Source organism: Eulemur rufifrons, chromosome 10 (genome assembly GCF_041146395.1).
Source record: "Eulemur rufifrons isolate Redbay chromosome 10, OSU_ERuf_1, whole genome shotgun sequence".
In the NCBI taxonomy this organism is placed as follows: Eukaryota; Metazoa; Chordata; class Mammalia; order Primates; family Lemuridae; genus Eulemur; species Eulemur rufifrons.
In genome coordinates, this window is record NC_090992.1 from 10,001 (window position 1) to 131,768 (window position 121,768).

General features: G+C 43.2%; 2 long non-coding RNA genes and 1 pseudogene across 8 annotated transcripts; 2 read left to right on the forward strand and 1 right to left on the reverse strand.

Annotated features, from left to right (window-relative positions):
* Positions 1 to 3,407: 3,407 nt before the first annotated feature.
* On the forward strand, positions 3,408 to 60,679 carry LOC138392864 (uncharacterized). Its single transcript, XR_011235093.1, has 5 exons — positions 3,408 to 4,722; positions 5,548 to 5,811; positions 13,996 to 14,072; positions 49,699 to 49,786; positions 60,540 to 60,679. It is a non-coding gene; the product is annotated as an uncharacterized lncRNA (long non-coding RNA).
* On the reverse strand, positions 45,989 to 98,290 carry LOC138392863 (uncharacterized). Of its 7 annotated transcripts, none has more exons than XR_011235087.1 (7): positions 98,158 to 98,289; positions 82,117 to 82,287; positions 54,478 to 54,554; positions 52,213 to 52,297; positions 50,683 to 50,821; positions 47,312 to 47,512; positions 45,989 to 46,048 (listed from the first exon to the last, which is right to left on the reverse strand). It is a non-coding gene; the product is annotated as an uncharacterized lncRNA (long non-coding RNA). The 7 variants fall into 7 exon arrangements; XR_011235089.1 differs by having other exon boundaries at positions 46,000 to 46,048; positions 47,300 to 47,512; XR_011235091.1 differs by lacking the exon at positions 45,989 to 46,048 and adding an exon at positions 92,849 to 92,976 and having other exon boundaries at positions 47,123 to 47,512; positions 98,158 to 98,290.
* LOC138393012 (SUZ RNA-binding domain-containing pseudogene) lies at positions 79,342 to 79,811 on the forward strand (annotated as a pseudogene).
* Positions 98,291 to 121,768: the final 23,478 nt, after the last annotated feature.

Here is a 121,768-nt window from a genome sequence, read left to right on the forward strand (position 1 = left end):
CACCAAAAAGGGCCACGCAGACCCAGCAGCCACGCACCAAACGTGGCACGCGACCGGAGAGGCGAGACGGCCCCGCCCCCGTCCATCACCGGGAGGGGTGGCCCGGGCCAGGCAACAGCCACAAAGGGTGAGCGAGGGCCGGGCGCTGATCATCATAAACCCGGAACCCTGTCAGCGTGAGGAGTCCCAACCCCTCCAGCGACAGTCGCCAAAGGACAGCGTGTCAGCACTAACCTCACTTCGCGGACTGTCCCCTGCTTTGCGTGCTGCACGGAAGATTCAGAGGACAAGAGACATGTATAAAAGCGGCCACCAGGTGGAGCCCAAACACAACCGGCGACAGCCAGCAAAGGTCTGCTGCAGACACGGGACAATCAATCCTTGGCCAGACAACACCCACAAAGAGCGAGCGAGGGCTGCCCGCTGCGTCAAGAGGACCCACGATCCCCGCCAACGCCACGAGGCCAAGGGCGGGGCGAGCGAGGTCGGTCCGCATAGTCTCTCACCCGCACCTCCCACCCACCGCCCACGGGTGGGAAAGGAGAGGTGAGGTGGCCGCGGGCAGAACGAGAAGAGCAGCCCCCATTCACCATGAATGGACTGTCCCTCGCTTGGCACACGGCTGAAGACCCGGGAGAGCGCCACATCACCACATCGATCAGGCCCCAAGGATGGGGAGGGTTGGGGAGCTCAGTCAGGGCACCGAGGACAGCGATAAGAAGAGCCTGCTTCAGCCTCGCTAGCCCCGCCTCCGGAGGAGGGCGGCGGACAACCCAAAGACCCAAAGACGTGGGCCACCTGACACGCAACGACACAGAGCCAGCGGGATAAAAGGGGAGGTTCCTGCAAACGCCCCCAAGTGCCATCTTTTGAGGGGCCAGAGACCAACGAGAGAGGCAGGCACCACCGTCAGGACACTCCAACGCCCTAGAGCATGTGGAAGCCCAACTCCTCTAGCGACAGTTGCCAAAGGACAGCGTGTCATCACTAACCTGCAAGCGGAAGATGACGATATCAGGTGATCAAAACCACCTAGCAGGAAGATGGGGACCGAACCACTTGAACAACCCTGCCCCCACGACACTCGACACAGCCACCTGTCCCAAGCAGGTACCCAACGCCAGCAGACAAGGGGCACTCAGGGACATCTGGTCGACCCCAAGGACCACCACACTTCACCTCGTGGCGTAGAGGGTCAGGGAAGACCTCGCCAGCCCCGGGCCCCTGGCCCCTGGCCCCTGGCCCCTGGCCCCTGGCCCCAGACCCCAGAGCCCAGAGCCCAGACCCCAGACCCAGCATGGGGACTTGTGGATGAAAAAACATCGGGACAGGACCGCCGCGGCCGAAGAGCGGCCGCGGGCCGACAGGGGTTCCCATTGCGGGCCACTCGCGCCACCCAGGGCACGGTTCCCATCCCCAGTACGGGGACTTGTGGAGGAGAAAACATTGGGACGGGACCGCCGCGGCCCAGGAGCGGCTGCGGTCAGACAGGAGTCGCCCTCGCCGGCCACACGTGCCACCCATGGCCCGGTCCGTGCCCCCAGAGTAGGACTCGGAAGAAGCCAAGGACAACTGTGTGCCACTCACAGGTCTGTCCCTGCCTCCTGAACGGTACTCATGGAAAATGGGTAGTAAAGGCGAGGCCGAGGGAGAGAGACACGCATGCACGGGATGGCAGCCGGTCGCCGGACACCTTCCTCTCCCGTCCACGTTTGCCGTCTCCTTCCTGTCCCCGCGGGGTCGGTCGGGTCGCCAAAGAGGCCACAGCGTGCTGGTCGACTTGCCCATGCAGCCCCACAAGCCGCCTGGCTGGCTGAGCCTGGAAGCGTGGCGACAACCTCCTCTCGTCACAGACCTGCAGGCCCAAGGTCCACTCCCAGATGTCCCAACCGGCATCCCAGCACGAACGAGATGGCCCTAAGAAGGCTGCTTGCTTCCCAGAACTCAGTCTCGCTCACTTCGGGGAGTGTCCCCTGCTTTGCCTGCTGCACAGAAGATTCAGAGGACAAGAGACATGAATAAAAGCGGCCGCCAAGTGGAGCCCGAACACAACCGGCACCAGCCACCGGAGGTCTGCTGCAACACGGGGCAAGCCTCGGCCAGGCAACAGCCACAAAGAGCGAGCGAGGGCTGCCCGCTGCGTCAAGAGGACCCACGACCCCCGCCAACGCCACGAGGCCGAGGACGGGGCGAGCGAGGTCGGGCTGGATAGTCTCTCACCCGCGCCTCCCACCCACCGACCACGGGCGGGGAAGGAGAGGTGAGGTGGCTGCGGGCAGAAGAGCGACCCCCGTTCGCCACGAATGGACTGTCCCTCGCCTGGCACGCAACTTCAGGACCGGGAGAGCGCGACGTCACCACATCGATCAGGCCCCGAGGACGGGGAGGGTTGGGGAGGTCAGTCAGACCAGCGAGGACAGCGATCACAGGAGCCCGCTACAGCCTCGCCAGCCCCGCCTCCGGAGGACGGCGGCGGACAACCCAAACACGAGGGCCGCCTGACACGCAACGGCACAGAGCCAGCGGGGTAAGGGCGAGGGTTGCCGCAAACGCCCCCCCCCCCCCGGGTGCCATCTTTTGAGGGGCCGGAGACCAACGCGAGAGGCAGGCACCACCGTCAGAACACTCCAACGCCCTAGAGCCGGCGCGCGGGCCCGGGCGGTCAGCTCAAAGGGAACAGGGCAGGCTGCTGATCATCAGGAACTCGGAACCCTCTCAGCTTGTGGAGGCCCAACCCCTCCGCCGACAGTCCCCGAAAGACAGCGTGTCAACACTAACCTGGAGGCGGAAGATGACGATATCAGGAGATCAGGAACACCGTGCAGGAAGACCGGGACCGATCCACTTGAACACGCCTGCCTCCACGACACTCGACACAGCCACCTGTCCCAAGCAGGTCCCCAGCGCCAGCAGACAAGGGGCACTCAGGGACATCTGAGCGACCTCAAGGACCACCCACTCCCCTCATGGCGCAGCGGGTCAGGGAGGCCCTCGCCAGCCCCGGACCGCGGACCCCGGGCCCCGGGCCCAGCACGGGGACGTGTGGAGGAGAAAACATCGGAACGGGACCGCCATTGCCGACGAGCGGCCGCGGGGCGACAGGTATCGCCCTCGTCGGCCACTCACGCCACCCAGGGCCCGGTCCCCGGCTCCAGCACGGGGACGTGTGGAGGAGAAAACATCGGGACGGGACCGCCACGGCCCACGAGAGCCGCGGGCCGACAGGGGTTCCCATCGCGGGCCACTCGCGCCACCCAGGGCACGGTTCCCATCCCCAGCACGGGGACTTGTGGAGGAGAAAACATTGGGACGGGACCGCCGCGGCCCAGGAGCGGCTGCGGCCAGACAGGAGTCGCCCTCGCCGGCCACACGTGCCACCCATAACCTGGTCTGTGCCCCCACAGTAGGACTCGGAAGAAGCCAAGGACGACTGGGTGCCACTCACAGGGCTGTCCCTGCCTCCTGAACGGGACCCAGGGAAAATGGGTAGGAGAGGCGAGGCCGAGGGAGAGGGACATGCACGCACGGGATGGCGGCCGGTCGCCGAACACCCTCCTCTCCCGTCCAGGTTTGCCGTCTCCTTCCTGTCCCCGCGGGGTGGTTCGGGTCTCCAAAGCGGCAAAAGCGTGCTGGTCGACCTGCCCGGGCAGCCCCACAAGCTGCCTGGCTGGCTGAGCCTGGAAGCGCAGCGGAAACGTCCTCCCGTAACAGACCTGCAGGCCCAAGATCCCCCTCCCAGATATCCCAACCACTGTCCCGGCACGACCGATATAGCCTTGCGAAGGCTGCTTGCTTCCTGGAACTCAGTCTCGGTCACATAGGGGATTGTCCCTTGCTTGGCCTGCTGCACCGAAGATTCACAGGACAAGAGACTTGTATAAAAGCGGCCTCCAGGTGGAGCCCGAACACAACCGGCGCCAGACACAGAGATCTGCTGCAACACACGGGACAAACTACTAGAGCCTATCATTTCGGAATCCAGAAAGTCCCCCCAGCCTCGATGGCTCTGCCATGAGAACGAACTCCCGTGGCACGGGGGTACGGAGGGTGGGGGGATCGGGTTCTGAAGAATTCAACTGAGTGAAGGAATGTCACGGGATTCAGAGTGCCAACGATGGGCTGAGAGGCGAGCAGGGCAGGGGAGCAGGGCTGGCCTTTCCCCCCCAGTGATTTAGGGAACCTGGGACAGCCCACAGAGTATGCCTGGTTGTAGTCCAGGCCCCCAGGGATTTTGGGAACCTGGGACTGCCCAGAGATGAGCTCTGGTGGGCAGATTGATCCCTTCCAGGGACTTAGTGAACCTCGGACAGCGCTCAGATGACACCAGCTTTGTTGCCCAGTCCCCACCCCCCACAACAGGAAGACTCTTCCAGAAGGTGCCATTGCCGCAAAGACTGCCAAAAAACCGCAGGGCCTGCACAAATGTCAGGGTCGGCACTGTGCCCCCCGCGGATTACGGAAAGAGCCGAAAGTTGGCGACAAAGGCCGGGGGACCACGGGAAGGGCCGAAGAGGTTTGGCGAAAACAGTCAAAAGGCCTCAGGGAGAACCGAGTTAGGACGGAGAGGGCCGAGGATGGACGGAAACAACCGAGGGATGAGGGAGAGAGCCGAACGGAGGATGTGCGGTGGGGTCCTGCAGCCCAGGCTCAGAGGATGCACGGAAAGAACGGAGGGAGGAAAGAAGAGTGGCCAGGCGGCCGGCAGCGATGAGGGCGGGGACGGTAAGGAGGACTGCGGAGGTGGCGGGGAGGGAGCGACTGCGCGGGGCCAAGGTGACCCGGATTTCGGCAGAGCGGTAGGAAGGGAGGGGGCGGAGGGGGTCCCGGAGGGGGCAGGAGTGACCAGCTGTGCGGGGTGGTGAGGGATGGCCCCCAGGGACAAACTGGGTAGGGGCCTGGGGCACAAGGTGGGCAGGATGGGGGGGAGCTGTAGGGAGAGCTGGAGGTGGGGGTTCCGGGAGGTGGGCAAGCGATAGGGGGGGGATGGGTAGGAGGGAGTGACTGGGCAGTGGGTAGGAAGGGACCGGGTGTGTGGGGTAGGGAGGAGCTCTAGGGAGGGCCGGAGGTGGGGGTTACGGGAGGTGCGGAAACCATGGGGGTGGGGGTGGCACTGAGAGAGTGACCAAGAGGCAGAAAGGCCCACTCTCAACCACTCGTGTGCACACCCCTTGCACATCCCAGGCGGCTCCCTTGCCAAGGGCCCCTGCAGTGACACAAGAATGTATGAGGTGGGGAGGGGCCTGGGTCTGCCTGCAGGTTGCTCTTCTGAATTCAAGTGAAGTTTGGGGAAGACGCTTGGATACAAAACAGGAGAGGGGCCCTTTTACCTACAGTTTTTGAAGTTTTTAGCGCAACTCACCCCTCTCAGTACAGCACATAGGGTAGATGTACCCACATTACACATGGGTGAGCTCAGGGGAGCTCTTAGGAGTGAGACTTCAGGGTGGGAGACAGGAGCCTGGATGTGTCCAGAAATGACTGACGCACACTGTGTGGGCAGAGAGAGCCATCTCTGGTGTCCTACCGCCTTCCTCCTGTCACCTACAGCTCCCGCAGAAGCCGCCTCCTGGCCCACAGCAGCAGAGGCTCCGGCCATCACACACATGCTCCACACCTGACTACGAGGAAGAGATGGGGAATGGCTGCTCCTCCCTTTCAGATCTGCCCAGGAATTCCAGTGGCCCCCTGCTCACCACTTACTCCTGTACCCACCCTGGGATGTGCAGGAGCCCGGGAGAAAAAGCCTTTTTAGATGCCCTGCCCAGCGGATTCCTCACCTCTTACAGAAAAGGAAGAAAGACATGAATTAAGGTAAGCTAAGCGGCTGTCACAGCCGCCAAGCTATTGGGACTCCTGGCAGAGCCACCAGATGATTTCTTGTGTGTAGGCCACTCCCCCCTGGGATTTAGGGAACCTGGGACATCACACAAATGAGCCCTGGTCTGCAGGCCTGTCACCCCCAGGGATTCAGGGAATCTGGGACAACTCAACAGATAAGCCCTCAGAATGGGGTGGCCCAGGTAAGGCTCAGCAGAGTGACGTTCTTGCTTCACTTTCTCCAGCTGACTTTTCTGTACCAATTTTTTTTGGTAACAATTTCTTTGTAGAATTGCTGTTTCCTAAATGGAATGGCAGTGGTAACAACTTACTGTTGTGGTTTTAAAAAAATATTTATTTATTTTTTACTTTGAGTTTTTGTTTTATAACCATTGTGTTTTTCCAGAGTTAGTTTCATCCTCTGGAACTCAGAGAACTAGGTAAAATTACATGGATAAATTGAGGTGAACTTTTGTCCTAAGTGGAGCTTGAATTCAGTTAATATTTCTGATTTGGTTAAAATAACATTTTTCTTTTAGGCCAATGTAAGTGAGTACATTTCCTACAATCGTTTTTTGTAATAGAAGGAAAAGCGCCTCTATTTTCTTTTTTCCTATTCACTTCTTTTTTTTTTTTTTTTTTTTTTTTTTTTTTTGAGACAGAGTCTCACTCTGTTGCCCAGGCTAGAGTGAGTGCCGTGGCGTCAGCCTAGCTCACAGCAACCTCAAACTCCTGAGCTCAAGCGATCCTCCTGTCTCAGCCTCCCGAGTAGCTGGGACTACAGGCATGCGCCACCATGCCCGGCTAATTTTTTCTATATATATTTTTAGCTGTCCATATAATTTCTTTCTATTTTTAGTAGAGGTGGGGTCTCGCTCTTGCTCAGGCTGGTCTCGAACTCCTGAGCTCAAACGATCCGCCCACCTCGGCCTCCCAGAGTGCTAGGATTACAGGCGTGAGCCACCGCGCCCGGCCCCTATTCACTTCTTAACCCATTCCAGCCTTGCTTCTATACTCATCACTGCTCTGAAGCAGCTTTTCTGTGGATATGGTAGTTCTCACTTATCCTCAGGGTATATGTTCCAAGACCCCCAGTGGAGGCCTGAAACTTTAGATAGCACAAAACCCTATATTATGTGTTTCCTATACGTACATACCAATGACAAAGTTTAATTTATAAATTAAGCACAGTAAACAGATTAATAACAATAACTAACAATAAAATAGAACAATCATAACAATATACTGTGCACAATTTCGTGGATAAAAGATTTCTTCTTACCGTAGATCTTAGCAACCTCAGCCTACTTTTTTTCTTTCCTTATTAAGTTGAGAACTTTCACTTTTTGACTTAAAGGAAGCACTTTGTGGCTTTGGCATAGCTGAGTTGCCAGCATCACCACTCTTGAGCTTGGGGACCATTATTAACTAAAATAAGATATACTTGAACATAAGCACTGTGACACTGTGACAGTCGATCTGATAACTGACGTGGCTACGAAGTCACTAATGGGCAGGTAGCATATGCAGTGCAGAGGTGCTGGACAGGATGATTTCAATCTGCTACTCAGAATGGGAAAAGATGGATAGTAGATAACCTCCAGAGCATAGATGAGAGTAAAATGTAAAAATAATTAAGAAGTGAAGAGTTTTGAGTATTTATGATCTGTGTTTTTAATATAATTTAAATATAAGTTTACATAATTTAATGTTTAATAATGGCTATTTAAAACCTGTCTCAAAATTTCTGAAAATTAAACTATAGGCTCTCATGAGGCAGTGTCATCTGGCTCCAGCTTACATCACAGCATCCCATACTTCCTATCCAGCTCAGTAGTCACTTTCACAGGGAGCCTTTCTAAAACCCTCAGTGTACATCGATATCCTTATTATATGTTCTCAAGATACTATGTACCTCTTTTTTATCATAGGATAATTTTTTATTTATTTGACTGATTGATTAATTGATTAAGCGCCATGAGGACAGAGATGGTTTTACTTTTTCCTCTATCTCCTCCATCATGTAGCCCAGTGCGGAAATAGCAGATGCAATATTTGTTGAATGACTGAGTAAATGATGAAAACAGGGAGTATGTATGTATTTATGTATTCCAGAATATCTGTTCCTTTGAAAAAGGTGTTTTTTTCCCTATTATAAGCAAATTATGTACAATGGAGTCTCCTCATATACAAATTTACTTATGCAAATTCAACTGTATGAGCTTAGCCCCATAAAAATAAGAGGAGGAGAAAGCAACAGTCTAAATGGTGCATTATTCTGCCTAACATTCCACTCAATGAACCGTGAGCATGAGATGAAATGTGTAAACCTGCTTGTTCTTCAATGATCCCAGTTTCTGGGTATCTCTGATATTATCATCTCACCAGATTAAGTGTGATTCTCAGAAGAGATACAATGTAGATTTTTCTTATGTTACCCAGTTGCTTTTCTGTTGCTCCATCTGGTACTCAACTGAAGAAACAGCAATAATTCCAATGGTAGACACAAAACAGGTTGTATTGCAAAATTACCCTGAACATTTCTTCAATCGCTATTGGAGTTTCTGAGAGACAGCCCAATTTAACGGATGCTCAGGGTAATATTACATACATGACTTTTATTTTGTGTGTTACCTTGACACGGAATCTCCATGGAATATGAAACTACATTATTTGAATTAAAAAATTTGAGGCCGGGCGCAGTGGCTCACGCCTGTAATCCTAGCACTCTGGGAGGCCGAGGCGGGTGGATTGCTCGAGGTCAGGAGTTCGAGACCAGCCTGAGCAAGAGCGAGACCCTGTCTCTACTAAAAATAGAAAGAAATTATATGGACAACTAAAAATCTATATAGAAAAAATTAGCCGAGCATAGTGGCGCATGCCTGTAGTCCCAGCTACTCGGGAGGCTGAGGCAGGAGGATCGCTTAAGCCGAGGAGTCTGAGGTTGCTGTGAGCTAAGCTGACGCCACGGCACTCACTCTAGCCTGGGCAACAAAGTGAGACTGTCTCAGCAAAAAAAAAAAAAAAAAAAAAAAATTTGAAAATATAGAAAATTGAAAGAAAGTGTACATACTTAAAGCCACAAAAAAAAAAAAACCTATCTGTAAACTTGAACATACAGTGATAGAATATTTCTTTTTAGTTTCTTTTCTAAGTATGGTGTTTTGGGGTGTTAGTTTGTATATTGTGGTACATATGTAATTTTGTATTCTTATTTCTCCTATTATAACTGAGAAAGAAAAAAAAAACCTTTTTATCTGAGGAATTCCAGCACTATTAAACTATGAGGCCAGGAGAGACATTTAAAATGTAACAGCAGTCACTCTCACTCCCCCTTGAGCAGAATAATTACCTCATGAAGCCACTTGCTATGAGGCTCTAGACTAAACTGATGCCAGGTAGCCATGAAATGCCATGCACCCTATAGTTCGGCAGTGTATAACCAATCACTAACCACTGTTGTATCTGTAAACCAATGAGAATTCCTGCTGAGCAACTTTTGTAATTGTCCCCTCTCCTGATTTGTCCTTTTTTCTTTAAAATCTTGAGCTTTTCCTTGCTCCCTGGAACACTCCTCAAGGCAACTTGAAAGTGTTTCCCAGGCTACTGTCCTCAACCTTGGCCCAAATAAACTCTCTATATTAATTTTGCATCAGCTTCTTCCTTTTAGGTTGATATAACACAGAAATTTCTATATTATAATAAATTGAGTGTAAATATATATGTTGAATTTCCCAAAAATGTATTATAGGTGCATTGTCCTCACATCATGTTCTAAAGACGACAGTTTAGTAACTATTACTCTATATAAGAGTTAAACAAGGTTTATGGGAGGCCACTGTTTTGGACTAGCCGCCTGCACTAGGCCCCAGTAGACCAGGCCAAACCAGAATGGGTTTGCTTGTGCTAAGTGCCACAGTTAAACAGAACTTTGAAACAGACCAGTTTCCCAAAAAGCAGGTGAGACCAGTCAACCAACCTCAGTCACATGGTAAGGAAGTCCCCTTTTTTTTAACCCTATAAGGAAATTAACTTTTAAATGGCCAATCCATTTTTTGTGTTGTTTCTGCTCTCTGCAGCATTTTTTTCTGCCTATAAAGCCAAACTTCTCTGCTCAGTTCATTGAAACACTCATTCTATTTTACAGAGTGAGGTGTTGCCCAATTCTACAAGCACAAATAAAAGCTAATTGGATCTTTAAATTTGTTGTAATTTTGTCTTCTGACATAAGTTAAACACCCTAATAACAAACAGACAAAGGAATGAACAGATAATGCAGACAAGAGAAAACCGAGCCTGAATGGCTACAGACATATAAAAAGATGCCCAACCTCATTAGTAATTGGGAAAATTCAAATGAAAACCACAATTCCATATTTTTGTTTTTTTTTTTTAGACAGAGTCTCACTCTGTTGCCCAGGCTAGGGTCCACTGATGTCAGCCTAGCTCACAGCAACCTCAAACTCCTGGGCTCAGGCAATCCTCCTGCCTCAGCCTCCTAAGTAGCTGGGACTATAGGCATGTACCACCATGCCTCGCTAATTTCTTCTATATATATTTTTGGTTGTCCATATAATTTCTTTGCATTTTTAGTGGAAATGGGGTCTTGCTCTTGCTCAGGCTGGTCTCGAACTCCTGAGCTCAAATGATACACCTGCCTCAGCCTCCCAGAGTGCTAGGATTACAGGCATGAGCCACCTTCCCCGGCCAGAATTCCATATTCTTTGGGTTGGTAAAACCTTAAAAGTGTTGTGACATCAAGTGTGGTGTGGATTTGAGAAAGACAACTTGCCTGTTGTGGGAGAGCATATCATTAAAATTCCTTTGCAGAGCAATTTGGCACAATTTGGAAAAGCTGAAGATGCACAATTATTTGACCCAGCAATTTTACTCCAGGATGTACATCCTAGGGCAGTGGATCTGAAAGTGTGGTCTTCAGGCCAGCAGCATCAACATCACTTAAAAACCTCCTTTAGAAAATGAATCAGAACCTCTGGGGGTGGGATTCAACAATCTATGTTTCAACAAAACCCTCAGGGGATTCTGATGCATTCCAAAGTTTGAGAACCACCGGCCAAGATAAATGCTTGCAAATCAGTGTAAGGCGTAGATTTGGTGTTCATTTTAGCATTGTTTGTAATAGGGTAGATGGGATAACAATTTAAATGCTCATCAATATGATACAGAATAAAAAATTATATATTTAAACCATGGAACACTACACAGCAGTTAAAACGAATGAATTAAAATTATGTGTATCAAGCTAACTAAATCTAAAATACTTGAGTGAGAAAAAGAAGCTTGGAAGGATGTATATGGTATTATACAATTTCTGTAAATTCAAATATCATGCCAAACAAGATTATATTTTGTTAAGAGATATATATTTGTGCAGCAAAAGTATAAATACTTAAAAGGGAATGACAGATCCTATTAAGATAAATTAAGACAGATAAATTAAGAATATTGTCCTGGGAACACGTAGGGAGAAGAAGAGAGTCTGTTGTGTTTAGAAATGTTTTATTTTAGGCTGGGTAGGTGTTCATTATATTACATAATGTATTTCCTAGGCTTTACTGTTTTTTTGTAAGGCAAGCATGGAAATGAGGTTTATTGAGGAGAGAAAGATAGGATGATAGGGCAAGAGCAAGATACGGGTTTACAAAGTGTGATGCATACGCCACAGATGATGGCCAGACCCATTGTAACAGCAGGAAAAGAGAGCTAGGCTTTTTTTTGCCTGACTTGTTTTATGATGAAATAAAATAAAAACCTTATATGAGTTAACTCCAGAAGAACTCTCTGATACATAATCCTCTTGGGATCATTGTACTTTATTCTTGATCCTAATGAAAAAATATATAAAGAGAAGACCTCTTAGGACTTTTATGGCCTCCCATGGCTCTTTAACAGTACAATTTAGTATGTAATTAAAAAAATAGAATCCAAGATTCCCAGGTCTTAATATATTTAGTAAGTCTTATTTATTTATCTTTATAGATTCTTACTTTGTGCATGACTTATTTCTTAATAGCTTCATGCTCTTATTTTATATTGATCTTGAATTAAACTGCTGAAGGGGATGTTACAATAGGGTTATTAAAAATATTTCAAAACTATTAAAGTGGAGATAATTAAACTCTTCAAAACAGTTTCAAGAATAGTACAAAGATATACTGTGTTCTCTCAGCCTGATTTCCCAGTTGTTAGAAATTTACCACATCTGCCTTATCATTCTCTCTTTCTCTCTGTGTAGCTACAAGTCATTTTTTTCTGAACCATTTGGCAGTAAGTCACAGACATGCTGTCACAGGACCCCTCAATACTTCAATGTCTATTTCCTAAAAAATAGACACTTTTCTACATGAATCACGTTATGTCCGTTAAAATCAGGAAATTAATACCATAGCACATTCTAATCCACAAACCTCATTCAAATTTTACTGATTTTCTCCAATAAAGTCTTTTATAGATCCAGCATCCAATGTAGGATCACATGTTGCATTTCACTGTCATGTCTCATTAGTTTCTTTCTATCTGGAGCAGTTCCGAGTCTCTCCTTCCTTTCATGACCTTGATATTTTGGAGAGGACAGGCCAATGACTTTGCAGAATGTCCATCAGTTTGTGTTTGTCTGATGTTTCCTCATGACTGGATTTAGGACATGCGTTTTGAAAGGCAGCTGTGCTCACCACTATACCACCAATGTACTCAGGACAGGCGTTTTTGGCAGGAATACCACAGAGGTGATGCTGTGTTCTTCTCGATGAATTCTATCAGAAGGCACATTATGTTGATTTGTCCCATTGCTGATGAAATTTACTTTTATCATATGGTAAGATGATGTCTGCCAGACTTTGCAATGGAAACTTAATGAATAAATATTGTCTGGAGATATTTTGAGACTATGTAAAAATCCTGTTCCTGATCACACTTTCACCCATTTATATTAGTATCCAGTTTTGCTCCTTGACCAAAACAATTATTATAAGGGTTGCCAAATGGTAATCGTCCCTTCCATTATCCTTCTACATTTATTAGTTGACCTTCTATTGTAAGGGAAAGCTTTCCTGCCTCTGTATCCACCCCCATTTGTTTATCTATTAATTGATATCACTATGGGCTCCTAGGTTCCTATTTTATTCAATGGTTTATAAACGATTGCTCTCATTATATCATTTCTTTGATGTTGAAATTATCCCAGATTTAGCCAGTGGGAGCCCCTTGGTTAGCTCCAGTGTCATTTTGATATAACTGCATGATCTTTTGGGAATTTCCATATTTTATGGTACCTGATGTTCTAAGCTTCTTAAATACTTTCCCTGCCTGAGCCCTGAAATTAGCCATTTCTCTGGTTCCTTTTGAGGAGAATAGTATTTAGAAACCAAAGTCTGGATGTCTGGCATGCTCATTGCTGCTGGTATACTCATCTTTGTGTTTATGTGTGTATGTATATACAAAATATTTGTACAAAACTTTGTACAAAATATTTGTACAAACAAATATTTTAATATTTTATTGAATGTTAAAGGTTAGTAATGTGTCAGAATGGGAGGCATTGTAGGTTCCCTGTGTACTCTTGAGAGGAACTGAGTAAAACATGTGCTTATCCTTAATGTTTGCTTGACACGGGAGGGGAGTGGGGTCCGGCACAGGGCATGGTATGGTGGCTCATGCCTGTAATCTTAGCACTCTAGGAGGCTGAGGCAGGAGGATCGCTTGAGGTCAGGAGTTCGAGACCAACCTGAGCAAGAGTGAGACCCAGTCTCGACAAAAACTAGAAAGAAAAATTAGCCAGGTGTGGTGGCGTGTGCCTGTAGTCCCAGCTACTCAGGAGGCTGAGGCAGGAGGATCCCTGGAGCCCAGGAGTTGGAGGTTGCAGAGAGCTATTATGACGCCACTGCACTCTAGCCCAGGGGACAGAGCAAGACCCTGTCTCAAAGACAGAGAGAAACAAACAAACAAACAAAATCCAAACTGTCTGTGGCTTTAAATTGCTTTGTTTTAAATCTTAAAGGCTAAATTAAATATGTAAGGAGAGTGTTATGAATATAATATTGACCAAATTAACTAATAGAAATTGAAGCCAAGAGGAAATTTAAAATACAAAACGGGTCATTTTTTTGTTGCTTTACACTTTTTATCTCAGGGAATTTAAAAATTTTTCATTTATTCTAGGCACTTGGGTACATCAGTTGAACAAAACAGACAAAAATCCCAGCTTCTACCGGCGAAGACCAGAGAGACACTAAAAGGTAAACATGTAAAATAAATACAGTCATACCTCAGAATCTTTAGGGGATTGGTTCCAGGATCCCCACCAATACCAAAATCTGTGGATGCTCAAGTCCCTAATATAAAATGGCATAATATATAACTCATATATATCCTCCTGTATACTTCAAATGATCTCTACATTACTTACAATACCAAATACAATGTAAATGCTATATAAATAGTTGTTATACTGTATTTCTTGTGTTATTTAATTTTTTTTCCTGAATATTTTTCACCTGCGGTTAGTTGAATCTGTGAATGCCTAACCATAGATCCGGAAAGCTGACCATAGAGATCGCTACCAGGTGTGAAGTGTCATGGGAAGAAAAGAAAAAGAATGAAGTAGGAAGGATTGAGAATTGGTGTCTGGCGGTTGCAATTTTAAAGACCTGGCTCAGGCTAAGTATCAACGCTAAGTGACATTTCCTTGTGAGAGGATATTCCGGCTGTTTTGACAGTAAACGGAGTAGATGATGGGCAGGGAGGCCCTGCGGTTTAGTAGGTCCCTGAGGTATCATTGAGATGCTGGAAGTAACGCAGGTGAGAACTAGTCTGATGTATTTTGGAAGTTTAACCAACGAGCTTTCTCGGCAGATTGGAAGTGAAAATGAGAGTGTGAGAGGGACCAAGGATGACGCCAAAGTCTGTGGCCTGAGCAGCTGGAAGGATGCCCTGACACCAGCACCTGGCTCTCTCTGTCCCTTTGAGCACAGGCAGAGTTTGGCGGGTCCTTTGGTGGAGTACTGGCCGCTAGACTGGGACACTGTCACGTGTCCCGACTTCTGGAATGTATGCGATCCGGGGGAGGAGTCACAGGGGTCTGGGGCACGAACAGTTTTCGCATTGCAAATGCCAGCTGGAAGTGCTGGGCCTGAAGCCAGTGAATGACAAAACGATTCTGACTGTGACATTGAAAAAAACAATGGTCGGAGGGTTTCAGGACCTCGAGGTCTCAACTGCGACCGACAGACACCTCATCCCCCGCCAGCTCGGCACCCCGCTTCCTCCTCAGGGCGCGGCCGCGGCCCACACCGCGCGCAGACGCCGCCCCTCCTCGGCCGGGCGGGCGCGAGCCGCAGCCGCCTGCGGGCCGGGCTGGGAAGAGGCTCCCGCGCGCTCCCGCCCAGGCTCGGTGGCCATCTTCCGCGCGCGCTTTCCCGCGCAGGCTCCACTCCCTGCTGTCCGCGGCCGGTTCCCCACAGCAGCGGCCGCCCAACCGCGCGGCTCCAAGGTGGGGGTGGCGCCGCACGCCCATCCCGAGGCGGGGCCTGGCCGGGGCGGGCCCGGCACGGCAGCCGCGGTGGGTGCCTGATGAGGCCCCGCCCCCCGTCGCCCTGGGAGCGCGCGACGCCTCCGCGTGCGCCGGCGCACGAGTCTGGGCGGGGCGAGCGCGCAAGGAGCGCAGCTGCGGGCGTGAGGGCGGAGGGAGCCGGCCAGAGAGCGGCGCTGGGGGAGCGGGCGGCCGAGACACAGGTGACGGTGAGTGCGGCGCCGGCCCCGCGCCTCGCCCTCTCGGGCCCTTGGGCGGCGGCCTGAAGCCCCGAACCGCGGTGCCCGGGGGCTCCGCCGTGAGCGCCGCCCGTGGGCTCCGGGCCGAGCCGGCGGCTCCGCTTCCAGCTTCGGGCGAGGTCTCTTCCCCGAGGACCCGCCCTTTGGGCTTCGTCCCTTCCCTCTGAGGAAGGGACCCGAGCTCAGCTCGGAATTCAGGCAGGCGGGCGACCGAGGCGCCGACCGCCCGCCGCGGTAAAGCGGAAACGCAGACCCCTCTCCCCAACTTGGAGGGTCTGGCGGTCGCCACGGTGGCGCGAGGGGTGGGCCGGGACGGCCCGGGGTCTCCAGGTGAGGATGGGCGGGGCGGGGACCCGGGCTCCGGAGCCGGACTGTCGCCCGAGGCGCCCGGCGCGTCCCGCCCGCGGTCCCGCAGCGGAGCTCGCTGGGCTCGGAGTGGAAGCCCTGGCCGCCTCCTCAGAGGAGGAGCGCGGGCGACTCTCACAGGTGGTTTCACCGGCTGTGGCTCCTGGTTGTGATTTTGGGTCCCAGGTGTGGTCGGCAGCGGCTCCCTGATGCCGCTTTGACGGCTGAAAAAGCGCCCCAATCCACTGACTTAATGTGTGCAAGAAACGGTGTTGAGATTCCTTATTACCTTGCCATTCTTTTAAATGATAAGGCTTCGTAGAGGAATTCGGTGGTGGTGTGCAGTTTGCAAACGCAAACGTTAAAGGGCTTGGAATACAGTAGATGCTCATTAAAATATTTGTTGAACGAATGAATCTGGAAGCATCAGACAAAGCTGGTCTCACATCTAGTAAAATTTAGGCACATACCCTTTTGACTAAGATTAAGGAAAAAACGTTGGCAAAAAACATGTAGTTTTGTTTCTATGCTTGTTTTGGATTTTTACCCAATCCGTGCCTACTTTGGAACCATCAGTTGTTACTCTCAGTACTACTAACATAGGAAGTAAGTTTGAAAAGTGAATTTTTTATTTTGAGAAAAGTTGGTATCCATTATCTATTTCTTAAAAACAGGCTTTATTTCTCATTTTCTTTAAAAATAATGGAGAACATAAAGATGGCGCTGGGATTGTATTTTGAGACCCAGCTTTATTTTTCATTGTGAATAAAGTTGTTTATGTGTTTTTGAGGGACTGCTATGGTCTTGAGTTTCATTTCCAACAAGGGAGAACTGTAAATTGAAGGAGGAAAAAAAAACTAATGTTGCACTAATACAATTCAACATTACCATTTACTCAAGAGATATTCATTAAACATCTCTTATGTGCTGAGATCTGTGCTGAGCGGTGTTTCTGGGGCCGAACAAAGCTCACAATAATCCTTTTCTAAAACGAGCATAAAGTTCTTTCTTATAATTGATGTTGCAAGTCGAGACTGTCTTCAACCCCTAGTGTCTGCTTTAAATTGGGAAAGGTGGCAGGTGAACTGCAGGAACTGTAAATTCATAACAGTCTACTGAAAAGATAATAAGTAACTTAAGAGGGCTAAGATTACTGGGTTACACTTTCATATTGTCAGTTTAATAAAATCTGTCTACATTTTAAAAAGAAGGGAGGAAGAGATTTAACAGACTGGTGTTTTTATTATCTCTCTCTTAGTACTCTTGTACTCTCTTGTACTCTTTAGTACAGTGTATTTATTGAAAGGTCATGGACTTCTGGTTCTGTGTTCTGTAAATAATCTTTGCAACAGAAATATTTTCTATTTTTAAAAATCACTGATGATAAACATTGGATTCCTTTTCCATAAGAAACGTTTTTAAGTAAAGCACCATTTCAGGAATTTATTTTGTCCTTTTCTTTACTATTGACAGACAAATACAGTATTAACTTGGTAGTGCTGAAATTGGAAGGATTGTTAGTAATAATTTGTGGTTCCATATATGGACTTTACCTGTAGTTTTACAACTGATGGAACTGCTTATTAAAAAGAAGATGAAATTTTTAGTATTGCATTTATTCCAAGGTTGCATTGCCTATTTTTATCTTATTTATATATGTTTAAAAACAATATTTGGCCTCTTCAGCAGTCTGAGTTAATGTACTCCAAAGCCAATCTTGATCTTTACAAAATAATGTAGATTACCAATGATTTTTGCAGTTAGCTTTTGAATTTTGGTGGACCCTTTTGACTTGTCGATGCTTATAGTAGTTTCTACATTGTTGAAAATAATGTATACGTTCAAGTAGAAGTTTTAGATTTTAGACTTTCTGGCTATTAGCTCTTTGTGATTGTTGTTCCTAGGAATAGTAAGGGAAGGAATCCCTGAAATTTTAGTGGTAGAGAGTTGTGATAGTTTTTCTTTAAATGTGTATTTCTTGGAGGAAGAAATGTGTATTTCTTGACAATTTACCACTCTCAGTCTGGTGTTGATAAGAAATCTAATAGCGATGATAAAAAACAATGTAAGCAGGCTGTCATATGTTAAATAAAAAGTGCCTGGCTTTTTTTTTTTTTTTTTTTTTTTGGATAAGCACATCATCAGAATTCTTGATAATCAACAGCGTTGAGACATGTTCAAATAATTTTTCCAAGAAATCAGGGTTCGTAATGAATATTTTTTGTACTTTAGAAAACACTGTAAATGTTTTTAAGGTATTATTCCTGTGTTGGAGTAGTTCATAATGTTTTGAGGCTGAGTAAATTCCAGGATTATCCTATTTTGTGATTGTCGGAATATTTGAAATGTTGGTGTTTTCTTCATCGAGGTAGATGTGTCTGCTGGGGGTGGGGATTGATTTTTTTGTAAGATCCTTCAGAGTGATCTAGAAGGAATTTCTTTTCTCTCAGATGCAATTAATCAAGTGATTAAGAATGATGCTAACAAGGCATTTGCAGCTGTGCCCATGTTTGCCTGTGTAGATTGTGAGAGTTTATTAATTAGCATTTGTAGAAAACATTTTTGAATTTTAAAATTTTTATTTAAATGCTTATATAACAAATTCTCACGTTTATTGTCTAGTATAGGGTGCTATTATGTTTTTAATTCCCAGTTGTCTTTTTAAAAATCATGAACATCTTTAGGTTTCTCATCTGTTTTAGGATGAATCTGGGATTGTTTTTAAGGTTTTATAAGATTTTTCACTCACAATGAAACGTGCTTATTGGTTTTGATATATTGTAGTGTTTTTTTTTTTTTTTAAATTTTAGAGACAGGGTCTCACTCTGTCACCCATGCTGGAGTGCGGTGGCATGACTATCACTCACTGCAACCTCAGACACCTGGGCTCAAGTGATCCTCCTACCTCAGCCTCCCGAGTAGCTGGGATAATAAGCTTGCACTGCCATGCCCGGGTAATTTTCAAAGTTTTGGTAGAGACGAGGTGTTGCTATGTTGCCAAGGCTGGTCTGGAACTCCTAGCCTGTGCGTCCAAAACTGCTGGGATTACAGGTACTGGCCACCCCACCTGGCCTGTTTTATTGTTTTTTTTATCTCCGTTTTTATGAAACAAATATTTTAACATTTTATTGAATGTTAAATGTTAGTAATGTGTCAGAATGGGGGGCATTGTAGGTTCCCTGTGTATTCTTGAGAGGAACTGAGTAAAACGTGCTTATCCTTAATGCTTGCTTGCTAGTTAGGTGATAGCATTTTTTCTGATTTTTTTCATACTTCCTGGAAAAACTTGGAATTTAGCATATTAAATATTGACTTGCTGCCTCAGTTCAAAGCTTAAGTATGCTTGACTCTTTCTGTAATACTATCAAATTATGAATGGACTAGAATTTCGTTGAGACTGCTCTGTGACTGCATCCAAATAGGGTTTCTGAATTGAAATGCCAAAAAGACTTGGTAATAAATTGTGTTTATTGCCTTTATCTTGACACTATAAAGTACCCTCAAATGCATTTCAGTCAAAATTATAGTAACACGTACTCACTCCTTTTCCTAGAATGCATTAGATGAGTCCGGATTAAATAGAGGTGACTTTGAAAATGACTAAATGGTGAGCCCTGATATCCCTGTTTTGTTGCTTGTCCGCTTAGAAGCTCATGCTAAGATTTCTTATGACATCTTCCATGATCAAATTTTGTACTTGTTCTCAAACCTAAAATGACTGTTGTTTTATTTGACGTAATAATTTGCTTTCACTTTTTGCTTAGTAAAGCAAAAATGAATTTCTGCTACATCTAGCATTGTGTATATTTTATACCTGACACGTAGCGGGAATTTATGGGTATCTGTGGAACTAGTATCGTCAGCGGATGGGACTTGGTAAGGCTAAGCAGAAAACAGTTTTCACTGTGCCTTCAGACCCTCTATAGATTCAGTCTCTACCTCTGGATGAGCTCTTAGTAAGATCAGATAACTTTTCCAGTAACCTCCAGGTAATAAAAACTCTTGTGGTCACTTGTCATTCGTAATCTTATTTTAGTCATTAGAAGGTGCAGTTCAGTATAATCAGTGTTGAGACGCTCACACAATTCTGAACTCTTCTTTGGTTCCCACTGTTTCAGACCTAGAAGCCTGCTTTGGAGGAAGATTCCTACTTGATTTCTCTTTTTACTTTGCCAGATTCTCTTCAGTATGACATCCTCGCCTGCTCAGGGTCCTGCTCAGTGGGCAAAAGGGATCCAGGGGAAAGGTATGGTTTATTTTAGCTGATGTGATTGTGATCTGGCATTTTTGCCTCCTGGGTTGGACAGGTTGTTCAAAGCGGACGCCCTAGGACTGCTGGAAATAGTTTTCTGGAGAATTCTATGTCTGGGACCCCCAGCTACAATTCCCGTGAAATAATTCTCTATCTTTAAATTCGCTTCCCAGCTTTCCTCATCTGCGGGCCCACTTTGCCCAGGGTGACGTTCTGCTCTAGTGTTTAAGGTGGTTCTATAACATTTTAACCAGAACTGCCCGTACTTTACTAAGGATGTTTCATTCGGCATAATTCCACTGGGGCCTCCGCATCCTCTATTTCCAACTTCTGTCAGATACAGTAGACCCTCTGTGTCTGTGGGTTCCACATGTGAGGATTCAACCAACTGTGGATCAAAAACGCTGAACCCTGTCTCTAAAAAAAAGACAAATTTAAAAACTACAGGATAACAGCTACTTAATGGCATTTACATATAAGTAATCTAGAGATGCTTTAAAGTCTATGGATATGTATAGGTTATATGCAAACACCTACCCATTTTATATACGGTACTTGAGCATCTGGGGATTTTGGTATGGTGGGGTTCCATGAACCAAACCCCCGTGGGACAACTGTAACCCCCCTTGACAGTACTTCTGTCTGTTTGGGACCTGCAGTCCATTGCTTCTGCCACCTCTGTTGCTGTCCCCCTTCCTGCACATCCTTACTTGAGTATTTTCCCTGCCTTGAAGCCATGGTCCACTATTATAATCTCTCCCTTTCATGCGCCCTCAGTTCCATGTAGGGCGCTCCTCCATTGCACTCTCCTGGCCAGCCCTCCACCCCACACCGTTTACATGCAGTTCTCCGTCCGGGTGAGCCTGCACCTGGGCAGTAGACCGTGCTCTGAGGAAAACACAGCCATGCTGACCCGGGTCTCCCGTTCAGTGCCTGACCGCTGACCTCAGGAAGGCCCTTTGTGTTGCTGACAGTGGTGTAATCCCAGGACATTTCCCTGGTTGAATCACTTTAGCATTCCCCTAAAGGACTATTTTACACCTCTCTCCTCAAACCTCTAACCTTTTCTCCATTTTCATCTGATAAAGTGTTTCCCGTGTGTGAAAAATGAAAGCGATCAGAAAGCGTTTCCATGTCCCTCAGGCCTCTGCCCATGCTCTTTGCATTTCCTGCTGTTCTTCACCCTGGTCTGCAGGGCTGCCCTGGTGTTCTCTGCCTTCCTCCCGTCAAGGACACTGCGTTGCTGCTTCCGTGTCCATCCCCTCGCGCATGCCAACGAGATGCGTCAGTGTCCTGTTTTTACCGGATCATTCCTGTCAGCATATAGATATATATGCAGCATATAGATACTGAAATCTCCCATCTTTAAAAAACCTTGTTCCACACTGCATCTTTCTTTCGTTACTACTCTCCAGAAAAGTTGATATTTGTGGTCTTCAGTACTCCCTCTCTCTCTTGGATCCACTACAGTGAGGTTTTATTTATTTATTTATTTATTTTTTTCTCTTCCATTCTACTATAGCAGCTCTTTTTTGAGGTTACTAGTGACCTCTTTGGTGAATTCCAATATCAGTGAAGATAGCAGCAGTCACAGCATTTGATGTGGTTGATAATGTTCTATTCTTTGAAACCTTCTTCCCTTTGCTTCTGGGATAGTACTGTTTATTTTCAGTTTCTTTTGCTGGTTCCTTTTCATCACTCCAACTTCTAAAAAACGAGGCAGTGTTCCAGGGATATACGTTTAGACCTCTTCTGTATTTCTATTTAGTCCCTTGTGATCTCATCTCATCTAGCTAGAAGTATATATTTCTAACTAAAAATTTTATCTTTGGTCTGAATTTCTTTCCTAATCTCCAGACTTGTATGTTCATCTGCGTACTCAACATTTTCAGCTAGATGTCTAATTTAACTAGACATCTAGATCCCAAATTTAACATGTCACAACTGAACAACTCGTCGCCTCCTTCTTCTCTCCCACCCTTTCCAATAATTGTTTCCATTCCAGTCTTCCTCATCTTTTAAATGTCCACTCCCTCTTTCAGTTTCTCTGGCCCCAAACCACATAGACATCTTGACTCTTTTCCTTCTGATACTCCCCCATCTAATTCAAATTATCACGAAAGTACCTTCTTTATATACTTTAAAGGCTGCCTTAACTATACATGGAACCACAACTTGCTGCCACCGCTGTAAGCAACAGTAACCTCTTGCTTGTGTTATTTTCATAGTCACTCGTCTCCCCGCTGCTTCTGCACCTTTCTATTCTCAACGCAGCAACCAGGGTGATCCTTTTAACATGAAAGTCTGATTATTTCACTCCTGTGTTCAAACCGTTCCGTGGCTTTCTGAAAGTAAAAGCCAGAATATTTACTGTGCCTATGAGAGCCTCCGTTGATCTGTACTTCCTGCCTCTCTGGTTTTGTGTTCTACACAATCAGGTTTCTCCTTGGCTTCCTCTACTCTGGCCCCCAGGCATCCTCCAGGTTTCTTGAACCTGCCAAGCACAGTCTTGCTTTCGTGCCCTCAGGGATAGAGCATTGTTTTAGTCACTGCAGAGTCCCCAGGAGGGTGGCTGGCTGAGGACAATGGGCACTCAGAGTTCCTGAACGAATGGCTGCTTGTCTTGTTACTCCTGATTCTGGTTACAGCCCTATGTGCATGTTTCTATAACGAAAGTATTTGAACTTCCCCTCAAACGGTATATTCCTATAAGAATGAAGTAGAAACAGCTTTAGATACAAGAATATAAAGTAAGTTTCCAGTCAACTTTTGTGTATGGGAAGTGAAAATACACAGTGAAATGGTAAGGGACAGAGGAGGTAGGAAAGGAATGAAGAGAGCTAAGGCAAATGAAATAAAGAAGAGGAAAACCTGGTTTGGAAATAGGGTGACAACATGTAAAAAATTTATTTTGGGCTTGCCCCATATTTCTTTCCAGTTACATTTCTTGAGTTCTGAGTGTTGGTGATTTTCATGGACTAGACACTTCCAGTTGGACTATACTGTACCCTTCTTTTTATCAGGGATGTAGGCTCAGGTGAGATCAGGAGCCAAAACTTCATTGTTCTCCTGTGTTTTGCTCAACTCTTTTTGTTAGAAAAGAGGAGAAATTACTGAGAAAGCCTAATGGTATTCTTAGCAGTTTTTATTTTTGTTTGTAGAAACCTCCAATAGAAGTCTCATAGTTTTGGGGAGGGATTTTCAGTGTACAAAAATGTATTGGTATGCCTGTCCTCTTGGTACCGTGCCGCCTATTTCGTCCCCCCCCTTAAAAAAGGAGAGGAATATAAGTACATTTATTGTTTTGCACGGAAAACTAGCAGCTAGCTAAGATAATCACAAGTTTATTGAGTAGTATTAAATGCATATGCTTATTTGTGCTCTTAAAGGAAAAAAAAAGAAAAATGCTTGTACAGACTTAAATGCATAGTCTAAAAATGGAGTTTAACTGTGTATTAGAATAAAACTTATATTTATTTAATAAAACATGTTGGAATAAGGTAGCCACTTGTCCTCTTTGGGAAAACTTTAACCTTTTCATTTTTAGACTCTCACTTTTTATGAAGTAATGAAGCAAATGGTAACTTGTATGAAAAAGATGGTGAGGTGTCCGGTAGGGAATGAGGCAGAAAGTTGGCAGTGCTACCTGCTACCTTGGTATGATCAGTAGTCAAGAGGCACTGATGATGTTACTCACTTGTGTCGATAATAATTCAATTTGTAATGTTTTTTTTCCTTATGTTTTTATGTATTACTACAGCTAAAGAAGTAAACAGGTCATGGCACGTTTAACAAAAAGATGACAGGCGGATACAAAAGCTATCCAGCATCTTTGGGCAGCCATTGAGATTATATGCAACCAGAAGCAAATTGCCAACATTGACCATATTATAAAGTAAGTAAATTTAAACAAACAAACAAACAAAAAAATCCCTATAAAATTTCATGTGAGACTTTGGGGGGAAAGTTCAAAAATACTTTTTTATGCTAATCAACATATATTACAAAGGACTGAAGTCACTTTCCTTGCAGGAGTATGTAGTTGTTAGAAAAGCAAATACAGAAATATACACAAGCAACTTGTGTTTATAAAATAAATATTAAATAAGTAAAATATCAGTATGTACTATTTAAAATAGTTTTGCAGTTATCAGAATTTTTAACTCTTGGTAACTTTATTTAGGTCTTTTATTAAAATGGCTTTTAATCATTTGCTTTTATGTAGTGAAGCTGTCTAAAAATAGTATACTGTTCATTACTCATTGTAATACAGGACAAGCATGGTATGTGCAGTAAGTAAATAACATCTTGCCTATGTGCTCATGCTTGTAATCCTAGCACTTTAGGAGGTTGAGGCAGGAGGATATCACCTTAGCCCAGGAGTTGGAGACTGCAGTGAGCTATGAGGATGGCATTGTACTCTAAGTGGGGCCACAGAGCCCCTCAAAGACCCTCTTAACAAAACAAAGCAAAATTGCATTAGATCATAGCCCACTGACAGAATTTTTAACAATTTCATTCTATATTTTAGAAATTATTAAACAAACCACTCAGTTTTTAAAAAGAAAGTTCCTCCCTATCCCGGTTGTTAATGCTATTTATATTGGTAGACAAAGATTCAGGATTCAAAATAAAATCAAACTAATTTATGACTCTTCTATTTACTTGTTATATACTAATTATAAGGATGTCTTAAAATAAGAACTTGGTTTTATTTTGTTTCTCTGGGTATTTTTAAAGGAATAAAGCCAAATTTATCCTAGCACTCTGGGAGGCCGAGGAGGGCAGATTGTTTGAGCTCAGGAGTTTGAGACCAGCCCGAGCAAAAGCGAGACCCGTCTCTACTAAAAATGGAAAGAAATTATATGGACACCTAAAAATATATATAGAAAAAATTAGCCGGGCATGGTGGCACGTGCCTGTAGTCCCACCTAATCAGGAGGCTGAGGCAGGGGGATTGCTTGAGTCCAGGAGTTTGAGGTTGCTGTGAGCTAGGCTGACGCCACGGCACTCTAGCCTGGGCAACAGATTGTGAGACTCTGTCTCAAAAAAAAAAAAAAAAAAGCCAAATTTATCTTTTTAAATTTTTGGAGATTGGTGTTGTTGTTGTTGTTGTTGTGAATTTAGATAAAATTTCTTTATACCTATATCTCCATATTCTTTAAATGCTATTTGTAAAAATGGAAAACAGATAATTTACAAAAGCTTACTTAAACCCTTTTTTTTGGCCTTTGTTGATAAGTAACAAAATTACATTCCATATATTTTTGTCCCTTCCCTGTATTCTGGTGAAGAAGATCATAAAATTCCTTGCAAGAGAAGGAACAGAAGATAGAGAAAGGGTTCAGGCTCTGTGTGGCTCTGACTCTACACTCACCCTCAGAATACTTTAAAGCTGACCATGCACAACTCTTAGCTCCTGTAGGTTAGTGGAAGGAACAAAATAATACTGTATGAAAAATAAGAATAAAATAAATAGTACATTGGTTTTTTTGTTTGTTTGGTTGGTTTTTTTTTGAGTCAGAGTCTCGCTCTGTTGCCCGGGCTAGAGTGAGTGCCGTGGCATCAGCCTAGCTCACAGCAACCTCAAACTCCTGGGCTTAAGCGATCCTACTGCCTCAGCCTCCCGAGTAGCTGGGACTACAGGCATGCGCCACCATGCCCGGCTAATTTTTTCTATATATGTTTTTAGTTCTCCATATAATTTCTTTCTATTTTTAGTAGAGACGGGGTCTCGCTCTTGCTCAGGCTGGGTACATTGTTTTAATTATTATATTTTTAATTAAAGCAAATAATTTGAGGTGTGGTAGCTAAATACAAATTACAGAGAGGTGATGTTGATAATACAAACATTTAAAAAATCTCAAAGACTTAAAAGTAGTATTTTCTTATCGTTGAGACTTTTAACAAAACAGTTTTTGTATATCAAAATTGCTCACAGAAGGCTGCTGAAATGCAATACTGTTCTTTGGATTCGTTTTTAAAAATTAAAATCATGTAAGCTTGACTGAACCATTTCAGTTTTTCAGACTACTCCTTTTTCTCACTTGTGGCATCTTTCTAGATCTCATGTGTAGCATCCTTCTAGAAGCTCTAGGGATGTTCCCTAGGAAGCTGTCAGACTCTCCTAGTGAATGTTGCTGTTAGGCTGTGACCACCTGCCGTGTGGGAGTCAGAGAATTAACCCCACAGTGCCGGGTGCAGAGGTCTGTTGGATTATCACAGCACCTGTGTGTGCACAAGTTAAACTGTGGCAAAAGATGCAAAGGTTGTTAAACAGGATTGCACACGCCTTCTCCTTTTGTATCGCGGCTTGTCGGTAAGTGTTCCTTTCTCTCCTTGCTTCATCAGTATAGCCTTAAATGATGCCAAGGGTTATCTTCCTTCATGTTGTGAGGTCCATAGTTCCTAAATTAAATATCAATAAATTTATTTTACCTAGTAAATAGTCTTAGTTTTATTAGTGTCATATAAAGATGGACGAAAAGAAAGGAAGAAAACCCGAGTTTAAGTGCTCAGGAGGGGTTCCTTGTGTGTCCTCTGCCTCGTCCCCTCTGAGAGCTGTGCGGCATTTCCTCTCATCACAGTGGCTCACGTCCGAGCGTTCTGTGCTTCTTTCCCAACATCAGTCACAGTCGTGACTATCTCCCTGCTGGACAGTTGGCTCCAGGGGGGACTGTGCAGAGAACTGCCGGACCCAGTGCCTTTGCTTCTTGGTTAACGTCAACTTTCTTGCCTGCTGCGTTTGCCTGAGGTCAGTTAGGAAGTGGCAAGGGATGAGGACAGGAAGTCCAATCTTTTGCTGTAAAGCCTGATATTCCTATTCTGTACTTTCAAGCCTTGGATTCATTTTAAGTCAAGTTGTTCTGCTTATTTACAGTTAAGTCTGAACATAGAGGTGTCTTTTAAACTTTAGAAATGGCTGAAGTTACAGAAGGCTGCAGAAGAATTATGGTTAGGATTGCATATGTTGTCATTAAGTTTCATTCTTTATTTTGACTGGTGACTCCATTATAAAAAAAATTGAAAGCTACATAGTTTGAGTCGTGCATTCAAAGTTATGGGGTTTGGTGTGACTGCCTCTTAGGCAGTCCTGCATCCTGCGTCCTAAACATTATCGTTTACTTTGGTATAATGGCTTCGTTCTGCTTGTTTCTGTTCTTTTGATCCGTGGATTTCTCATCCATCTTTTTTGTTGTGGCTTTCATTTGGGATTTATTGAGTGGGAAAACTGGGTCATTTGGTTTCTCGCAGTCTGGCTTTCGAGGATCGCAGCCCTGTGGTCCAGTTTGACCTGCTGCTCAGTCCTCTGTCTTTCATGGAAACTGAAGGTTGGTCCAGGGGCTGTGGGTGGGCCGAGGCTGCTGGACAGGCTACGGAGAGTTGTGTTTTCAGGAGGCACATGTATCAGTTGTCTCGTTTTGTGATATATGTAGCTATTGATGCTAGATCCAGTAATTCATTAAGAATTGCAAAATGGTGGTAATCTAATTTTATCTTTCCTTTGCTAACTAGAATGCCTCTGTAAGGACGTAGGCTTCCCATTATCTGCTATTTGGTTATGCTGTGGTATGATTCACATGGGAAAAGTAGGAGAAGTGTTTAGTTCCTTCTCTTTATGTATTTATCAGTTTTCAATATAGCATCCTCCAGTGGTAACCAGCTAGGTTTTTTCTTTTAGTTGTCATTTGCAATCCATGGACTTAAATACAGTTGAGATACTTGAGTCCGTTTTTGACAAAACCCTTACTGATGCTGAGGTTTTCCCATCTTTGACCAGCGGGAGCCTCTGTGTTGGCTCCCGAAGTTCGTTGCTGCTTTCTTGAGTGACAAGGTTTAAGGCCCATTTTTTTTTTTTTTTTTTTTGAGACAGAGTCTCACTCTGTTGCCCAGGCTAGAGTGAGTGCCGTGGCATCAGCCTAGCTCACAGCAACCTCAAACTCCTGGGCTCAAAGGATCCTCCTGTCTCAGCCTCCCGAGTAGCTGGGACTACAGACATGTGCCACCATGTCCGGCTAATTTTTTCTATATATATATATTTTTTAGCTGTCCATATAATTTCTTTCTATTTTTAGTAGAGACGGGGTCTCGCTCTTGCTCAGGCTGGTCTCGAACTCCTGAGCTCAAACGATCCGCCCACCTCGGCCTCCCAGAGTGCTAGGATTACAGGCGTGAGCCACCACGCCCGGCCTAAGGCCCATTTTGTACACATCCTACACTGCTAGTTTCTTCCAGGGGCTCCGGTTTCTTTTAGTTTGAAATTGTATTTCAACAGTACTTTCTGGCCACTCCGTGTTGCTACTGTGTTGTCTCTGTAGGCCTTGGAATGGACAGAGTTAGGAAATCAATAGACAAAAGACAAAAACACCTCATTAATTCATACTGATATTTTCCATTCAAATTTATGGCTACTGGGTTTTATGTATCTCTTCCATCTAAAAATCTTACCTCTCCTCTGACATGGTGAGAATCATGGATATCATGAACAATAAAGTTTTAGAATATCATATAATTAGTCACTATTTTATGCAACATTATATACACAGCTATCTAAGAATAAGAAACTTAAAATTATAGATATGATTATATTACTATTATATATATTTAGTTTTTATTATTTGAGGCCTGTCTTAGTGTGTTTAGTCTTCTTTTCCTGTCTTCTGTGTTTGTAATTTTCAATTGAATTCTTTTCATCTTTTTTCTTTTTGATTTTTAATTTTTTCATTCTTTGCAAATTCTGTTTATCTGATATTATCTGCTGTATAATCACTCTTGTGTAGCTTCTAATTTGGACTTCACTTCTGAAGTGATTTCTTTTCCATTTACTTCAAATGTTTAACTCATTCCTGAGTTTTCCTAATTCTGATTTACAGCTTTCCTATTATATCATTTTCTTAATGTCTTTTCTCATTTCTTGAAACAGTGGATCCTGGTTTTCTTCTGTTTTGCAGGCATATCTTTCTGACACGCTTTCATCATAAGGGTGTCACTCTGTCCGGTGAGCCGCAGTCCTTCCTGTTGTCATTCTGGTGTGAAAATCTGTTTTCCGAAACTTGTAGCAGGGAGAAGTGGGTCTGTATCCTTTTACTAGATTCATGGCTCTAATGCTCTTCTTATGCCGGTTTTATGAAGTGCTAAAAATATGGCCTCATATTTCTTGAGATTTCCTAGGTTTTTCTCTATCTTTCCCCCATTTTTCCTTGAACCACCCTTTCTTATACTAAAGGTCTTTTTAACTGACTCCAGTAGTATTTGATACTTTAATTCCTCACACTTCTCTATGATATGTGGCTTTGTCGTGGAAGGAAGCTTTGCCTAATTTTGAATGTTCAGAGGGCTGTCGTGCTCCAGCTCCTCAGGACTTTACCGTGGATCCGTGTGTTACTGTGAATCAGCTCACATGAGGAGGGTGTCTCACCCTGTCCATTGCAGCTGCGAGTTTGATCCTCCTGTGTTCAGCTCCCCTAGATTCCCCGCCCTGTCCCTCCTTGTCCTCCGTAGTTGTCAGTACCGATTGCAACTGTAGCTCTTGCAGATTTGTCCTGACTGCTCAAATTTTGGGATTCACAGGACTCCTTATCGCTTTTTTTTTTTTTTGGTACTGTATATGTTGTCCCAGGGCCTTTTGCTTTGTTTTGTTTGCTACTCTTCCAGTAACTCTGTGTAGGAGGTTTGGGGGTGAGTTTAAAACTGTTACCTCCACCATCTTCCCAGCTGACAAAAATCTTGCGGATTTTTCTTTAAAAAAAAAAAAAAAAGTTGTTTAGCACTCTGTGAGGCCGAGGCGGGTGGATCACTCGAGGTCAGGAGTTCGAGACCAGCCTGAGCAAGAGCGAGACCCTGTCTCTACCAAAAATAGAAAGAAACGATCTGGCCAACTAAAAATATGTATAGAAAAAAAATTAGCCGGGCATGGTGGCGCATGCCTGTAGTCCCAGCTACTGGGGAGGCTGAGGCAGTAGGATTGCTTAAGCCCAGGAGTTTGAGGTTGCTGTGAGCTAGGCTGATGCCATGGCACTCACTCTAGCCCAGGCAACAGAGCAAGACTCTGTCTCCAAAAAAAAAAAAAAAAAAAAAAAAAAAAAAAGTTATTGCTAAAGGCACTGGATATTTTCTGAAGTTCAAAAGCAGAGCTAAAAGCAATAAAATAAAAAAAAAAATCCCTTTTAGCAGAAACAAACCCAAGGCATGTTTGTATATAACACTGGACATCACAGAATCCACAGCAATATCACCATCAAATACAGGATCCTTAATGTAGTAAGACTGACGTTGCAATTTTAAAAGGAAATTCCACGAGTAGAATTTGTGGCCTTTTAAAGCAGTTAAGCCTCAGATCCTCATAATTGATTGAACTCTTAGCAACTAGTAATAATCTTCTTATCTCAATAACAAAATAGGAGAATGTATCTGTGTTCATTCTAGATGTTTACTCCACCTAAGTGTGATGATATCCAACATTCAGAGTTCATAGCTGTACCTGTCCATGACACCTCCCCAGGAAAGAGTGTTCTGAATCCTTTTTACCATTTTCTTTTAATTTTCCTTTTTTAAAAGAACTGCTAGTGTATCCAAGAAAGTAGGAAAGGTGCTGTAAGTTACAGAATCACTGCTGAGATTTATTCAATAATTCAAATCTTTAAAAAAAATACCTAAGGGAAACTTCTTTCACAAGTTTTATTATTTTGCTATGGAAAGTATTTTTACTGAAAAGATCAATCTGAGCTCCAAATACATATCTGGGATAAAGTCTGATGTTTTGATTAATGGTGAAGCTGTCCCTCTGATTTAAAGCTCATGTTTATAAATTAATGATAACATAAATTCTATAGATGACTTCATTTGGGAACTAAATAAGCACGAATTTTGGCCTCAGTAAAAACATTTTACATTTCTAGAAATGGAAGGATGTCTTCTAATGTTTAATCATCATAAAATTGAAACAGTTGAGTCATTTTATCATTAAAAAAGGAAATACGGTAGTCAGTTGAGGGTTGTATGAAGATACGCCTAGGTAATAGTAGTCCTCTTTTCAGTTTAAATGTCTGTACACTATAGTTGTCACATGAATTCATCACTTTTATGTAATTTGGATAGGTGTCATTAAAGCTTTGAAATACTCAGTTACTTAACATTTCTATTAAATATTTATAAAATATTTTTATGCTTAAGATGATGTTAGCCCTTGTTTTACAGATTTCCAGTCAAGATAAAAAGGGTGAAGAATCCTATAACAAAAAATCAGTAACAAGTGATATTTAATCCTTCAATCATGCAGATTCCTACTAGGGTTCATAACTCATTGTCATGTTATTTCCCTAAATACCATGTATAGTTTAATGTCCAATAATATCAAGTTACATATATCACTTCCTTTTCTTCTTTAATCCAAACAAATTATGCACATTTAATTTGGGTAATTATAACATGACATTAGAAGTTTATAAATATTTTAAGTAATAGTTAAAGACATGCTTTTGAAACAGATATGGATTTTTTACTAGTCTCTACTGGCACTATTACCTAGGCAGTGTGATTGGGGAGGTTAACTTATTTTTTATTGACTACTGGGAAAAAGCAATCAAAATAGTCAACCTGTATGTTTCCTTTCTGTCTTGAGTAACTTTGACATTCTGTTTCTGGAGGTGATCACATTGTGACTAGCATGATTAGACTAACAGTGGATTGGTAGACTAGTCCCATTCAAGTTAATGTTTCAGAATAAGGCATCAATTAATTATGTATACTGCTTACTTTAGGGTCAAACCCCAGTTAGAAAAATGTGACCTCTGACCTCTTGTGACATGTTTGGCATTGAAATTTCTGAATTCTCCTGGAGAACTCCTGTAAGTCCTCTTCGTGTGTATGTTGACTTTGAAGTTGCAACTAGGTACATATTATTTCTTTTTTTATGTATTATAATTTAACTCGTTGAAGCCCAATTTCCAGGAACTTTATTTAAGTTAAAGTTTGCTATGTCTCTCTGTCTTAGAATTATTAGAGAGGAGGAGAATGGCCATTCCTAAGTTACTTCTTTGTAAATAAGTTAGTTTGAAAAACTACCAGTTATGATGCTGCTTATGTAATTCCAAGGATTCTTCATGAAATTACTCATTGTATTCTCCTTTCAATCTGCAGGGAGTTAGCTACACTCTCCCGCAAAGAGGTTTTTTTTCCTCTTTGTTCCGATCAGGTCTCTCAGGCAGGGGTCATCGCAAAGGATGAAAAATATAGTAGGAAACAGAAATAAAAGATAAAGTAATGGCAATAATAATACACAGAGCCAAAGATATAGTTTATAAAGTAAAGGTTTATGAAAATAAATAAAGGAGTGTATCCGGATGGATATATTTTTACCCACATCAAATATATCCCCGACTGAAACTCCACGCAGGTATTTTATAGGGTACATACAGGCAGAGAGGGTCAGACTAGGAAGGCCTTGAGAATGCTAGCATTGATATTTTAATCTATAGGTAGAGGGGAATAGTGAGTGCTTTTTGAATAGGGAAATGGTAAACAGTAGAACATACTGATTTTTTCCCCTCCCAGGCTAGACTGAATGGTCCCCTCAAATGTCTCTTGAGTCTATCCGCTCTTCCTTCTTCTGGGCTGGGTTTTCACTCTTGTGATTTCCTGCCTGTTCCTCCAGCCCCTGTTTTTCCACAATGTCATCTTCTCAGATAGCTCTACCATCGCAGGGCTTTCTCTCTTGCCCTCGAAGCCCCCATTCCTGTTGAAAGGTGTCGCTGTCTCAGCCTGTGTCTTCCACATCACCTCTGCCACCCCCCACTCTGCTACGCTCCAGAAATCGGAGATACGCTTGGCAGGTCCTCAGGTCTGTGTCTCCCACATGCCACCTGGGATGACCTTCCCAGACTCCTCTTTCAAGTGTCATCTCCTGAGAAGTCTTTCCTGACACCGTTAAGTCAATTTAATTTTACCAGTTATTTTTCTAAAGTTTAGGTCTGATTGTGTTCTTAATTCCTCTTTTGATTTCCCTATTGTGCATAAAGTCCAAATAATGGAGCAGGGCATTTGTATAAAGCTCTTCACAATTAGATCATGATATTTCTTTCTTCTTTTTACAGCTAGCCTTTCCCCTCTCAGTGTTCCATCTGATGAGACAAGTGTCAATGGCCTGAGCACTCTATGGCTTTTTTTTTTTTTTTTTTTTTAAAGAGATGGCATATCACTAGGTTGCCCAGCCTGGACTCAAACTCTTGGATTCAAATGATCCTCCCACCTCACCCTCCTGAGTAGCTGGGATTATAAGCGTGTGCCATCATGCCCAGCTTAGATTTTTAATTTTGTATTTTTCCTTCATTAATGGACAAAATCATACCCAAGCTTTCAAGATTTAACTCAAATATAATCTCCTTTGAGATTTTGATACATTCCTCATTGTAGCCAATCCTGTTCCTCTTTCTCTTTGTTCCCCTAGTAATAGATATAAAATTTGATTTTATTAGTTATTGAAGCCTCCTATGATCTTTGAAATATATTTCCATTTCTTTTATTGACTGTGAGAACCTTAAGAGTAGGGAATATGTCTTTTCTATTTTTGTATAGTAATGTGAAACAGTGATTGGGACATTAATAATATTCAGTTTCATTAACTGCAGAAGTGGTTTCAAGGAGGATTATAATTGGTAACATTAAATGAGCCATTATTTTCTGACAAGCACTGTGCTTTATATAAGTAAGTTATTTAATTTTCACAGGAACACTGGCATGTTGTCGTTACCCCCACACTGCTCAGAAGATGCTGTAGTGAGAAAGGGAAGTAGATTGCCCAAAGTCATCCAGGTTGTTGGTGGCAAGGCTAAAATTTGAATATAGGTCTATCTGATGTTGGAGTTCAAGATACTAACCATTTAAAATTTTTTCTTCTGGTATTTAATGGGTTTATATATATATCTTTGCAAACTTTGAAGTTTTCAAAACATGATCATCTCCATGGTACTTACACATTATCTCATTTCATCCTCACAACTGTGAGTTAGAGTTAGCCCCACTTTATAAGCGAAGAATGCGGCTCTCAGAGTAAATTATTTGTCCCAGGTTAACTGTTAGCATTAAGAAGAACCCAGTGCTTCAGAATATATTCTAGAATTTTAAAATTAACTCCACTGATGGAGGATCTATAAAGATGCTGGTTAGGATTTGAAGTTTAACACTTTTTGGTCAATGCAATTTTAAAGTAAAATATTTGTTTGCCATGAAATATTCCATTTCTAAAAGTAACGTAACCATATTATAGGATACTCGGAAAAATGGAAAAACAGAAAAATAACCACCTATAATTTCTCTACCCAAATTCATGTAAGGTACTCACTTTGATTTTCTTCTTTCTAGTCATTTTCTGTATAGGTGTGTGTTGTCTCAGCATGGCCGAGTCTTCTTCCATGTTGTTGCATGGCCACCGCAACATGTGATGGTGGCACGGGGCTCCCCCTGGTGAGACGGCACCTTCACATGCCTGGGAGGGAGGAGAAGCGAGGTGAATGAACACTTGTTACGAGCTTTACATTATCTCATTTACCCTCAAATCCGCCACATGACATTGGCTTTAACAATTCCACTCTACAGATGCGCAGATGGAGATGTGGTTGGGGTGAGGCTTGTCCCGCCTGCAGCAGCGCGGGGAGCAGCTGCTGTGCACACAGGACCCGCGAGACTCCGGAGGCCTCGCATCCCCCGGGCTCTCACGTTGCCGCCGCGTCTTCTATTAAGTTCTCGTAACAAAGCTCCGTGCTCCAGCTGCACAAATAAATAAACAGTGGGGTGAAAGCTTAGGGGGTGACCTATACCACGTAGCAGGAATTACTTTCGTAGGACTAAGGGCAAGGGACTGGGCACTTTCCGTGCATGACCTCGTCTGGCTCTGTCTACAACCCTAAGGGGAGTGTCCTCTGCCTTTTCTTCGCCATGCCGTCACCGTCGCATGCTAGGATAACCTGGGTGTTTTCGCCATGCTCCGTGTCTCCTCACATCATACCCTTTCCCCGTGCTTTGGATTATTTCCCTACTGCAGACACGCAGGTGAGTGTCTCCAGCTTCCCTCTGGCACAGATGACTGTGCATTGCCCCAGCTCTTCACGGCCACTCACTGGGATGTACGTCCAGAAAGAATTCCTCCTTGGTGATACCGTATGCATATGGGTAATTAATTTGGCTAAGCTCTTATGAAAGATGCCTCCTCGGTCTACAAGTTCGGTAGCGCTGTGCACATTGGGTTTTGTTTTCCTGTACGTCTGCATATACTTGATGTTCACTTGCCCAAATTTTGTCATTCAGAGGGATGTTTTAATTTGCATTTCTGTATTTGATTTAGGCAGCTCGTGGTGTTCTTATATGGTTCTGGGGTTCCTTTGCTGCCGGTGCCTGTTACTGCCTTCTGCCCATTTCCACTGGGATTGTTGTCTTTTCCTGTTGACTTGCAGAAGCTCTTGTTACACTGGACATTAGTTCCTTTACAGGTTTTATGCTTTGTAAATATCTTTTCTCTTTCTGTCATCTGTTTATTAATTTTTTTCCATAGTTTTCTTTATGAACAGAAAATTCTAATTTGGATGTGATCAAATTCAGTCTAGTTTGCCTACTGTTTTATGCTTTTGAAATTTTATTTAAGAAGTCCTTAAGGCAACAATATTCCCTACATTTTCCTTTATTAACTTTATGGTTTTACCTTTTATAGTTAGGTCTTTAAACCATCTGTAGTTATCTTTTTATGTGTTAGGTAAGGATCTACCTTACCTTATTGTTTGTTGTGACTCTATCTTCTTCTTTAGACTTTAAACTTAAAGGTCTTAAAAACTCTTGTGGGAGGTACTTTAGGGGCCCCTGTAGCAGACCATGTGGTTGAATTGCTTGTTGGCGGTGCCATAGCGTTCTTTGCCCTCTGCCGTAAAACCTGTTCCCCCCACTGTGATCTCTGTGAGGTCGGGGTCTCTATTGCATGTGGCTGGTATGTGGCACTCACCCAGCAGTATTTGTTAAATGCTGGGTGAATGTGAGCTCTTTTCCTGCATCCAGTTTGTCCTTCTGAGAGAAAGCTTGAAAATGTTAATAGACTGAGACTAATGCTAATATTGCTCTACTATTAACTGGCTGTGTTTTCTCAAGGAAGTCGTTTTTCTTACTTCCTCTGTAAATCGGTGCCTCTGTGTCAGCACCGTCTCAGTCAAGATACAGGAAGTTCCCTGTGCTCCTGTGTGCTCAGCCCACCCTGCCCTCCCACCCCACTCCGTAACCGGTTTGCTTTCTGTCACAGTGATGAGCTTTGCCTGCTTTGGAATTTTATATAAGTGGAATCATACAGTGTATTATTTTCCACGATTGGCTGTTTTGGTCAGCATGTTTTGAGATTCATCTGCTTACAGATGTTGGTGGTTCATTCTTTTTCATTGCTGAGTAGTAGGCCACTGTGTGCATATATACCATGATTTTTTAAATCCATTTATCTGCTGGAGGGACTTTTGGGTGTTATCATGACATAAGATAGAGTGTGGTTATCATGACATAAGATAGAGTGTGCTTTTATGTACAGGTGTAGGTGTGTATCTGGATAAATACCTAAGAGTGGAATTGCTAGGCCATATGATAAACGTATGTTTAACTTTATTAGAAACAACACAACTGTTATCCAAAGTGAAGAGTTTACATTTCCACCAGCAGTATATGAGAATTCCAAGTTCTGCGAACCTGGTATTGTCGGTCTTGTAAAATTTGTGTCATTCCAGTGGGTTTGTTAGTGGCATCTCATGAAATTTAAGTTTGCATTTTCCTGAAGTTAGCATCTTTTAATGTGCCTATCGATCAATGATATCTTCTTTCACAAAGCGTGCGTTCAGTTCCTTTGCCCATTTCTTACTGAATTGGTTTATTTCAGTATTACTGAAGTGTCACAGAGTTCTTTATATATCCTGGATACGAGTTCACTGACAGATCTATATAGCTCTGGTTCTAGAAGGAGATAATAGAGGAAATGAGGAAGAATCACTATTTATAGAGATACTGGGTAAAAGATACTAGTACTCAATCCAGCAAGCCCAGTGAAGAACAAATCAAAAAAGGTATCCACATTTAGCCATATTATAGTGAGAACTGCAGAATTTACTAGAGGGAAAGAGAAAACCTTAAATACAGTCAATAGATTTTTGAAAAGACATCATTTATAAAGGTGTGGTAGACTCACGACTGACTTCTTAACTGCAGCACCGGAATTCAAATGACTGGAACAATAGCTTCAATATGTCTTGAGAGATAATAACTCTCAGCCTGGAATTACTTACCTTTCAAGGAAGAAATTGAAATAAAAGCTTTTTTAGACAAAGTCTGAGACAAAAGAAATTCTTAATGGTTTACATTAGGAAGAAAAAAAAAGATCCCAAATGAAAGTTCTGAAATGTAAGAATGAATAAGGAGCAAAGTTTATAAGTGTGGTTAAAATTAAAGCATGAACTATAAAATATAAAAATAACGTTCAATTTGTGAAAAATAATCAGGCCAGAGCAACTGTAACACCAGCAGCAGAATATAGAAACATTACAAAGGATCATTAGCAGCAGAACGGATAGTCATATGTTTATATAACACGCTATTGCACTACAATAAAAATAAACTGTCGCCTCACATATCAGTCTGGATTAATTGCAAAAATGTAATATCAAAGAAAGGAATCAAATTACAAAAGAATACTTGCAGAATGATTCCATTTCTGTAAAGTTCAAAACCCGGCAGCACAGAGCAACGTGCTTTAAGGGATGCACATACACAGGACTGAAAGGTATGAAGACAAAAACGGGGGAATGGTTAACACAGAATTAGGGACACTGGTGGTGGTGGCAGGAGCCGGCAGGAGGGGCCTATCCAAGGAGATTCTGCTCTTTCTGAGCCGAGGTGGTGGTTTCTCTGGTGTTTCTTTAATTCTTCAAACTGCACATATTTTAAAATACTTCCTTGTATGAGTAATTTCTAAATGAAAAATTTTAAAGAAGGAGTAAGTGGATGGCACTGAAACCTGTTGGGGAACGTGGATGATAAACCGGGGTCAGGAGGTGGGATAGATATGTAATGAAAAAATGGATTATCCTCCCTGGTCGGATCACTGTTGTGTTGCCAACAGAACTTTCCTTCTGTTCCCAGACGTGCACGTCTCTGTCACTTTCAGGCATTGACAGTCCCTTCCACTATGTTTTAGGGAACTGGTTCATTCAGTAGTAATCATCATCCTTTAAGTCAACTGTTTCTTTTTAGCTATTTCTCTTTTCTTCCACTGGAAGACTTTTCTATGCCAGATTATCAAACTGAAAATGATATCCTAATTACATGGAAACTACATTATTTGAATGCTGTGTGTTTCTGAACACTTAGTACTATAGAAAGAAGTGTATTTGGCTGAGTGTTGTTGTGAATAGAATTCTATCAAGTGTTATCAAAAGGAATTTCATACAGAATTGAAAAAGGCCTAGTATTTACCGTTAATTATTTTTCTCTGACAAATGGACAAAGCATATAATTTTATTGTGACCATTTTTTTTAGGTTTTTTTTTTTATTTCAATAGATTTAGGGGGTGCAAGTATTTTGGGTTACATGGATGAATTATATCATGCTGAGGTTAGGGCTTTTTGGGTACAATGTACGTTATTGTGATAATTTTTTATAATTGAGTTTAAAATGAAAATAGAAGTTTTAAAAATGTATATGATTTAGAAAGATGTAATTTTCTAATTTTTAATTACATAATTTATTTTGAAAGAAAACCCATTCAATAAAATTAGTAGGTTATACATCATATACTTCGCTAATCGTTGAAAGTTTGTCTTAGAGTTCTGTTAAAATAGATTGTGTACTAAACGTTGTACAAAATACAGTTAGATTTGGTTTAGGGCTAGTAAATGTATATAATAAGAAAAACATAACAAATATTTTCAGTGGTGGAATTGAGCTTTAATGTAACATTTTGAAACATCTCATTTCATTATAAGACATTGATTAATTCCTACTCTCAACTGCTGAGGAATGGAGAAACAGAAGACATGGGAAGATTTGCCGGTGGCCAAGAGTGAGACGGGCACTGTCACCAGTGCTGTCGGTGCAACACTCGAGCCACACAGCGCAGGAAGCAGGGTCCCCCATCATCCTGTAGAAAGAATAAAACTCGGTTGGCTTTTAATCTATGTGTGTGCATGTGTGCACATTGTCCTCATGTGTATCAATAAGTATACACGGTATATTTTATTAGAACTTTTTTTGTTCCAAAAATATTTTGAGGACAATTAGAAAAGAAGAAACAGAGTAAGGCTATATACATTAGAAGGGGATGAGAAGGATGATGAAAAGAGAAATGAAGTTTAGGATCTAAAATAGAGCCAGAAGGAAACCTAATACAAGAAAGTCTTCCATGAATTCCTACAGCTTGTTAAGGATGTGTCACAAATTTGGCTTTTGGTATAAAAGGGCAGGCTCAGCATTTTAGTGATGGCCTCACTGTAGCCTCTAGCTCCTGGGCTTGAGTGATCCTCCTGCCTCCACCTCCTGAGTAGCTGGGACTGCAGGTGCCACCACCACACCTGGCTAATTTTTTTTTCTTTCTATTTTTAGTAGAGACGGGGGTCTCGCTCTTGCTCAGGCTGGTCTTGAACTCTTGACCTCGAGTGATCCTCCCTCCTCGGCCTCCCAGAGTGCTGGGATTGCAGGAGTGAGCCACCGCACCCGGCCATGAATCCATTTCTGAACTCTTTATTTCATTCTATTGATCTATTTGTCTGTCTTTTACCACTGTCTTGATTACCATAGCTTTATAAAAAATCTTGAAATTGAGTGGTATTAGTCCTCCAACTTTGTTCTTTTTTTTCCCCGGAAGACTTATTCTACATCATTTGCATGTCCACATGAATATTAGCATCAGCTTGACAATTTCTACAACAGAGAACACTTAGATTTTGACTGGACTTGTGCTGAATCTGCAGATCAATTTGGTCAGAATTGATGTCTGAGTGTTTTTCTGAGCTGCAAAGATGTATCTTTCCCTTTGCTGAGGTCTCCTTTATTTTTACTCTGCAATGTTTACAGTTTTTATAGTACAGGTCTTCTGTAGTTTTGTCGGATTTACCTGTAAATATTTTTTTTTTAAATGGTACGATTCTTAATTTCAATTTCCAATCATTCATTGCTAGTATATTCAAATAGAATTTATTTTTGTATGTTTGTCTTATATCCCAGCAGTCCCCATCCTTTTTGGCACCAGGGATCGGTTTCATGGAAGATAATTTTTCCACAGACCAGGGGAGGGGGGAAAGGTTTTGGGATGATTCCAGTGCATCAGGCCGGGCGAGGTGGCTCATGCCTGTAATCCTAGCACTCTGGGAGGCCGAGGCGGGTAGATCGCTCGAGGACAGGGGTTCGAGACCAGCCTGAGCAAGAGCGAGACCCTATCTCTACTAAAAATAGAAAGAAATTATCTGGCCAACTAAAAATATATATAGAAAAATATTAGCCAGGCATGGTGGCTCATGCCTGTAGTCCCAGCTACTCGGGAGGCTGAGGCAGTAGGATCACTTAAGCCCAGCACTTTGAGGTTGCTGTGAGCTAGGCTGACACCACCGCACTCACTCTAGCCAGGGCAACAAAGCGACACTCTGTCTCAAAAAAAACAAACAAACAAACAAACAAAAAAAACAACAAAGAGCATCACATTCATTGTTCAGTCAAACCTATCTGCTAACGGTAATCTGCATTTGCAGCCGCTCCCCAGCGCTAGCATCACAGCCTCCGCTCCACCTCAGACCATCTGGCATTAGATTCTCATAAGGAGCCACAACCTAGGTCCCTCCCACGCGCAGTTTACAGTCGGGTTTGAGATTCTATGAGAATCTAATGCCACCACTGGTCTGACAAGAGGTGGAGCCCAGGTGGCGATGTGAGCGACGGCTTTCTCCAGAGCAAATGTTTCGAGAGACAGACAGTGGAAGCTGCTGGTTTCATGAGTCCTGGGCCTGGAAGCTGGCACCATGTCATTTCCACCATGTTCCATTCACCAAACCCTCCTGTATGTTTTCCCTTCATCTTTTCAGCTCTTTGCTCTGTTTTCTTTTATGACTTCTTTTGCATTGAGTATTTTTTCATTCTTATTTCCTTTGTGGCCCATTAGCTATAACTTTTTGTTTTACTGTTTTAGTTATTTAGCTTTAGGGCATGGTTTCTCAACCTGACATTTTGGGTTGGATAGTTCTTTGTGTGGGAAGCTGTCCTGTGCAGCGTAGGATACGTCACAATACTGTTGGTTTCTACCTTCTAGTGATACGACATCACTTTCTGTGCAGCATAAGAGCCGTACAGCATGCTCCATCCTTCCGTAGCTTCCCCTTGGGTCTCTGTGCTATTGTCATACATGTTACTTACACATGTGTTATATGCCCCAATTTCATTATTGTTATTTTTGTTTAAACAGTCAATTATGTTTTAAAGACGTTTCAAAAAGAAAAAAATGTCACATACTACCCATTTGGTTACCATGGCCAGATCTGTAAACATAATCTCATCTGGTATCATTTTTCTCCTGCCTAAAGTACGTCTAACATTTCTTGCAGTTTAAGAGTCTGTTGCTGATCGATTCTTTCAGCTTTTGTGTATCTTAAAAAGTATTTTACTTTAAACCTATTTTTCCTGTGATACACACAATTTGCCACTATAACCATTTGTAAGTGTAGTTCAGTGGCGTTAAGTACATTCACAATGTTGTGCAACCATCATCATTATATGTTTCCAATTTTCTCATTATACCAACCGGAAGCTCTGTAACCGTTAGGCGGTAACTCCTATTTCCCCTGCCCTCAGCCCCGGGTAACCTCTAACATACTTTGTCTCTATGAATCTGCCTATTCTAGATATTTCACAGAAGTGGAGTCATATGGTATTTGTCCTTGTGTGCCTGGCTTATTTTGTTTATCATAATGTTTCCAAGATTCACCCATGCTGTAGCAGGTGTCATAACTCCGTTCCTTTTCATGGCTGAGTAATATTCCTGTGTGTGTACTCGCCACATGTTCTTTATCCATTTATCTGTTGATGGACATTTGGGTCGTTTCTGCCTTTTGGTCAGCATGAATACAGTTGCTATGAATATTAGTGTGCAAGTGTAAGTTTGAGTCTCTGTTCTGAATTCTTTTGGTTACACACCTGTAAGTGGACTTGCTGGGTCATACGGTAATTCTATGCTTAACCTTTTGAGGAACCACCAGAGTGTTTCAACAATAGCTGCACCATTTTTCACTCTCGTCAGCCATGTATGAGGGTTCCAGTTTCTCACAGGCGAGGGGGATGGAGGATGGGATGCCTGGGCTGGGAGTCAGTACCCAGTGTTCCCTCCTGGTCTTAGACCAGGCTCCTCAGCTTCTTGGCCATCAGAGCAGGGCTGCTCCCCATGCCCACTGTGGCAGTCCCCTGGAGTCCCCTAGGCTTCACCAAGCAGCGCCCAGGTGACAGGTCCCCAACAACCCCCTTGGACATGCTCAGACACTGCGGGGCTCTGAACAATTAGAAGCCTGCCCTCTGCTGGCTGCTCAGTGACATAGACACCCCTCACCCCAGGACCCGGCAACGGAAACAGGAACGCGCAGGCGCGGCTCTCGCGCTGGGGCGGGGCCTCTCAGGGCGGAGCTTCTGCTCCAGGGCGGGCTGTGGCTGCGGCACTTCCGGCTTCTGAATTAAAGAGGCCTAGGCTGGGGCCAAGCCCGGAGCCCGGAGCCCAGAGCCCCAGCGCCAGCTCGGCCTGGGGGCGGAGTCCGGTCCGGCCACCGTCGCACCCGGGGCAGAGGCTGCGCCCGAGGATCGGCCGGCTCAGCCACGGTGAGGGAGCGAGGCCGGCCAAGCCGCTGCCCCCGCGTCCCCGCGTCCCCGCGAGGCTCCTGCCTTCGCCCACAGCCCCTTATTGCCACCCGCTCGGTTTCCAGTTCCCCCTTCCCCGTGCAGCCCATTCTCCTGCTGGGGTGAAGCCCTTTAGGTAGCACCCCCTTAATCTCCCTTCCTCCCAGTGACAGCCTTTTCCGCGTTCTCTTTGCCACCGTCTCTGCGTCCTTTAACCCTGACCCTTCCTTCTTTTTCTCTTCCATTTTATCTTTTTCTGTCTTCTGTGATCCTCACTCCTTTCTCCCTGTTTTTTTGCTCGCTCTTCTCACCCCCCCTCACCATTTCATCTCCACTGACCCCTCCTCTCCATGTCCCTTGTTCCGAATTTCCTCCCCCTTATTGGACGTCGTCCTCGCCCTCTGGCACAGCTGTCCCCATCTCCTTCTCCAGGCTTCAGGGGTCTAAGCAGGAACAATTTGAGGACCGTCTCTTCCCAGGAACTGTAGGGCGGGCAGATGGGGGTATGTAGTTTTCTTCTTCCTTTTGTGTTTGGAGAAAGGGGAGCTTGGAGGTGTTGAAGAGAGTCTGGAAGCCTTGTTAGGTACTGTGACGGCAAAACCTGAGAGATGGTGTGTTATAGAGTGATAAACTGAGGGCCAAAAATATTTACCTTTCTGACAAAAGTAGCTAAAAAACATTTTGATTTTTTTTTTTTTAATTTTGAGCATCTTTTAGTGGGGAGGAACAGCTTCAGAAATTTAAAAATATTTATTTACAGGCTTGACTATTATAACTTAGATAAAATGATTTGGTTTTTTTGGAGGCAGAGACCAACGGCATTTGAGGACTGACAATCACCTTGCTTGGCACTCGGATTATGACAGCTTCTTTAATACCTTCCAAAGGGTTCATTTGTTTTGCCCTCTCTTTTTCAGTTGGGAAAAACTTCTATTTGCAAATTTTCTCCTTCCTGTTTCAAAATAGCTTGAGATTTCAGTTGGTTTTTTTCATTGAGTTGAATTACACCTGGTTTGCAGTACATTTATTAAAAAACATTGCTCCCAAATATGCAACAGGCTAAATTTGGGTCTCCGAGAGGGACAGAAATTCTAGTCAAAACAAAAACCCAATAATCATATTCTCCTAGGATGTTAGTCATTTTCTATTTATGGAGATGGCTTCTTTACTTAAGCCTCATGCACCAACTGCTAGCTTCATCCTTTTCTTCTTCAGCTTCCTCACCTCTCTCAGTCTTCATGGAATTGAAGAGAGGAGCCTGCTTTAAATTAGATTTTGGCTTAAGGGAGTGTTGTAGCTGGGGTGATGTATCCAGAGCACACAAACTTTCTCTGTATCAGCAATAAAGCTGTTTTGCTTTTTTGTCATTCATGTGTTCACTGGAGTGGCACTTTGCATTTCTTTGAAGAACTTGTCCTTTGCAGCCACAGCTGGGCTAACTGGTGTGGGGGCCTAGCTTTCCCTGAGCTTTTGAAATGTCTTCCTCATTTGTTGTAGAGATGGAGTCTGTCTACATTGCCCATGCTGGTCTCAAAACTCCTGGCCTCTAGTGATCCTTCTGCCTCAGCTTTCTGAAGTGCTGGGATTACAGGTGTGAGCCACGGTGCCCACTGGCCATGATTTTGACTGTATGTTCTTATTTATAAAATAAGCTAACAAATACTAAATTGTTGGCATAAATAATTGGAGGCCTAAAATGATATTATTTTCTTCCAGAGAAGTCTTACTTTCATTTCTTCCAGGTGCCTGGCAGAACTTATAACCCAAGATCATCTCAATCTGATTTAGGGACTAATTTCTGAAGCTGAGTTACAGCCCTTCTGGGGAACATGTATTTCTAGGGTTCAAACTTGTTCTCCTCAAGTACAGCCCACTGGGGTCCGAACTCCCATGCTGAGAATTTACCAAGACCCCATCTGCGGGGAGTTAGCTACGCTCCGCACAAAGAGGTATTTTTTTCTCTTTATTTCGATCATGGTCTCTAAGTTGACTACTCCAGTTTGCAGGGAGTTAGCTAGGCTCCCTGCAAAGAGGTTTTTTTCTTCAGATCAGGTCTCTCAGGCAGGGGTCATCGCAAAGGATGAAAAATATAGTAGTAAACAGAAATAAAAGATAAAGTAATGGCAATAATAATACACAGAGCCAAAGATATAGTTTATAAAGTAAAAGTTTATGAAAATAGATAAAGGAGGGTACCCAGATGGAAATATTTTACCCGCATAAAATATCTCCCCAACTGAAACTCCACACAGGTATTTTATAGGGTACATACAGGCTCCCGTTGCCAAGGGCAACAGGATTTGCATACTAACAGGCAGTTTTGGGGTCAAAGTCTCCTAAAAGGCTACTACAGATCTCTTAACTAACTCTAACTGGGGGAACAATGAGTTATAAAATCATCTTGGGGCAAACTTGTAAGTTTTATGATAAGGCTATTACTTTAGCAAAAAACAGGGACATCTTGGCTCCAGTGATTGTGTTCTTGGAGACAGAGATGATCCCAGAAGTCAACATGGGCTTTGCTTTGTGTTAATTACATGGACCGCATGGTTCCATCTGGGCCCGGCTTGGACATTAGCATATCTATATGATCAGCTCTCATCTCCAGGGGGTCCACCGGTCAGCTCTGGCAACCTTTGGTTCTAAGGGAGGCCTGCCTTGTCTTTCAAAACAGGTGAGAACCAAAGGCCCAGTTTACAGCTGTCTCTTTGAAGTGCAGCTTCTACTGACCAGCGAGATGCCCTCCTGAGAAGAGGCAGCTTTTCAACTAACAGATTTATCTTTTCTTTAAGGCAAAGCCTTATTTGACTTCTGAAATCAAATCTTGTCTCCAGAAATACAGAGGGCATTTCTATAACTCAGTATTCTTAGGCTCAACATCTCCCCCTTTTTTTAAGAAAGTTGATGGAGTTGGACAGCCATCACAGTGAGGCGTTGGTCTCCGGATTCTTGTCGTCTTTGGAGTTTTCTCCAGACTATAAATAAACACAAGCAAAGGATTAAAATAATGCCAAAAGTTACAACAGTGGAACTCCCATAGATCTTAAGATGATAAAGTGGATCAGCTGACTCTAAACCAGAAGAGATGTCATTAATAATGCCAGCTTCAGAGAGCAATTTAAGTTTGTGACTGAAGGTACTTAATATTTCTTGTTGTAAGTTTCCAATCTCTTCAGTCAGATTTGCTTGGTTAAGTAGACGTTTTCTGATGTTTTCCCAAGGAAACCGAGTTTGATGAGATGTAACACAAAATTGAGTGATATTCCAATTGCAATGAAGTCTAAGTTGCTTTTGTAGACTTCTAACCTGGTCTCCCAACAAGGTGACTGCTTGTGGTAAGTCAGCAACTTGAATAGCTAATTTAGAATCAATTTGATTTTGGGTAGACCATAATTGATTTAAATCGTGGTGCCAATTTTGAACAAATTCAGTGGTCTGAACGGTCTGATGCAGAGCCACACCTGCGGTGGCCACAGAAGCAGTGACAGCAATGATTCCCAAAATAGCTGCTATTAAGAGACCAATAAATCTTTTTGTACGTTTAAGAATGTGGTTAGAACATTGCTGGTGTTTCTTGCCATACTCTATTCATTTTAACAGGTAACCACAGTCCTGTTCTGGCTTTGAGAATATAAAGTGTTTCTTTATAAGGATTGAACTTCATAGAATTGTTAATACAGGTATAATGAGAACAGTTGTCACAGGTCACTAGGAAAGAAGGTTCGTTATAAACAGCATGTCCAATCATAAATAAGTAAGGCAGTCTAACACAAACTTGAATATAATGAGTAGAATTTAAATTCAAAGTCCATTCTCGGCTATTGTTTGTATCCAGAGTGTGTGTGCTAATCCAGGCCTGCAAAGGGTGCAAAGCAGCTGATATTTTCCACAACTGATCATGAATAGGGCCATCTAAAATATGAGGAGCTGGAGAGCTCATACCATCATTGAGCCATGTAATTTTTACAGACATCGAAGTGGCAGTTTTATTCCAATGAAGCTTTTTAAAATTGTGAGCGAAGGCAGGATGGCCATAGGGACTTCAGTCTAGGACAACACCATAAGATGTGGACCCAGCAAGAATGCGCCCCGTGTGAGCTCTACAATTGTCCCATTGTACCCAAGTTTTAGGGTCAGAAATTATTACTTTCTTACAAAGGGGTATATCTGTGGGTGCAATTTTAGAATGCTCAATAGTGATGTGGCTGGTTGCCAGACACTCTTACCACCATGCTCACCATGCAGATCACGGCAATAAAAAGATTTACAGATGTTTTAGGTACAGATGTCCAGTTCAATATCCCATCTGCTTCTTCGTATGTTCTCTTCAGCTGTCCCCACGTCATGGTCTGTGCCTGACGTGTCTTCCGCTTTTTCCCCTCGAGTTTCCACTCTGGGTTTGATTCTTCTGTTTGGAATCCAGACTGTTGGTCTGTCATCTGTCAAAACACAAGAAAAACTCTCCCCCACACCTTTGCCTATACGTTTTTCCATTTATTTTCTACATCATCTTTCCACCAGATAGGCTGGTGAGGTAAAGAGTCTGATTGTGGACTCCTATTCCAATGCTTTTCTATTGCTGTTAATTTATCTTCCTTATGAATATTCAAAAAATTTTAGGTAAATGAGGCTTGATTTATTCTATCTTTGGGAGACTGTGTACCTCCCCCTTTTTGTTTTAATAACATGTTTTTTTAAAGTTTGATTGTACGTTCTATAATGCCTTGTCCTTGAGGATTATAAGGAATGCAAGTAATGTGTTTGATGTCCCATTTAATACAAAAAGCCGTAAAGGAATGACTAGTGTAAGCAGGGCCATTGTCAGTTTTAATGGTGGCTGGGACTCCCATGTATATAAAACAGGAGTGTAAGTGTGGGAATATATGTCTAACAGTTTCTCCAGAGGATGGAGTAGCCATAATAAGACCGGAATAAGTATCTACAGTAACATGTACAACATCTAACTTGCCAAATTCAGGAATATGTGTAACATCCATTTGTCATAATTTATTTGGTGAGAGACCTCGAGGATTAACTCCTGCAGAAAAATTAGGCTGATTAATTGACAAGTGGGACAATGAGAAACAATATGTTTGGCTTGATTATTGATTGTATAATTGCATTGACTTTTCTTAAATCAGTTAACATTTGTCATTTGCCAGATTTCTTTTTTAATAATATAGGAGAATTTCACGGACTAGTGGACTCCTCTATATGTCCTGCTTGTAATTGTTCTTTTACTAATATTTGAAGAGCACCCAATTTTTTTTTTTTTTTTTTTTTTTTTGTTTTAGCGGCCACTGCTGTCCACATAGGCTTTTGTGATATCCAATTTAAAGCCAGAGCAGAATGGTGCTTTTCAGTAGCAGTGGCCGCGAAAGTATGTGCCTTTGGTGCCTCGAAAGTCTTAGCCCCTTGGCTCCTTTTACCCAAACCAAAACAAGGGTTATAATTCATATTTAGCATAATCTGTTTAGCAGATGTATTAGGTATATTGATGTATGCTCCCCACTGCTGTAACAAATCTCCGCCTCACAAATTAATAGTGATGTTAGCCACATAAGGTTTTAAAGTGGCTGTCTGTCCATCAGGGCCTGAACAATTTAAAATTTGTCCACTTTGAAATATGTCAGTCATCATTCTTATTCCGGTAAGAACAGTAGGAACTTGTTGTAAAGGCCAAGCTTTTGGCCAAAAACTTTTAGAAATAATTGTAACATCAGCTCCAGTATCTGTAAGTCTAACAAAAGGTTTGCCATTTAACTTAATTTCTAATTGAGGTCTTTGGTCATTAATAAAAGTTTGCCAATATTGAGCGGCGGATGTAAAAGCCGCTAACACTTTGAATTAACATTATTAAAAGCCAATATATGTAACATTAAATTTTTCAAGTCAGGCGGACTAACCGTTTTTTGCACAACATCTTGTAGTTGATGAGTTTCATAATAAAACTTATGAAATCTGCATAAGTTTTATTAACATTTTCTTTAACATTTTACACAAGAAAACACAGACTGTTTAGGAGAAGCTATTTTCTCTTATGCTCTAATATAGCACTGTTGAATTTGAGCAATAACTTGATCATCTTTTCTAAGATCTTAGTTTGGTTTTTTTTTAAGTTTTTGTTTTTCTTCTTCTTATCAACCTCTCTCAAGGGTGGATCATGCTTCTGGGAATCGTTTACATTAGAAAGCAGCGGTTCCCAAGCTTAAAGCTGCTGGCTTGAGCCAAGCAGAGAGCTCTTGCTTAAAGTGAAAGTTTACCGCCCCCCTTTTTTTCTTTTTTCTTCTTTTTTCTCTTTTTTAATTTTTGAACTAACACATTTATTTTTTCTTTAAGGCAAAGCCTTATTTGACTTCGGAAGTCAAATCTTGTCTCCAGAAATACAGGGGGCATTTCTATAACTCAGTATTCTTAGGCTCAACACCCATCCCCCTGGCTGCAATGCTATGAAAATGGCCCATGCCCTCCTAGCTTCCCCTCTGCAAATAATACTGGGGGGAAAGTACCCCCAAACACTGGGCATACTTTGAGACTCCTCTTTGTACCCTGATCCAGTAATTCATCATTACCTAGATAGCTCATCAGTGCCTTCAAGCAGATTTTTTTTTTAATATTTATTCAGGTTTTCTAGTTGTTCTCAGTGGACGGTTGGCTTGAGTCATCTACACACCTATAACTGGAAACAGAAGTCTCGCCTGTGTTGTAAAAAGGTATTGTATATGTTCACTGGTGGTCATTTTAAAATATATAAACAAATTCTTTGATATGCCTTTCTTTAAGAGGTGGGGTTAAATTTCCCTCCTCTTGAGTATGAGTTGCATGTAGTGACCTTCATCTAATAGAATGTGGCAAAATGATGGATTGTGACTCCTGAGGGTGGGTCAGAGCAGCTTCCCCCTTGCTCTCTTGCTCAGGGGAGGCCAGCTGCCACAATGTAAAAGGATTCAAGGAGTCCTGTGGAAAGGCCCATGCAGTAAGGCATTGAGGCCTCTTGCCAACAGCCATGTGAATGAGCCATCTTAGGAGACCCTCCAGGCTCAGTGTGGCCTCTGGATACTACGGTCCAGGCCAACTTCTTTACTGCAACATGAAAGACTCTGAACGCAAACTACCCAGCTAAGCCAGCCTTGAATCTTAATCTGCAAACTGTGAGATGACGAATGTTAAACCAAGCAATTTTGGGGTAAATGGTTTTATATTAATAGTAATATGTTTGTTTTTAAATTTTATATTTTATTATTTGTAATTTAATATTCATTTTATGTGAAAAATGAAACCAATAGCTTAAAATTTTAAAGTAATATTTAAATAAAAAGAATATGTTGTATGATCTCTGCTTCCAGTTAGGAATAAAAACAAGAGTTTTTCAGAACAGCTGAAGTCATTTCCACAATACTATTAACAGATAAGCCATTCAGAAACCCTTTAGGATTTATTCTTACTTCCTGAAGAGCTTCTATAATATGGTCTCTAGGCAAAGTGAAAACATACATGAGCATTTGTCTTTTCCAAAGTAACACAATCTGACTATAGCTAAGTTATTGAATGGAACTATGCTTTTACATAAAAAGCTTAAAACCAATTAAAATATAATTTTAGTTCTTACCTGCTGACTTCTGGATGTAGTTCAGCCAGTCACTTCATGATCTCGGTGAACGCAAGTTCAGAGTATTTGGAGGTATGAATCTAACAGGTGCATCAGGTAATAATTTAGCAGATTCAATTTGTTTACAATTCTTGACACCCTAAATAAGCATTTTAAAAGTTTTCTTTACACCATTACATAGTGATAATCCAGCTTATTCAATTAAAATAAATTTTAAAATTATAAATAAAAAAACTGCTCTGAAAATTTTACTTTAAGATTATTTATACCAAGTAAATTTACTTCAGCGGTGTTCAGGGCTATGTATTAAGAAAACATGTCCAACATAATTTTTTATAGTAATGATAAAGTCTATGAGACTATGTCTAAATCAGCCTTTCTCAACTGGGATTCTTCCTCTGAACCCCAGAACACAGCAAATGGTGTAACTATTTTCTCAACCCTCCCAAAGACAGGACGTAATCAGACCCATTCTAGATGCCAAGGAGAGGGGTTAACCCATTAAATAAAATGAATGTTTTGGGGTTAGGGTATTAAAGCTTAATTCTTTTAATCAACCCACCTGATAAAGGCTGGTCTGAAGAGTAATTATAAATATTCTTTATTTTATTTACTAAATACCGTATGTAATGAACACAAACTACATGCCCAGAATTGTATCACAGGTTATGGGGGGGGGGGAACTAGTAATATAAAGTGCAGCTTCCTTCACTTGTGAAAGATAAAATTAAAATGATCAATTAGTTACTATTAACCATGCAAGTAGACTATAAATGGTGCGAAACCACTGTAAATCCTGTAAAAATTCAACAAAGGAAGGGCTCAGACTTTAAATCCTAGATGAAAAGTCAGGGCAAAATACATAAAATATTAGCTCTGTCACACCAGAATATTACATTTTACTTATTGCCATTATCTCTCCCACTAGATTTAAGCTTCATATAAAAGCACAGATGTTTGTCTATTTTGTTCACTGTTGCTTTCCCAGTTCCTAGAATAATGTACACAGTTGGTATGTAATAACTCTTTGTTCAATAAATAAGTGAAAAGATTGGAATGTGATAGTTTAAAGTGATAGTTGAAACCACAGAAAAAATGAGCTCTCCAAGAAAAAGCCAAATTACTGGTATGTAACAGCAATGATAATAGCTGTACTTACTGAGTACATCCTCAGTACATTGTACTGAGAATTTTTCCATATTAAGCTCATTTAAACTTCTAAATATTTGAGGTAAGAACTATTATCCTCATTTTAAGACAAAAAGCTCAGAGAGTGAGGTAGCTCTCCCAGAGTCACAGGATGAGCAGGAGGCAGAGCAAACTTCCATCATTTTCCACATCGTGTTTAAAACCTCAGTGAGGTACAGATGAGGGCATAAAAAAATAAAATGACTACCTTTTATGGTTTTAATAATTATGAGATAACATTAGCTATAAAAAGTGATGAAAGTATAGTAATTAGTTACTTGTAGAGTAGCACTATTCAAGAATAAAGAAGAAAAAAAAGACTGGAAAGCAGCAGTCCCCCACCTTTTTGGCAGCATTTATTTCTTTCACAGCCATCTTTATATCACTGTTTCTTGTTTCGTTTTTTTGGAAAGCAAGAGATGCATATCTAAAATAGAAAAGCAGAAAACCAAAAGGTTTTTCATTGACTTTAAATTACCTCAAACTTAATTTTGTAATCACTGGCTCAAATATAGTTTTCACAATAATAAATGCTCTTATAAAGGTTGATATACTAAGCCGGGCGAGGTAGCTCACGTCTGTAATCCTAGCACCTGGGAGGCCAAGGCAGGTGGATCGCTCAAGGTCAGGAGTTCGAGAGCAGCCTGAATGAGATCCTGTCTCTACTAAAAATAGAAAGAAATTATATGGGCAGCTAAAAATATATATATAGAAAAAATTAGCCTGGCATGGTGGCACATGCCTGTAGTCCCAGCTACTCGGGAGGCTGAGACAGGAGGATTGCTTGAGCCCAGGAATTTGAGGTTGCTGTGAGCTAGGCTGACGCCACGGTACTCTAGCCCGGGCAACAGAGTGAGACTCTGTCAAAAAAACAAAACAAAACAAAACAAAAGGTTGATATACTTAGCTTGAAATCAGGAAGAATGTTTATTTAGGATAACTAAATAAAAACCAAATTAAAGATGAGAAATAAAAGATACTAAGCATTTCTCATGAATTATCTCCTATTAATTTTATATTAAAATTTAATGTAAAACATTTACAAAGCTGATATATGATAAAGTTGCAGAGATTAGCAATCTGGGGACTATTTATACTAAAAAAAGTTAAAATTAATTCCCATGTTCAAACATAACCTCCAGATGACTCAAAGGCTTGCAATGTGAAAGTCAAAATTTAAAACATTTACCAGAATATTTAAGAGAATATCTTTATGGCCTTGTTGTGGGGAAATATTTAGACCAAAAAAACAAAAAAAGTTGAAACATCGAATCAGAATTTTAACCATATAATTGAGAAAGTCAGGCAAGAGCTATTCCTATAAAAGCACCAGACCTAGAGAGTGTCAGTGGAAGGATACAAACCAAATCTGAAAAGTGGTTGTTTTCAAGTGATGGGACTATGGATAATTTTTTATAACCTCCTTGTATTTTTCATTTAATTGTATTTTCTAAATTTCCACACAGTATGTATAATAGTTAAGAAAAGAAAACCCCACAGTTTGTTTTAAGGATTCAACAAGATGCTAAAAGAATCTTTCACATCAGGTAATACTACTAGGATTATAATACTACTTTAATGAACTGTAGTTCATCAATGAGTAAAATTTAGAAAGCATATACTCTTAGGTGACTCCATTAAATAAAATTAAACACCTATTTTTTTTAACAAATTTCAACCCCAACTACAAACAGGATTTTCTCTTAATTGATAAAGATTTTCATATCTGAAATGAACAGCCATCATTTTTTATCAGCAGAGAGTAAAGGTATTTCTGTCACCATTGTGATTTGAATGATCTGACAATGTCACAAAATAGAAAGTAGCAACAGACAGATTGGAAGAGATTATATACAGATGATGTAGCTATCTGCCTAAAAAGTATAAAAGTGTCATCTAAAAAGTAATTAAACTCAGAAATAATAGAATACAATTTTCTGAGCATCTACTATGTGCCAGGCTTTACTCCTAGTGCTTTACATACTTAACTCATAGTAGTTTCACAACATCGCTATGACAGTACTATCAACCTCACTTTATAGACAAAGAGGAGGCTGAGGTACAAAAAGGTTAAGTAAATTGCCCAAATTTATTCATCAAGTTGCTGACAGACCTGGGAATTGAGCCAAAGTTATCTCTTTCTGGAGCCCGTTCTCCTTAACTAAGGCACTCTACATTCCCTGTGAAACAGTGCGTAACAAGATAAAGTACACGGAAGTCAGTAAGTCTGCTACATACCACTAATAACAAGCTACAAAGTATAATCCAAGAAAGATCTGATTAAGAACAGCACGAACTAATGACTGCAGCTATTTGTCTATAATGACTGCAACTATTTGTCTACATGGCCCCCTATACTAGCCTGGGACCCTCCTGTGGGAATGGCCTTTGACTTTACCCCCACTGTGGCTGATGTCTGGTACAGAACCTCTAGTGAGCAGCAGGCACACAGTAATGCACATTGGACTGAATTTGGGAAACACACCTGTAATTAGTAGAAGAATCATAAATTGAAATTTCAGAAACTAGGTATTTCTGGAAACGAGACCTTCAATCAGCCTAAAAAAAGAGAAATAATATGAAGTTCAAAAAGAAATCTTGGCATACCTCAGATACTGAAGGGGAGAGACCACCAACATGTACCAAATAACCTTTATCTCTTCGTAAGTGTTCAGCATACATTTCTGCTTGTAGAAAAACAGAATATACCACAGAAATGATCGTCATTGTATTGGGATGTTTAAGAGAAAATGAAAACTTGCTAAATATTTCATGGTTTCTTTTTACTATCACAAAGCTTATCAAAAAGTTATCAACAAATATCAGCATGACCAGACTGAAGACCAAAAGCCTGGAGTACAGTGTTAAGATTTCCGGGCCTTAATCATATCATCTTGAAAAATAAATGGGTATGGATTAGTTGATATTAAGTCTCTCATAGCTCAAATGAATAAATTACATCTAAACGGAGTAATCAGTTACAGCTGTCCTTTGGTATCCCTGGGGGACTGGTTCTAGGACTCCCTGTGGATACCAAGATCTGAGGATACTCAAATCCCTTATATAAAATGGCATAGTATTTGCATGTAATCCACACACATCCTCCTATATACCTTAAATTATCTCTAGATTACTCACAATACCTAATACAATGTAAATTCTATGTAAATAGTTGTTATGCTGCGTTGTTTAGGAAATAATGACAAGAAAGTTGGTTGAATCCATGAATACAGAACCCATGGGCTGACTGTACATCACGACTAAAAAAGTCTGTCATTTGTCCCTGGTTCAGAGAAGTGCTATGAGAACACTGGATGTACACAGGATCTTAACTCCTTAGTGTTAGTGCTCGCTAGAGCTAGTGGTTTCAGAGACCTCTTTACACACATTCCTTTGTTGGGGAAATAATGTACCAAGGAAACCTTTCAATCAGACAAATATCAACAGCAGGTATTATATAGCTTGTGATAATGTTAAGAGCACATAAGAAAAAAACACAAATTACTTGAGTTAGACAGCATGATTTTGGAAACCACAAATACTAGGATTATAGATAGTTTTTTTCTTGCTTGACAAAATTTCAAAATTCTTAGGCTGTCATCTCATAGTCAATATTGTGAAGGGAACCTGGTCTGAAATCAAAGATTCACTAAATTGAGATTTGAATTACTAGCAAATCCTATACCTGGCACAGAGGGAGTACACAAATATTGTTGAATGAATCCATGAGTACTTTTACTTATGTTTTAATAATTTTTAAATAATAATGGGAGATTTGTAAATTTTATTGTGTTCATTAAGTAGTAATAGTAACAAGAGTAGCCTAGCACTTATTGAATGCTCTGCTCCAGGCAGCATGCTAAGCACTTTATATACTCATCACCTCACATGATTCTCCCAACCACCCCGTGACGGAGCTATTATTATTATTATTATTATTTCCATTTTACAGATGATGATACTGAGGTCATGGAGTTTAGGTCACAAATCTGTTAAGTATTGGTGCTAGAATTCAGGCAGAGTCTTTCATCTTTAGGTAATCAATACCTAACCTTCTTCATTAACTTACTTCATTTAATTTGTTAATCTCTTTGGATTATAAATGTATTCTACAGAGAAAACACTGAAACTACCTAACTTTACATTTTTATATTGCAGTGAAAAAGAAGTAAAGAGCTATAGTACAGCAAAGGAGTCAGAAGGTATACATTACACCCATCACCTAACCCTTCACTAATTCGATACAAAATATCTACTGGATACCCCATGGGCTGCATGCTGTACTTGGCAGTGAACAAAAATCCCTAATCTTGCTGAGCTAGTATGTAAGGGTGGGAAGGCAGTGAACCCAGTAATCAATCAAGCATCAAGTAAGCAAAACACACAGTATTGTGACAAGTGATATGGTGGAAAATAATGCAAGGAAAGAAAAAAAAGTTACAATTAAATCAGATGATATAATATTTTAAGTTGTGTATATGTATTAATATATGCATAAAGAAATGCATTGAAATGCTCACTAAAATATTCATAGTGGTTAGTGAAGGTTGGAGAAACTTCAGGTAATTTTAATTTTCTTATATTTTCATATTTTATTTAAAAATCTTAATAAGCCATTATTTATACAAGCAGTAAAAAATAAAACCATCGCTAATACGGAAGATTTAAAACCCACAGAAACATACAGATAAAAATAAAGAGAGGTAGCATAACTATCACAAGAAATGATAGAATTTTCTCTAGTGCCTGTGATTATTCTAACTATTATAAGCATTTAAGGACTATCTAAAGATGAAAATACTCCTGAAATAGATGAAATTATTAAAGTGAGGGAAAGCAAATAGTTTCCATCACTAATACCGATTTGATAGATTAGTACTGGTTACCTGAGGAAAGCAGAGAAGTTGGTTTTGTTCCCCAGGTAACCGCACCTGAAAAGTGTCCAGTGAGGGCTCAGTGGAAAAGAATGCAGCTTATCTACTTGCTAACTAAATCTTGGGTTTAAGCTTTTAGCAATTTTCCGTTCTTTAAAAAGTTGACCTCCAACTGGCCAATTTCTCGTTTTGTATAAAGAAAAGCCACCAACAGGAATAAAATATTAAAACAGCTCAGACACCCAACACAACACAGAAGCAGGTAAGTATTATTTTACAAATAGGTTAGGATTCCTCAGTAAATTGTTAAACCAACCTAGTGTAAACTTCAGATTCCATCTATCTTGTTCGATTTGATTTTCTTTCCTTCCTGAGAAGTCACCTCCTGTCAGGTTTTCTTTAGCATCAAACCAGTCTTCACTCATTTCTTGGTAATTTCTACAGTCTCATAAATTGAAAACAATGAGCTATGAATTACCTACAATGTTTAACCCTCTGAAAAGTTATCTAAAAAGCATGATGAATCACTATGATAATTACTTGTTTTAGAAACAAACCTAAAGATGAATATTAAGCAAAATAAGAGAACCAAGCATAAAGCTTCTGTGAGAAGGGATTTCAGCAGTCCCAAAATAAAAAATTCTTTTCAGTTTGAGTGATCTGCTTCCTAGTTTCCCTTTAATTAATATTGATTCTCAGTTTATTAAAACTGTCACTATTCTGATTTTTCAATTGTTATTTACTGGAAAAAAGACATCTTTATATACAGAATAAGAGAAAACTTCTTTAAAAGGACTAAGTAGTGCTGCAGCTCTTTATATCATTAAAATTAATGATCTTTTTGGAATGACCATAATCTCTTTTCTTAGAGGAGAAAACTAAAAAAATGTACACAATTTACAGAGATACAATTAGACACAAGAAAGAAAGTTTTCAAATTGGAAACATGAAGCAGAATAAAGGCCATATTATTATTCAGCATTATCGGATATATTAGGTGACTTTAAAGACAAGTCAAGCAAAAATAAGAACATACTTAACATTCACAATCAGAATGATGCCATTGTAGTCAATTAAAAATATTTATTTTGACTTAATGAATAAACACTGGAGATATTTTAAACCTTGACTGTTTTCTGGCAACTATGAAAGATAATATATTTTTATACTAACTTTTAGCATCAACTTTCAGTTGATCAAAGTCTACATTTATATCACCATTTTTTAAACCGTCTTTCTTGGGTGATGTATTTTGTTTAGGATGACTACTGTCAGATAACAAAGATATCTGAGGATTAAGATAATAAAACAATAATAAGGACCAGCAATTATTGCGCTCTTACTATGTGACAGGCACTCTTCACTGGCATTATTTAGCCCGTACAATAATGAAGGCTATGAGAGTAAAACCATCAACTTGACTTCACAGATGAGAAAACGGAATCTAAGAAACTCATTGCACCAAGTCACAGTTAACAAGAATTAGGATTTGAATCCAGTCTGTGTAGTTACTATGTGCTAACACTAGTATTTTGGAAAGTGTGGCAGATACACACTAGAAGTACTTGAGATAATTTTGGGAGGTATGTATAAATATTAATAACATTAACCTTTAACAGTTACGTATTTAATTTAGTGTATTCTTATGTATATCTTTTATTTATGGGAAGTAATATTTCTTTCTTATAGGTAACATAGAGCTATGGTAAATTGTGAAGATGGTACATGAATAGCTGAAATTTAGAAATACTATGCTACACTATACTGGCTTTCATGCATAACTAGTTAATTTAATGAGACAGGGACTAAAATGTAATCCCAACTTAAAATAGATATTGTTTTATAGCCAAAAGTATGATTATAAAAATTGTTACATCTACATCTTGTACTTTTAAAAATAATTTATTCTTCCTAAATAAGCAGGTTATACCATTGGTACGATTGCAATAAAGCCCTTAAGAATTATCATATAGTACTAAATGTATAAATTGTTTAAGCAAAGTATTAATACATAAGAAATTTAAGTACATGAAAATCTAGTTATGAATCTGTTAATTCTTTGTGGATAACTGAGGTTTTTAAAAAAACAATTTAACAATAGAAGAATTTGTTAAAACAATTTACTTTTTATCATTCATGTTAGTAGAAAGGAACATATATTAATCAAGTATTTCACTTTGGACTTGGGAATCCATCTTGGGGGATTACCTAAGACCACTCAAAGAATGAAACCTTAAAGTTAAGACCAAAGTCAGAAAAGCAGAAATAAACTTCAGCTTTCCTATTCCATTGCCTCCTGGCTTGATAATGGAATGTAACTTATGTTACTAGAACACTTTATAATTTGCAGGGTGTTCTTATATAGATTAAACCATCTTTTCTGATTGTCATCTGACCAAGATTCCCTTGGTGGAAAAAGACAGAATGAGAAAACTTATGAGAGGCATTTAAAAACTATTTTCCTCATTTCAACAAAGGAGAAATTAAAACTTTGCTCTACCTAAAATAAATGGAACATTACTTTATTCTACCTCATGACATGAAGGTGCAAGATATTAGTTTTAACTACACTCATGCAACATGATGGTGGCTATATATCATGGATTTGCCCGGGACAGTCCAGATTTATACCTATTGCTGTGGTGAATGATTAACATTACTATTACTCTCTTTCATCCTCAAAAGTCTAGTGATTTGGTGATAAACTATATGCTTACCCTACTCAACATATATTGCTGATATCTGTTTCATTAGGCTTAAATACAGCATTATGTTCCTCCTAATTAAAGTAGGCTATAAAGTAAGCTAGTTGAGTGAAAAGAAGGATGTCGGAGTCTCTAAAAATTATTTTACTTAAGCTATAAAATTAAAGATTTGGGGCTGGGTGCTCTAAACTTCTGACTTCTGTCATTGACGGTTTGCAATGTGGGATATGCTCTCCTGAGGGAGGATCAAAATGATCTACTGGGAAGTTACAGGAAAATACTAGAACTTCCTTTTTCTTTCTTTTTTTTTTTTTTTTTTTTTTTGACAGAGTCTCACTCTGTTGCCTGGGCTAGAGTGCCCTGGCATCAGCCTAGCTCACAGCAACCTCAAACTCCTGGGCTTGAGCGATCCTCCTGCCTGAGCCTCCCGAGTAGCTGGGACTACAGGCATGTGCCACCATGCGTGGCATATATATATAGTAATATATATATATATATATATATTTTAGCTGTCCATATAATTTCTTTCTATTTTTAGTAGAGATGGGGTCTTGCTCTTGCTCAGGCTGGTCTCCACCTCCTAAGCCCAAACAATCTGCCTGCCTCTGCCTCCCAGATTGCTAGGATTACAGGCATGAGCCAACAAGAACTTCCATTTTTATTTTTCATCTTTTAAAAAATTAAGCTGTAATAATGATTAGTACATAGAGTGACAAAGATGCCTGGTGGCTACTATGTGATTTCTACAAGAGTTACTAGGAACAGAATAAGGAGAATGTGCCAAATTAGATTCATGCCTAGCCATACAGGAAAGTAAACATAAAAACAAAAATGTTATCTAATGTCTTAAATTAATCTGCTTCAATTTATCTAAATGTGCCTTTTTCTATACCTTGAAAGAACTGATTTTATGTTATAATATAAATGGAATATGAACAAAAGTGTGGAAGATTTCAACTGGAGAATTTTAGTTTAAGAAATCTCTAATTTGTGTGTATAATCTTGAGGTTCACAACGTGTTAGTCAAACAAGTCAGGCTTACTGTTCACTCTCTCTTTTGGTTTTTCTTTTTCTTTTTCTTTTTTTTAAGACAAGTGCAGTAGTGAGAAGAGGGGAAAGAGCAGAACAAGGTGTTCAGTCTATAACTGATGGTGAACTATCAATCGAGATAACTGACTACCTTCAGACCAGCCTGTTCACTCTCATATTAAAATGTAAGACAATACAAGGCTAAACTTTTTTTTTTTTTTTTTGAGACAGAGTCTCACTCTGTTGCCCAGGCTAGAGTGAGTGCCGTGGCGTCAGCCTAGCTCACAGCAACCTCAAACTCCTGAGCTCAAGCGATCCTCCTGTCTCAGCCTCCCGAGTAGCTGGGATTACAGGCATGTGCCACCATGCCCGGCTAATTTTTTCTATATATATTTTTAGCTGTCCATATAATTTCTTTCTATTTTAGTAGAGATGGGGTCTCGCTCTTGCTCAGGCTGGTCTCGAACTCCTGAGCTCAAACGATCCGCCCACCTCGGCCTCCCAGAGTGCTAGGATTACAGGCGTGAGCCACCGCGCCCGGCCAAGGCTAAACTTAAAGAACCACTACTACATTCTTCCCCAATTGCTAAAGATTTTAAAGTCTGAAGATACGAAATAATGGAACACTCAAACTGCTGGTGAGAATGTCAAAGAATAACATCAACTTTGAAACAATTTGCTCTTGCATGGTCAAGGTGAACTCTTTAGACATTAGAGCAATTTCACTCCTAGGTATATACCCTAGAGCAGGGGTCCCCAACCCTTTTTGGCACCAGAGACCGGGTTCATGGAAGATAATTTTTCAGAGGGGGGGGTGTGGGGAGCCATGAGGAATGGCTGTAAACATAGATGATGAAGTCGCTCATCTCCTGCCATGCAGCCCCCCCAGTTCCTAAGTTTAATGGAGGACATTTTTTTCCCACAGACTGGGTGGTGGGCGGCGCTATTCTGCCACCTGGTCGTAGGGGGCACGGCCCTAGGGAAACTCATGCACATGTTCACCAGGCTACACACACACAAATGCATAAAAGAGCAATGTTCTTAATGGTCGCATTGGGTATCAACACAGATTATAAAAAACTATAATGGATAAATCTATCATGGTACAGCCATACAACAAGACAATAAAGAAAAATGAACATGAAATTTAGCTGCCTACATGAATATGGATCAATCTTATAAATAAATATAATATTGAATTAAAGAAGAAAACACGAAGGATCACCTCCAGTTATGACTCCATTTAAAGTCAAAATAGGCAAGCTAAACTGTATTCTTTAGGGATACATATATAGATGGTAAAAATCATGGAAGGAAGTAATTACCATAAAAATCAGGGTAGCAATTCCACCAGATGTTGGAACAGGAATGTATGTAATTGGAAAGGACACAGGAGGCTTCTGGGGTGCTGACAATGTCCTATTTCTTACCTTGAGTAATATTTGCTTCACAATACATTTGTTTACACTATGTACATTTATGTGTAAATAAACCCTTTTAAATTATCAATTTATATCATAATGGTGTTGTGGTTTAGTCTTTTTTAGGGATACATATTGAAATAATTATGGATAAACTGATATGCCTCAGATTTGCCTTCAAAATAATAGAGGAAAGGAAGAGAGTGGATAGACTAAGGTAAAGATAAGAATTGAAATTTTTGAAGCTGAGAGATGGATACATTGGGCTCATTATACTACTGTCTACTTTTGAATATGTTTAAAAGTTTTCATTAATACAAAGTTTTTTAAAAGCCTTTATGGAAATAACTAAACAATGAAGACATACACTAGCTTCATAAATAGGAAGACTCATATCTATAGATTTAGTGCAAGTCTAATCCAAAGTCCAACAGGGCTTTTGGAAAACTTAACAAACTAATTTGAAAATTTATATGGCCATTCCATGTAAATATATAAATATAAATAATATTTATATTCTGTATAAATATTTATACAAAGTGGCCATATAAATTTTAAGAATGGCCAAAACATTACAAAAGAAGAACAAAAAGAATGGGACCTGCCTTCCCAGGTATCAGGACACTAAAGCAAACTGCAGAAGACACTGTGGAGTTGGCACGATGATGAACCAGTGGGCTAATACAATCTATAATCGAACGCATCATGTATGGGAGCCTGATACACTATTATATACTGCATATCAGTGGTGAAAGGAAAGACTACTTAGTAAGTAGTTGTGGAACAGAGGGTTCTCCATATAGAAAATAAATGCAATTAAATCCCTTCTTCAAAAATCAATTCTAGGCTTCTATGTAAAAGGCAAGATTTTTCAACTTTTACCAGTAAATCTGGATGAAATCTTTATTGCTGAGTGTAAGAAAACATTCTTAAACACAAAAACATACACCAAGAAGATGTTAGTTAAGTATATTTTAACACATATAATCAACAAAGAATTTGTTTTCAGAACATAAAGGGAGGCTTATGAAAAAACAGAAAAATGTGCAAAAGACATGAACAAGCACGTCTTTCACAGAAGAAACCATACCAAGCAATTAAGCACATAAAGAAATGCCTAACCTCTTAGCAATCAGAAAAGAACAAGTCCATGAAATCCCATTTTACCCATCAGATTAGCAAAAATTTAAATGTCGGAAAAAATCAAGCATTGATGAAGATGTGAAAGTGGAACTTACACCACAGTGATGTGGGAGCAATTATCACTTTGGAAAATAATGTGGCACTATCTTGCACAATTGATCATGCCCACATCTCACAACTGAGAATTCTACTTCTAGATGTATGTTAGAGAAACAAGGATACTAAAAGTCAGGGGGGTACTAAGATATAGGTACAAGAATTTACAGCATAGTTTGTAACAAAAAAACTAGAAACTACTCAACTGTCCACCACTAGGACATCTGTGTTGGGTGGTGGCTTATACCTGTTTACTGGTGTGCATCATTACATAAGTTTTATTTTTTTGTATAAAAGTTTCAAAAGGAATTAAATCTTTTCTTTTAAATATTATTGATTACTTTATCTGATGTCACATTCTAAGTAACTAAAAATTGCAACAACCTCATGTTTGCTAAGAAAAGACTCGCTTTGGCTGGGTGCGGTGGCTCACTCCTGTAATCCTAGCACCATGAGAGACCAAGGCGGGAGGACTGCTTCAGCTCAGGAGTTCAAGACGAGCCTGAGCAAGAGCGAGACCCCATTTCTACTAAAAATAGAAAGAAATTAGCCAAACAACTCAAAATAGAAAAAATTAGCCGGGCATGGTGGCGCATGCCTGTAGTCCCGTATACTCGGGAGGTGAGGCAGTAGTATCCCTTGAGCCTAGGAGTCTGAGGTTGCTGTGAGCTAGGCTGATGCCACGGCACTCTAGCCTGGGCAACACAGTGAGACTCTGTTTCAAAAAAAAAAAACATGAATAAATAAAACAAGATGTGCCAATACCTGCCCAAATTCCTGACTTTCAAAAATGAGAGGTAAATTTTTAATAAAAGAATTGCTCGTTATAACCACTAAGTTCTAAGATAGTTGGTTATATGGCAATAGATAACAGGAACCCGTACATGATTATTTTCATTTAGTTTGTATATATTTTGTTTGCATACACTTTTTAACTAAAGATTTTCATGTTTTTGAGGAAATCTTTGTGTAACTATCCTTATTGGCCCAAATGAGGTCATCCAATTCCTATCAAGATTGCAAACTGTCACAGGCTTCTTGTCCCAACAGAATCAACCCTGGGAAGGAAAAAACATGGAAGTAAATCCAGATTCCAGGAACAGTAACAGCAGCAGCAACAAAAACAAACAGAAACTGCTGGAGATACCAGAAGCTGTACTGAACTTATCTGAGAGGAAACTGGTGACCAGAAGCAAAGGGCAGCAGAGGTCGGAGTTAAAAGACAGATTAGCTAAAAGCTCTTTTGAATTCTGCCCTTGCCCCTCCTCGATTGTCCCTTCACCACAGAAATTAGCAGCAACAGCCTAGATGTCTTTGGCAGCAAGATAAACTCCAGACAACACAAAAGCCCTGTGGGGGAAAGCTGTGGAAACAGGTACAGTGCCGGGTACGAGCTCGGCGCTCACCCTTCCTGCCCCCACTCGGGCTCCCACAGCAAGGGCCAGGGGTATGGAGCTGAGAGGGAGTTATGATCTAAGGACACTACCTCTTCCCGATATTACTCATTCTGAGAGTGTAAGAAGCAAACCCTAATCAGAAGTTGCCTGATGCAGCATCAGCCAAGAGGAGACTCAACAGCACTTCAGCGGTGCCAGGTGGCTGGCTGACCTGAGACTCAGGCCCTTCCTCTCCTTAAACTCACCTGGACTGACACAAATTCCAATAGGCATTAGAGTAAGTAACTAATACCCACCCCAAGGGACATAGACAAATAGATACATCTGGAGCATAAAACTACTGTAAAAGAAAGACAACACACTAAACAATTTATGCCATCTGAAGTAGAATTATTGGAATGGAGGATCCAAGACTACAGCCCTAAGAAGTCAATGAGAGATGTAAGCACTACGAAATGAAGACAAGAAACAACGAAAAAGAATCAAGTAGAAATATTGAGCATGAAAAAGAGACAATATCCAGATAATTGGAGTTTCAGGAAGGAAGAAATAAAGCATTTCAAGAAATAATGAGGGTAACTTTCCCAGAATTAAAGATAAAAGAAGTCAATATTATAAGGGCTCAAAGAGCCAAATAACAGAGGAAACTATTCCTAGAAAATTTAAGTTCACCACAGAAAAAATTCGAAAACACTGAAAGAAAAGAATAGACCAACATCAAAGCAAAAGAATGAGATTAATATATATCGCAGTAAGTAACACTGGATACAAGATGGAGTAACCCAAATTCACAATCCGTACTTCTTGAGGCAAGGGTTTTTTCAGAATTTAAAATTGCTATAGCTTGAATGTATCCTCTAAAAAGCATGTGTTGGAAACTCAATGTCCAATGCAACAGTATTGGGACTAAGGATCAGCCCTCACGGACGGATTCATGCTGGCCCTGCACTGAGAGTGCGTCCATCAGGAAGGGTTCATTATAAAGGGGCGAGTTCCCCCACTGCCTCGCTTTCTCTGCCCAGCGAGATACCAGCCTCTCGCTCTTGGACTTCCTATCCTCCAGAACTGTGAGCCAATAAACTTCTGATTCATTATAAACTGCCCAGTCTGTGGTGTTCTGTTACAGACAGGCAAAACAGACTAAGACAAGAATTTTTCAGATTTTACAAAAGTAATATGGTATATATCACATAGTATGTAACATCCAGAGCAGTGTCTAAGGCACTAACCCATAATTGAACTCATTAATATTTTGAAGCAAAATCTGTAAATACTCACACTAAATGAGATGAATTAAAGCCATAAATACCCTCATGTCAGTTCAGGTTGGGTTCTTCTGCCAAATGAGCCATAAATAGCCTCCTGTCAGCTTGTTGGGTTTTGTTGCCAAATGAGTTACAAGAAGCCCTTTGGTTTTCGGATCTTTTTTTGATTTTGGAATTCCAGGTAAGGGATTGTTACCTCTATTTTAAAAGTCTTGAATTAAAAGAACTTTACATTTAGAATTTTACATCCAGACAAAATATCATTCCAATAGGTTCGGCAAAAATATTCCCAAGAACACAAAGCCTCAGAATGTCATAAAAAGCCCACTAAGCACAATCTTGGAGGAATATTGAAAAGAAAAAGAAAAAGGGAGAGACAAAGTAAAAGAAGACAAATGCCTTGATATCGAAAAAAACTCTGACCTAAAATACTAGCAATACATTCATTGGGGACGGGAAGTCAGGACACACACCCAGAGAACATAAGAGTGCGCTAGAGTATTTGTCATATGTGGGGGAAGAAAAAGCTACTTTAAGTGTAATCAATATGCAGAAATAAACAGGAATAGGTCTAAAGGACAACCAGCGTAAGAACAATAATAGAAAAAAAAAACTCAACCTATCCAATGAAAGGCAGGAAAGGGGGAAAAGGACCAAAAGTAAGCCCAATTAGAGTGATTACAACAGGGGCCGAGGCAGGAGGATCATTTCAGGCCAGGAGTTCATGACCAGCTTGATTTAGAACGAGACCCCATCTCTACAAAAAATAGAAAAATTAGCTGGGCAAGGTGGCAGGAATCTATAGTGCCAGCTACTCCAGAGGCTGAGGCAGGAGGATCACTTGAGCCCAGGAGTTTGAGGTTGCTGTGAGCTATGATGATGCCATGGCACTCTAGCCTGGGAGACAGAGCAAGACCCTGTCTCAAAAAAAAAAAAAAAAAAAAAAAAATTACAATCATGTAAGTGAGTTGAACTTGCCAATTTGAAAACAAATTAGGCCAAAGATTTTATAGTGGGTTAAAAAATGATAAAGCAATATAGTCCCTAAAAGAGACATATTTAAGAAAGGATACATCAGATGACTATGAATAAAAATAAAGCTACAGTAGCAATCATAATAAAATTTAAGGCAAAAAATATCATAAAGGACAAATTCAGATATTATATACTGATATAATAAAAATGTATCATCATGATGAACACATCCACAGCAAACAAGAAGGCTTCAATATACGTCAGGAATAAATACCACAAATACATGTGTAAAAATTCAAGTGTAGTTGAGAATTTTAACATCAATTCATCAAGAAGAGAACAATATAAGTAGACATATTGAAGATCCCAGGAAAAAAACTAAGAATACCTATTATTTTCATGAGCATACAGCACGTACACACACTGGTCGTATAATAGAAAAAGCGTGCCTCAAAACACTTGAGAGGATCAATACCAGACAGACTGTATTCTCTTACAAAAATGGGATAAAATTAGAAATTAATGACAAAAAGATGGTTTTTAAAATCTCATGTTTGGAAACTATATAACTAGATAATTCAAATTAAAAGGTAAAAACATGTAAACATTTTTAAAAATACTTATTAGCACTTAATGGTAATGAAAATTCAAGGCTACCATCTAACTGGATCAACTTGGCTGACTTGTCATTCCCAAACCAATCACTGCGGCCAAAGGAATGGTAAAAACCAATGGGCTCTTTAAACCAAAAGACTAGGATTAGGCTGATTTGCTTAGGCCACAGGAATCCACAAGTATAGCAGAAGCAGCAGGGGCAGTGGGAAGAAATCTGGTATCATATCTGGAAGAGCAAAGAGGAGATACATGGAAGACTATGGAGGCAATGATGCCTACAGAGCTTTAATTCCAGTTCGGCCACAATTCCCTAAGGTTAATTACTGATCATGTAATTTGGGATGGGATCTCAGTTTTCTTAGGTGAAAAATGAAAACACCATCTAAGAGTCCTTTTAGCTCGAGGAGTTTGCAATTACATCATGATGTTTTGTTCAACCTATAACAGGGTCTGGCACATATTAGTATGTACGTACAGAATGAATGAGAAGTTTACCACATTCAATTTGAGAGATTCTCAGGACTATTACCTAAAACAACTAATGGATTTCCAATAGATAAACGGGAAAAGGATGTAAAATTTACAATCCACAGAAGAGAAGCTAGTAGGCTTCTTTTAAAATGTTCAAAGTTCATAATTAAAGAAATTAAAATTAAAACAAAAACTGCATCTACCATTTCACATCTATTCAATGAATTTTAAAACGTGGTAATCAATAAAGGGAAAGAAGTAGAGAAACTACTAATTGCATACACACTGTCAGAAATTATTGAAAATGTTTACATTTAATGCATTAGTAACGCTTCTGGAAATACAAAAATAATCCTGAGTAATCTAAAAGAAAGCAAAATACTTATATGGACAAAAATGTTTTATTGTAGTATTTCCTATTGTAATAGGAGGGAAAACCCAGATGCAACATAATTGTATAAAAACCAGGTAATAATGAAATTATGGTTTAATGATAGATTAGTCACTGTCATAGCATTAGGAGAATATATTTAATAAATTGTATTATTTAAGGGAATCTATGGAGTCCAATAACCATGCGACATTCACATTAAAACTGCTATGACCATTTAATTTTTAAAGTTATTAAAACCTCAAAGCTTGTGTTTAAAAATCTGACAAATTTCATACCCTGTGTTTTGAAAACATAGACTTCACCAAGAATGGGCCAGTAATCACATTTTAGATATAATTCACAGAAATATTAACTTCCAAGAGTATTTTATTTTTATACTAAAAGAGAATATAATATAGCTACTCTTATTGAGTGTGCAACGTATGACAGCTTTGGACTTTTTAAATAAAACGTGTGGAAAATTTTCAACTCCACTATGCCAAAGAAAGTATTGGTCTTAATTCTAGTAAATGCTTTATATTTTATCTGTTTCATTGGCTCAGCTCCACATGAGACCAGGGCCTGCCTTGATTTCTGGAATGCTGCCCCCATGCTTTTCTCCTAGGCTTTGTTGCCAGGGTTGCAGCTGCACAACCAATTCTCATTAAAATGTGAGTCATTGAAATGCAGGTCTATCGAAACGGATATAAAGGATTTCATCATCTTCTCACAATTCACAGTGAGGACTGAACTCCCACTCTTCTCAAGCCATACAACTACCTGAACCCTCCTCTACCAACTCACACACCAGATAGAATAAATGCAACAGTTCAGTCCTAAATATCCAAATAAAAACCGTCAAAAAGGAGAAAATGGCACAGTAAGGAACCTTAAAGTCTGGTAAAAGTTATTTCAAAATGACTTCTAATACTCATGATGTAGTCATAGGTTATAGCTGGATACTCATACAGTGATGTGATTTTAGAAATAATACTTCTCAAGAAAAAATACCTGCCAGAAAGAATGGGCACTCTGCAATAACAGTTCCAGAATAACAATTTCAGGAACTTCAAGTCAGAAAAACAAAAACCGCAAGGAATTTACTCCAAATGCAAAATACTCCAAAGCTATTAATTTTGTTGTAGAACACTCACACCCTAAAATTTTCTTGGAAATGGAGGAAAAAAAATTAAGGACAATTTATACTTCTTTTCCCTTTGTTACTAGGATCTTAGTATTCTCAATTAAAACTAAACAGCTCAAATCCTCTCATGCCAAGTAAAAAGGACAGTCAGTTTTTTATTAAAACATAATATTTTGAATGTTGGTATACCATTGGAATTCTTATAACATGTAAAACCTTAGAATTTTAACTATATTGGAGAAAAGAATTAAGGTGAGCAAAACATCTTGGGGTTAAGTACACACAGCTGAGTCTGTTCCCCGGGCAATTCTTTTACAGCTAACTAAATAAAAGAAAAAAATGGGGGTGGCAGGAGAGTGAAGGGTATTATCCCTAGACAATCTGATTATACAACATGTACTTTAAGTTACAGAAACAAAGCACACAGATAACAGTTCTAAAAACTGAGTACTAGTTGCATTTTTTAGGTAATCAAACTATAAAATCTTTAAGTGTACTTCATAACTTCATAAAGCTTTTTTAAAGTATATGAGAAATACATGATTTTTCTTTTAAGAGACGTGGTCTTCCTCTGGCACCCAGGCTGGAGTGCAACGGCGCCATCATAGCTCACTGAGAAATACATCAAAATGCTTGTTAAAAATATAGATTAGAGGCCGGGCGCGGTGGCTCATGCCTGTAATCCTAGCACTCTGGGAGGCCGAGGTGGGCGGATCGTTTGAGCTCAGGAGTTCGAGACCAGCCTGAGCAAGAGAGAGACCCCCATCTCTACTAAAAATAGAAAGAAATTATATGGACAGCTAAAAATATATATAGAAAAAATTAGCCGGGCATGGTGGTGCATGCCTGTAGTCCCAGCTACTAGGGAGGCTGAGACAGGAGGATCGCTTGAGCTCAGGAGTTTGAGGTTGCTGTGAGCTAGGCTGACGCCACGGCACCCACTCTAGCCTGGGCAACAGAGTGAGACTCTGTCTCAAAAAAAAAAAAAATATATAGATTAGGATCCCCTCATACCCTTTAGGATGGCTATTATCAAAAAAACAAAAAATAAGTGTTAGTGAGGATGTGAAGAAATCAGAAACCCTGTGCACTGATGGTGAGACTGTAAAATGGTGCAGGTGCTATGGAAAACATGATTACAGGTCCTCAAAAAATTAAAAATAGAAATACCACATGATCCAGCAATCCCATTTCTGGAATATAGTCAAAAGAATTGAAGGCAGGGTCTTGAAGAGATGTCCATATGCCCATGATAATACCAGCACTATTCACAATAGCCAACCCAAACGTCCATCAAGGGATAAAGAGATAAACCAAATATGGTACATATACAATGGAGTATAATTAAGCCTTAAAAAGGAATGGAATTCTGCCATATGCTATAACATGAATAAGCCTACTGGACATCATGTCAAGTGAAATAAGCCAGTCACAAATACTGCATGATTCCACTTAAATGAGGTCACTAAAGTAGTCAAGTTCATAGAAACATAAAGTAGGTGGGTAGCAGGGGAAGGTGGTAGGGGGAAAAGGAAAGTTATTGTTTAATGGGTATAGAGTTTTAGTTTTACAAGATAAAAAGTTTTGGTCAGCAATGTAAATATGCTTAACGCTACTAAACCATACACTTAGAAATGATTACCATGATAAAGCTCATGTTATGTGGAGTTTTTAAAAATTTATTTTCAACGACACCAATGTTATATGGTTTTTACCAGTACTATGGAAAACATTTTTCAAATGGAGATTCGGGGTGATTTCACCCTTGGAGATTCTGATAAGTTGATAAAGATGAAAATTTGGTGGAATTTTTTTTTTTGCTTTTACCAACTATCACTTTTTTTTCCCCAGATACATCTTGTATCACCATGGCACAAAACTCAAGATTCAAGATATTAATTATGAAAACTAAATCTCCTTCCCACCTTACCCCTAGCCACCCAGTTCTCCTCTAACACAGCCACTAATATTAGCTTCTTCTGTAGCATTTCAGAGGTATTCAGTATATGTAAAAATATTTTTATATAGTATCATATATCATTGGCACCCTACCTTTTCACTTCATACTACATCTTGAAAATCAGGCAATAGCAATAACTTTTTAAAAACTACCTCCCTCGATTATTTATTTATTTATTTATTTTTTGAGACAAAGTCTCACTCTGCTGAGTGTGACGGAGATAAGGGAAGGGAGTGCCATGGCGTCAGCCTCGCTCACAGCAACTTCAAACTCCTGGGCTCAAGCGATCCTCCTGCCTCAGCCTCCCAAGTAGCTGGGACTACATGCATGCGCCAACACGCCCAGCTAATTTTTTCTATATATACTTTAAATTGTCTGGCTAATTTCTTTCTAATTTTTAATAGAGACAGGGTCTCGTTTTTGCTCAGGCTGGTCTCGAACTCCTGAGCTCAAACAATCTGCCCGCCTTGGCCTCCCAGAGTGCTAGGATTACAGGCGTGAGCCACCACACCCAGCCCTCCCTCAGTTTTTAAAAGCTGCATTTTTATATCAGTATAAATAGTCTCTGACAGATGGAAAAGTAAGTTGTTTCTAATATTTTACTATTGTAAGAAATAGTGTGAAGAATAACCTGTATATTCACACATGTGGAAATATGATGAAGTAAACCCAAACCTAAAGCATTTATCTGCAGGACAAATACCAAGAAGTGAAAATGATTAATCAAAGGACACATACATTTAAACTTTGGTAGGCATTTTTAAACTTTGGCAGATATTTCCCAAATCTCCTAAGAGAATGTACCAACCTATACTTCCTCTAACAATGCATCAGAGCACCTGTATTTTCTATCTTTCAAAAAATGTTTTCTTAAAAGGCTTCCCTAATTTCAAATATAAAAAGGAAAAAAAAAATCTGTATTCCTTCTCTCAAGGATCTGATTTTTTCCTGATGACTACCCAGCTATATATACTGCCAAAAAAAAAAAAAAAAAACCTTATCTCCTTTTCACACTGAAATGTGTCTTCATTATATTCTAAATTTCCATATGAATTTGGGACTACTTTTATTCTGTACCACTAATCTATCTAATCATATACCTGAATCATGATGTTTTGACTACAGTAACTTTAGAATATACATTTAATGTCTGGGAGAACTAGTTCCTTTTTAAAAGTTCCTTTTTTTAAGAATTTTTCTGGATAATCTTATTTTTTCCTTACAAAATTTTAGATTCAGCTGGTCTAATCCTTAAAAATCCTGCTGGTATTTTTATTGGGATCATGCTATGTCATTGATTAAACAATAACATTTTTCACATATTGAATCATGATGGTGACTCTCTATATCATCTTTTAGGTTTTAGATGATTCTGCTATAGGGGGCCTGCATTTTGAGAAACAGCCCTGCCCGTCCAACTGCAGAACAGTGGTGCTTGACAAGGGGCGAGGGAAGCCACTGCACACAGTGCAGGCCACGTCTAGCAGTGGGCTGCAGCCTGACAGTGCTATGTATCAGTGCAAAGTTATCCTTGTTAGGGAGATCAGTAGTTCTTCCCAGTAGCAGAAACTGCACTCTAAACCACTTTCTATGTCCCTAGGGTAGAGGACAACTGCAGCTGAAGTAAGTGGTTCAGAATTCCATTCTATACAGGAACTTAAAACTCAGTGGTTTATTATAGGTTTAAGAGAACCAGAATGACATGAGACCCTGGGTGTGGGGAGGAAAAATTAACACTGTGACTTGAAAAGATCATTCTCCCACCTTCCACTCCTAATTCACTTAAAAGATCAGCATTTCAGGTAAACATACTAAGTTGCATGAAATTAAAACCTGTGTGACTAAGTCAGTCCCAGCTGAAAGGAATGGGCTCAGAAAGGCTTTTCTAGGCTGGGCACTGTGGCTCACAGCTATAATCCTAGCACTCTGGAAGGCCAAGGTGGGTGGATCACTCGAGGTCAGGAGTTCAAGACCAGCCTGACCAGGAGCGAGACCCCCCCCCCCCCCGTCTCTACTAAAAATAGAGAGACATTATCAGGCCAACTAAAAATATATAGAAAAAAATTAGCTGAGCATGGTGGTGCATGCCTGTAGTCCCAGCATCTCAGGAGGCTGAGGCAGAAGGATTGCTTGAGCCCAGGAGTCTGAGGTTGCTGTGAGCGAGGCGATGCCACAGCACTCTAGCCCAGGCAACAGAGTGAGACTCTGTCTCACAAGGAAAAAAAAAAAAGGCTTTTCTTTTTTTAAGAGACAGGGTCTTGCTCTGTTGCCCAGGCTGGACTGCAGTGGCACAATCATAGCTCACTGCAGTCTCAAACTCCTGGGTTTAAGCAATCCTCTTAGCTCAGCTGGGACTATAGGCATGCGCCATGATCCCAGCTAATTTTTATTTTTTTAAAGAAACAGGGTCTTGCTGTTGTCCAGGCTGTTCTCAAACTCCTGGGCTCAAGCGATCTTCCCGCCTCCACCTCCCAAAGTGCTAAGGTTACAGGTGTGAGCTACCATGTGTTGCCCCAAAAGGGCTTGTTGAAGTGACAGGCAGAGCTTAGTGTACGAAAAGCACTCACCCTAACAATGGCCAGCTAATTAATTAAAATCACCAACACTATTTACATAAGCATATCCCCTTAGATGGCAATTATTTCCAGATACTTCTAAACTGGACCACTAACTAAAAAACTGGAAATTTAATATCAGTTTCCATTCCCTAAACTTTAAACTACTATCAGACTTTAAAATATTTTCTATCTATAGGCCAGACATAGTAGCTCATGCCTATAATCCCAGCACTTCCAGAAACCAAGGCAGGAAGATTGCTTTGAGACCAGCCTGGGCTAAATAGTGAGACCTCATGTTCACAAAAAAATTTAAAAATTAGTTGGGAATGGTGGTGCATGCCTGTAGTCCTAGCTACTTGGAAGGCTGAGGTTGGAGGATAGCTTGAACCCAGGAGTTCAAAGTTACAGTGCGTTATGACTGTACCACTATACTCCAGCCTGGATGACAGAGCAAGACCTTGTCTCTTAAAAATATATATATTTATATACATTTTTTCTAGCTATAGATGAAGATTTTCATATTGGATCAAATTCCCAAAATTGAAGAGCTAATACCAATTATTCTATTCCCTGAAAGTTTCCCAAACTCCTTCTTTATAGATATTAACATTTAGAAAGGGAAAAACTCAGAGCCATTAAAGCTGATGTGTGAAAAAATATCCCATTGTATTTCTGGGTTTTAAAAAATTTCAATTTCTACAATGTGTACATTCTCTCACATTTGGTGAACAGATTATTCCTTTTGTCTCTGTGGGGGGTGGGAGGCTCAATACCTAAACTCAACAGATTGCTTCTAGTAGACTGGTACGCATAGCAAGATGCTATCAAGTCAGAATGGGAAATCAGGATCAGAAGTCAGCCATATGACCACGAAACCAGGAAACTAAAGCTGTTAATACTGCATAAATATTTTCTGAGTTTTTTCCATCTCTAAAATTGCTATATGCTTTTCCTATCACCAGTGAAAAAATAAGCTATCAAGATAACTCACTCATCAGATAATTACAAAAATTAACTTATTCAACAAATATTCACTGAGCTCCTACATATTAGGACCACATAGATATTTTAATAAAACATATATAAATTAAACATAAGTCAACATAGTATAAAACTATATTTTTAAAAGCACAAAAATAAAATAAGCACTATATTCTTGAAACTACCATAGAAGCAAAATATTTGTAGACTACCAGAGATTAACTATAGTGCAGTTTAACTAGATAAAAGTAACTTTATTTTTAGTTTGTAGCAACTGCAACACAGTGACAATTAAACACTTTTTAAGATCATTTTATACACACTTTAAAATCTGGCCTATACAGATGTCAAAATTGAATTGACAATATTCAACATATACTTCTGATTTTAAAAAGTCTTAACCAGCAAACCGATCTCTTTCACATTTATAAAGCACACTCAAAGGCAGACATAATGCTTAATCGTTCCTAGGACATAGGTGCATCTTAAAAAAGAAAAACATACCCTATGTCAAAATATTATAAACATTCCAAAAATGTAAGCATTTAATGGAACATCAGAAGCATTAATTATTGAACAAGACAAGATGCTCCTTATAATCACAATGGTCTAGAAGTTCTAGCCAATGCAATAAACAATCTGGCTCCAGAGTCCATTCCTTTTAATTTTCTACATCTCTCTTCCAAAAGAATAATAGATTTGTGAAGACCACTTAAAATCTTTTAAAATCCTGAAGGAAAAATGAAAACAGGTAAAAAAAAAAAAAATCAAAAATGTTAAATCTCAATACCAATTAAAGAAATAAAAATGAAGAAAATAACAAATATTTTCTGCTCAAATGGGCAGACTTAAAAAATATTATAATTCTAAAGATTTCATGAGTTCAGTGAATAGTCCTAGGATTACAGACCAGAACTTCATAATTAAAGTTTAAAAGACTAACTAACGTGCCGTTATCCTTACCCCTAGAATCCCAATCCCAGGAATCAAGTTTCAGAAAATACTCACGGATGTGCCCAGACTGAACCTGGGAGTGGACACTGGGCTGCGATTACCCTTCCCATGTTTCTGATAGACAACACTGATAGAATTTTATTTTAGAAAATGTGGCATCAGAGATATGTTTCAATTGTTTTAGCCCATCATGTAGCTGTGATATGTGATGGGTTAAAAGTGCATTTTAAAATTTTTCTTTCTTTTTCCCTGTACAGTAAGATTTCAAGACAGTCCCTTCTTCCCCCTTCCCTTCCTCTCTCACCATGTGCTCAAGAAAGTCCCTGCTGAAAAGAACAGTAACACAGTGGGCAAGACATGACGCCTTCCGCACTGGCCCTGAGCAGCACAGCACAATCCACAGTCTGAACAGCGGTTAAGGGCACAGACCTCAGAGCCAAAAGCTCTAGGTTACAATCTCAATTCTCCTATCTCCTAGCTGAATGAACTTTTTTTTTTTTTTTTTTTGTTGAGACAGAGTCTCACTTTGTTGCCCAGGCTAGAGTGAGTGCCGTGGCATCAGCTTAACTCACAGCAACCTCAGACTCCTCGGCTTAAGTGATCCTACTGCCTCAGCCTCCCGAGTAGCTGGGACTACAGGCATGTGCCACTATGCCCGGCTAATTTTTTCTATATAGATTTTTAGTTGTCCATATAATTTCTTTCTATTTTTAGTAGAGACGGGGTCTTGCTCTTGCTCAGGCTGGTCTCAAACTCCTGACCTCGAGCGATCCACCTGCCTTGGCCTCCCAAAGTGCTAGGATTACAGGCGTGAGCCACCGCGCCCGGCCATGAATGAACCTTGATAAAGTCACTTAACCTCTCTAAATTTTCTCAAGTATATAAATGAATACAATTTACTAAACAGGTAAGTTAAGATAATACAGAAAAGTACTTTACACAGAGCCTGGCATTTATTTAGTAGTTCAACTAATGTTAAGATATTATTATCTGTAGTATTAGGAAAAAAAAAAGCCACCTGTCCATTCCTTAAAAAAAAAAGATTGTCTTACCTATTCGTGTTGTTATAACAGAATACTTGAGGCTGGGTAATTTATAAATAAAAGAAGTTTATTTGGCCCATAATGCCGGTGGCATAAAGACCAAAAGCATGGCACCAGCATCAGCTCGGCTGCCGGTAAAGGCCTCAGCTGCACTAGCACATGGTGGAGAAACAGAAAGGCAAGCAGGCCTGTGTGAAGGGGGACCACACAGGAGAGGACCCTCACTTTACAGCACCCACTCTCGGGGAACTGATCCATTCCTTCCCACAAGGGAGGGATCCACCTCTCTGACCAAACACCTGCCACCAGGCCCCACCTCCCAACACTGCCTCACTAATTTTTTTGGCAGGGACGAATCACATCCAAACCACAGCAGAGAAGTCACATTAAATACACAGTATGTACAGTCCACCCTCAGGATCCAGGGGTTCTGCATCCAGGGATTCAACCAAGCATGGATGGAAAACATCTCGGAGAAGAAAATTCCACGAAGTTCCAAAAAGCAAAACTTGAATTTGTCTCATGAATAAAGTGATATACAGGCATCATAATGGGTATTAGAAGTAATGATTTAAAGTATATGGGAGGATGTGTGTAAGTTATATCTAATTACAATGCCATTTTATATAAGGAACTTGAGCATCTGTGGTCCTGGAACCAATTTCTCACAGATAATGAGGGATGTCTACCAAATTAAACTTCCTAAAATATACAAGGTTCTGAAATTTAAAAACACATGTGGGCCCCAAGATTTTGAATAAGTGATTGTGGTCCTGTACCTTTATAAACTCTTCTTCTGAAAAAATAATTAATAATGACTCATTGTATTTATTTTTTTAAGTCAGCCAGATTCCAAGTTGCCCATAATTGTTTATTTTACAGTTCTAGAGGTGCCAAGGGTTCAGCAGGAGTCCCTGCCAAAGGGCCAATCACTGTAGATGAACACATGCTCCTTTTTTCTAGAACCCTAACTTCCGCTGGTAAGAATACATTCATAGGAAGACTGTTCACATAATGTCAGTCTCGTCGAGTTAACAACAAACTCCATTTGCAATGGCGTGGACTACATATTTGTTTACCACCTTAGTCCTTGTATTTGGTACTGAAAAAAAATCAGTGAGTAGATTGCATTGTCTGCTACCCGGCATAACTGTATTACAGGTTTACTTGCCTAATTCACAATTCAAGATTTAGTGAGTTGCTTGAACTCTTATTATAAAGGTATGGAATGAGTGATGAGAAGGATGTATCAGGACATTTTCACATACATGTAAGAGAAAAAAATCCAAAGCAAATTGGATTAAACAAGGTGTTTACTGACTCGTATAACTGACAGTGTAAAGGCATAGCACCTTCACGGAAGGCTTGAGCTAGCAGCTCAACTGAAGTGACCAGGGCATGGTTTTTCTCCACTGTTCCTTCAGTGTTGATGTCTTATTCAACTAGCTTTCCTTTGATGGTCAGAAGATAACTGCCAGGAGTTCAATGACTACGTTTTCAGGTTGAAATTCAGAAAAAAAAAAAAGTGCCTTCATCCCAGCATTCCTAGCAAATGTCTTAAGATTCATTCTGACTCATCAGGCTTAAGTCACATGCCTGCCATGATTGGCTTAGGTAAGACACATGATCCATTCCTACAAACCCATCAAAACTTATATGAAACAAAGCACATTAAAGTTGACCTTAGTGATTTAAATTTCTTATATTACTAAACAATGATATTACTGCATTTAAACTGATGGGTAAAGCACATCATATAACTTTCCCTATCTTCTTAAAAATTACTCTCCCAGATTTTCATCACAACCTATCAAGAAAAAAAAAATTAAAATTTTCCCTTAACGTAAATCACTTTTTGGAGGATTCAAAATGTACTACTAGATTACCTGGTAAAATCAAAACCACAAGTTCATGATTGTTCTTGTTAACATAACTGAAAGCAACACCATAGATTTTCAAGAAGAAAAAGAGGTCCTTACCCCATACTTTTTTGAGATGATCATAATAACTTAAAAGATAGAAGAGTACAGGAATATCTTGACTTTGGCAAAAAAGAAAGGAAGGAAAAAAAAAAGAAGTGGTTTGTTTCATACAGCCTTAAAATATAAGCAACTAGATAATCCATCCTATGGCTCAAGACCCCTCTTACCATACTCACCACCACACCTCTTCTCTTGCCCCGCCCAAAACACAGGGTCCTAGAAACACAGTGGGAGATGCGCACTTTAGGGAATCTTATTGTGAATGTGCACTCCAAAGCCAAATACAAACCATTCCTGAACTATGTTTCCTAATGTTCATGTCCCTCATTCTTACAATTAGCACAGAAAACACAAAGTTTATTCTCAGATTTATAATGGAGAAGAAAGCAAAATTGCATTTATTAGACTGAAAGCCAATACTCAAACATGTAGCAGTATTCTGGTTCTGATGGTAAAGTTGCACAAAAACAAAAGGCAGGAGTAAGATGGAAGATGAGGAGGTCGCTGAGAGCTGGGAGGAGGCGGCAGACAGCGGGCAGGAAATCCAAATCTCCTCCCAAAGTGCCCATTGTGATTCAGGACGATAGCCTTCCCACGGGGCCCCCTCCACAGATCCGCATCCTCAAGAGGCCCACCAGCAACGGTGTGGTCAGCAGCCCCAACTCCACCAGCAGGCCAGCCCTTCCGGTCAAGTCCCTAGCACAGCGGGAGGCAGAGTACGCCGAGGCCCGGAAGCGGATCCTGGGCAGTGCCAGCCCTGAGGAGGAGCAGGAGAAACCCATCCTCGACAGGCCAACCAGGATCTCCCAACCCGAAGACAGCAGGCAGCCCAATAATGTGATCAGACAGCCTTTGGGTCCTGATGGGTCACAAGGCTTCAAACAGCGCAGATAAATGCAGGCAAGAAAGGATGCCGCCGCTGCTGCCGTCACCGCCTCCTGGGTCGTCCGCCACGGGTTGCACTGCCATGGCACACAGCTGGACTTGAGCAGAGGGAACGACCTGACTTACTTGCACTGTGATCCTCCTTGCTCAGCCCACTGTGACCTTGAACCCCATGCACTGTGACCTCCCCCCTTCTCCCCTCTTCCCACTGTGATTGGCATGTCGACAAGGGCTGTCCCAAGTCAATGGAAAGGGAAAGGGTGGGGATTAGGGGAGGGTTGGGGGGACCCACCAAGAACTCAGAGTAGAGAGTCAGACAGTGCCACTTGGCCACTTGGGGTAAAGCCAGTGCCAGCAATAACAGTTTATCATGCTCATTAATTTGGGATTTTAAAACACAAATGAGAACTCCTGCCCACCCACCCCCAAGTGCATGTCTTCATCACTTAAAAAGTAAGTTCCATTTGAAAATATCCTTTCTTTTTTTTTTTTTTCCTATTTTTGTTTGTTTATACAAATATCTGATTTGCAAGAAAAAGCGCATGGGAGGGATTTTAGCAGTTTAATGAATTTTTAATTGAGGAAAGGTAGTTTGGTAGTCTACTTAAAAAAATGTTTCTGGGACATTCACTAGAAACATTAACCAATAGGATTTTGGTGAGCTTAGCTTCTGTATTCCTACTGCCGCCCAGAAAAGGGGCAGGGCTCTGCAGCCCCCAGGACAGATGAGCACCCCATGCCTATACCTCCCTCCCCTAGCTAAGTCCCAGGGCATCTTGGCCTTGCCTGGAGACTGGGCTAGCTCTGTAGGCTCAGAGAGCCAGGGGAGGGTGCCAACCCCACCTCTAGTATTTTGGGAAATAGGGAAAGTGAACAGACTTCCCCTTCCCATATCCCTCAGGGTGGTTCCCTACCAGCCAGGCTTGCTACTTCTGGAAGGAAGCAGGTAGTATCAGGGAGTGAGACCGCACTCCTGGATATAGAAATAAAGGACTCAAGACTTGTTCAGTATTTGGCTGACGAGGGGAGAGTCTGGCTCCAGGACTCTGAGCCTTCTGCCTAATGTGGTCAGAAGGTGGCTAGATCTTCCCACTCCAGCAAGGCTTGAACTCTTAAGGATTTGCGGTGCTCCATCTCTGTTACTGGCCCTAGCTCAGTAACTTTACTCGGTACATTTCCTGTGTGAAATCAGTACCTTGGGAGCAGACCATTCTAAATAAAGTTGGGAAAAGAAAAGAAAAAAAAAAAAAAAAAAAAAAAAGGCAAAATCCAAGCAATATGTTTTAGAGTAGAACTAACCACCTGAACATATATTACACACTAGTCGTCTTAAATAAAAAGTCAAACTTCACTAATAATCCTAGAGGGAAGTAGTGTGGTTAAAGAAAAGGACGTGAATTAGAAGAAAATCTCTATTCAATTCCGTGGATTGGTTTTTCAAATACTCCACCATTCAAATAATTCAGTTCAACAAATATGTACTTAGGAATTCACTAAGAAGAGCACATAAATGTCAGACACGATAGGGATATAAACATAGCCTTTGACTTCAAACATTCCTGAACAGCATAAAACATAATCAAGTAGAAATGCCTGAGACACTAAAAGATAGGGCTTTGGGTAATCAGAAAAGGAAGAAATCAAACGAATGTGGATGATTTCTATAGCAAATAACAGAAAATCTCAAGGCAAAACTACTTAAACAATAAAGCAATTCAGGTAGGGTGGCTCTAGGCACAGTAGACGGGGCTCCAGTTCTACTTTTCTGCAATCCTGTTGGTGCTGCCCTCCGTCATGGAGGCATCGCCTTCGAGCTACTAGAAAAATGACTACAGCAGTCCCAGAAGTCACATCCAGATAAAACCAGCCCTGGAGAGAAGAGGGACCATCTTTTTTCTTCCTTTTCTCAAATGCAAGAAAACTTTCCCCAGAAGCCCCTTGCAGATTTCTATTTTATGTCCCATCAGCCAAAACTGTCTCTCGTATCCATTACTAGAACAATCACTTCCAGAGGGAATGAGATCCACTACAACTAAGATTACCATGGATACCAGTAACCATCATGACCATCACTTCAGTGGTGGCTGAATATTTCAAGAATATTTCCGGCCTTGGAATGAAGAAGAAATAAAAAAGAAAAATACATCAGCAAAGGAAGAGATGTGCCTAACTGGAAGAAGAAAGCCAGGTTCTGAAACCATACATTAAATACACTGTTAGGGATAAAGAATTCTCTTAAACTGCACTGTTGTCTTTCCCAGTGATACAAAAATTAACTTACTGTTCATCAGTAAATGCTAAGAATGCAGAAGTCGTCCTATTTTTATGGAAAGGATTGAGGTTATTTAATTATCAGTGGGGACAATAAGACTTACCACTCCTCATCAGTGGAGCCACCCATTCAGCTACATCTGGGCTTAGAACATTCCATATTATGCATCCAGATGACACTGCAGACTCACTGCCAGTAGTTCTTCCTTGAAGGTTTCTTCTCATCTGGGGAAGAGGTTTCACTCAAAAATCCACACACTCCAAACCGGCCCTATCTGCAAATGAAAGCATGCAATTAGGAGGCAAAAAGCTGCAGGGAGCAATTCCCTCTCCCCTATCTATAATTAACTGATCCATATGAAAACTGAACTCAAACATCAGACTAAGCACCATGTTTAAACTAAGCAACCTACACTTCAACACTTGTAACGTGCTTATTATATGTGGTTACCACCCTTTTCCCATCATATAAATCTGTTGTTGCTTCCACAGTATACCGGTACAACCCTACCAAACATTGCCAGTAAGCAGAATTCAGCAGACAGATATTTTTGTTGGACCCACGCAAGGTTGGTCTCCACAGTGTGTTAAAGGATAGCTACTTACATTTATAAATCAGAAGACTTCATGTGAAAAATCAACACTTCTGGCTCTCTTGAAAAATCAGAAAATCTGGCAATACTGCACCCACGTTCCCACATGGTAATAATCTGCTGGAGCCGATTAACAGTGAACCCTCTAGGTGGGGCATGGACTTCGCCGTTCTCCAAAGACAAGGCCACACTTTCATGTTACAACCTGGCTCACGGTTACCTGCCTGGACTCCACAGGCAGCTGAGCTTCCACTTTGCTATGTATTTCTAGTAGCTCCCAGGGAACATTTTATTATTGCCAAAGCCAGGCATGTTTTTCTGCCTTGAGGATATAATATAGCATAAGGGAATAACAACATGGGCTTAATCAGAGCACCCAAGACCTGAGTTGTAATTCTGTAAATGACTAGCTATGGGACCTCAGGCCTGTTTTTAACCTAAAATATATTTCTTCATTTACAAGCACCCAAATAAACCTATAAGCATTTAACACAGTAGGCAAACAGGCCTAAAATCTAACCTGTCCAAGCTGAACTGATAATCATAAATCCACTGCTTCCTCATTCTTCCTCATCTCAGTAAATCATACCATGATCCACACAGTTCTGCTCAAGCCACAAACATGAAAGTCCTTACCATATACTCTCCTTGTCCCCCAAAATCATCAGCAAGGCAATTGATTCGCCCTCCAAAATATATAATTTGAACAGATGGTTAGAATTCCAGCCATGAAAACAAACAGCAATTCCTCCATCAGAATCAAATACTTTGCTGAAATTGCCTATAAATTCAACTACTTAAATAAGAGTAGCTTGAAATGTCCAGGTTCCATATTATGAGGAATATTAATATTTCATTAAAAGAAAAATGAAGACAAATATTGGGGATGCTGCACATCACTCCTTGCAAGGTATTGATATCACAATTCATAAGCTTACGCAATTCTTCAACTCTAAGCTGACAAAGAACTCAGAGGCTATGCTAAATCTTATAATGAAATTGGGAAAACCAAAAGACTACTGTTAGCAGAACTAAAGTGATTTTAGGAACGTTGCAAGATACATGATCAATACTCAAAAATAAAATCTATTTCTATAAAACAATTGTTCAAAGAACAATCAGAAACTGACACTGTAAAGAAAAGTTCATTTATAATATGAAAAATATGAATTATTAATCAATTATCAAATGATGTGCAAAGACAAATAGAGATACTATGTTCATAGATCAGTGCAGTCAATGGTGTTAACATGTCAATTCTCCTCAATTTAAGCAATAGAGTAAGCACAATTCTAGTTAAAATTCCAGCAGACTTTTTTGTAGAAATTGACACGTTGATTCTAAAATCACATAGAAATGCCAAAAAGATAGAATAGTGAAAATAACTTTCAAAAAGAATACCATTAGCCGGCCGGGCGTGGTGGCTCACGCCTGTAATCCTAGCACTCTGGGAGGCCGAGGTGGGCGGATCGTTTGAGCTCGGGAGTTCGAGACCAGCCTGAGCAAGAGCGAGACCCCATCTCTACTAAAAATAGAAAGAAATTATATGGACAGCTAAAAATATATATAGAAAAAATTAGCCGGGCATGGTGGTGCATGCCTGTAGTCCCAGCTACTCGGGAGGCTGAGACAGGAGGATTGCTTGAGCTCAGGAGTTTGAGGTTGCTGTGAGCTAGGCTGATGCCACGGCACTCACTCTAGCCTGGGCAACAGAGTGAGACTCTGTCTCAAAAAAAAAAAAAAAAAAGAATACCATTAGAAACCTTATACTATGTGAATTCAAGGTTTATTATAAAGCTATAAAAAGAAAGTACTGATACATACAACATGGATAAACCTTGAACATACTAAGTGAAAGAAGACAGTTACAAAAGGCCACATATTACCTACTCTGCTGACAGAAATGTAAAATTGTGCAGCTACTCTGGAAAACAGTCTAGCAGCTCCTCAAAATCTTAAACATAGAATTACCATATGATCCAGCAATTCCACTCCTAGGTATATATCCAAGATAAATTAAAACATATCCACACAAAAAAACCTGTACGTGAATTTTCATAGCAGCGTCGTTCATCATAGTTGTTTGGGTTCACTCACTCACTATCTATTCATTAGTGAATAGATAAGTCAAATGTTGTATATCCTACAATGGAATAATATTTAGCCATAAAGAGAATGATGTACTGATATACTGTCCAGATCAAACTTGAAACATTATGCTAAATGAAAAAAAGCCAGTTGGCCACACAGCACATAATTCCATTTATATTACATGTCCAAAGAGGCAAATCTAGAAAGACAAAATATGTCAGTGGTTGCCAGGGGCTGAGGAGAGGGAAGAATGGGGAATGACTGCTAATTTCTTTTTTTTGGGGGGGGGTGATGAAAATATTGTAAAATTAGATAGTGGCAAGGGCTGTATAACACTGACATATGTACTTTAAAAAGGTGTTTATGTTATATGAATAATCTCAATAAGGCTGTTACAATAAAAAAAAAATTTCTCCCCTCACTCCTGCAAAACAGAAAAATGGGTTATTTCCTTAGGATGTACTCTCGGAAGTACTAAGTTCTGCTCTGTGACATGTGCCAAAGTGCTTCTGAAACAGGTTCCACAGATTTGTACTCCCTCCAGCACTGTATTTAGCACCTGTGTCACTGTGCACATGTCTGAATCAGCACCATCTCTTAAATCTGATAAAAAAATTGATTATTGGTTGAACACTTTCCCCTCTTATTTTCATCATATATTTCTTTCCAAAGGGTCAGTTCTTAGCCTTTAAAATTTACCATCCTTATGCATACAGCACAAATGCTTCAATTTCTCAGGAAATATAGAAATAGTTACTTTCTTGCCATTTTGGTCAGCAATAATTAACTTATCCCAATGGGTTCCATTTCAGCTTTTAACAATAAAACCTGCCTTGAAGTCAAATATTTTGAACAGTTATAGGAACCACTCTGCTTCTCAGACAGGGAAATTAAGAAGGTCACTACAATACGAGTCCACCTGGGTTACGTCTATTTCCAGTTTCCTGACTGCAATTCACTTTCAAGTGAAATGTCCAAGTGGCTCCCAAGATATTTTAAAACCATAAGGTGTAGCAGAAAGGAAATGAAACATTTATTAGCATCTTCTACAAGCCAAGTGCTTTACGTGTATTACTTCATTTAATAAGCCTCACTTAAATGAAAAGGAAAATAAAAATCACCCAGGGTAAGAACTTGCCATGCAGCAAATATGTGCCAGAGTTAGGGATCAAACTGAGGTGTGTCTAACTCCAAAGTCCATATTCTTTCTGCCACTTTACAGTGCTTCCCAAGCTTACTGACTCTAAAAAATCAGAAAGGACTTCAAATGTGAGTTATGCCACTTACTGTGTGACTAGTTTCTAAGCTTCTTTAGAACAGTTTACAACAACAATATCAATGTAAAAAGAGGAGGCTAGAAACTCACTGTGGAATGAAACTTTTTAAAAAATAATTTTTTTAAAAACAGCAAAACGTATGGAATAATTCTAAACACTTTTCTCGAATTTAAAGTGAATCTCAAGATTCACTTTACCTTCCAACAAACAGAGACACCAGCATATCCATTCACAAACATATAATGTGGATGAAAAACATTTTTTAGTGACTACACTGCCAGTCTCTAAACAAGAAATACATCTTTTCTCAGTAAAAAAGTCCACGTTGACTACAATGCTTTTTATTCTTCTTTACCCTGTGAGAAGCGCTTTCCGCAACACACGCACCGTCTGGGATGTAGCATTGTGGGGTAAGACAAATGGCCACTGAACAGAAAAAGACTACAAGAGCTTGCGAGCAAGCAGTAATACAGCACAGGAAAGGACATAGCTAAAAACAAGGCAAAACAGCAACAGCCTACTCTACCCTAGGTAACAGGTACCTTTCCTGTGGCAAAGGAAAAAACAGTTAAATTATAAAACCCTTAAAGGATCTTTGAGTGGCTTTAAAAATTGCTACTTTAAGGCCCAGCACAGTGGCTGGCACCTGTAATCCTAGCACTCTGGGAGGCCGAAGGAGGAGGATCCTTTCAGCTCAGGAGTTCAAGACCAGCCTGAGCAAGAGTGAGACCCCACCTCTAACACAAACAGAAGAAATTAGCCCTGCATGGCAGCGCATGCCTGTCGTCCCAGCTACTTGGGAGGCTGAAGCAGGAGGATCACTTGAGCCGAGGAGTAGGAGGTTGCAGTGAGATATGATGTCTAGCCCCAGCAACTGAGTAAGACCTGTCAAATTTTATGCATTAGGTGAATCTCAAAGTAATCATCACATGTGAAGGGAACATAACTTTGAAAAAGAAAGAAACTAAAGCACTGAGGTAATTTCAGTAACTCCTACGAAGAAAGTATCTTTAAACCAAAACAGGTAACTCTACTAGGTTAAAACATAAGAAATTGGCAATAGTCAACAAACACCAGCAATTCCACATGGGCCCACCCAGTGGTCTCCTGATAAATATTGAACCACCACCTCTTTTGAAAAAAAGCCCTGATTGGTACCTTTTGCCCATTCCCATGTTGGAACTGTCCCACCACAGCCAGTTTCAAGCTGCCAGATGATGGCACCGAGCACGGAGTCGGAGCCAGAGGCACAGGCACCTCACCAACTCCAGCACACCACTGGCTCCACGGAACACGCTGAGGATCAGAGCAGTTCCCAAACTGTCCCACCCTTTTCTAAAACCAGGCTTTTGTCTGATTGATCCAGGTGCTGTCTTCCCTAGGTTAGAAGAAATATGCTGTTGACAGTTTAAAATACTAGTACAGTAAAGTCATTCATAACAAAGAACCAATGAGACCGGTACCTGGTTTCATCCATTCAACACTTTACTGCACACCTGTTTGGTGCCAGGTAGCATTCTGGGCATCGTGGACAGCAGGGAACAAGACAAAGGAGGTCCCTGCTCTCATAAGAAATATACATAAAAATACATAATTTCAAGGACTGAGAAATGCCATGAAGAAATTAAAACAGTAATGGGGAAGCTATTTTAAACTGAGTGGTGAGTTAGGTGATATTTAAGCTGAGACCTTAAAGTTAAGGGGCCAGGCTCAAGATCTGGGAAAGACCATTCAGACAAAGGCAATGACTAGTGTAAAAGTCCTAAGGCAAGACCAAGCATGGCATGTTTGAAAAATTGAACAGACTATCTTGGGTAGAGTCTAATGAGCAAAGGTGAGAATGTCTGAGAGGTCGTGAGACGCAAGAAGATCTCCTGAGCCCAGGAATTCGAGACCAGCCTGGGCAACACAGCAAGACCCCATCTCTAAAAAAAATTCTGCTCAGCTGGGCACGGTGGTACACGCCTGTGGTCCCAGCTACTCAAGAAGCAATGGCAGGAGATCGCCAATGTAAAAACCTCCAACAGAAGTCTCCTAGATTTAGGGAGGGATTTTCAGTGTACAAAAATGTATTGGAATGCCTGTCCTCTTGGTACCGTGCCACCTATTTAGTCCCCCCTTAAAAAAGGAGAGGAGTATAAGTACATTTATCGTTTTGCATGGTAAACTAGCAGCTAGCCACAGCAATCCCAGGAGTTATGATCACACCACTACACTCCAGCCTGGGCAACAGAGCAAAACCATGTCTCTTTAAAAAAAAAAGAAAAAACAGAAAACCGTGACTATAGCTGAAATAAACTTAGTGGTAGGACTACACACCAGCTCAGAAATAAGGATCTTATTAACCCAAGATGGTTACTTCATACGTGAAATACTAACATATGAATGCAAGTACGTCAATGTGGAATTCTAATGAAGATGACCCAATTAGTCTATAAAATAGATTCACTATGTTGTTCAGGCTAGGATTATTTCAGAACCATAGGAAAACACTGCTTGTGTGTCATCCAAAAATCATTTTATTTGGTATGTAAATAGACTTTTTAAGAAGTATAAAGGTCATGTTAACGTGAAAGAAAACTATAATACCAAATCTGATTTTTGTTCAAATTAGTAATTAGGAGTTAAAGTAAAATATAGCATATCAGTCTAAATTACATGTTCATATTACGAAAACTGTAAAGAAATATGCACACACATACACACCCACACTCCCTGTAGCCATGAAAACCAAGTCTACATTATGGCCACATAAAAGTCCCACAAGTCAATAAAGACAAATTTTTGTATATTGCACAAAAAAAGGAAACTCTGTAGACTGGTTTGAGGAGAATTTACACTTGCACATAAAATTATTTATTCATTCAGGAACTACCAAGCTACTCATTTCCACAATTTATCTAAAAGATTTTTTTTTTTTTTTTTTTTTATCAACCAACAGAAAATGAGACCTACAGCTCAGGGGGAAAATGGCTAAAAGAAAAAAAATCTTGTCTCAGCAGAATGAAATACTAAGAATCTGCATGTTATTAATTCCCCTTGCGCTCTCATTTCCCAACTAAATATCAGTTAAACTCCATTTTTAGACTATGCATTGAAGTCTGTACAAGCATTTTTCTTTTTTTTTTTTCCTTTAAGAGCACAAATAAGCATATGCATTTAATACTACTCAATAAACTTGTGATTATCTTAGCTAGCTGCTAGTTTACCGTGCAAAACAATAAATGTACTTATATTCCTCTCCTTTTTTAAGGGGGGACGAAATAGGCGGCACGGTACCAAGAGGACAGGCATACCAATACGTTTTTGTACACTGAAAATCCCTCCCCAAAACTATGAGACTTCTATTGGAGGTTTCTACAAACAAAAATAAATAAATAAATAAAAACTGCTAAGAATACCATTAGGCTTTCTCAGTAATTTCTCCTCTTTTCTAACAAAAAGAGTTGAGCAAAACACAGGAGAACAATGAAGTTTTGGCTCCTGATCTCACCTGAGCCTACATCCCTGATAAAAAGAAGGGTACAGTATAGTCCAACTGGAAGTGTCTAGTCCATGAAAATCACCAACACTCAGAACTCAAGAAATGTAACTGGAAAGAAATATGGGGCAAGCCCAAAATAAATTTTTTACATGTTGTCACCCTATTTCCAAACCAGGTTTTCCTCTTCTTTATTTCATTTGCCTTAGCTCTCTTCATTCCTTTCCTACCTCCTCTGTCCCTTACCATTTCACTGTGTATTTTCACTTCCCATACACAAAAGTTGACTGGAAACTTACTTTATATTCTTGTATCTAAAGCTGTTCCTACTTCATTCTTATAGGACTATACCGTTTGAGGGGAAGTTCAAATACTTTCGTTATAGAAACATGCACATAGGGCTGTAACCAGAATCAGGAGTAACAAGACAAGCAGCCATTCGTTCAGGAACTCTGAGTGCCCATTGTCCTCAGCCAGCCACCCTCCTGGGGACTCTGCAGTGACTAAAACAATGCTCTATCCCTGAGGGCACGAAAGCAAGACTGTGCTTGGCAGGTTCAAGAAACCTGGAGGATGCCTGGGGGCCAGAGTAGAGGAAGCCAAGGAGAAACCTGATTGTGTAGGACACAAAACCAGAGAGGCAGGAGGTACAGATCAACGGAGGGTCTTATAGGCACAGTAAATATTCTGGCTTTTACTTTCAGAAAGCCACGGAACGGTTTGAACACAGGAGTGAAATAATCAGACTTTCACGTTAAAAGGATCACCCTGGTTGCTGCGTTGAGAATAGAAAAGTACAGAAGCAGCGGGGAGACGAGTGACTATGAAAATAACACAAGCAAGAGGTTACGGTTGCCTACAGCGGTGGCAGCAAATTGTGGTTCCATGTATAGTTAAGGCAGCCTTTAAAGTAGATAAAGAATGTACTTTCGTGATAATTATTTGAATTAGATGGGGGAGTATCAGAAGGAAAGGAGTCAAGACGTCTATGTGGTTTGGGGCCAGAGAAACTGAAAGAGGGAGTGGACATTTAAAAGATGAGGAAGAATGGAATGGAAACAATTATTGGAATGGGTGGGAGAGAAGAAGGAGGCGACGAGTTGTTCAGTTGTGACATGTTAAATTTGGGATCTAGATGTCTAGTTAAATTAGACATCTAGCTGAAAATGTTGAGTACGCAGATGAACATACAAGTCTGGAGATTAGGAAAGAAATTCAGACCAAAGATAAAATTTTTAGTTAGAAATATATACTTCTAGCTAGATGAGATGAGATCACAAGGCACTAAATAGAAATACAGAAGAGGTCTAAACATATATCCCTGGAACACTGCCTCGTTTTTTAGAAGTTGGAGTGATGAAAAGGAACCAGCAAAAGAAACTGAAAATAAACAGTACTATCCCAGAAGCAAAGGGAAGAAGGTTTCAAAGAATAGAACATTATCAACCACATCAAATGCTGTGACTGCTGCTATCTTCACTGATATTGGAATTCACCAAAGAGGTCACTAGTAACCTCAAAAAAGAGCTGCTATAGTAGAATGGAAGAGAAAAAAAAAAAAAAAAAAAACCTCACTGTAGTGGATCCAAGAGAGAGAGGGAGTACTGAAGACCACAAATATCAACTTTTCTGGAGAGTAGTAACTAAAGAAAGAGGTAGTGTGGAACAAGGTTTTTTAAAGATGGGAGATTTCAGTATCTATATGCTGCATAGATATCTATATGCTGACAGGAATGATCCGGTAAAAATAGGACAGTGACGCATCTCATTGGCATGCACGAGGGGATGGACACGGAAGCCAGGCAGTGTCCTTGATGGGAGGAAGGCAGAGAACGCCAGGGCAGCCGTGCAGACCGGGGTGAAGAACAGCAGGAAATGCAAAGAGCATGGGCAGAGGCCTGAGGGACATGGAAACGCTTTCTGATCGCTTTCATTTTTCACACACGGGAAACACGTTATCAGATGAAAATGGAGAAAAGGGTAGAGGTTTGAGGAGAGAGGTGTAAAATAGTCCTTTAGGGGAATGCTAAAGTGATTCAACCAGGGAAATGTCCTGGGATTACGCCACTGTCAGCAACACAAAGGGCCTTCCTGAGGTCAGCGGTCAGGCATTGAATGGGAGACCCGGGTCAGCATGGCTGTGTTTTCCTCAGAGCACCGTCTACTGCCCAGGTGCAGGCTGAACCGGACAGAGAACTGCATGTAAACGGTGTGGGGTGGAGGGCTGGCCAGGAGAGTGCAATGGAGGAGCGCCCTACATGGAACTGAGGGCGCATGAAAGGGAGAGATTATAATAGTGGACCATGGCTTCAAGGCAGGGAAAATATTCAAGTAAGGATGTGCAGGAAGGGGGACAGCAACAGAGGTGGCAGAGCAATGGACTGCAGGTCCCAAACAGACAGAAGTACTGTCACGGGGGGGTTACAGTTGTCCCACGGGGGTTTGGTTCATGGAACCCCACCATACCAAAATCCCCAGATGCTCAAGTACCATATGTAAAATACGTAGGTGTTTGCATATAACCTATACATATCCATAGACTTTAAAGCATCTCTAGATTACTTATATGTAAATGCCATTAAGTAGCTGTTATCCTGTAGTTTTTAAATTTGTCTTTTTTTTAGAGACAGGGTTCAGTGTTTTTTTTTTTTTTTTTTGAGACAGAGTCTCGCTTTGTTGCCCGGGCTAGAGTGAGTGCCGTGGCGTCAGCCTAGCTCACAGCAACCTCAAACTCCTGGGCTTAAGCGATCCTACTGCCTCAGCCTCCCGAGTAGCTGGGACTACAGGCATGCGCCACCATGCCCGGCTAATTTTTTCTATATATATTTTAGTTGGCCAGATAATTTCTTTCTATTTTTAGTAGAGACGGGGTCTCACTCTTGCTCAGGCTGGTCTCGAACTCCTGACCTTGAGCGATCCACCCGCCTCGGCCTCCCAGAGTGCTAGGATTACAGGCGTGAGCCACCGCGCCCGGCCTGGTTCAGTGTTTTTGATCCACAGTTGGTTGAATCCTCACATGTGGAACCCACAGACACAGAGGGTCTACTGTATCTGACAGAAGTTCGAAATAGAGGATGCGGAGGCCCCAGTGGAATTATGCCGAATGAAACATCCTTAGTAAAGTATGGGCAGTTCTGGTTAAAATATTATAGAACCACCTTAAACACTAAAGCAGAACGTCACCCTGGGCAAAGTGGGCCCGCAGATGAGGAAAGCTGGGAAGCGAAATTAAAGGTAGAGAATTATTTCATGGGAATTGTAGCTGGGGGTCCCAGACATAGAATTCTCCAGAAAACTATTTCCAGCAGTCCTAAGGCGTCCGCTTTGAACAACCTGTCCAACCCACGAGGCAAAAATGCCAGATCACAATCAGATCAGCTAAAATAAACCATACCTTTCCCCTCGATCCCTTTTCCCCACTGAGGTGGACCCCGAGCAGGCGAGGATGTCATACTGAAGAGAATCTGGCAAAGTAAAAAGAGAAATCAAGTAGGAATCTTCCTCCAAAGCAGGCTTCTAGGTCTGAAACAGTGGGAACCAAAGAAAAGTTCAGAATTGTGTGAGTGTCTCAACACTGATTATACTGAACTGCACCTCCTAATGACTAAAATAAGATTACGAATGACAAGTGACCACAAGAGTTTTTATTACCTGAGAGTTACTGGAAAAGTTATCTGATCTTACTAAGAGCTCATCCAGAGGTAGAGACTGAATCTATAGAGGGTCTGAAGGCACAGTGAAAACTGTTTTCTGCTTAGCCTTACCAAGTCCCATCCACTGACCATACTAGTTCCACAGATACCCATAAATTCCCACTACGTGTAAGGTAATAAAATATACACAATGCTAGATGTAGCAGAAATTCATTTTTGCTTTACTAAGCAAACAGTGAAAGCAAATTATTACGTCAAATAGAACAAAAGTCATTTTAGGTTTGAGTACAAGTACAAAATTTGATCATGGAAGATGTCATAAGAAATCTTAGCATGAGTTTCTAAGCGGGCAAGCAACAAAACAGAGATATCAGGGCTCACCATTTAGTCATTTTCAAAGTCACCTCTATTTAATCCGGACTCATCTAATGCATTCTAGGAAAAGGAGTGAGTATGTGTTACTATAATTTTGACTGAAATACATTTGCGGGTATTTTACAGTGTCAAGATAAAGACAATAGGCCGGGCGTGGTGGCTCACGCCTGTAATCCTAGCACTCTGGGAGGCCAAGGTGGGCGGATCGTTTGAGCTCAGGAGTTCGAGACCAGCCTGAGCAAGAGCGAGACCCCATCTCTACTAAAAATAGAAAGAAATTATATGGACAGCTAAAAATATATATAGAAAAAATTAGCCGGGCATGGTGGTGCATGCCTGTAGTCCCAGCTACTCGGGAGGCTGAGACAGGAGGATCGCTTGAGCTCAGGAGTTTGAGGTTGCTGTGAGCTAGGCTGACGCCATGGCACTCACTCTAGCCTGGGCAACAGAGTGAGACTCTGTCTCAAAAAAACAAAAACAAAAACAAAAACAAAACAAAGATAAAGACAATAAACACAATTTATTACCAAGTCTTTTTGGCATTTCAATTCAGAAACCACATTTGGATGCAGTCACAGACGAGTCTCAACGAAATTCTAGTCCATTCATACTTTAGTAGTATTACAGAAAGATTCAAGCATACTTAAGCTTTTAACTGAGGCAGCAAGTCAATATTTAATATGCTAAATTCCAAGTTTTTCCAGGAAGCATGAAAAAAATCAGAAAAAATGCTATCACCTAACTAGCAAGCAAGCATTAAGGATAAGCACGTTTCACTCAGTTCCTCTCAAGAATACACAGGGAACCTACAATGCCCCCCATTCTAACACATTATTAACATTTAACATTCAATAAAATGTTAAAATATTTGTTTCATAAAAACGGAGATAAAAAAAAAACACTAAAACAGGCCAGGTTGGGTGGCCAGTACCTGTAATCCCAGCAGTTTCGGACGCAGAGGCTAGGAGTTCCAGACCAGCCTCGGCAACGTAGCAACACCTCGTCTCTACCAAAACTTTGAAAATTACCCGGGCATGGCAGTGCAAGCTTATTATCCCAGCTACTAGGGAGGCTGAGGTAGGAGGATCACTTGAGCCCAGGTGTCTGAGGTTGCAGTGAGTGATAGTCATGCCACCGCACTCCAGCATGGGTGACAGAGACCCTGTCTCTAAAATTAAAAAGAAAAAAACTACAATATATCAAAACCAATAAGCATGTTTCATTGTGAGTGAAAAATCTTATAAAACCTTAAAAAATCCCAGATTCATCCTAAAACAGATGAGAAACCTAAACATTTTCATGTTTTTTAAAAAGACAACTGGGAATTAAAAACATAATAGCAACCTATACTAGACAATAAACGTGAGAAATTTGTTATATAAGCATTGAAACAAAAATTTTAAAATTCAAAAATGTTTTCTACAAATGCTAATTAATAAACTCTCACAATCTACACAGGCAAACATGGGCACAGCTGCAAATGCCTTGTTAGCATCATTCTTCATCACTTTATTAATTACATCTGAGAGAAAAGAAATTCCTTCTAGATCACTCTTGAAGGGCCTTACAAAAAAATGAACCACCCCCCCCCAGCAGACACATCTACCTCGATGAAGAAAACACCAACATTTCAAATATTTCAACAATTACAAAATAGGATAATCCTGGAATTTACTCAGCCTCAAAACATTATGAACTACTCCAACACAGGAATAATACTTTAAAAACATTTACAGTGTTTTCTAAAGTACAAAAAAATATTCATTATGAATCCTGATTTCTTGGAAAAAATTATTTGAACATGTCTCAATGCTGTTCATTGTCAAGAATTCTGATGATGTGCTTATCCAAAAAAAAAAAAAAAAAAAAAAGCGAGGCACTTTTTATTTAACATATCACAGCCTGCTTACATTGTTCTTTATCATCACTATTAGATTTCTTGTCAACACCAGACTGATAGTGGTAAATTGTCAAGAAATACACATTTCTTCCTCCAAGAAATACACGTTTAAAGAAAAACTATCACAACTCTCTACCACTAAAATTTCAGGGATTCCTTCCCTGATTATTCCTAGGAACAACAATCATAAAAAGCTAATAGCCAGTAAGTCTAAAATCTAAAACTTCTCTTTGAATGTATACATTATTTTCAACAATGTATAAACTATTATAAGCATTGACAAGTCAAAAGGGTCCACCAAAATTCAAAAGCTAACTGCAAAAAAATTAGTAATCTACATTATTTTGTAAAGATCAAGATTGGCTTTGGAGTACATTAACTCAGACTTCTGAAGAGGCCAAATATTGTTTTTAAACATATGTAAATAAGATAAAAATAGGCAATGCAACTTAGAATAAATGGAATACTAAAAATTTCATCTTCTTTTTAATAAGCACTTTTATCAGTAGTAAAACTACAGGTAAAGTCCATATATGGAACCACAAATTATTACCAATAAACCTTCCAATTTCAGCACTATCAAGTTAATACTGTATTTGTTTGTAAATAGTAAAGAAAAGGACAAAATAAAATTCCTGAAATGGTGCTTTACTTAAAAACGTTTCTTATGGAAAAGGAATCCAATGTTTACCATCAGTGATTTTTAAAAATAGAAAATATTGCTGTTAGGCCGGGCGCGGTGGCTCACACCTGTAATCCTAGCACTCTGGGAGGCCGAGGTGGGCGGATCGTTTGAGCTCAGGAGTTCGAGACCAGCCTGAGCAAGAGCGAGACCCCATCTCTACTAAAAATAGAAAGAAATCATATGGACAGCTAAAAATATATATATCAAAAAAAATTAGCCGGGCATGGTGGTGCATGCCTGTAGTCCCAACTACTCGGGAGGCTGAGACAGGAGGATCCCTTGAGCTCAGGAGTTTGAGGTTGCTGTGAGCTAGGCTGACGCCACGGCACTCACTCTAGCCTGGGCAACAAAGTGAGACTCTGTCTCAAAAAAAAAAAAAAAAGAAAAGAAAAAAAGAAAATATTGCTGTTGCAAAGATTATTTACAGAACACAGAACCAGAAGTCCATGACCTTTCAATAAATACACTGTACTAAAATCTTCTTGTAAGAGAGAGATAATAAAAACACCAGTCTGTTAAATCTCTTCCTCGCTTCTTTTTAAAATGTAGACAGATTTCACTAAACTGACAATATGAAAGTGTAAGCCAATAATCTTAGCCCTCTTAAGTTACTTATTATCTTTTCAATAGACTGTTATGAATTTACAGTTCCTGCAGTTCACCTGCCACCTTTCCCAACTTAAAGCAGGCACTAGGGGTTGAAGACAGTCTCCACTTGCAACATCGATTATAAGAAAGAACTTTATGCTCGTTTTAAAAAAGGATTCTTGTGAGTTTTGTTCGGCCCCAGAAACACCACTCAACACAGATCTCAGCACATGATAGATGTTTAATGAATATCTGTTGAGTAAATGGTAATGTTGAATTGTATTAGTGCAACATTAGTTTTTTTTCCTGCTTCAGTTTACAGTTCTCCCTTGTTGGAAAAGAAACTCAAGACCATAGCAGTCCCTCAAAAGCACATAAACAACTTTATTCACAATGAAAAATAAAGCTGGGTCTCAAAATACAATCCCAGCGACTCTTGATGTTCTCCGTTATTTTTAAAGAAAATGAGAAATAAAGCCTGTTTTTAAGAAATAGATAATGGATACCAACTTTTCTCAAAATAAAAAATTCACTTTTCAAACTTATTTTCGATGATAGTAGTACTGAGAGTAACAACTGATGGTTCCAAAGTAGGCACGGATTGGGTAAAAATCAAAAACAAGCATATAAACAAAACTACATGTTTTTTGCCAACGTTTTCCCCTTAATCTTAGTCAAAAGGGTATGTGCCTAAATTTTACTAGATGTGAGACCAGCTTTGTCTGATGCTTCCAGATTCATTCGTTCAACAAATATTTTAATGAGCATCTACTGTATTCCAAGCCCTTTAACGTTTGCGTTTGCAAACTGCACACCACCACCGAATTCCTCTACGAAGCCTTATCATTTAAAAGAATGGCAAGGTAATAAGGAATCTCAACACCGTTTCTTGCACACATGAAGTCAGTGGATTGGGGCGCTTTTTCAGCCGTCAAAGCGGCATCAGCGAGCCGCTGCCGACCACACCCGGGACCCAAAATCACAACCAGGAGCCACAGCCGGTGAAACCACCTGTGAGAGTCGTCCGCGCTCCTCCTCCGAGGAGGCGGCCGGGGCTTCCGCTCCGAGCCCAGCGAGCTCCGCTGCGGGACCGCGGGCGGGACGCGCCGGGCGCCTCGGGCGACAGTCCGGCTCCGGAGCCCGGGTCCCCGCCCCGCCCACCCTCACCTGGAGACCCCGGGCCGTCCCCGCCCGCCCCTCGCGCCACCCTGGCGACCGCCAGACCCGCCAAGTTGGGGGGAGGGGTCTGCGTTTCCGCTTTACCGCGGCGGGCGGTGGGCGCCTCGGTCGCCCGCCTGCCTGAATTCCGAGCTGAGCTCGGGTCCCTTCCTCAGAGGGAAGGGACGAAGCCCAAAGGGCGGGTCCTCGGGGAAGGGACCTCGCCCGAAGCTGGAAACGGAGCCGCCGGCTCGGCCCGGAGCCCCTGGGGACCGCGGTTCGGGGCTTCAGGCCGCCGCGCAAGGGCCCGAGAGGGCGAGACGCGGGGCCGGCGCCGCACTCACCGTCACCTCTGTCTCGGCCGCCCGCTCCCGCAGCGCCGCTCTCTGGCCGGCTCCGCGGCTGCCGCCGCCCTCACGCCCGCAGCTGCGCTCCCGGCGCGCTCGCCCCGCCCAGACTCGTGCGCGGGCGCACCCGGAGGCGTCGCGCGCTCCCAGGGCGACGGGGGGCGGGGCCTCATCAGGCAACCGCGGCGGCTGCCGTGCTGGCCCCGCCCCCGGGCCGGCCCAGCCAGGCCCCGCCCCGGCCAGGCCCCGCCCCCGGGCCCGCCCCGGCCAGGCCACGCCCCGGCCAGGCCACGCCCAGGCCAGGCCCCGCCTCGGGATGGGCGGGCGGCGCCACCCCCACCTTGGAGCCGCGCAGGCTGGGCGGCCGCTGCTGTGGGGAACCGACCGCCCACAGCAGGGAGTGGAGCCTGCGCGGGAGCGCGCGCGGAAGATGGCCACCGAGCCTGCGCGGGAGCGCGCGGGAGCCTCTTCCCAGCCCGGCCCGCAGGCGGCTGCGGCTCGCGCCCGCCCGGCCGAGGAGGGGCGGCGTCTGCGCGCGGTGTGGGCCGCGGCCGCGCCCTGAGGAGGAAGCGGGGTGCCGAGCTGGCGGGGGATGAGGTGTCTGTCGGTCGCAGTTGAGACCTCGAGGTCCTGAAACCCTCCGACCATTGTTGTTTTCAATGTCACAGTCAGAATCGTTTTGTCATTCGCTGGCTTCAGGCCCAGCACTTCCAGCTGGCATTTGCAATGCGAAAACTGTTCGTGTCCCCAGACCCCTGTGACTCCTCCCCGGGATCGCATACGTCCCAGAAGTCGGGACACGTGACAGTGTCCCAGTCTAGCGGCCAGTACTCCACCAAAGGACCCGCCAAACTCTGCCTGTGCTCAAAGGGACAGAGAGAGCCAGGTGCTGGTGTCAGGGCATCCTTCCAGCTGCTCAGGCCACAGACTTTGGCGTCATCCTTGGTCCCTCTCACACTCTCATTTTCACTTCCAATCTGCCGAGAAAGCTCGTTGGTTAAACTTCCAAAATACATCAGACTAGTTCTCACCTGCGTTACTTCCAGCATCTCAATGATACCTCAGGGACCTACTAAACCGCAGGGCCTCCCTGCCCATCATCTACTCCGTTTACTGTCAAAACAGCCGGAATATCCTCTCACAAGGAAATGTCACTTAGCGTTGATACTTAGCCTGAGCCAGGTATTTAAAATTGCAACCGCCAGACACCAATTCTCGATCCTTCCTACTTCATTCTTTTTCTTTTCTTCCCATGACACTTCACACCTGGTAGCGATCTCTATGGTCAGCTTTCCGGATCTATGGTTAGGCATTCACAGATTCAACTAACCGCAGGTCAAAAATATTCAGGAAAAAAAATTAAATAACACAAGAAATACAGTATAACAACTATTTATATAGCATTTACATTGTATTTGGTATTGTAAGTAATGTAGAGATCATTTGAAGTATACAGGAGGATATATATGAGTTATATATTATGCCATTTTATATTAGGGACTTGAGCATCCACAGATTTTGGTATTGGTGGGGATCCTGGAACCAATCCCCTAAAGATTCTGAGGTATGACTGTATTTATTTTACATGTTTACCTTTTAGTGTCTCTCTGGTCTTCGCCGGTAGAAGCTGGGATTTTTGTCTGTTTTGTTCAACTGATGTACCCAAGTGCCTAGAATAAATGAAAAATTTTTAAATTCCCTGAGATAAAAAGTGTAAAGCAACAAAAAAATGACCCGTTTTGTATTTTAAATTTCCTTTTTTTTTTTTTTTTTTTTTTTTTTTTTGTTGAGACAGCGTCTCACTTTGTTGCCAAGGCTAGAGTGAGTGCCGTGGCGTCAGCTTAGCTCACAGCAACCTCAGACTCCTCGGCTTAAGCGATCCTACTGCCTCAGCCTCCCGAGTAGCTGGGACTACAGGCATGCGCCACTATGCCCGGCTAATTTTTTCTATATAGATTTTTAGTTGTCCATATAATGTCTTTCTATTTTTAGTAGAGACGGGGTCTCGCTCAGGCTGGTCTCGAACTCCTGACCTTGAGCAATCCACCCGCCTCGGCCTCCCAGAGTGCTAGGATTACAGGCGTGAGCCACCGCGCCCGGCCTTAAATTTCCTCTTGGTTTCAATTTCTATTAGTTAATTTGGTCAATATTATATTCATAACACTCTCCTTACATATTTAATTTAGCCTTTAAGATTTAAAACAAAGCAATTTAAAGCCACAGACAGTTTGGATTTTGTTTGTTTGTTTGTTTCTCTCTGTCTTTGAGACAGGGTTTTGCTCTGTCCCCTGGGCTAGAGTGCAGTGGCGTCATAATAGCTCTCTGCAACCTCCAACTCCTGGGCTCCAGGGATCCTGCTGCCTCAGCCTCCTGAGTAGCTGGGACTACAGGCACACGCCACCACACCTGGCTAATTTTTCTTTCTAGTTTTTGTCGAGACTGGGTCTCACTCTTGCTCAGGTTGGTCTCGAACTCCTGACCTCAAGCGATCCTCCTGCCTCAGCCTCCTACAGTGCTAAGATTACAGGCATGAGCCACCATACCATGCCCCGTCCCCGCCCCCACTCCCCTCCCGTGTCTGCCCCGGGCCCCCCTCCCCTCCCCTCCCCCTCCTGCCCTCCCCTCCCCCTCCTGCCCTCCCCAGCCCCCCGCCGCGGCTGCGCTCTTCCCCCCGCGGCCACACGGGGGCGCAGCCGGACAGTGAGCGGGGGCGGGGCGGGGCGGGGCGGGAGGACGGGGATGGGCGGGAAAGGGGGCGCCGGGGAGGCGGGGGTCTGGCTGTGTTAAGGAGCAGTTTTCCCCTAAACTGATCTACAGACTAACCAGGATCCTTACCGAACCCTGGCAGCGCCTTTTTTTAGTGGAAATGACAAGTTGACCCTAACATGTGTATGGAAATTCAGAGCATCTAGACAATATGCCAGCCAAAACAATTTTGAAAAAGAACAAAATTGAAGAACTTACACAACCAGGCGTCCAATTTTACTACAAAGCTATGGCAATAACGACAGTGTGATGCTGACACAAAGATGGACCTACAGCCAAGTGGAACAGAATAGAGGTCCAGACTTAAACCTTTCATTTATGGTCGATCAATTTTAAACAAGGATATCAAGATAATTGGATGGGGAGAAATGACAGCTTCAACAATTGGGACTATCTACAAAGGTCTGTTTGTATATCGTCTATAGTACCAAATTGGCTTATAAATAAATGAGTATTCGTAAATTATGCAAATAAGCCCAGATGTTTTTCAAATGCACAGGACTTAGTAATCTTTTGGCAGATGAGACTGGTCTAATATTGGTTTGATGGGAATGGCCAGGTCTTCAGCTAAATATGCATATATTTAACTTTAAAGTTCTTACTTTTATGATGCTTTCTTGGCATGAAAATTTAGCCTGGGATGATGGCTATATTTGTCTGATGTCTCATGAAATTTTCCAGGCATAATTGTTAAGAATGAATAAATTGGGTAGATGTGGCTAGGAAAAAAGTTTGTAAATAAATTTTTCATGATGGTTATATTTTGTAATATGTTTCCTTGGGGAGGTTTCTCAAATATTTTAAGTAAATATACCCTTAGAGTTTTGCTAAGTGAAGTTAAATGATGAATATTCATTGAATATATAGATGTTATCCAAATAAGATAATTCTAAAACAGTAATTGAACATTAAGTGAATAAGAGTTTAGACTCATATACTTTTGACTTCTTATTTCAAAGAAACAAAAGTTATCTGAGTCTGTTAGTGACCCATGACTCTGTTTAGTGAAGTACCTCAAACCCTTTAACATCTTTGGCAGGTTTTCCTGGGATCAAAATCCTAAATTAAATCTTTTGACCTAAAATTAACTTTGGGATTTTCCAGTTGGACCCCAGGAGAGCATCAAAGAATGTATATCTCTTCTTGTGGAGATATTAAACTATTAGGCTAATTTGGTAAATCATATAGGAAGCATTGCCAAATAAGAAATGATATTTAACTTGGTCATATTTGTGTGAATGTGTTATTAAAATGTATTCCAAAAATACGTGATTCTGAAAATTCTAATGTGTTGGGTTATGTGCTATCAGTCATCATGATTACTATGTTAAACTGTTATATGCCACAGAAATACCTAAATTTTCTTGCCAATTGTAAACTCTCATCAGACTTTTGACCATGGCTATTCTGGATTTCTACAGTTATTATTTTAAATTCTTTGATGGAAGCATTTTCAATCAGCTATAGTCCAAAATTGTTAATCAAGATTGAGAAAAACAATCTTGATTACATGAAACTAAGTAATTGATAACAATACTGCTTTTATGCCTTTATTTAAAATGTTGGTTCTTTACCTAAATGTTTTCCAGAGTCAAGGAAATTTTCTTTCATAAGCTCTGTATAGTTTGCAACAATTTCGTAAAGTATCCCTTTGTGAACAAAGATGAAAGCATTTGCTTTTTCTCCCTACTCGATTCCTTCAAAATTCCGGAAGTATTTGTGAATATCCTTATCTTTATTTATATAAGTTCAATAAAAATATGCTGTCTCTTTACAAGCAGGATACAATTGGAAACACTGGCCATATTGCCAAGGATTTGACTGAAGTGTCATATTTAAGAATATGCATAAAATGCCAGTGTTCCCAGCCTTACAGAGAATGAGTAAAAATTTGTCACTTCCTGGCAGTGACAAACCTTAAGACTATAAGTAAAGAGAACTATAAGTAAAGAGACTATAAGTCCGAGAACCTTAAGACTATAAGTAAAACCTAAAGCCTGCCTTGGTTTGGCTTCCTCCTCTCAAGAAGTTCTAAAATCTGAGATTCCTATATGATCACGTGGACAGAGAAAATCATGCTTCTAAGGAAAACTAAAGCACACCTGCTAGTAGATTGAAGCCCTGTGCACTGAGTTCGAGTCCTTGTTATCTACCTGTGGCCTGGAATGGATCCTAAATCCCCTGATTTCCTCCAATATTTGGCTACAACTAAATCCTGCTAAAGTCCCCGGGATCTCGCCCACCAGCAAAGCAGGGATACTCCAGGGACATTCATGGAACACGACCCCTATCCAGATTAACCAACTAACAGAATTAAATATTCAGATTGGAGAGGAGTTAGATATGAAGACTGGAGATGTGGGTGACACTGGGGCTACGCTGTCTATCCTTAGCCCCGGCACACTGTCTCTGTGCCCTCCCTGGGGTTCTGAATTCATCTAGATGGTTGGAGTGGCCAACGAATCTATGACAGTTCCTAAATCTCTACCTATCCTCCAACTAGGACCCCTCGTGACAGCCCCCATACATCTCCTGGATAGGGACTTTTTTTTTTTTTTTTTTTTTTTTTTTTTTTTTTTTTGACAGAGTCTCACTCTGTTGCCCAGGCTAGAGTGAGTGCCGTGGCGTCAGCCTAGCTCACAGCAACCTCAAACTCCCGGGCTCAAGCGATCCTCCTGTCTCAGCCTCCTGAGTAGCTGGGACTACAGGCATGCGCCACCATGCCCGGCTAATTTTTTCTATATATATTTTTAGCTGTCCATATAATTTCTTTCTATTTTTAGTAGAGATGGGGTCTCGCTCTTGCTCAGGCTGGTCTCGAACTCCTGAGCTCCAACGATCCGCCCACCTCGGCCTCCCAGAGTGCTAGGATTACAGGCGTGAGCCACCGCGCCCGGCCGGGACTTCTTAAAAACCTACCAGGCCCATACGTCCTTCTCCCAACTAGGGGAAATAATGCTTCAGTTATTTTCACCAGGAGACTTTGCCACTCAATGGCTTTTACTCAAATTCCCATCCATTCAGTTAGTCTGGCCACCACTACCCACCCTGCTCCATAAGAGCTAGGTGGGAGTCTGGGCACAATCCAACACCGATGATAACCCTCAGGTTGTGAAGATGACAGTTGTGTACACTCCCGAGGATGCGATTCACCCCAGGAGTCGACCCCAGTGAAGGAGCGAGATGGGGAAGGTTTCTGGGGTCCTGCGTTGGACGAGGTTCTGCTTGGGATGACCGTGTGGTCAGAAACCTTTCCCATGCCATGAACAGAGCTTCCGAAGCCACCAGGGCGCAGCGGGGGTCTCCAGACGCCCTCGCGGGTCGTCGCAGCCCAGCCGCTGCGTGCGTTAGACCAGCCCCGTGGCTCAGGTGGCGTCGCTGCCGCTGCCCACACTCCCGCCGCACCTGGGTCACGTGAGAAACCTAAGATCTTGCTGCAGTGACGCTCTGACAGATGCGTCTTCAGAAAGCCTCCCGGCCCTGGCCCGCCGCACTGGACTCAATTTCCCTTTCTGAGCTGTTTCCAGGTCCCATCGACGCCCCACCCCTCGGGCCCTAATGAGCCTCCTCGCATCCGGGCTGGGCTCGGCGTCCTCCCCACCGTGCCTCAGCCGTTGTCACAGGCCTCTGCGGGAGGCCCCGGACCGCGCCGGCTGACTCTCCGCAGCCGACCGGAGCCAATGCGACCCGAACCAATCTGTATTTCACAGGCGCTTGGGCGCTTACCAGGCACATGGCTTGTGGCGCTGGCCGGGCCCTGCGCTGCCGCTGGGGTCCCCCGTGGACTAGGGGAACCAGGCCGGCTGCAGCCGCTGCCCCGGACAGGTCTGGCTCAGAGGGAGAATGGGGACAAATGTGTACCTGAAAGCCCATCCTTCAAGATGGACCCCGAGCAGCCGCAGAGTCTGATTTTAACATGGAGCCCCGAGGCCATTTGCTGACTGGAGGCCGCGCACATGCCACGCCTGCACCGCACTGGAGTTCCCCAGAAACCTGAGCCTGGGATCGGCTTTAGCACGTCTGGAGCTCAGCTGCATTAAGGAATTAGAATGCAACTGCACTGACCAATCAGACTCAACCACTGACCAATCACATTCAACTGCATTAACCAATCAGACTCAGCTGCATTGACCAAACAGGACTCAGCCACACTGACCAATCAGACTCAGCTGCATTGACCAATCAGACTCAGCCACACTGACTAATCAGAGGCAGCCTCATTGAGCATTCGGACTCAGCCACGTTGACCAATGAGGACTCAGCAGCACTGACCAATCAGTTGGAGCCACACTGACTAGTCAGGACTCAGCCACACTGACAAATGAGATTCAGCCACACTGACTAATCAGACAAGCCGCATTGACCAATCAGACTCAGCCACATTGACGAATCAGGACTCACTTGCACTGACCTAATAGATTCAGCCACACTGACTAGTCAGGACTCAGCCACACTGATCAATCAGATTCAGCCACACTGACTAATCATACTCAGCCAAACTGATGATGCAGACTCAGCCAAATTGACCAATCAGGACTAAACCAAATTGTCCAATCAGACTCAGCCACACTGACCAATCAGGACTCAACAGCACTGACCAATCATATTCAGGCACACTGACTAATCAGACTGAGCCAGGTTGAACAATCAGACCTCAGCAGCACTGACCAATCAGATTCAGCCGCATTGGTAAAGCACGTTCAGTCGCACTAACCAATCAGATTCAGCCACACTGACCAATCAGATTCAGCCACACGGACTAATCAGACGCAGCCACATTGAGCATTCAGACTCAGCCAAGTTGACCAATCAGGACTAAGCAGCACTGACCAATCAGATTCAGCCACGCTGACATAGGACTCAGTCACATTGACGAATTAGATACAGCCCCACTACCAATCAGAATTCAGCTGCACTGACCAATCAGACTCAGTCACATTCACGGAGCAGACTCAGCCAAATTGACCAATCAGGACTAAGCAAAATTGTCCAATCAAACTCAGCCACGCTGACCAATCAGGACTCAGCAGCACTGCCCAATCAGATTCAGCCACACTGACTAGTCAGGACTCAGCCACACTGACCAATCAGATTCAGCCACACTGACTAATCACACTCAGCCACGTTGACCAATCAGGACTCAGCTGTACTGACCAATCAGATTCAGCCACACTGGCCAATGAGATTCAGCGACACTGACTAATCAGAGCAGCCACATTGAGCATTCAGGCTCAGCCACTTTGACCAATGAGGACTCAGCCAAACTCACCAATCAGATTCAACCACACAGTCTAATCAGACGCAGCCGCATTGAGCATTCAGACTCAGCCACGTTGACCAATGAGGACTCAGCAGCACTGACCAATCAGATTCAGCCACACTGAGTAGTGAGGACTCAGCCACACTGACCAATCAGATTCAGCCACACTGACTAATTAGAGGCAGCCACATTGAGTATTCAGCTCAGCCACGTTGACCAATGAGGACTCAGCAACACTGACCAATCAGATTCAGCCACACTGACTGGTCAGGACTCAGCCACACTGACCAATCAGCTTCAGCCATATTGATCAATCAGGATTCAGCCACAATGACCAATCAGACTCAGGTGAACTGACCAATCAGAACTCAGCCTCACTGACCAATCAAACTCAGCTTCACTGGCCAGTCAGGACTCAGCCTCACTGTCCAATCTCACACAGCTCATTGACTAATCAGGACTCAGCCACACTAACCAGTCAGACTCAGCTGCATTGACCAATCAGACTCATCTGTATTGACCAATCAGGACTCAGCTGCACTGGTCTATCAGACCAAGCCAGTGAATCCCTCATTTGTATAATGAACCTATCTGGAGCCCGGGCAGGAACTTACGCTGTGTGACCTGAGCTCTTCCCTGTGCTCTCTGGAACAGCCACCCTATCACACGGAAGGCGGGGTCTCTGGAATGAGTCTCTTTCCTCCAGACTCCTTTTTAGAGAACTTCTGTTCCCGGCACGCAGGGGTCCCACAGACTTTCCCCCAGCTGTCCATACCCTCAGGCCCGCCCAGCCCCGCCCTGCACCCTCCCCAGACCTCCCGCTCAGGCTGCAGCTTATCCGTGGTCGGGGCCCCACAGGAGCTACTGGAGCCCCGAGGGCACGGACCTCGCTCGCTTGGCAGTGGGCTGCATGGTCGCGGTGCCCAGCAGAGGCTGCCCAGCTCCTGCTCATCAAAGGGCCCATCCTCTGGCCGCCTGGGACACTGGGGAGCCACCGCACCCCAGCTGAGAATCCTTGCTCAAGGCCAGAGACCCTGAGTCCCCACTGGGACCCCTGCGGGTGGCCTTTTGCGATCTAGCTTGAAAGCTGCCAGCTGTGCCAGCTTCCTCTGCCATGTGGCACCCTGCCTGCAACCCGCACAGCTCCCCACTGCCTCCTGCGGGTGTCCTTGGCTGGACTTTGGAACATCCCAGGGGCCACTTCCCCTTGCTCCCCAACACCTCTGCTGCTTCCCGCCAGGACCCTGCTTGGCCAGGCCGGCGCTCTAGCATAGGTAGCTTCCTCTCCAGGGGCCTGGGCATCTTGAGGCTGGCAGGCGTCGGGCCAGCTCGCAGCCCTGGCACGTGAGGGGCTGTTGGCCTGCTGTGAGCCTACTGCATGTACTCGGCGCCTTCCGATGTCAACGGTCAACCGTCTGCCCTGCGGCCAGCCAATTCCCACTAAGTCCCCGCCTGCCAGGGTCAGAGGCCCCCACGTGTGTCTGGAGCGTCTCCTGAGTTTGGCTTTTGTGTCCCTTGGTGGATTTTGAGGTGCTTCGCAAGGTGCTCACAAGCAGGAGCTTTGATTGCTGCCATATTACCTCAGCATCCTGACCCCCAGCAGCTGCCCACTCCAAACAAAATGATGGGGCACATTGGGGAGGCCCAGGAACACAGGCAGGGCTGGGACCAGGCAGGCGAGGCGCTGAGCTGGGTGGTTCTGTGCCCCAAACAGGAACCAGGTTGAGAGGCCCCTGTTCTGGCATCCGGCTGCTCGAGCCCCAAGTGGCTCCAGTGAGAGGGCCCTGGCACTGCCGCTTGAGGACAGAGCCTGCCCTGGGCCAGGTCCCCGGGAGGGGCTCAGCAGGCCCGAGGCTGCGGGCAGCCAAACCCCAGGGCCAGGGGCCAGGTGTGCTGTGGGCTGGGTGGTGTCCGATGGGCTGGTCCTGCCTTGGCTCTGCGGAGGGGGAGGGTGTGAATGGTGCTGCCTCTCCAGGGAGAGGCTGAACAGACATCCAAGAGTTGCTGCGGCTGAGCATGACCGACCGCCCACTGCCAGCAGCCCCAGGCCACCTGGAATGAAACTCCAAACCCCGGAGCCCCCTGGCGGGGGAGGGAGGTGAACGCTGAGAGAGGAGTCAGACCATGCAGGAGGGACAGAGAGGGGCCTGCAGGGCCCGGGGGGTGGGCAGGAGCCCCTTAGCCCCTACACAGTCCCATACCTGTGGATTGGGCACAGGGAGCTGCCCAGGAGCCCTGTGTCCCCGAGACTTCTGCACCCCACAGCCACACACCACCCCGCTGCCAAGTCGGCGTCCTGACACCCTCCTGGCCCAAAGCAGTAGCCCAGGGCCTGGTCAGCCAGAGAGGCTTCCAGGAGGGAGAGCTGCTCCCCTCCCCACCCCACTGCTGCAGAGGGCGGAGGGGTAGGACAGGTGTGGACACAGGTCTCCCAGCTCCCCTCTCTGGGCTTCCCTGGGAGGCTTGGTCCCACCAGGGCCTGCCCCACACCTGGCTGTGTAGATCCCGCTGGTTCAGGAAGGCCCTGGGACTTTCTACCAGGTTCACATGGTTGGGGAGAAGAGTGGGCCTCTGTGACCATCCTTTAGTAAAACTGAGTCAGTTCCATCCATGGAGCTCCAGGGCAGGTGGCACTCCCAAGATGTCATGTGGTGTCGCTGTGCCACCCAGGTGGCCACACCTCCTATTTGCCCCCTCCCTCCTCTGCGTGTGTGTCCATCTCCGCCTCTTTGTCTCCCCTGCTCTCTTCTCTCTCTGTCTCTGCCTCTCTCACTCTCTTGTCTCTGTCTCTCTCAGGAGGTGCAAGGCAACCACAGAGTCCAGAACCTGACAGGCAGGGAGTGGGCCTGGCCAGCCAGCTCAGGTGTGAGCAGAGGGCAGGGGAATGGGCACCCTCGAGAGCCAGCCTCCTGTGGGGACCTCTGAGCTCCCACCTGTGCACAGGGACCCTGGGCAGGGAGCTGAGCAGGGCAGTTGGGGACCTGGCCCTCTGGTGAACACCCCTGGCAACTGCTCGTGCCACTGGTAGAGCTGGTGTGATAGCGCCCCCCAAATTCACGTCCACCAGGAACCTCAGAATAGGAACTTATTTTAAAATAGGGTCTTTGTGGAAGTAATTAAGTTAATGATCTTGAGATGGGGGCCCCTAAATCCAGTGACAAGTGTCCTTTTAACAGACACCGCAGGAGGAGGCCCTATGAGGACAGAGCAGAGGAGGAGCTGGCGGCCACAAGCCCAGGATGCAGGGAGCCACCAGACGCTGGAGACAAGGAAAGGTCCTTCCCTGGAGCCTCCAGGGGGCACGTGGCCCTGGACGTCTGGCCTGCTGGCTGGAAGACAGGAAGCTCCTGTTGTTTAAGCCACCCGGTTTTACAAACACTTTTGTGAAGAAGTTCATTCACTGATGGCGAATCGGTCCTTAAAAACTGGAAGGTAAATCCGTGGACGTTGTCCAGGTCTTGTCAATGGACCAAGAGCCCAGAGCAGGGTCAAAGGGCGCACTGGTCAGGTGGCCATGGCTGGTGAAGGGCCGCTAATTCCCAAACCAGGATTTAATTTTCCTAGCTGAGCAAGGCCCTATGCCACTATTTTAGGTGATTTTCTAAGTGCAGACTGAGCTGACTGCCAGCTAGGAAATGACACACCTGCCATCTAAAATCAATTCCATTTGCAGAGAGTCAGGAATGGTCTTCATGAGCTGGCAGGCTCCTGGCGTGACACTGGGGCCCTGTCCGGGAGCGGGGCCTGGCTTTCTGGTGGCACTGCACAGCCGGCCTGGTTCTCCTCTGGGCAGGGGACTCGCTTAGCTCCCTGGACGGCGACTGCCTGCCTGTCCTGGAATAATTCTGCTCCCACAGCCGAGGCCACCTCTAGCTGTGATTCTATTGATAAAATCACTGAATTTACATCAAGAGCATTTGTAGACGTTTTGAAAAACGGACCGGTGAGTCACCTTTTGACTAAAATGGTAAAAGGAACACAACCGGGTTGATCTTTTCACTACCTGGTTTATATTGTCAATACTAACTTCCAGAAGGCAAGTGCCCAGGGCTCTGTGGGCCATAAATAAAGCACAGCCAGCCACAATGGATGTAAAAAGAAACTGAGTCACAGGACTGGCCCGGTGTGACCCCACCCACGCGTGCGCTCTCCTGCTCTGTGCCTTACCTGCGCTCTGGAGGGGACTTCTCAGAACAGCAAGAGTTAGGGTCAGTCTGGGCGGCGGCTGCAGAAGCAGACCCCAGAGGGGCTGAGAGGAAGCTGAGCCCCGGCCACTGTGGGGGCCACGCTGCCCCCAGGTTCCCGAGGTGTCAGTGCTGGTCCTCGCAGGCGGCATGGCCTGTTGCATGCCAGCACCCCTCACCCCTTCTCCGGTTCAGCATCCGATCGTCCTCTGCTGCCTTTGTGGGTCTCGAGCGCGGGACCGGGGGCCGCGGTGCCACCTGCAGACAGGTCTTAGCGCTCTCTTGCTGCTCCGTCCTATCTCTGTGGCTGCCAATGATGTAACTGGTGCTCCTGAGCATCCCCGGTGCCCGGGCATATGTGGGCTGGATAACAGGCCAGTGAGGACAACCTTGGTGGGTGACTCGAGTGCTGGAAAGTTCCACCTTCCCATCCTGATGCTCCCACGCAGGGACAGGGCATTGCCACGTGACCTGGCAGGGTCTCCTCTCGGCCCCCACAACCTGAGAAGGAGCGGCTGTCCTCGCTTTCTCACCTTAGGTCTAGGTGCAGGTGGCTCCAGCGGTCACCCCTGCCGTGAGCCTGTTCTCAGCCCCAAGTGCGGTTCCTGGGGACTCAGAGCACCAGGCGGCTGGGTGCCGGGAGGCCTCTGTGGGCCAGGGAAGCCCTGCACATCCATATCTCCTTCCGAGGAGCTGGGGGTGGAAGATGCCCTCCAGCCACCCCTGCCACAGGCCCTGCCTTCCTGCCTTCCTCAGTTTCCCTTCCTTGAAGGCTTCTTGCCCGCATTCCTCTCTCCCGCCTGTCCTGTCCCGTCCACTGCCCACCCCTGGTCTCCAAGCGGGTCCGAAGCCACACCTGGTTCTGACGAGCAGTGGGGTCCCGGGGTGTGCTCCCTGGTGAGGGCTGTCCTTGGGAGTGTGCAGATGTCCTGGGGACACCTCCTCGGGACACCAGCTCTGCCCTTTTCCTCTCACTTCCGCGGGAAAGGTGAAGACCTGCGGGGCTTCGTCCCTTTCAGCGTCCATGTTGCCCGAACGAAGGGCAGGCACATCCGGCACCCTCGCGGGGCTGGGGCCTCACTGGGGTCTGAGACCCTGTCCCAGCGACCTTCTGGACCAGCGAGCAGCCTGAGGCTGGGCCCCTGGACTGGGCTAGAGCTCAGCAGCCCTGCCGTGCCTGGCCCCTGGGTGGCCTGTGCCCACAGGGTGCGGGGACAGCGCTGTGGCTCCTGCTGGGTGTGCGGGGGAGGCACAGACAGCCAGTGCCGCTTTGTGCCTCCCTGGGAAGCTCTCCCTGTCTGGGGCAGTGGCCGTAGCCACGACAAGTGGCCACTCACATGGAGTGTCCCGAGGAGAGGCGGAGGAGTGCCCTGCTGTGACGGAAACACGAACAATCGCCCCAGGGCCACTGTGCTCAACTGGGCTCGGACAGAAGAGCTGAGAACGCCCAGTGTGGGGAGCTTGGTGCCGCCCGGGGCGCCCACAGCCTCTGAACGGCCTTTGTTCCCCTGGGCCTGTTCACTCGGGCCCTAGGGACCCGGGAAGCGCTGGGCTCGGGGACGCAGCACGGGGAGGCGAGTTCTTCAGGGATGCCGGCCACTTCCTCCCACCAAGGGCAGTAGGGAGCGTCCCTTCCCCAACTCCAGACTGCTGTGGTCTTTGCATTTCACTGTCCCCAGGCCTCACTGTGACCACCAGGGGTCTCGAGAGCCCCGAGCAGCCGGGGCCCAAGCGCAGGTGCCTCGGTGAGCAGAAGGCTCTCCCCTTGCCCCGGGCCAGGCCTCCCTCTCGGGCGCTGCAGCTGGCTTTGGACTTAGCTGGGGGCTGTTCCCCTCCTGTCCCCGTCTCCTCTCCTCTGCCGCCTGTCAGCTTCCAGGCCCGGCCTTAAGCCGCCATCGCCCCGCAGGGGAAGTCATGCCAGATCATCACCTTCAAGCAGTTCCAGGAGGCCGGGCGCGGTGGCTCATGCCTGTAATCCTAGCACTCTGGGAGGCCGAGGTGGGCGGATCGTTTGAGCTCAGGAGTTCGAGACCAGCTTGAGCAAGAGCGAGACACCATCTCTACTAAAAATAGAAAGAAATTATATGGACAGCTAAAAATATATATAGAAAAAATTAGCCGGGCATGGTGGTGCATGCCTGTAGTCCCAGCTACTCGGGAGGCTGAGGCTGAGGCAGTAGGATCGCTTGAGCTCAGGAGTTTGAGGTTGCTGTGAGCTAGGCTGACGCCACGGCACTCACTCATGCCTGGGCAACAGAGTGAAACTCTGTCTCAAAAAAAAAAAAAAAAAAAAGCAGTTCCAGGAAGCGCTGGAGGAGCTCGGAAAGAAGCGGTTCAAAGACAGGAGCGCCTGGGAGGCGGTCCGCGAGGTGCACCGGCTGGTCGAGGGCAAGGCGCCGGTCATCGCAGGTGGGAGTGCAGTGGCACAAACACAGATCACTGCCACCTTGAACTTCCAGGCTGCAGTGATCCTCAGCCTCCCAAGTAGCTGGGACTACAGGCATGAGCCACCACTGCCAAATATTTTTGTATGTGTGTGTACAGATGGGTCCTTGCTATATTGCCCCGGCTAGCCTTGAAACTCTTGGGCTCCAGGGAGCCTCCTGCCTCGGCCTCCCAAAATGTTGGGATCATAGGCATAAGCCAACATGCCCAGCCCAGCATAAGGATTATTTTGAACTGATTATTTTGAGACACTGCAGACACAGGAGAAGCTCTGAAAACAGGCCAGAAGTTACCTTTTTGTCAGGGAAATTTACATCTGTGAAGGAGACCTACTTCCATTTGTAAAGGTGTCTCCCTCTCATACCAAGAAGAGAAGGATGACTAAATCATGAGGGATTCTTAGCAATGTGGAAGGCACCACTTAAGTCTGAACAACAATGCTTGCTCTTGCTTACCTTGCTTTTCCTGGTTAGCTCCCCACTGCTGACCCCCACGATACCCATTCTTTCTTTGTTTCACTTGAAGGTAGTATGTAAGCCTGAACTCAGAGCCACTTCTTGGAGATTTACTCATTTTTCCTGGCTGTTTCCTCCCATGCATACATAAAGAAAGCATTACTAAATTATACTAGTGAAAGCATGGTAATGTAAATTAAAATAAAACCCTAAGCCTGATGCCAACTGAATGGACCCCTCTTAGCCAATCAAACCTTAGAGAAACCTTACAACTGAGTTCCAGGAGTTTAGATACAATTGACAAGTATCTCTGTTTAAAAAAAAAAAAATCAGAGATCATAAGACTAACAAAATAGAATCCTTGTGACCATAAGATACTAAATTATTAACAGGACCCAATCCCAACTGTAACAGCAACCCTAACTCTAAACATCCTAACCCCTAACCACAGCTTTTGCCACTAAGATCAGGGACAAAGCAAACATGCTCACCTTCATCTCTACATGCAACATTATACTGAACAACAAATCTGGAGGTGTGACATTACCTGACGTTAAATTATACTACAAGGCTATAGTAACCAAAACACCATGGTCCTGGTGTAAAAAATTGTGACTAATCCAAGGGAACAAAATAGAGAACCCAGACATAAAACCATCTACCTAGCACCAACTGATTTTTGACAAAGCAGAAAACATACACTGAGGAAAGGAAGCCCTATTCAATAAATAGTGCTGGAAAAATTGGATATTCATATGAAGAAGAAAGAAACAGGATTGCTCTCTCACTAAATACAAAAATCAATTCAAGATGGATTGAAGACTTAAATGAAAAGCATGAAACCATAAAAATTCTAGAAAAAAAGTAGGAAAAACATTTTAGGCATCAGCCAAGTCAAAGAATTTATGACTAAGACCCCAAAGACAAACATAGCAACAATAAAAATAAATCAATGGGACTTAATTAAATTAGAAAACTTCTGCACAGCAAAGGAAATAATCAACACAGTGAATACATAACCTACAGAATAGGACAAAATATTTGCAACTATGCACCTGACAAAAGATGATATCCAGAATATGCAAAGACCCAAACAAATCAGCAAGAAAAGAATAACACCCTCATCAAAAAGTGGGCAAAGACCAGAACAGAAGTTTCTGAGAAGAAGATAGACAAATTGCCAAAAAACATGAAAAACTGCTAAACCTCGTTAATCACAGACAAATGAAAATTAAAACTACAATAAGATACCATCTCACCCTAATCAGAATAGCCATTAATAAAAAGACAAAAAACAAAAGATGCTGCCGCAGAAGCATAGAGAAAGGAGCGCTGATACTCTGCTGGGTCTGCAAACTAGTAGAACCTCTTTGGAAAACATTATGGGCAATCCTCAAAGAAAGAAATGTAGACCTAACATTCAATCCAGCAATCCCACTCCTGGGTAACTACCCAAAGGAAATGAATTCATTTTATCCAAAAGACACCTGCACTTGAATGTTTAGCACAGCACACTTCACAATTGCAAAGATGTGGAATCAACCTAAGTGCCATTCAATTCATAAGGGGACAAAAATCTGTTTGTGTGTGTGTGTGTGTGTGTGTGCGTAGACACATATATGTATAAATATCATGGTGTACTACTCAGCCATAAAAAGGAATGAAATACCAGCCTGAGCAAGAGCAAGACCTAGTCTCTAAAAAAATAAAAAAATTAGCCAGGCATGGTGGAACATACCTGTAGTCCCAGCTACTCAGGAGGCTGAGACAGGAGGATCACTTGAGCCCAGAGTGTGAGGTTGGACTGAGCTAGGATCATGCCACTGCACTCTATCCCGGCCACCAGAGGGAGACCCTGTCTCTAAAAACAAAAGGGAATGAAATAATGTCATTTGCAGCAATGTGGGGGGAACTGGAGACCATTTCCCTAAGTGAACTATCTTGGGAATGGAAAACCAAACACCATACGTTCTCACAAATAAGTGGGAGCTACTACATGGATACACAGAGGCACGTGGCAATATAAAGGACATGAAAACCTAGAAAGGGGAGGAATGGACAGTGGGTGTAGGATAAAAACTTGCCCACATGAACACTATATTCTGATGACGGACATACCAACACCTCTGACTTCAGCACTACACAAAATAGCCATGTAACAAAAATACTTGTACCACCTTAATTAGTATTTTGAAAGAAAAAAATAAGATGGCACTGAAAGTTCTATACAGAACAATTAGAGAAGAACGGGAAATAAAAGGCATCCATACGTGAAAGGAAAGTAAATCTATTCACAGATTCCAAATCACATCACGTTAAATATAGAAAATCCCAAAGAATTCAAAAAAATTATTTGAACCAGCAAAAAAAAAAAAAAAAAATGGATAAGTAACAGAACAACATTTCAATACACAGAAATCCATTTTATTTCTGTACTCTGGTAATCAAGAACGTGGAAATAAAATTAAGACAAAAATTCCATTTGAATTATATCAACAAAAATAACCCACTCGGGAAAAAAATTAACAAAGCTGCAAGACCTGTACGTGGAAAATTACAAAACATTATTGAAAAAACCTAAAGAAAATCTAAACAAATGTCAAGACACTTCACGTTCATCGACTGGAGACTTAATATGTTTCAAGATGGCCATACTCCACAGGTGATCTCAGCTGAGGGCCCTTTAAGCAGAGAACCTTTTACATGAGGCTCCGTTCTGATGAGACCCTTAAAGGTGACCCCGCCCAGGTGAGACCCCTCTTAGGTGGGGCCATTTCAGCACAGGCCACTCCTAGGGGCCTCCCCGTTTTCCTGAAAGACACAGGACAGTGAGCCCGTCTGACTTTCCATTTCCAGATCCTGGCTGGGAAGACGCTGAACTCGGAGTTTACCCGGTTCCCCCACAAGGCCAGGAGGGCTCCCTGGCACCGCCGTCCCCGCCCCGGTGAGCAGCGAGGGCTGCAGTGCCGGCGCGGGCCACCAGGGGGCGCAGCGCCCTTCATGTCCCGCGGCGGCTGTGCCCGCGGCGTGAGAGGACGCGGTGCCGCCAGGTTAGCGTGGTCCCGCGGAGGCCGCCTCCATGCCGCCTGCCGGCCTGGCCTCAGACCCGAAGCGACCGCGACCTCCTCGTCCGCCCTCAGACGCGAGGCCCCGAGGGTGAGTGCGACCTTCCCGTCCGAGCCCCGCGGGCACCGCCTTCCCGTGCGCAGCCGCCTGCTGAGGGGCGGCCGGTCCTCAGAGACCCGGGAGGGGCTCCGTGTGGACGTGTGGAAACGGGGCACCCGCACTCTCCACCCCACCGAGGTCCCCCACGCCCAGGACGCGGTGGCCACGGGTGTGACGTCCGCGTGGTGGCCTCTCTGCCCCAATGGGGCAGCAGCCTCTGAGCTGGACGTGGGTCTGGCTCAGCCTCTGTGAGGGAGGTCGCCGTCCTCTCTGTGTCACCGGCAGGGCGTTCAGGTGGTTGCTCATGAACACAGTTTCCTGACAGCAATTTCGTCCTTCCCGGGAACGTGGCGTCGCCGCGCAAGGTCCTCTGTCTCCCGCATTCAGAGTCTCCGGCGTCCTTGCCGTGTGAGGTCTGCTGCTTCACGGTAAGTCCTCCCGTGTGTTTCACCGTGTGTTTGGCAGCAGCCACGCGCTCCCAGCTCATCACCGTTAACTCCAAATCAGGGGTTCCATTTTTTTTTAAATAGTAGCCTTTCTAGTGTGAATGAGAGGGTGTGTCATTGTCGTTGGAATTTGAATTTCGGACGACCTGTGACCTGGGCGTGGACTCTGAGCAGGTGCAGTTGCTTCTGTCAGGAGGACCTGTGACCCTGGCCGGGACTCTGAGCAGTCACAGTTGGTGGAGTCTGTGAGGACTCCCTGTGACCTGTGACCTTGGTGCAGAGTCTGCGCAGGCACAGTTGCTGGTGTCTGTCAGGGAGTGACCAGGAGGAGGGGGCCCCACTCTGAACCCTGGGGTGTGCCCCCTTGCACATTCTGGGCCGCTCCCCTGCCCAGGCCGCCTGTAGCGACACAGGACTGTGTGAGGTTGGCACGGGCCTGGGGCTGGGTGCAGGTTGCTCTTGTGAATTCAAGTGAAGTTTGTGGAAGACCCTTTAATACAAAACAGGAAAGGAGCCCTTCTACCTACAGTTTTTGAGGTTTTGAACGCAACTCACCTCCCTCAGTACAGAACATAGGGTAGATGTGGCCACATTCCCGACGCACGAGCTCAGGGGAGCTCAGAGGAGTGAGACTTTAGGGTGGGAGACAGGAGCCTCTATGTGTCCAGAAATGACTGAGGTACCCTGTGTGGGCAGGGAGAGCCAACCCCGGTGTCCTGACGCCTTCCTCCTGCCTGCCACAGCTCCCGCTGGAGCCGCCTCCTGGCCCACAGCAGCAGCAGGGGCTCCGGCCATCACACACAGGCTCCACACCTGATAACAAGGAAGAGACGGGTAACGGCTGCTCCTCCCTTCCAGGTCAGCCCAGGAATTCCAGCGGCCCTCTGCTCATCACTTAGTCCTGTCCCCACCCTGGGATATGCAGGAGCCAGGGAGAATAAGCCTTCTTAGATGCCCCGCCCAGCGAGTTCCTGATCTCTTACAGAAAAGGAAGAAAGACATGCATTAAGGTAACCTAAGTGGCTATCACAGTCTCCCACACATTGGGACTCCTGGGAGAGGCCCCAGAAGATCTGTGCTCTGTAGCCCAGGCACCCCAGGTATTTAGGCAACCTGGGACATCCCACACATGAGCCCCGGTCCGTGGGCCAGTTCTGCCAAGGTGACTTAGGAAACCTGATACATCCCACAGATGAGCTCTGGTCTGTAGTCCAGTCCCCCCAGGGATTTAGGGAACCTGGGACAGCCCACAGATGAACCCTGTTCTTTAATCTGGCCCCCCCCAGGGATTTAGGGAACCTCAGACAGACTAGAGATGAGCCCTGGTCTGTACACAGGTACCCTGGGACAGCCTACAGATGAACCCTGCGGTGTAGACCAGTCCCCTAAGGGATTTAGGGAGCCTGGGACATCCCGCAGATGAGCTCTGTTGTGTAGGCTAGTCCCCCCAGGGATTTAGGGAACCTGGACAGCCCACAGAGGAGCCCTGGTGTGTAGACAGTCCCACAGTGATTTCAGCAACCTGGGCCACCCGACAGATAAGCTTTGGTGTTTAGACAAGTCACCCCCAGGGATTTAGAGAACCTGGGACATCCCACAGAGGTGCCCTGGTTGTAGGCCAGACCCCCAGGGATTTTGGGGACCTGGAATAGCTGTAGTCTGTAGGGTAGTCCCCCAAGAGATTTAGGGAACCTGGGACGTCCCTCAGGTGAGTCCTGGTATGTAGCCTAGTCTTCCCCAGGGAGTTTGGGGACTGGGCCAGCCCACAGGTGAGCCCTGGTCTGTAAATTAGTCCCCAAGGTATTTGGGCAACTTGGGACATTCCACAGTTGAGCCTTTGTCTCTGTGCCATTCCCCTTGCCCCCTCCCCCGTGATTTATGGAACCTGGGACGTCCCACAAATAAGCTCTGGTTTATAGGTCTGTCCTCCCCAGATGTTTTGGGAATCTGGGACCTCCCACAGATGAGCCCTGGGCTGTAGGCCAGTCCTCTCAGCGATTTGTGGGACTTGGGACAGCCCACAGAGGAGCCCTGGTTTTTAGGCCACTCCCCAACAGGGATTTAGGGACCCTGGGACAGGCCACAGATGATCCCTGGTCTGTAGATCAGTCCCCCCAGGCATTTAAAGACCTGGGACATCCCAAGGATTAGCCCTGGTCTGTATGCCAGTCCCCCCAGGGATTTAGGGAACCTGGGACATCCCAGAGTTAAGCCCTGGTGTGTATGCCAGTACCCAAGGGATTCAGGGAACCTGGACCATCCCACAGATGAGCCCTGGTCTGTTGGCCTGTGCCCTCAGTGATTTAGGGAACCTGGGACAGCTCTGGTCTGTGGGCCAGTCCCCCCAGGGATTTAGGGAACCTTGGACATTCCACAGATGAGCCCTGGTCTTTAGACCAGTCTGCCCCAGGGATTTAGGGAGCTGGGCCAGCCCACAGGTGAACCCTGGTGTGTAAATCAGTCCTCAAGGGGTTTGTGCAAGCTGGGGCAGGCCACACCTGAGCCCTGGCCTGTAGGCCTGTCCCCCCCTTGAATTTAGAAAACCTGGGAAAGCGCACAAATAACCCTGGTCTGTAGGCCTGTCCTCCCCAGTGATTTAGGGAACCTGGGACAGCCCACAGAGGATCCCTGGTTGTAGGCCAGGCCCCCAGGGATTTTTGGGAACCTGGGGCTGCCCAGAGATGAGCTCTGGTCTGTAGACCAGTCCCTTCCAGGGATTTAGGGAATCTGGGACAGCACTCAGATGAGCCCTGCTTTGTTGCCCAGTCCCCCCCGCTGGAATTTAGGAAACGTGGGACAGCCATCAGGTGAGACCTGGTCTATAGGCCAGTCCCCCAAAGGATTTAGGGAACCTGGGACAGCATACAGATGAGCCCTACTCCGTTGGCCAGGCCCCCTGGCATTTAGGGAACCTGGGACATCCCACAGATGAACCCTGTTCTGGAGGCCTGTGCCCCGCCCCCAGGGATTTAGGGAATCTGGGACATCCCAACAGTTGAGCCCTGGTCTGTAGGCCAGACCCCAAGGGATTTAGGGAACCTGATGTTGCCCAGAGATGAGCCCTGCCCTGTAGGCCAGTCCCTTCCAGGGTCTTAGGGAACCTTACACAGCCCACAGATGAGCCCTGCTCTGTAGGCCAGTCCCCACCCCTGGGATTTAGAGAATGTTGGACAACAAACAGATGAGCCTTGGTGGGGCTGCCATGTCCTGCGTGAGAAGTGGAGACCCGTTCCCTGCATGAGGGGAGATGGGGCCAACGCATCCCACCCACTGTTAGAAGAGGCGGGGCCACAACGCGCTGCTTGAGAGGAGACAGGGACCCTTGCCCTGAGTGAGAGGAGGTTTAGCCAATGCACTCTCAACACCGTTAGAGCAGGCGGGGCTGCCGCGTCCTGCCTGGGGGGAGGTGTGATGTCCCCACCCTATGGTGCAGGAGCCGGGGCTCCTGAGCCATGCCTGGGAGGAATTGGGGCCCCCCATGCCCGATGGCAGAGGAGGTGGTTCCCCGTACCCTGCCTGAGGATGTGGGGACCCGAGTCATGTGTGAGAGGAGGGGGAGCCATGTGCCCTGCATCAGAGGAGGCGCGGCCCCTGCGAACGGGTTGATATGAGGCGGCCCTCCCTGCCCTGCGTGAGGGGAGGAGGGGCCAATGCGCCTGCCCACAGAAGAGGGGGCCCTGTGCCCTGCATCGGAGGAGGCGGTGCCGCCATGCCCTGCGTGACAGGAGGCTGGACACCTGCGCACTGCTTGACAGGAGGCGGCCCTCCGTGCCCTGTGTGAGAGGAGGTTGGGTGGCTGTGTCCTGCGTGAGGGGAGGAGGGGCCAATGCACCCCCGCCCCACAGAAGAGGAGAGGCCCCATGCCCGGCATCAGAGGAGACAGTGCTGCCATGCCTTGCCTGAGAGGAGGCGACGCACCTGCGCCCTGCTTGACAGGAGGCGGCCCTCTGTGCCCTGGGTGAGAGGAGCAGGGGCCAACGCGTCCCACCCACTGTTAGAAGGGGCAGGGTCACAACGCCTTGCTTGAGAGGAGGCGGGGCCCCTTGCCCAGAGTGATAGGAGGTTAAACCAAGGCACCCCCTGCCCCCGCCATTAGAGCAGGCAGGGCTGTCTTGACCTGCATGAGGGGAGGTGGGATGGCCACGCCCAATGGGGGAGGAGCCAGGACTCCTCAGCCAATCGTGGGAGGAAGTGGGGCCCCATGCCCCACGGAAGAGGAGGTGGAGTCCCCTACCATACATGAGAGGAAGTGGGGTCCCGAATCCCCAGTGATAGGAGGTGGGGCTGCCGTGCCCTGCGTGAGAGGAGGGGCCAAGCCATCCCACCCACTGTTAGAGGAGGTGGAGCCACAACGCCCTGTTAGAGAGGAAGGAGGCAGGGCCCCTTGTCCAGAGTGACAGGAGGTTTAGCCACTGCAGCCCCCCCACCGTTAGAGCAGGCGGGGCTTTTGCACCCTTCATGAATGGAGGTGGGATGGCCACGCCCTATGGGGGAGGAGTCAGGATTCCTGAGACAATCCTGCGAGGAAGTGGGGCCCCCTTGCGCCTCGGAAGAGGAGGTGGGGTACATACCCCAGATAAGAGGAGGTGGGGGCCGAATCCAGCGTGAGAGGGGTGTGCCTGCCATGCCCTGGGTGAGAGAAGGACGGGCCAATGTGTCCCCCACGCTGGTAGAGGAAGTGGGGTCACAGCGCCCTGTTTGAGAGGAGGCAGGGCCGCTTGACCAGAGTGACAGGAGGTTTAGCAATGCAATCCCACACCGTTAGACCAGGCGGGGCTGCCGTGCCCTGCGTGGGGGGAGGTGGGATGGCCACGCCCTATGGGGGAGGCGCAGGGACTCCTGAGCCAATCCTGGGAGAAAGTGGGGTACCCATGCCCCGTGGAAGAA